The 108,275-nt window shown below is 35.0% G+C and overlaps 12 protein-coding genes, 1 long non-coding RNA gene and 2 other non-coding genes across 21 annotated transcripts; 4 read left to right on the forward strand and 11 right to left on the reverse strand.

Moving 5' to 3' along the window:
- Positions 1 to 9,583: 9,583 nt before the first annotated feature.
- LOC135150175 (uncharacterized) lies at positions 9,584 to 13,509 on the forward strand. Its single transcript, XM_064086316.1, has 2 exons — positions 9,584 to 10,755; positions 12,244 to 13,509. Exons 1-2 carry the CDS (start codon positions 10,529 to 10,531, stop codon positions 13,367 to 13,369), a joined length of 1,353 nt encoding a protein of 450 aa, XP_063942386.1. The 5' UTR covers positions 9,584 to 10,528; the 3' UTR covers positions 13,370 to 13,509.
- Positions 13,510 to 18,777: 5,268 nt separating this feature from the next.
- LOC108207012 (uncharacterized) lies at positions 18,778 to 22,688 on the forward strand. The gene is made up of 2 exons (XM_017377473.2): positions 18,778 to 19,353; positions 22,245 to 22,688. The coding sequence occupies exons 1-2, from the start codon at positions 18,869 to 18,871 to the stop codon at positions 22,495 to 22,497; spliced, it is 738 nt and encodes a 245-aa protein (XP_017232962.1). The 5' UTR covers positions 18,778 to 18,868; the 3' UTR covers positions 22,498 to 22,688.
- Positions 22,689 to 26,009: 3,321 nt separating this feature from the next.
- Positions 26,010 to 29,576, forward strand: LOC108206314 (mitochondrial import inner membrane translocase subunit TIM10). Its single transcript, XM_017376569.2, has 6 exons — positions 26,010 to 26,142; positions 26,282 to 26,337; positions 27,591 to 27,643; positions 28,257 to 28,295; positions 28,420 to 28,489; positions 29,214 to 29,576. Exons 2-6 carry the CDS (start codon positions 26,296 to 26,298, stop codon positions 29,262 to 29,264), a joined length of 255 nt encoding a protein of 84 aa, XP_017232058.1. The 5' UTR covers positions 26,010 to 26,142; positions 26,282 to 26,295; the 3' UTR covers positions 29,265 to 29,576.
- A 7,510-nt stretch (positions 29,577 to 37,086) lies between these two features.
- Positions 37,087 to 41,210, reverse strand: LOC108206606 (uncharacterized). Of its 2 annotated transcripts, none has more exons than XM_064087285.1 (3): positions 40,940 to 41,210; positions 37,702 to 39,827; positions 37,087 to 37,608 (listed from the first exon to the last, which is right to left on the reverse strand). In XM_064087285.1, exons 2-3 carry the CDS (start codon positions 39,757 to 39,759, stop codon positions 37,312 to 37,314), a joined length of 2,355 nt encoding a protein of 784 aa, XP_063943355.1. In that variant the 5' UTR covers positions 39,760 to 39,827; positions 40,940 to 41,210; the 3' UTR covers positions 37,087 to 37,311. The 2 variants fall into 2 exon arrangements, with proteins under 2 accessions (XP_063943355.1, XP_017232450.1); XM_017376961.2 differs by having other exon boundaries at positions 40,881 to 41,209.
- A 4,352-nt stretch (positions 41,211 to 45,562) lies between these two features.
- LOC135150629 (uncharacterized) lies at positions 45,563 to 51,803 on the reverse strand. The gene is made up of 2 exons (XM_064087286.1): positions 48,712 to 51,803; positions 45,563 to 46,825 (listed from the first exon to the last, which is right to left on the reverse strand). The coding sequence occupies exons 1-2, from the start codon at positions 48,891 to 48,893 to the stop codon at positions 45,703 to 45,705; spliced, it is 1,305 nt and encodes a 434-aa protein (XP_063943356.1). The 5' UTR covers positions 48,894 to 51,803; the 3' UTR covers positions 45,563 to 45,702.
- A 2,003-nt stretch (positions 51,804 to 53,806) lies between these two features.
- On the reverse strand, positions 53,807 to 56,317 carry LOC108206580 (UDP-glucose iridoid glucosyltransferase). Its single transcript, XM_017376924.2, has 2 exons — positions 55,739 to 56,317; positions 53,807 to 55,049 (listed from the first exon to the last, which is right to left on the reverse strand). The coding sequence occupies exons 1-2, from the start codon at positions 56,181 to 56,183 to the stop codon at positions 54,163 to 54,165; spliced, it is 1,332 nt and encodes a 443-aa protein (XP_017232413.1). The 5' UTR covers positions 56,184 to 56,317; the 3' UTR covers positions 53,807 to 54,162.
- Positions 56,318 to 59,753: 3,436 nt separating this feature from the next.
- LOC108207466 (UDP-glucose iridoid glucosyltransferase-like) lies at positions 59,754 to 61,508 on the reverse strand. The gene is made up of 2 exons (XM_064087287.1): positions 60,861 to 61,508; positions 59,754 to 60,643 (listed from the first exon to the last, which is right to left on the reverse strand). The coding sequence occupies exons 1-2, from the start codon at positions 61,342 to 61,344 to the stop codon at positions 59,769 to 59,771; spliced, it is 1,359 nt and encodes a 452-aa protein (XP_063943357.1). The 5' UTR covers positions 61,345 to 61,508; the 3' UTR covers positions 59,754 to 59,768.
- Positions 61,509 to 68,370: 6,862 nt separating this feature from the next.
- Positions 68,371 to 70,492, reverse strand: LOC135150631 (UDP-glucose iridoid glucosyltransferase-like). Its single transcript, XM_064087289.1, has 2 exons — positions 69,692 to 70,492; positions 68,371 to 69,464 (listed from the first exon to the last, which is right to left on the reverse strand). The coding sequence occupies exons 1-2, from the start codon at positions 70,173 to 70,175 to the stop codon at positions 68,596 to 68,598; spliced, it is 1,353 nt and encodes a 450-aa protein (XP_063943359.1). The 5' UTR covers positions 70,176 to 70,492; the 3' UTR covers positions 68,371 to 68,595.
- A 309-nt stretch (positions 70,493 to 70,801) lies between these two features.
- On the reverse strand, positions 70,802 to 72,784 carry LOC108207467 (UDP-glucose iridoid glucosyltransferase). Its single transcript, XM_017377910.2, has 2 exons — positions 72,171 to 72,784; positions 70,802 to 71,862 (listed from the first exon to the last, which is right to left on the reverse strand). The coding sequence occupies exons 1-2, from the start codon at positions 72,646 to 72,648 to the stop codon at positions 70,976 to 70,978; spliced, it is 1,365 nt and encodes a 454-aa protein (XP_017233399.2). The 5' UTR covers positions 72,649 to 72,784; the 3' UTR covers positions 70,802 to 70,975.
- A 176-nt stretch (positions 72,785 to 72,960) lies between these two features.
- Positions 72,961 to 75,255, reverse strand: LOC135150630 (UDP-glucose iridoid glucosyltransferase-like). The gene is made up of 2 exons (XM_064087288.1): positions 74,744 to 75,255; positions 72,961 to 74,105 (listed from the first exon to the last, which is right to left on the reverse strand). The coding sequence occupies exons 1-2, from the start codon at positions 75,252 to 75,254 to the stop codon at positions 73,183 to 73,185; spliced, it is 1,434 nt and encodes a 477-aa protein (XP_063943358.1). The 5' UTR covers position 75,255; the 3' UTR covers positions 72,961 to 73,182.
- Positions 75,256 to 78,231: 2,976 nt separating this feature from the next.
- Positions 78,232 to 81,128, reverse strand: LOC108209872 (UDP-glucose iridoid glucosyltransferase). Of its 4 annotated transcripts, none has more exons than XM_017381055.2 (3): positions 80,487 to 81,126; positions 80,146 to 80,393; positions 78,232 to 79,318 (listed from the first exon to the last, which is right to left on the reverse strand). In XM_017381055.2, the coding sequence occupies exons 1-3, from the start codon at positions 80,612 to 80,614 to the stop codon at positions 78,432 to 78,434; spliced, it is 1,263 nt and encodes a 420-aa protein (XP_017236544.2). In that variant the 5' UTR covers positions 80,615 to 81,126; the 3' UTR covers positions 78,232 to 78,431. The 4 variants fall into 4 exon arrangements, with proteins under 4 accessions (XP_017236544.2, XP_063943360.1, XP_017236543.2 ...); XM_064087290.1 differs by having other exon boundaries at positions 80,146 to 80,344; positions 80,487 to 80,626; XM_017381054.2 differs by having other exon boundaries at positions 78,232 to 79,297; positions 80,146 to 81,128.
- A 1,210-nt stretch (positions 81,129 to 82,338) lies between these two features.
- Positions 82,339 to 82,455, reverse strand: LOC135151027 (U5 spliceosomal RNA). The gene has a single exon (XR_010289477.1). It is a non-coding gene; the product is annotated as a U5 spliceosomal RNA (small nuclear RNA).
- A 2,416-nt stretch (positions 82,456 to 84,871) lies between these two features.
- LOC108206426 (uncharacterized) lies at positions 84,872 to 96,892 on the forward strand. Of its 2 annotated transcripts, XR_010288841.1 has the most exons (4): positions 84,872 to 86,013; positions 88,941 to 92,418; positions 95,345 to 95,850; positions 95,971 to 96,892. It is a non-coding gene; the product is annotated as an uncharacterized LOC108206426 (long non-coding RNA). The 2 variants fall into 2 exon arrangements; XR_010288840.1 differs by lacking the exons at positions 95,345 to 95,850; positions 95,971 to 96,892 and adding an exon at positions 94,212 to 94,534.
- A 3,940-nt stretch (positions 96,893 to 100,832) lies between these two features.
- LOC108206542 (uncharacterized) lies at positions 100,833 to 103,176 on the reverse strand. Of its 2 annotated transcripts, none has more exons than XM_017376874.2 (3): positions 102,630 to 103,176; positions 102,299 to 102,509; positions 100,833 to 101,192 (listed from the first exon to the last, which is right to left on the reverse strand). In XM_017376874.2, the coding sequence occupies exons 1-3, from the start codon at positions 102,861 to 102,863 to the stop codon at positions 101,008 to 101,010; spliced, it is 630 nt and encodes a 209-aa protein (XP_017232363.1). In that variant the 5' UTR covers positions 102,864 to 103,176; the 3' UTR covers positions 100,833 to 101,007. The 2 variants fall into 2 exon arrangements, with proteins under 2 accessions (XP_017232363.1, XP_017232364.1); XM_017376875.2 differs by having other exon boundaries at positions 102,299 to 102,506; positions 102,630 to 103,158.
- Positions 103,177 to 105,850: 2,674 nt separating this feature from the next.
- On the reverse strand, positions 105,851 to 105,923 carry TRNAR-CCU (transfer RNA arginine (anticodon CCU)). Its single transcript has one exon. It is a non-coding gene; the product is annotated as a tRNA-Arg (tRNA).
- Between the last annotated feature and the right edge of the window lie 2,352 nt (positions 105,924 to 108,275).

Genomic DNA, 108,275 nt, shown 5'->3' on the forward strand with positions numbered 1-108,275 from the left:
ATTTTTTTCAAAAATTTCCATATTTAGAAGGTGTGAGTTTATAATAGTCAAAGCGGTCCAAGAAGGTAGTCAATTAAGCAGTGTTGTCCCGAATACAAATTCTATTTTTTTTAAAATTCAATCTTGACGATCCAACCGTACGGATGTTAATAGCTATCAAATTTAGTAATAAGAAACGTTTTTCAAAAATTTCCATATTTAGAAAGTGTGAGTTTATAATAGTCAAAGCGGTCCAAGAAGGTAGTCCAATTAATCAGTGTTGTCCTGAATACGAATTATAAGATGTGAATTATTGTATTAATTTTTAATTTAATTTAAAGTAAGTATTTCTCACCTATATCATTTAATTTAAATTAAAAATCTAAAATAAAATATATAAATAATAAATATATAAAATAAAATAAAACATATATTAATCCACGTCAGCTGTTGAAATGTTAAGCGGGTAAAACTCCCCCCAAATAATTTCAGACAAACAAACACTCATATTTCAAACAAACACTCAGAAACTCCATTTCCCGACCTCGGCACTCTCACCTCCATTTCCCGACCTCGCCGCGCCACAGTCCCGACCACGCCGCTCTCACAGTCCCGACCTCGCCTCTCTCAACTTCCTCACCTCACAATCTCGACCTTCATTCTCACCTCACTGCAGTCTCGACCTCAATATCAAATTAGGGTTTCGGTGTTAACGATTTGGGGATTTTGCTCAGTTCTCAGTTCTTCATCCCAGTTCTCCCTCACGGTGCTCAATTTGGGGATTCTGGTGTTCTCAGCTCTCGATTTGTGGATTTGGGCATCTGCAATTAGGGTTTCGGTGTTCTCGATTTAGGGATTTCAACTTCTCGGTTGTGGTTTTAGTTGTGGGTTCAAGTTCTCCATTCTTCAGTTAGCTCTGGTAATTCCTCTTTTTTATTTAAGATATAGATTTTGCATATAGGGCTTCTTGTGATTAAGATTTTGATTTTTTTAGTTGCTATCTGCTTGTAATTTGTATTTTTAATTGATATTAGCTAGGTTGGGTGTTGCATGCTTGTAATTCATGCTGAGTTGTTTTGTTTTTTTAGTCTAAGAGAGAGAGAGTGACAAAGAGAGAGAGTAGGGAGGGAGAGAGTGGGGGAGAGAGAGAGAGAGAGAGAGAAGGGAGGGAGAGAGAGAGAGACAGGGAGGGAGGGGGAGAGAGACAGAGACAGAGAGACAGAGAGAGAAGGAGGGAGAGAGTGACAGAGAGGGGGGACAGAGAGAGAGAGAGAGAGTAGGGAGGGAGAGAGTGGGAGAGAGAGAGAGAGAGAGAGAGAGAAGGGAGGGAGAGAGAGACAAAATGATATTTTCAATCACTTTGTATATTTTCAAATTTAGAGATAAAATGATAATAATGATACAATTGCATGATTACAGAGAAAAAGAGTTGCCAAGGCAAATAAGACAGGGGTGGGACGTAGGACTCGTGCACAAGCAAAAGCACAAGAGCCTGCTGACATTGAAAGAGAATCGACACATGTCGCCACTCCCGTCAGGAACAAAGGGAAGAAAGCTGCAGTTGAGAAGGAGGTGACAAGTTCTTATCGTGCACCTACTGTAAAACCAACTTGTTCCAAATTGTTGAACAAGGCAGTCAATGGAGTACCTCCCGGTTCCATAAATGCTTATCTAGCACTGCGGGAACAACAAAAATTGAGTCCTGCACCTCAATTACAAGAGGATGATGTTCCTGAACTTAATGTGGACCAAGCTACAGATGAGGAGGAAGCTGTTAAAGGTACTGTGTACATGCATTTTTACTCTATTTAATTAGCCTGGGAATCTGGATTTATTGATCTACCTCGTGTTTTCATTTTTAATGCATTCTTTGTTTTTTGTTTCCTATTTCACTATGAGCCGTAGTGAATTAATATATATTAAATATAAATATGTTCCTCTGACAGTAATTAAGAAATTGACTTTATGCTCCATTTTTACTCTATTTAATTAGCCTGGCAATCTGGATTTATTGATCTACCTCGTGTTTCCATTTTTAATGCATTCTTTGTTTTTTGTTTCCTATTTCACTATGAGCCGTAGTGAATTAATTTTTTTTTATTTGTTCTGTGCATGGAATATGATATGCTAGCTCCTAGAAAACCCAGGGGACCTACAAAAATGATTAAAGTTCATGCAAGGACGGCTGAAAATAAAGTTGTCATTACGTTGAATGAAGATCATCAACCCGTTTCGGATAATCAGAAAATTATCACAGAGCTCAGTAATTTTGTGGGAACACTAGCAAGGGATAACGTGTCACTTACGTACGTAAATTGGCATGTAGTTCCTGACAGCCTGAAGAAGCAATTGTGGGAACAAACTCTGGTACATTTTATTAGTTGATTGTCATGTAGTTCATACTTATGAATTATATTGTAATTGGTATGTAGTCCGCACAATTGCATTAGTTCATACTTAATTTTGCATTATATCGTAACAGTATAAATAACTGATTTTATGTTCGATATTTACATTTTTAGGCTAAGTATGTCATTCCTGAACAAGGTAGAAAATGGGTGTACAACACACTCAATGCTGCTTGGAGGCTTCACAAAAGTCGTTTTAAGACCAAGTACTATACCAGCCTTGAAACTGACGCGGAGAGGTTGGAAAAAAGGCCTCAAGAAATTTCACTAGAGGACTTTAAACTGCTCCTGGCATACTGGGGAGATGATGAAGTTAAGGTATTATATCTACTATGTTGGATGCTAATTTAATTACATTTAATTAGCATGCTATTTAAAAAATTATGAAATCTGCATAATCTATGTTCTGCCTGATTTACAAGGATAACTACAAGATTAATGTAAATTTTATTATTTTTCTCTTTTATTTTCTAGAAACTGGCAAGGAACAATACTGCCCGTCGTAGTAATTTAACTGAGACACACACTATGGGTCCAAAAACACTAGCACAAGTTCGGGAGGAGATGGTATATATCCTTATCTTATAATATACTGTGAAAGTGAATTTTGGATAACAGTACATGTCCATTAATTGATCATTTTCAGATGCAATTGATGCCCATTAACTTCTACTGAATTCAAATTGAGCTAAATTGTTTTCCTTTTCTTCAATAATTGCAGAAAAAGAAAAGCCCCGACCTTGCCTCGCCAACAGATGCGGAAGTGTTTCTGGAAACCCGTAAGCGAAAACCCGGGCAAGAGTACAAGTCAAATACTGAAAAAGTGGAAAAAAGATTGGTAAGGACATTTCAAGTAGTATTAAATCTATCTTCATAATTCATTTTATAATCTGGTGTATCATTTTCTTGTAGACCGCGATCAAGAAACTAGTTACTTCTGGACAAGAAGTTGAAGCAAATTTAATGGTTAGCGGCGACAAGGAACATTCACGTGATTGGCTAGTAGGAAGAGCCTGTACAAAGGAAACTGGTCAATGCTCTGGTTCGGCAGCAATTCCTACGGAACAATATGTGCAGGAGTTGACCACAAAGATCAAGCATGACTTAGAAATTGAACTGGAAGCCAAAGTTAACCGCAAAGTGCAGGAAAATTTAACTTGGGTACTGAAAAAACTAGGGGATGCAAATCCTGATCTAAAATTAAATATCGGAGACTTTTGTGCTACGGTGTCCAGTGATCAAGATGACAACGGCACTCCTGTGACTCAAGGAGGGGCCACATCATAGTCCTGTTATTCTGCTATTATCTAGAACTATTAAGAGTTGGTTATTTTGAACTTAATCTATGTAGTATGGCAGATTTGTTACTGTCTTAAGCCATTGAAAGATTCAGTACTTAGCTATTTTGTTGGTTGTTGGGATTGGTAGTTAGTTGGATTTTGTGACTGTTGGTTTGGTAGAAGATTATGACAGGGTTGCTTTGTTGGTTGATGGCTTGTTTAATTAGGAAGGGATTTATGAATGTCCAAAACTGCTATTGCAAAATTTTTATAAAAAGTGTTGCATTTTACTTTTTCCAGTGTTGCAATTTTGAATTTATTTAGTGTTTCATATATCATTTATCAGTGTTGCCAGTGTTGCATATTACAATATTTAGTGTTGCAAAAGCTATGTGGGACCCACTAAAAATTCGGATCATGTGGGGCCCAACTATGACATGGCAAGTGACTCATCAATGACATGGCAAGTGACTCATCAATGACGTGGCAGATGGACCCAGCTTACGTGCCAGGTGACGTGTCAGGAGGGACCCAGCTGACGTGGCAGATGAAGTGGGACCCACCTTTGTTGCGTGTCCATCTTTAGGGGCAACACCAATAAGTGTTGCCTTTATGAAATTGGGGTGTTGCATTATAGGTATAATGCAATGGATAGTCGTGTTGCATTAGATAGCCATAAGCGTTGCCTTATAGGTCAAAGGCAAGGCTCGCATATGCAACGCTCAGGAAGTGTTGCATATCTCGATTTCGTGCCTAAGGCAACACCATTTGGGGTATAAGGCAACACTCCTGAGCGTTGCATATGAGCACTTATGGCGTAGTGGGGGAAGGGTAGACACTCCAATGGTATTATGTATAATATGATATCTAAAATTATACCTAAGAGGTTTGTTGGTTCAGCAAATATAGCCAATCAAAATATGGTTATCTATAATTTTTGCTAAGGGGAATATGGTTAGAGTCCAAAACTTTTACATATTCTCTAAAAATTGACACCTAGATGCCACCTAAGTGTCATGTAGACAATTTAGCTGAGGGTTTTGTTCCCTTACTCTTAGTGCCTAAAAGTTGTACTCCCTTTGTTCCAACCATTTCTTTACACTTTTTTTTTGGAGTGTCTCATCCAATTCTTTATATTTTAAAACTTACCAAAAATAGTCAATGGGTCCCACCACTTCTCCACTTCTCTTTCTTTTTCACACTACTTTTACTCCACTATCTCATTTGTATACATTAACAATCAATGGGTCCCACCACTTTACCCACTAGTCTTTCTCTTTTCCACTACTTTATATATATTTCTTAGGAAAATGCTAGATGCACAAAATTGGGTACAAAAACATTCACATAATGAGTATGTGTTAACTATTGATTGGAATGGGCCCCCTATATATGCATAATAGCACCAATTAAAACTTTCCACCTCAGTTGTCATCTCATTTTGTGCAAAATTCTGTATCCAATTTTGTGCATGTAGCACTACTCTATTTCTTAACCTCCGCGGCCAACTCATTCGATAAGAAATAGGAGGGACGGAGGGAGTATTATTTTTCAATGAACAATTGCGTACTGTTTTGGGAGAGAAGAAATACCATCACTTAGCTAGAGTTAAAAATGGGCGGGTTCGGAGTGGGGACTTTATTTCCCAGCCCCACCTCATATATATTTTTCTTGTCCCGTCCCCTCCCCCGGGGATATATTTTTAATCTCCATCTCAGCCCCACTAGAGATTTAATATAATTTCGCCCCGCCCCGCCCCGCCCCTGCTATATGTAATACTACATTTTAAAAATTTACATAAAAATTTAGTATCTTTTTCTTCGGAATTTAATAAAAATATACGATACATGCATGTATATTAGAAGCAAAAAAACTAAAAAAAATTCATAAATAGAATAGAAATCAAAGAGACATGTTATATATATCTGTAGTACAAGTTGATGTACTGTCTACTAGTTGTAAAGTTATAGTTTTGTGTATTATAAAATAATAATATTAAATATAACAAATAAATTATATTAAATATAATAAATATATAATATATTAAATATAATAAATATATTATATTAAATATTTTTATTTATTTATATTAGATATATGCGAGGCGGAGCGAAGAATCCGCGCAGGAATTCAACATATATCATACTTACCCCAGATTTCGGCGGGGTAAAAAAATATTCCCCATCACTACCCCATTCCCCATATTAGCGGTGCAGATCTGCCCCATTCGGGACGAGTTGAGGCGGATTTCCCATTTTTCCCACCCCATTTTTAACCCTACACTGAGCACTTTCAACTCATTAAGGGAGCGGAACAATGATAAGATAAAGCTTATTTGATCTCCATTAGTGTGATTCAAGTTTATTTGGTATAGTGATTCATGTTCTTGACTTCTCCCAGGAAGTTCATGTGTACGCCAAAACCAAAATATCACTTTTTAACTTTCTTTTGTACAAAAATATCATTTTTACACATATGATCAAAAATATATATTCTCAAAATAGATATCAAATATAAATTAAAATTTTAATTTTAAAAAAGACTATTCGCATTTTCAGAATGGGTAACCGCAATATTCATTCTAAGAATAATAACTTTTTCAAAATTTTATTTTTTATCATCAAAAATATCTCATCATATAAAACATCACACAATGACCCAAACATATATAGCACCGTTTATTCAACACATAATACCATCACCTACATTATCAATTATCCCTAAGAAATTATAAATATTAGATAATGATAAATCGGTCACCCATTCTCAAAATGATAATAAATTAATAGGATTTTATATCAAAAGGGCCACTCATTCCGCCCAAAAATCTCACCTAGACCACCCATTAAAAAATCATATCATTTAAACCACTAAATTGAGTATATATATCATTCTATTTGATGATGTTATGGTAATTGATAGAAAATGTTAAGTTCTTAAACTTTCTGTCTCAATTCAAAGTTGACGTGTTCATCAACGTTGCTTCCGGCATATATGCATCCGACATGGCGTCTAAAAAAAGATAAATTAAATAGATTAATCGGGCCAACCTAATAAAAATGTATAAGTAGAATAAAAACCCTTATTAAACTATTCATTCGGGATAAAATGAATTTAGGAGGTCATAAACTCGACCCCTCAAGTTTGAATTGGGACGGAAAGTTTAAAAACTTAACGTTTTCCGTCAATTACCATGACGACATCAAACGGAATGGTATATATACTCAATTTAGTGTTTTAAATGATATGGTTTTTAAATGGGTGGTCTAGATGAGATTTTTGGACAAAATGAGCGGTCCCTTACTCCCTTTGATATAAAACCCTAAATTAATATTTATAATCATTAGTTTTAAAAATGGTATGTAAAATTATGGTACTTTTGCGTTTTTTCTCTGGTTACTCGCTTAGTATTAAGGCAGAAAATGACTACTTTTAAGCGGAAGCAACCAGGGTGCAGCCCTACAGAGTCCCTTCCCTTGTTGAGTATTACCTCTCGTCATAAGTTTCTTAACACGAGAGACCATTTGTGTGGAATCTTTTAATCAATGGATTGGGATGTTTCTGTGCTGGAAATTTCAAATGGTTAAAGGGCTTGTGTTTTTGGTATAAACCCAATATTCAATCTTTCATGTTTCTGCTCATTATTTTTAGTCAAGTTTGTTATTTATATACTTTGTCTGTGTGTTTTATTTACAATTATACGTATCTCATCTAATTGGAACTTACAAATATTGTAGACAAATTTACTATCTTGCACCCAAATTTCCTGAGAATCTAATTTTGATGAAGGTGTACGCTGAGGTGTATGATATGATTGCCACAAAAAAAGGTTTTCATCAAGATCTGGTTTGGTGTTTGATAACAGGTTTATGTACGGTGGTTGTTCATGGTAAATTATTCAGTTGTATCTTTCGGACCAATCAATGGACGGAATACATTCACTTGTAATATTCGAGAGTTTGGTCTCTAGTAGCAAATGTTATGCAAGGAGGCGGTAATCTAGAACAGAGAATGGGGGCATGGTCTAGAAGAAGGAAACAGGTGTGAGCGTTTCTTGTAATTAGTTTATAGTAGTGGTTTTATTTGTTAAATCCAGTCTGCTGTTTCACGATACTAAATCTACACAAATCATATTTTGTTGCCATGTTGGGAGTGTTATTGAGTATTGGTTACTTTCTGGAGTTCAACTTTCTGGTGTTCAACTTATTTGATAAAGATAACAAATAGGTCATCAATATGGATAATCAATATAGAAAGACAAGTTTTTAAGGAACGATAATGCGAAAATCTAAGACTTTGGGACTTGGAAGCAAACTTAAATACAGCATGGATGGAAGTATTTGCTTTGTACCATGCAGTAGTTTTGATCACATAGTGCTAGCAGACCCAATGTTGAACATTTGGCGATCCCTGCGGCACATTGAGGCACTTTCAATTTGTAAATGTTACTGGTTCTAAACGAATGTTTAAACATAATGAATGTGGCTTTGGAAAGATAAGCATGCATAGGTGCTATTTAAATCATTTAAGAGAAAACCCAGACTTCCTATAATTTTGCTTTATCATTTCCTCCCTACTTGTCCTAGGATTAGACTAAATTACGCTACATCTAGTTGTGATTTCCAACAAAACAAAAATTAATATAACTCTAGTAAACAAAATCTACAATCCTCCGAAGGGAAGATTTACTTGTCAATCAGATAGTACGGGCAAAAAATGAACAGAAATCGCAATGGAACTCGCCAACTCACCTGAAATTACCCTATTCCGCGGCAAATCGCCCTTCTGTAGTGCTCACAAAATTTTTAAAATAAAAAAGAGACTTGGGTTGACATTGGAAAAGATATATGCTGAGGTGGACAGTCCGGATAAGGTGATGGGTTGGTGAGATTTGCACCATATGACGACACATGTTAGTATAGATATACCCCTGCTACGACGGATCATTTGAGGTGGGCCGGATCGAGATCACTACGCTCATGGCCTATTACTTGACTAATGACCGGATAACGCTGAGGGATTGATATATATTTTCAAAAATACTATGATCCATATATTAACTTAATCGCAGATTCACTTTTATATATATTGAAAAAGTTCATGTATATGAGCAAGTTGTGACGGACACAAAATTGGTAACTTTGCAATTTAATTTTGTCATTTCCACGAGGTCATTGGGGTCAAATGTTTGTCCATTTTTTACAAGATTAATAATGCCTAGATATAATTAGTGTGTAACACTAAATACAACTGTCACTACTTGCTCACATACTTGAACTATTCAATTAAAATATAAGTAAATCTGCGATTAAGTTAATATATGGATCATAGTATTTCTGAAAATACATATCAGTTTCTCACGATTATCCGGTCATTGGCCATGTAATAAGACTTTGGGGTAGTGATCTCGATCCGGCCCACCTCAAATGATCTGTGGTAGGGTAAATTTATACTAACACGTGTCATCATATGGTACAATCTCACCAACTCATTACCATATCCTGACCGTCCATCTCATTACATATCATTCCTATGTCAACCCAGGTCCATTTTTAATTTAAGAAATTTTGAGAGCACTGCTTGAGGGCGATTTGCGGCGAACTAGGGTAAATTTCAGGTGAGTTGGCGAGTACCATTGCTGATTCTGTTCAGTTTTTACCCGTATAATTTGATTAACAAGTAAATCTTCCCTTTAGAGGATTGTAAATTTTGTTTACCGGAGTGATGTTAATTTTTGTTTTGTTGGACATCACAACTAGATTTTAGCTTAATTTAGTCCAATCCTTCGACCGGTAGGAAGGAATTGATAAAGCAAAACTGTAAGAAGCCTTGGCTTTCTCTTGAATAATTTAATAAATAAAAATTCAATACTCCAATTTTATTCATGTAATAAGTATATTGATTAAGTTTCTAAACCTGCTAGATAGTGTGGTAATATTAAGTTTCTGATCAGTTTTACTTGATTGTTTCCTTTAATTTACCGTTAAATGTGATAAATTCTAATACATATCAATATTATCTTCTTTTTATGATATCTTGACTTGTTGAGATCAATTAAGGAAATAGCGGTGTATGATCTGACACTTGTAAATATTAAGGCAATCATTTTATGGTTCTCACATATTTACTAGATGTTTTTGAAGAACGTAATTTGGTGCAGGAACAAATTTGTGTGACATGATGTATAGAATTAAAATAATTTTGGTTAACTCCTCTTCTTCCCTGTGTCTTCTTCTGTTACTTAGCGGGTATGTAAACCCGAATTTACTTGATGGTAGTGTGAAATAGAACATAATCCTTAATACACTAGCCGTGCTTCACATTTCATTGTATCGCTTGTCTACTAAGAATTATAATGTCTGTGAATGCAATTGTTTTTATGAATGAAACATGCCAAGCTTTCGAGTATGCAAATTAAATAATTATTTTGGGCTTACTAATAGCTGCCCAAGTCAAGCTAATGTTCTTCCAACTAGCATAGCTTTCGTGACCTGTTATTTATTAAAGAAGTCCGTTGGTCCAAAGACTTCACAGTGTTGATTGTTGCTTTAGTTATATTAGTCACTGTGATACTCAGTAGACAGTAACAAACATAACACCTGAGGAACTAGACAGCATTTGGAGCATGTACCACTTTTTTGACATTTTGGATTTCTGTGTGACCCTTTAATCAGAATTATTGGATGTCGTATGCTTAGAATTTTGGATGCTAATATAAAACAAAATGAAGACCGAAAAAATATGGTTTCATGCTGTCAAAAGATGTGGATAGTAAAAATCTTTTCTGTGGATATCCCTTTTTTTTTTGTACTTATCCATTTAAGTTGAATTACTTCTACAAACTTGTAAGAGTAGTAGTAAATGTCTGAAACAAGCACAAGGAAAGATATTTCCAGTCTGACTATTATGTATTCTGTGGTTATTAGGAACGACAAGAGCTTGAGAGAATCAGCCCATTTTTTCAACGAAGGCAGAATGGAAATGGTTGGAAAGCCTGCCTTGGGTGGAATGGAAAATGCATTTTGTAATAATTTTCTGAGGCGGATGGTTGATTTTTTTGCGGGGCGGTTGATAATTCACCATTTCTGGTAACTATGTTCTGAATTTGCTCTATATAAATATTATAAGTTGTGTCTCGAAGTTTTGGAGTTCCTGGTTTGGGGCATCTAATCCTTACGTAGTAACAATCAAAAGTGCGGGCGACTTAACCTAATTTAATTAATATTAAGGCCACAAATTCCAAGAAGTGCATGTATACAGCAAATCAATGCATAAGCCCTCCTTGGAAGGGGGGAGATAAAGTCTTGGCTAAATTTTAAGTGAATAAGAGCATGTCCAATGGTTGTGCTAAAATAGATGGAGTTATTGCTATGATTTGGCATTGAAAAGTGATTTAGTGCTAAAATAGCACCATGTCTCCAACGGTTGGTTTCAATTCTTGTTTCAAATTTAAAATTCTTCAAATACATCCCACTTTAGAATATAAATATAACTAACTTTCAAAGACCCCACACTTTCAAGTACTTTTTTATACATCTTTTCATCATTTTATTCTTTAGCAATTATAGCTCCCTCTATCTTTTGTTCTAAATATTGAACAAACTATAGCATTGTTCTATTTTAGAACAAGATATAGAACACCATTGATGTAGGGAATTTTAGTTTTTGTTCTATAATATAGACATAGAACAATATAAAGAACACCATTGGACTTGCCCTAAGGAAATCTACTAAAAACATGGAATATACCTCGCTCATTGTCTACTAAAACTTTAATCTAAATGTTCCCTACTTTCTCTTGAAGTATGCATTGCGTATATAGTTGTGCCTTTGTGAACTAGACTGCTATCGTAAAAGTTTCATATGCCAGTTGGAGCTTGATTCTAAATTTTCCAACTGGCCTCCCAGTTCCTTTATCAAGTTCCCGGGAAGTTAAAAAATATGTTTGGTGGTGGTGTAGGAATTTGCAGTGCCGGGGTGTGACATAAGCAAGTGTCTACATTATGTGGAAATTCCAATTTACTAGGAGGTTCCACTTTCCATATAGCGGTCAACCAAAAAATCTTACAATTTGCTAGGAAGTTTAAATTCCTGGAGATTTACATGTTAACCAAACTACCTCTTATAAATCTAGTTATGGTTCATTAGGATGATTGCATTCTTACTGGGGAACGTTGAAGTTCTCATTTTGGAAAGATGTTGAGTATGCATACCCTTTATCCAGTTCTGATTAATATTTTCGATTTTAGTGGCCTTAACATAAACTATGCGCTAATTTGCATTTTAATATGTAAACCTTCAGTAAATTAGCTTCCAGTAAGCTTTATTATCTTCTAATGTCTAGCTGCAGAACTTTTTACTGTACTGGCAAAAGGAACAATCCTACTCTAGTTTCTCCTCTATGTGTTAAGTTATTTTAAATCTTGCAAAGGATGAATCTGTCCTTAAGAAACATCTGTAAAAGTAATGCATTCTGTTTTCAACAAACTACTGACTCTTTCTAAATAAAATTCATTTGAATGTGCATGCTCAATCTAGCTTTGTGGTGAGTTCTTCGTTTCCCTATTTGTTAACAGGCATGCTCCGCGACCAGTAAAACAAGGAAGAGAACGGAAAAGGATATGCAGGAGATCGGGTGACACAGTTTCGGGAGCATGGGGCATTCTTCCAACTGAACTTCTGGTGTCAATTCTGATTAAATTAAGTATCGTGGACTACCTGTCATTTAGCGGTGTTTGTAAATCTTGGAGGTCTGCATCTATTGATTTCCGCAAATATTGTATGGAGCACCAGCAACCCCTAATTGTTGTTCGGCCTAAGTATTCAAAAAAGTCTTGTGTATTGTACAATATGTTCGATATGAAAAGTTACAAGACAATGCTGCCAGATTTGCCTTGCAAGAAATTATTGGGTTTGTCATGTGGGTACCTGATTACAATCGACAGAAACCTAGGCTTTTGGCTCGTAAATTTAATGACAAAACATGAGCTGCGTTTTCCCTTCCTTCGTGGTATGGGTGACAGAAATTTCTTTGAATTTTCTGCTCGCCTCTTTCGGTCCACTCGGCTTTCAGAAACTTTCATGATTCTTTTCTCTCTGAGAACAAATTATATTTTTTTATCCAAAAGTGGCGGCAGCAGTTGGCAGAGATATGTTTTATTCGACACAAAAGCCAGGATTGCAGATGTGAAGATTTTTTATGGCAAAATCTTTGTTTTGACTTCAGATGCACGTTTGGGAGAATTTAATCCGAAGGCAGGTTCTGTTCCGAAGTTCTCCAAAATCAGCATCCCTTTTCAGGTTTCATCTAATATGTATGTGAAGTTGGTAGCGTCAGACAATAAGCTATACATGACTGTATTGAATAATCATCCTTATCCTGGATTGGACCAATATCTTTCATTATTCGAAATTGACCATGAGACAATGGATAGAGCAAAGCAGATTCATGACTTGGGTGCAAAATCTTTATTTCTTAGTTGGTTCAGTTCTGCTGTCGTCGATACAACTGGTTGGGGAGCAGGTAACTGTGTTTGTCTTCTTCAGTTCAGATTTTTGAATGCTTGTTCTTTCTTTAACCTGAATGGAAATTGGCTAGGAACAACTCCTGTTGTTTGGGATGGTTATTTTTTACCATATTTTTGGTATTTTCCTAGTGAAATTTGGTCAGTAAGTTGTGTCAGTGATGAGTTTGGCGCGTGATGACTTCTAAATCTCATGTCAGTTTTTTCCATTAAGTCTGTAGTTTTTATCTTCATCTTACATTATGAAACTTTGAACTTGTCCCATTATGAAAACTTTTATACATTGATGCTATAATGTTTGCCTTAAAGGCACCAGAACTCAAATGTCATTCTCTGTGTTTCTTATTGGCACCATGTTTGTTCCGTTGTTCGTGTATAATACAGATTCTTAGGAAAAAGTTTCCCAATTTGAAGCTGCAGTTCAATAAGCAAACTTTAATTTATAGATGATTACATTATTTCTGAATTATTATAGTGACAAATAGATATGTTAATTTTCAAGAAGGAGCTACAGTTTCTTCCATCTCTTTTTCCTTCCAGATCTTTGCATGTCCAACTCTTTTTCCAGCTGCTGTGTCATCAAGTGCTATGCTTACTTGAACAAACTCCTTAATTTCTGAATGGAGGGCCTCTAAATCTGTCCATCCAGACAAACTCCTCTTGTTCAAATTAAATGAGTCCTGGCAAAACTATTCTTGTTCAGCTTTACAACCATATCCAGACTTTCCAATGGAGATTGTATCTCTTCACAAGTGCATTCTAGATTCATATGTATAGTCTACTGCATAGTCTAATTGGAGATTGTATCTCTTCATAAGTGCATTCTAGATTCATATGTATAGTCTACTGTACAGTCTAATTGATCGATTTTTTTTAATAAGCCGGACAAAAAGATATATTATGCCGGAACCTTTATCAGATCATCACTTGTGCGGTTTTCACAATCCTACAAGATGATTTGAATACATTAAGTCCACCCACCATTTATTTTTTGCAGATTTATCTTCTACTTCTTTCTCATTCTCTGCAATAGTCTAAGCTCTAGTTTATCTTGTATATCTTATTTTAAATGGGCAAGGAGCATTGCTTCTCCACTTCTATAAAGATTACATCCATCTTTTGCTTTGTTTTCTGATTCAATTTTCAAAGATGACATTCATGACTCAGTAACAGCCAAACTCGCAAATCTTTTGAGTCATCATGAGCAAGTTCTGAAAAGTTCTCTCTGGAAGAAGTAGTATTTGTTTGTTCCTGCCGAGTTGAACTCATGGCAGAAGTTTGCGGTTAATTTAAAAATTTTCAGACCTTTACATGTTGGGAGTGCTTACAGTGTTGTCCTCATTCAGTATTTGGATCTCTGTTTCTCAAATTCGCCTCCTGTTTGTATTACGATTACAGTCTTTTTCTAGGAATCGCTTCGAAGGGAGTAGCCCCATTACGCCTTTCCATGATTTTAAAAAGAAATCATCCCAATATCCTAACACCATAGAGGATTTGAGGTTAGTCGTGAGTGCTACATGTCTGGAGAAATAACAGAAAATAAGTTGTATCGCTAGTAAAATATGATGTGGGTATTTGGCTGACAAAGAAGTTGGTTTTTTTTGTTTTTAAGCTAGCTTCTGCTTTTGCATGACCGTTTGGCATATAAGTTTCATGGGCTTATTGTGGATTCTGTGGAGGGAAGCAAGAAGCTTCAATGTGTAGCTTTTTTCTCTTGCCACAGTTGTTTATTTGTTTAATCATCCAAACACTTAATCAATTTATAAGCTTATGACTACTTATCACTTACAATTCACTTCTTCACCTTAAGCAATAAGTAACTTTTTTTAAGTTAAGCTAAACGACCCCAACATATACTCTAAGAGCAACTCCAATGCAATGCTATACTTGGTTCTATTGTTATATTATAGCATCAAAAGTAAAAAAAACTCAACTCCAAAGGGGTGCTATATTTGGATGCATCCATGCATAGATGCATCCTTGGTTTTATATTTGAAACCAAGGATGGATCCATCCATGTTGTCAAGGGGAGAATTTGTTGAGATATTTAATAAAATTTATAGAAGTTAGATAAAAGTTAATGAGTTGGTTAAATTTGAAATTAGTTATAGAACTTAGCATTGGAATGCAAGTTTTATTTTAACACCAAAAAACACTTTTTGGTGTTATATTATAGCAATAACAATAAATATATAGCATATAGCATTATACTTGCTCTAAGTAATTCAACCAAATCTCATTTGAACTCTAGAATGCAAGTCGCTGGTATTGTTGTAAACGCTAGATCACACAGTTGGTAATTCTTCAGTGTAGATCTTGGTCCCAAAAAAAATCTAAGATTTCCAAGGGAAGCAAAAAATGGTGTGAACTGTGAAGTAAACAATAGAGCTGTACAGTGAGATGTATGATTACAAGCAACACCTTGCTTGGACAAAATGCATGTAAGCGACATCTATGGTGCTTGCCTTCTCTACATTGGTGTCTACCCCTTAGTTCTATATAAATAGATTTGTAATCCGAGTCGCGCGGCTAGCGAACTCGCTTGGTTCGAAGTCATTTACTCCCTCCTTCCCACCCAATTCTTTACACTAGATTTGGGTACGGAAGTTAAGAAATATGTATAAAGTAATGAAAAAGAGTAAGAAAAGTGGGTGAAGTGGTGGGACTCACTGATTCTTAATATATAAAAGAAAGATGGTGGAATAAAAGTAGTGTGAATAGGGAGATGTGAAAAAGTAGTGGGATCCATTAATTATTTTAAGAAAATTTTGTAATGTAAAAAAATAAGTGGACAACCAAATAAGGAAACTGTAAAAAATCTGATGAGATGGAGGGAGTACCAAGTTTGACACACTATCAGCAGCTGCATTGTGGCAATATCAGACACGACCCGAAACCCGACACGAACCCGACCCAACTCGAAACCCGATTTACTGAGACAGAAACCCAAAAATGACCCGAAAATCACCCGATTGACCCGAAATGACCCGAAATTAGAATTTCATTTCTAATAACTTCAATTTTCAGTTTTATTCAATTTCAAGTGATTTTAGCTTGACCCAAAATCGACACGATTGCTGACACGAACACGACCCGTTACCCGAAATTGCCACCCCAAGGAGGGGTATATTCATCTGGTCAAACTAATACTTCGTACTGCTTCCGTTATTTAATACTTAGGTTGACTTTTTGATACACTGAAATTTCTTGATTTTAAAAAGCGGACAAAAATAATGAATGTGTATAATTCCGATATTATACTTCTTTCATCATATTTTAACTAATGCAATATTTGTTTTAACACAACATATTAAGTTGTAAAATATAATAATCATGCTTAGCACATATTTTAATTCTTATATTAAATTAATATTTAGACTTGAAATTTTTATTTGATATGTTCTACAAAATATAATAAAATTTATTTGAAGAAATTTTTTAATAGTTTTAGAAAAGTTTGGGTGATAAAAAATTGAGGGTGAAATCTAAAAATAAAGAAGAAGACATAAAAATGATTGTGACTACAGCTGTAAACGAACCGAGCTAGTGGTCAACAAACTCGACTCGACTCGGTAAGAAGCTTGCCTCAGTTCGCCTCGGCTCGTTAACGAGCTCGAGTTCAAACAACCAAACCTATTCGATTAGCTTAACGAGTCGATTGTTAAGTCGATCCGAGCTTTTTACATGTCTGACTCGACTCGACTCGATTTTGACTCGAACTCGAGTACGACTCTTTAAACTCGAACTCGGCTCGATAAGTTATATACATTAAAAAAGATAATCTTATTTATATTATTTAAAGAATGGATTAACAATATGACTTTTGGTTTTTGTTCCTATTATTTTAAACTTTCAATTTTTATTATTTTTTAAGTGTGTAGACAAAATCAAAGCAAAAAATGGAAAAAAGTTGAAATTACTATTGATCGGCTTGGTTTCGACTCGCCTCGGTACGTTAAGAGAACTCGAACTCGATTCAGTCGTTACCGAACTCGAGTTCGGACCAAGAAAAAAGATCGATAAGATCATCGAGTTTGGCTCGACTCGGTTAAAAAAAGCTCAACTCAAAATCGAACTCGGTAAAACTCGACCCGGCTCGATTACTTTACGGTCCTAATTCTAATAGACGGAGATATGAAATATTTTTCTGAATTCCTTATATTTTCTTTTCTTACTATAAACAGCTATTTGAAATTAAATTAAAAAGAAAAATCAGTATTTTTGTTTCTATCCACCCAAATGATCAAAATATAAAACACATAAAATACACGTAATCTAAGTAGATAACAAACTACAACAAGTTCATGATATTTTACTAACTAGATTGAGACTTTAAAAAAGAAAAACTGAAATGCAAGATCTCCCGTATTTTAAGATTATGGGCATCCGAGAAACTTTGAGTTGGATCAAATGTAGTGGTTGAAACAGACTGCTTAGTTGCAGTCCAAGCAGTTCGAAGTGAAGCCGCAATGATCTTATACTTTGGTTCTTTAGTTCAGGAATGCAGAGAGTTGTTGAGGTATGCGAAAGACAAAGGTGTAATCCTTAGGTTTGTTAAGCGATCTGCGAATAACTTAGCTCATGCTCTAGCTAGCTGTAGTTATTTTGTGGCTGACCGCATCTGGAAGGCAAATGAAGCCTACCCAGAAATTATTCATGTACTCAAAAATGATTTGATTTAATGAATGTTCATTCCTCTGTTGACAAAAAAAAAATGTTATAATAGACAGTTATGCAGCTTGCAAGCCCCAAATTCAAGTCATTAATTCATTACAATCTCTGGTCACAAAACATGAAGAAAAGTGTACCCAGTAAAAAAGAAACATTATAAAAATATAAAACAATAGAAGAGTTTCCTTAAAACTTAATGTTCTCTCTAGTGACTAGCACATAGTCATCGCACTTTCTGCTCAAATATATTAAAATATTACTTACACACATAAAGCAATAGATGCCTACATTACAGATACAATGTACAATGTACACACATTAATGCACAAAGTATAACACATCAATCCAGTATATCTCTATTCTCTGCCATTATAGAAAAAGTAAGTTAGCCTATAACAAATCACACCACTCTTTTTCATTTTTTTTCTTTTCAATTCATTCAATTTTTGAAGCTCACAAAACAAATTTCTCATCACAAAGTTAAACACTTTTCTCGGCTATGTTCGAGTTTTTTCGTATATTCTTATAAATTTAGTTTCATGACAAAGATTAATATTTTCAAACATATAATAATAATTTTTTTCAAAATTAAATTTTCAATTCTTTTCAATTATTAATTGAAATATTTCAAAATATAACATAGTCATTTACTTATATATAATCTTTATTTTGTCAATTGAAATATTATATTCCATCAACACATTTATTTATAAGGATGACATAAATCAGTACTCAAATCATTAATATTTAATATATATTAAATACCCCATCTCAATTTTTTGGATCAAATGAAATCTCATTAATAAATTAAAATCTTTTTTTTTGAAAGAAAAATATATCTATAATTCTATATTTAATTATCCGTAGATATGTGTTGTTTTGTGAGGGGAAATATATTACCGAACTCAAACTGTCATATAATACACATAGCTATACATACAAAAACATTAATTGCTACTACACTTCCCTTTAAACGAGAGAGAGAGACAGAGAGAGAGAGACAGCAATGTCATCAGCAGAGGTGGAGGTGGCAGTGCAAATCGAGCAGCGGCGGCGGCACCGGAGGTGGACCCACACGCCGCAGATCACATTCAGCAGTGGTGGGACCACAACAGACGGGAGTGTGTATTTCTCTGATTCAGAGGAGGAGGAGAATGGGGGGGAATGTGGGGTGTCAGGAGGGGATGAGGAGGAGGAGGTGGATTTGGAGAGTGGGGAATTGGAGAGGAAAGTGCATAGTTATTATAGGAATAAGAGGAGGAGGAGGAGGAAGAAGAAGAAGAGAGATGGGGAGGAGAGAGATGAGGGGGGGAGAGAGTGTAGGATTTGTCATTTGGATGTCATGGAGAGAGACAATGGAGGTGGAGAGATGGTGGAGGAGGAGGGTGAGAATGGTGGTGGGTATATACAGTTGGGATGTGATTGTAAAGGTGATTTGGGTGCTGCTCATAAGAGATGTGCTGAAACTTGGTTCAAGATTAGGGGCAATATGTCAGTCTCTCTCTCTCTCTCCCTCTCTCTCCCTCTCCATAAAGATCAATCCCTTAAATTTGTATATGTGTGTTAAATAGTTCTAATTGTGATGTTAGTTTAGGAAATGTGGTGTTCTTTTTGTGTTAATTGTGATTTGTGAGTCCTTTTTCTGATAAATTCATGTTTGTGAATGTGTGTTTTCTTGAACAGTACTAAATTTGATGTTCATTTGAAAAAAGGTGGAATCTTGTGAATTGATTGATTCAAAATCTTTCTTATGTAATGTGTGTTCTGTTTAGTACTGATACTAACGTTAATTTAGGAAAATGTGGTAATCTGTGAGTTCTTTTGTGATTTCAATCTATGTTATGTATACATTGTGAGTTACTGTGCATAATTCTGATTTTAATGTTAGTTTAGGAAAGGTTTTTTTTTGGGCCGAATAGTGCTGATTTTAGTCGTTCCTGTTTATGTATATGTTTTTGATTAAGACTTTGCTCCCATATTTGTTTTTCTAATTGAGAAGTAAGAATTCCTTGAGTGTTAAGTTAGAAATGTGGTCACTCAAGAATTGATTTCTATGTTTGTGATCAAGTACTTGCGCCCTTTTTTCTGTTTGCAATCCAGTATTTGTGAATATAGGAGAAAGTTTTTTCTTTTTAGAAGACTTTTTTGTTGTTGTAAAATTTACCTTTTCTTTCTGAAGTTAGCTGCAAAAATCTGTAGAAGATGATTTAAAAGCATACTTTTCACTCCTAATGCTTCTATGGTTTTTTTTTAGTTTTACTTACGGGTATCCTATTCTAATCGTGGATTTTTGAGTACCCTTTCCCCCTTTGTTCTGGTTTCTTCAAAGGTGTTTGCAACTAATATTACTCATATAGATTGATGCTTTTTTGTTTTTTTGTTCATAATGTGCATTATATATGTGTGTTCCTATTAGATTGCTCATTGTCGTGTTTTCTAAGTTTTTAACCTTTCCTGGCTATCTACTTCTTAGGGTATATTAGCTAAGCTAAACTAGTTCAGTCTCAGCTAAAATTAAGCAACCATAGTTCTTAATCCACCTCTTTTGCATGGCACATGAAATTTATGAGTTCAAATCATTAGTACAGTTTTGTTTTTATGCCACAAGTTAAGTAACAGCTATCCTTTTCCAGCTTTTGTAATTTTATGGTACTTTACAGCCATTCTCAGGCATTATTTTCACCAGCCAAAAAATCCTTATGAGACTAGTTTAACCTGTTGTTCTTCCATTTTTTGCACAAGTATAACTTCAACTTCTGTTATTCACTTCATTTTTTTTTTAATCTATCTGCCAATTGATTTTGTTTTAGTTTATTTTTGGTTAGGATCAATCACAGAAATTTTAAATACTCATGCAAGCATAGCTTTACTGAGGCCTGAACCCCTGACATCTCATTTGAAACCATTTTTCAGAACATTTATGTCTTGCTGCTGTTCCCATAAATCAATAAACTTTGTAGGATCCAGGTGCAACTTGAGTTGTATGAGTGTGATGCAAGTTTGTAGTGAGAGCTAAACAAGTTTCATTAGATCAGAGTTAACATGCCCTTCATTCTGAAAAATAAATTTTGTTGCTTTACTTCAGTTTATACTGGCCATTGCCTGGAATCTGATCGGTACACTGACTCACTTCAGTAGATTCCAAGCATATGGATCCGTTTTTTACCCATGTGTCTCTCCATTCTGCTTGTGCATTTTCTTCTGTATACATTCTTTTGCCAGTTTTTCAAATTTTATGTTTTTTTAGTTAAACTTTGTAGAATTGTCCAACCATATACAAACACATTCTTGCCAGAGCATATTTTCTAGTCACTCTTGATGTGCTAAATATATATACACGCACAGAGAATGTAATGTTAGACAAAACCTCTTGTCCTAATTGCAAGAACAAGAGTACATAATTGAACTGAAATATTAAAATAATGCACATAGGTACATAGTTATATTTGGCTGGATTCAGAGTTTCCTTTTTCGTAATATAAAGGTGTGTGTGCATCCTGACCCATCAAGAAGAAAGTCTAACTTTTCATCTTGCCTGTGTCTCTACAAGTGTGTCTCGCAGGAAGTCTATCCTATTGATCTGCTATAATTCAATCAACTTGTTGTTTTATTAAGTGGCTTAATGTAGGCTCTAGATCTAAAATGTCATCAGATTATATAAATCTTGTTGTAGTTCATTATGAAGTTATGATTCTGTTCCAGAGCAGTATAGGTGCACTACTGGGATTAAGTTAGTTTAATTGAGCACTCTCTTGTACAAAACAATGTAGGTGCACTGTTTGAATTTGTTGAAACTTGAAAGTATAAGTTCCATTTACCAACACATCATGTTTTTGAAAAAGTTAGTCACCTAGCATTCCTCTGACCCCCAAATTTATCAAATTGTGGATATTTATTTCTCCTTGTGAGATTGTATCCCTTAATGGGATCCTTTCATGGTGCAAGTGACAGAAGTAACTTGATTATGTTAGTGGGTGGAAAAGGAGCTTACTCAGGCTCCTGCAGTAGTAATGGTCCAGGCAATGCTAAATTTATGCAGCCTTACCTTCTCTTTTAGAGTGGATATAACAAAAAAAAGAGGAAGCTCTAGATTATCCAAGTAAACAGAAAATCTAACTGTAGGTCCCGTCTTTGTTCTGACTCCTGATCACCGCCATTATTTCATACTGCAATTTATTACTTTTTTTTTATAGCTGAGCGGGTACCTCTCTCCTCTCGGATAAGAAATAGATAATTGATGTTGGCATAATTTTCTTCATTTTAACTTTCTGTTTTCTATCTCGTATTCGATTAACAAGTTACTGAAAAATATAATAATTTAAAGGAATTTAGCTTGCTGCCTTGTGTTTAATTGCTGCCTGAAAATCCTGATTTTTTTGCAGAATTTGTGAGATATGTGGTGCTATTGCGCTCAATGTTGCTTCTGAACAGATGATTGAGGCACTCAATGTTTCCGTTGAGCAGACAAATTTGGCAAACTACACTGATGGACCTGTGACAGAAGTAAACGCGGCACCTGAGGTCGTTTCTGGTTCTCGATTCTTTGATGGTCGCCGACTTATGAACGTTCTGCTAGTCTGCATGATTGTCGCTTTTATCATATCCTGGCTTTTTCACTTCCATGTTTTTCACTAAATTTTATAGAATGATTTATCCTCTTAAATCCTAAGGAAGAACTCCCAATTTAAATGTCTATATCCAATATGGTAGCTGAGTTATAGAAGTATTACAAATGCTTTAATTTTATAGAATGGTGTATCCTACTTTGGATTTTATGACAAAATTTTGGGTTATATCAGAGCACTGGCACTCCATTATTATGTGAATTTGGGCCCTCCTAGTGCAGATGGACCATTTACCTTTCTGCAACTTATTAGATAACTACCAGTTTTTCCAGGACAGCCTTTCAAACCTCTTTTATTTTGTATGTTAGGTATGTTTCATTGCCTTGGATTTTAAAGTATGTGGGGATGGTGTGTGACAGTGTGAGAAACCCATACCTTGCGGTCTTGAGTGAAGGAGACGGAGTCTGGCACTCTTAGTCTCTTACCATTAAAGAATCCTCACTGTTTCAAAAACAATGTCCCATTTCAAAGTTCGTGTATACTGAAAACCTTTCTTCTGCACTGTTATTTTCATCCGACACAGATATGAACATGTTTGTTGAATCGGAAGGATGCTTGTGTTTGAAGTGTGTGGATATATTTATCAAATGAAAAACATCGTCCCCAATAAAGAAAGGGAAATAAATTTTGATTCTTTTAAGCAATGTTTTATAGAACTGGGCAATGGGTGCCAACATGAGTATTAATGATTAATTTTCAACATAACAGAGGAGACAAAATGGTAAGCAAGCTGATAAAAGTTCCTCATTGATCCGTATTCATTGATGCTTCTAATGCTGGCAAATCATCATTAAATCCTGGCATGAATTTATCAATATTTTATTTGCAGGGACTCCTGCAGATTCAGAAACAAGAGACACCGCCAAAATAAATAGCCTTAAATAACAAGAATTAAATGAATAAAAACGTTGCTGTGTTATTAAGAATGGAACGATAGGATATAAATAAATTTGATCAGCTGAGAAAAATGAGAACAAAACGGGATTCTACTCAGTTTTCCTTGACACCCATAGAAAAATCATTTGTTGATGGATACTATACTTAAGCAACTAGCAGTCGTAAAACTTGTGTCGTATCTTATAGCACATAGAATTCACCAAAGAACAAGCCCAGCAAGTAGTGCAAGTCAAAAACATTTTTCTTCCATACGGCGCAGATCTATAATTCAAATTTTGAAGAAACACTATACAAATTTTCAGAAAACATCTGTATATTTTCAAATTTTCTGGGAGCAATTATGTAATTTTGCAAAACTTAAAATGGTGACAAAATGTCAAAATTTTTTTAATGAAAAACGCATGTCTTCATGTGCCTCTTATTAGATTTGCTCCTGCTTTCGTGCAAAGGGTAAGGCTGAAAAGATAACATATGTTGAGAACGGCATTACCAAGGTAAATAAGCCCGGAGGCAAAAACTTCGAGTAGTGAAATTACTGATATTGAGGTGCTTTTCTTGCTTTTCAACCCAGGAATGGTGTTAAATTGCCTCAGATTTCTACATATTAGGCCCACTGAGAAATAAATTTAAAGCTTCAGAGTTGTCTATGCATGGTCTTGACCTTAGAACGTGCTTTAATTGTGAGAGAATAGCTTTATGCTTACAGATTTATAAATAGCAAAGTCCTCGGCTTGTATTCAGTGTAGGGTACATGGTAAGAACAGATGGACTCCGTGAAACACACAATACAGGACTCGGCTGATAACTTGTAGTCTCCCGGGTTATATGTTAAAACCTTGCTACCACAACATTCTAAAAGAAATTATCTCAACACCAAGATTATGGTACATGAAACTTAGGGGGGTGCGCATTGCAATTATACCAACTCCCGGGTGCGGTTTGAGTTTTCCAAAGTAATGGTATAATATCATTTTTGAACAATAGTTAGGGGGTGCGCATTGCAATTACCTCTTAAATTTCTTGCCCTGTGAATCCATTCTGCAATCTCCGAATGAGAGGGTGTATTAAAACTATGTGATCAAGTCTTTCTACTAATGCCTTCAATTTCTAGGAAATCTGATGGTAAACAGCACTAGCTAGTAATCAAGAGGGAAAGAAAGCACAAGCTTCTTTACCAATAGTATTAGCCCCAGCATCTGAGGAATGCTGTATCTGCAAAATGTCACTCTTGGACCGCAAAACATAGGCCATACCAGCATGCTTATTAATCTACTGATTATAGCGTAAAGTAGCTATATCCAAATATCCAGAAGCAAACATAGATATTAGATAGGAATGAGTGAGAGACTCTTGGTTGAGGGAGAAGCGGAGAGTGATCTTCATCAGTGAATGAAAATGTGGAAGCTGATGCATCCTCTGCTCACCCATGTTCCATCTTCTTCCACTGCGTTTATTTAGTTATATTTCACCCGATTATAATAGAAAGGTTTTATTTGACAAAACATCTTTATTTGAAATTGTTATAAATAACTTTTTTCAATTTTTGTATATACAAGATATTTAATTAAGCTAAACATATAGTTTAGAGAAAATTGAAATTGACACAATTATCATATTTTTTTTATATATTTGTGATAAAATCACGTTCCAAATTGATGATCAAAATATCATCCTAATTTCTAATATCCTTTTGAGAGTGAATCGTCTTATCTGTGTTTACAATTTATAAGCGGATCAACACAATCTAATGTAAAATAGAAATCAATTTGTGCTACAAATAAAAATTACGGAAATTATATAAAAAATTCAACTGTAACGAGACATTGTTATTTTTTATTATTTTATTCAAAAATCTAATGTTTTTAATTCAACATCCCTGATGGATTATATTTGACTAACCTCTAAAAACTTATAAGTAAATTCAATATATATTATTATATTAAAATTTTATTTTTGATAATTTGAAATAATAATAATAATAATAATATACAGTTTTGAAATATGGTCAGTTAATATAGTTAATAACATCAAAATAAAATATCCTATTGGTCCAGATATTATTATATATAAAAACTAGAGGTAGAATTCTATTCTATTAGTTAGTATCAATGTTGTGAAATGCGAAAATTAGAATAAATTGATGAAAATATAAAATTAAAATTAATCATGTATCAATTAAATTAATTGAGCATTATTCAAATGATTATTTAAGTAATTAGATATTTTATTATTTCGACAAGTTACAAAACATAGAATAATTTTGGTGAACTATGATTATTATTATTATTATTATAGCTATTATATTATATTTTGATAAGATTATAGCTACTCCCTCCGTTTCAAATTAGATATACACTTTTAAAAAATCACATATTTAGGAAAAATGGTTGTTCATAAATTAATTGAATTAAATGAGCATAATATATGGTGTGAGATTGATCTAGAAAATATAAATAAGAGATATGTGGAGAAGAATTGTCTTAGGAAATATGATTTTGTATTGAAAGTTGAAGTGGACACGTAATTTGAAACAAATTTTTTTTTTTGAAAATGGACATGTAAATTGAAACGGAGGGAGTATTATATTATATTTTTTTTTTATTTTGTCAGGTTTTATAGCTATTATATTGAACGGCTGAGATCTTCTCCAATCATTTCACTATTAAACATACCTTCTAAAACCCTAGTTCTTGCAATAGCACCAAAACTGCTATCCCTCGTATCTGTAGCATCTCTATCTGATCAATTTCTACACCAGGTTTGATCCAATCACATATATACACACATTTAGATTCTGGGTTCTTTTTCTTATTTGATCCCGAGTAAATTTGATATATTTTTGTGCGTTTTCTAGCAAGATTTTACTAATATTTGCTGGGTTTTGTTTGTTGTTTCAGAATCTTGAGATACAATGGCAGCTAATAATTCACCACCCATAGTAGACAAGGAGCAGGTTTGCATTTTCTTTAATGCTTCCCCTTTTTTGGTTTTTTTTTTATGTATGTGGGTGTATCTTTTTTATGTTGAATCTGGGAAAGTTTGGATTTTTATTGGGGATATTGTTGTTTTCTTGGCTGAATATGTGAGTTGTAGTCAGTTTGGGTCTACTGGTTTAGTCAGAGGTTATGATTTTAGGTTTGAGGCCGTGTTCGTAAACGTGTTAATTCTGGGTAGCTTAAACTATGTTGGAATTAAATTCTAATGATATCAGTTTGGGCTTTAATTGTTTAGAAGTGGTGGCGTTTTTTGGTGTAAGTTCGAGTTCGTAAATGTGTCAGTTGTTGAGTCATTTAAGATATGTTGAATTTGGATCACAATCGTGTATCAACTTTAAGTAATAAGGTAAATGGATCATTTTGGCCGAACATGTGATTTGTTGTCAGCTTTAGGGTTATTACTTATGTTGTTTTTGTCGTTTGTGTCGGTTTAGATATATTCATTGGTTTTTCAGAAGAAATGTAATGAAAATTTATAAACAAAGTAAAAGGTGGAAGAGAATGATATAAAGAAGGTATAGTGAAAAATGAGCTATTAAGAAGGTATAGTGAAGAATGAGTGTGTAATTTATCTTTCAGGTAACTTGCAGTAAACATAATTGCAAATTAGGAATAAGCATTCGTCCCTAAAATGGTGGGATTGCGCTTTAAATTTGAATTCTATGGGGGTGTCATTGGGATAGCAATGAAAACATACATGGTCCACGCACAAATTTGTGCAAATTTCACATTTTTGCTTAATTTCATTCCTTCTAATCAAACAGAGCATTAAATAAATTATTATTATTATTATAGTTTATTCCTCTGTTGCTGCAGTCCTAGAATGATTCTTTTTATCATGTGTGCTGAATCAGTAATTTTAACTGCCATTTTTTGCAGAGTAAGAGGGGGGGGGGGGGGGGGGGGTCATTGTTGCTGTAGTCATAAATTGATCCTTTGTTGTATGTGAATTTCATTCTTCGTTGACGAAGGGATCGTACCATTCGAGCTGTCTTTTTTTCATGCTTTTCCCGGAGCCTCATATTTGTATATCTAGCAGTTTTTGCATGCTAAACTTGATTCTGCGTGTTTCAAGTGTAAATTTGTATGCAATTCAAATCTGTGTGATAAACTATGCATTGCTTTGTTGCAATTGAGGGTTTTTTTTTAATCTTTTCTTTTTGTTCCCAAGAAGCTGACTATATCTCTTGTCATGGCCTTACCTGTGCAGATATTTGGTATGGCAGCACAGGAAATGGAATATAGAGTTGAAATGTTTAACAAGTAAGGTTTCTGAATGTATTCTGTACCATTTTGATTCTTTTTCTGTAATCTTTACTACTGATTACATGACAACTTACTAAAATATAATATAATCACGTGACACAAAGCTTCACCAAATAATGAAATGCAGTGACAAGTTTGCTCAACTAAATTGCAATATTTTTTAAATAAATTATATTGGAAGCCAATTGATGATTCTAAAGTTTTATCAATGAAGAACTGGCGTGTTATTTCCATCTCTTTCAAGAACGAGTTCCATGTGTTTACTGTAACGCACATTATAGGTGCATTTCTTTCCTTTGACTTCCATTGTTCCTGTTGTTATTATTTTTAAGTACATATTTTTATCAATGGGATTTTGCTACATGTTAGTGACGGGTGCATATGAGTCACATTCAAGTAGTAATCATAATGTACTTTTACATCTCTCATGGGGATGTCCCTTTCAGTTTGAGAATTGCCTTTTTGCACCGGTTGTTCAGTATTGTTAATATTAAGTCCTTCAATGTAGAACTGGATGTGAATTTTTTTCCCCCATAGTCTTATGAGCCTAGCCATACTCAAGAATTCCAGTTCCTTAGTCTGACTTATTTTTGCTGTTGTCCTGATTCAGGCTTACTCACACATGTTTCAACAAGTGTGTTGAAAAAAGGTAAGCATTTTATATGTCGTCTTAGTTAGATTCAATTGAACTTAAATATTAAACATATACTATTCGTTTTCTATTATTTTACCTCAAGATTAAAAAAATCTTATGGTGGCCTTCACGATTTTAGGTACAAGGAATCTGAACTAAACATGGGTGAAAATACCTGCATTGATCGCTGTGTTTCAAAATATTGGCAAGTAAGTCATCGATACTCTCCCTTGATTTCTTTTTATTTTGCAATGTACGCTCAGAAGTGTTGCATGGAGTGCTAGTTGCACCTTTTCAACATCATATTAGTTAATCATTTGACACTTATATTATTCCTTTTGCAAAACAGCTAACAGTTCATGGATATTGTATCATTTGGTACTGATATCGTGTTCGAGAGAGTCCGGCAATTGTGGAGAACTTTAGTAGTAACTCAAGGGAAAGATATATATCATGATAAAGGTTTTACTATTGACTGAAAATGAAACCAAGCTCTACCTGCAACTTGGATATATTTAAAACTCACAAATACCAGCCTTATGCTGATCATCTGAGCATGCTCAACTACACTGTTACTATATTTAAAATTATGCTTCTATGCCCCTGCGTCAGTTCTATATGAAAGTTATCTCTACTCCCTCGAAATTGCTTAATTTGGTCAATTCCCACCTTTTTGTGTGTCACACAGGTCTTTTAGCTGGCTATGTTTTTAGGACTACCCAATACAGAGCAAGTTAACAACACATACACACTTACCACCTGCATTCCTGTTTCTGCTCTTAGGTTTTAGTTATGAATAGAAAAAAATCAAGTATCTCTTAGCTAGAGCTTTTGTTACCTAATATTAGAATATAACTGTAAGAAGTAAATATAACAAATTAAAGAATTTGACATTCCATGTATATGTGTATAATGTAATAATGTATATTGCAGGTAACTAATTTGATTGGTCAGCTGCTTGGTACTGGCAAACCACCTATGTGAGGAATGGATATTCATCAAGCAAAGAGTGGATGAATTTTTGGCCTTCTATATTAAACAGATTATGTGACTACCATAGGAGAGTTGGTGAGCGTGTTGTCACGTTCATTTCATATTGTTGTTTTATTAGCAGCAGGATTTATTCCTCGACTCCACTTGTAATACTTGGAAAATTGGGTCTTTCATATTTAATTTTTTTGGGCATTTGTAATAATTTGTGGCAGTGCTGTTACATATTATAACGACTATTTGACTAATGTATCAAAAGCAGATATATGGTCTTACCGACTAGTAATTGGAAGGTTATGTTCACAATGCCACATGTTATGTTGAGGACTATTTTCTTCCTAGTCTCTAGTAGGATTGTGCTAGGATGGCTTTCGCTCGATCAATTTGCTAGATAAGACCTTCCTACAATTACTAAGGTTTTCTGTTTCTCTCCAAACTTAGCGAGACTCGCCTGTCTTGAGTGGTGATTTCATGTGCATTGGTTGGTTTACGGGTGTTAGCCCCATTATTACTATATTTATCATTAATGTCCTCATGATCTGAGAAAATGGCTCCGAATACCAATTATTAATGGTGTAGTGTTTTGGATAATTATCGAAAACGCTACATTGTCTAGTCTTCCGAATAGAATGCTAGGGTTAAAAGAATGGAATGCTACAATGTCCTGGGTTAAACTACAAAACACTACATAATATAGCGTTTTCTTTTCAAACTGAAAACGCTTGATTATTCGGCGTTAATAAATTGGTATTTGGGGTTATTTTTTACAATTCTGTCATCCTGGACATTACTTCTAAATTTTGTGACATCTGGGGTCATTTTTCTTGATTTACTGGATACAGTTTAGTGCTTTTTGATTGGGGAATTTTCTGTTATATGCTGCTGAGTACACAGTAATTAGTAATTACTAATATAAAATAGAGTAGGATTGAAGTGATGAGCTTTATCAATTTATAAGTTATTTGGTCTGGAATGTCGTACAAAATTGTGATGATTTAAATATGTTCCCAACTCCCAAAGACCCTCCGAAGCCATACTTCCAAATTCCAATTATATCTGTAAAATATATTTGGAGAAATGTCTCATGGTCTCTAGCTTTGTGGTAAATAAAAATACCTTAGAGGAAGAAAGCTGATTTTCCACCTTGTCATGGTCATGTGTTGGAATCCTCTTTCCTCTTGTACTCAAAGTTTAAAGACTGTAAAGAAGTCATACAAATACCAAGAAAAGGCTGTTGGACGTGGGGTGTAATTGCATGCTTGTATATTTTTCCAGGCATGGGAAGAAACAGTGTGATGTGATTATCTTTGACTTGAAAGATGTGAGCTTTCTGTCCTCTCTGTGAAGTTTGTGGTAGGGGCACTGGGGCAGCGGTGGTGTTCTTCCCGTTGAGATTTGGCGCGCCTTATTTGCTTGAAATAAGGACTTCTTCCGGGAGAAAATTTCACATTTACATAATATTCTTTATTATTATATATTTAGTATGCGTTTAATGTTTTTTATTTGCAGAAATAAGCAACTTCTTTTCAAATAAATAATACATATTTATATATTTTTTTAAAAATAAACGACTTATTTACGAGAAATAAGATAAATCAAACGGAGTGGTGAGGTGCGTCCCAGGATCACAGCTCTGTGCCAGGGGCGTAGCTACATTCAACACAGGGGGCACTTGCAACCCCTCAATCTTTAATATCTTCTTATATATATTATATAAAATGTAATTTTTTGATTTTTGATCCCAAAAGTACATAAATTTCTAGGTGTGGCCAAAGGCACATAATAGTCACTAACTTTCATGAAAATAGTAAATTTTGATTAATGGATGAATAATAAATGTTAATGAGCCCCCTTCATTCACACCAATTGCACAAATAAAAAGAAGCCATTTTCATGAGAGTTGATGCTTATTGTGTGTCCTTGGACACACATTAGAAAGACCGTTTTTTTTATGAGACTGTTTTTCGACCCCCTGGCTATGTATTCTGGCTACGCCTCTCCTCTGTGCCACAGGAAGATATTATTATTCTCTATTACTTTCTTTCTTTTCACTCTTTATCTTGATTGGACCATGTCAAAGTGATTGCACCATTTACTCGCTAGGTAGAGGTCCATTGCCTTGATGAAAGAATATATGATTACTAAAAATTTAGCCACAAATGTCACCATAAAAGATCGACTTTAGGCACAAAAGAAACCTTGATTTGTGGAATTTTGTCTCGGAGAGTGATATGCATTATGCATGTTCAATGCAATACAAATCTGTATTAGTGACACAGGAAATAACCCTTTAACTTAAGAAACTCAGCAAAACACTTATTTTCATCACCCCTTCTTACCCACCCGACGACATGTTCACAACTTACTAGTATGCGCACCGAATATGACCTCTTTGTATTGAAGATTGAGAAATGATGTAGCGAGCATACAGGGTCATGTCCCATTACAAACTTTTTTGTAATACTGATAAGTCCATTTATCGTCGATGTGTCCGTTGTCATTGCTTTGGGTGGTTTGAGATAGACCCGGGACCTGCAAAACAACGCCGCACGGGGGTGTGTCCCGTGAAGCGCCTCCGGCGTGATAATCAGTGATCGGAACATAAGAGCATAAGTAGAGAATGAGAGAGATATGTGATTTTGTATGCTTTGAAGAGTGAATATTTGTGATAGCCCAGAGAGAGAATATTTAGAGATGAATATTTTGTGTGTTGTGAGCATGCTTGATACTAGTGAGGCCCCCCTTTTTACCTGTGAGAATGCATGTATTTATAGTACATCCATATGAGCACTATTGAGCAAGGAGTACAATTACTATAGTTAAAGTCATGGCCTTACCTGCAGTGCACATCAATGCTTCCTGTCAAGCTACAGTTGAGTCAATTAAAAGTACAATAGTTAAAGTGTTGTTGTCCTTGTGGCATGGGTGTATCACATGGGTGTGCCGTGTGGTGTTAGTCTTTGCATTTATTGCTCCCTAGCTTTGTATATAATACTATAGATATTATTAAATGATAATTATGCATGGTACTATCATTGCCCCCCTACTCCTTCCATTTGCTTTAGCGGATGGGAGGAGTAAGTAAAAAAGAAAATCGAGCTGGGACAAGTTTGAAGAAAAATAAGTTGTTTGGGTGCTTTTCATGTGTTGGGTGCGAGCAACACGGAAAAAGAAAATTTTGTGAAAAAATTGGTGCTTGGTTGCCCCCCAGTGTTGGTTGCGGACAACACTCGGGAAAGAGAAGATTTTGCGAAAAAATTGTGCTTGGTTGCCCCCCAGTGTTGGTTGCGGACAACACTCGGGAAAAAGAAAATTTTTGTGAAAAATTGGTGCTTGGTTGCCCCCCAGTGTTGGTTGCGGACAACACTCGGGAAAAAGAAAATTTTTGTGAAAAATTGGTGCTTGGTTGCCCCCCAGTGTTGGTTGCGGACAACACTCGGGAAAGAGAAGATTTTGCGAAAAAATTATGCTTGGTTGCCCCCCAGTGTTGGTTGCGGACAACACTCGGGAAAGAGAAAATTTTTGTGAAAAATTGGTGCTTGGTATGAATTTTGTCTAAACATGTGAAAGATTATTGCACGGATGTACAAGACTAAAACATATGATATAACAAGAGCAAGTGACGTATGAAGCAGAAAATAAATTTAAGTGAAAGGATGACAATATTTTACTCCATGCAAGATAAAACGTAAAAACAAGAATTCATAATAACTGTTTGTATGCATTGGCCTATGTCAAAAGAGATAAAAGCTTGTATTGCACACGGACCACACATATATCTGTTGTATAATCAACGTATGCAGTCGTTCATAGCGGTGTCTGAGACTTGACAATTGACAAGAATGAGATAGCGGGTGAGATTTTTTTTTTTTTTTGAGTGAGGAATGAGGCAGCGGATGAGATGATGGGCCGGGATGAGGTGACGGGCCCGGCTAGGGTATGTGGTAGCTGATAGAAATATAAAAAGGCTTCCTGGTAGTGCCAGTCAATGTATACACGCATACACGCAACATGCTCAAATATATCAATGGGAATATGAAAATAAAGAATATAAATATATGATCATGGAGCGCCATACTATTGTAATATTTAGATGTAAGAGACAGCTGCTGTCAAAGAGATTGCGGGAAAAGAGAATGTCCGGTGTTATAAAATTATATTGAGAGCAGAAAGCTGGTAGCGGGCTGGTAGACTGAGGTTCTATTTTGTTTTCGGATATGTGAAAACATTACAGGGCATGAGTAAAGATGGCGGGACGGCCAGACGTGGCAACCGAGGTACTGGGTTTGTCCAAGACGAGTTGATGGGTGATATCAAAGGTAGAGTAGACTACAGGTGTTGTATGATAACTATAGCGGACAGGATGGTTGGTGGCATGTGTTGGTGTGTGGTAGCGGGATGCAGAATTGACACGAGGTGGCGGGAGGCTTTGATGGCGGTACAAGAGAGAATATAGGTGAAGGTAGCGATATACTATTACTGGTTGTGGTAGGTTACAGAGATAGCGGACTGTTGAAGTGAGTTACTTTGTATATAACTTAGTATGTACCGCTTTTATAATATTCAAGAATAAAGGTGGCGGGCCTAGTAAGGCTATGTGATGGGCTTGGCTAAGAGGTGACCTAAAAATGATGTTAAGGAAGGGTGTTGTAGCGGGAGAATTTGTGATGAGCTTTGGTAGCAGTACAGGTGATATAACATGCATGGAGCCAGATTAGGTTAAAAGATTTGTCCGTCTCGGAGTGTGAGTGGGGTAAAACGAAAAAAGAGAGAAAACTGAAAAATAATTATTCAGGCTCTGACTTGCAACTCTAGGTGAAGCTTACTGAATAATATAATTTGTGTCTTTCAAGTGATAGCGGACAATGACTAAAAATAAAATATCTGATCAAATATTAAATCTGATATTGTGCTCCACATTGTGAAAATAGTGATAAATATGCTGGAAATATTTAAAATGATCGTTTTTGCAATAAAATTATTATTGGACAGAGTAAATAAATTTGTAAAAATTGCAGGGCTTGATTTAATGCATTAAATGTGCAGTAATATTTTCTCCACATGAGCATAATATTTTTTGTACATTAACACTAAGAAACATGTGTCACACACAGCAGCCCCTTACAAAAAAGGGTAATTTGAAAAATTTCAGAAAATGCGAAACTGAATTTGTTTTTGCTTTTTTTGCCTTCGATAGAAATTTGTAAATAAAAGTGTGAATTAATAAATGTAATGTGCAATTTTTTGAAATATTTAAATGTGAAAATGTTTGGCAAACAAACACAATTGTGATAAATATGCAATTATGCATTTAAAATTTTTGTATAACGGAGCATTAACAATAGTGCATCTTAGAATAAAAAATAAATATGTTGCGTCTTGTGCTTTAAGGAATGAAGCTGTAATTTTTTTTTTGACAAATAAATTGAGTGATATGAATATTTTGCTTCAACTAATATTTTTAAGAGATAAAAAATAATTGTTGAGAGAATATAAAGTGAAATAAATGGAGCTGGAGGGTTGTAATAAAAAATATATAATATTGTAACACTGAACAAGAGTTTATGTGTCCGCGTTAAATATATATGAGATAGGTTGACAACAAGAATGCATCAGGTGGTGTTTAACCTTGGGTAGACGCAGGGAGAATTCGAAGGTAGCGGGCAAGCGGAGGTAGCGGACACAATAATATATAGCAGATGTGATGTTAGTTGGCAACAATTTTAACAATAACACTGACAGGGCATATCAAGACATATAAGTGATAACGTGTTAAGCGCTTATAGATGTTAATGAATAATAACGTGGATACATGTACTGTGATATTTGAAGCATACAAAGTAGATGTAATCATGATAGATATATGAGCAGAGCCGGACAATTGTGAATATAATAATATATGGAAAAAGAAAGAACCTGTGTCTACCAAATATATAATATTTGTATGTCGTGGTTTAGTTGTGTCCGTGAGAGAGATGAGCTTGTTCCGCCATCATGCTTCTTATTAAATAAGAGTAATTTGTTGAGAGGACCCATAAGGTTGATATTCTTGCTTCATTGGACGTGGATGCTTCTAATTGCTGTAATAAAGGCGGACCAAAATTTGTAAAAATAGTTGTATGCTACTTTTTTGCTTGCTTTTGTGATATGTGCATGATGCTTTTGTTGCTTGCTTTTGTGAGATGCATATGCTTTTGTTGCTTGCTTTTGTGAGATGCATGATGCTTTTGTTGCTTGCTTTTGTGAGATGCATGATGCTTTTTGTTGCTTGCTTTTGTGAGATGCATGATGCTTTTGTTGCTTGCTTTTGTGAGATGCATGATGCTTTTTGTTGCTTGCTTTTGTGAGATGCATGATGCTTTTTGTTTGTTTTGTGATATGTGCATGATGCTTTTGTGTTTGCTTTTATGAGACGTGTGTTGCTTTGTTGCTTGGTCACGGGACACGGTTGTGTGTTTCCTTGTTGCTTGGTTGCGGGACCTAGTTGTGTGTTGCATGTTGCTTGACTTCAGAGACATATATATGTTGCTTTTTTGTCCGCTTTTGAGAGATATTAGCATGTTGTTTATTTGCTTGGTTTGGCTTGGTGGTCCACTTGAAGAGTTGTATGTTGTCCCACTACAAAAGTGGTGTGATGCTCTATTTGAAAAATGGCATGGTGCTCCACTTTAAAAGTAGCATAGTGTCCATCTAGTAAAAATGAGATAACTCGATGTACCGCTTCCACTTAGAGTAGATTGTAATTTTTTGTGACCCTGCAGAGGTGATGAAGGTTTTTCTTAATGAAAAACGCCCCTTCCTGGCGCGCCAAATGATAAGTCCATTTATCGTCGATGTGTCCGTTGTCATTGCTTTGGGTGGTTTGAGATAGACCCGGGACCTGCAAAACAACGCCGCACGGGGGTGTGTCCCGTGAAGCGCCTCCGGCGTGATAATCAGTGATCGGAACATAAGAGCATAAGTAGAGAATGAGAGAGATATGTGATTTTGTATGCTTTGAAGAGTGAATATTTGTGATAGCCCAGAGAGAGAATATTTAGAGATGAATATTTTGTGTGTTGTGAGCATGCTTGATACTAGTGAGGCCCCCCTTTTTACCTGTGAGAATGCATGTATTTATAGTACATCCATATGAGCACTATTGAGCAAGGAGTACAATTACTATAGTTAAAGTCATGGCCTTACCTGCAGTGCACATCCATGCTTCCTGTCAAGCTACAGTTGAGTCAATTAAAAGTACAATAGTTAAAGTGTTGTTGTCCTTGTGGCATGGGTGTATCACATGGGTGTGCCGTGTGGTGTTAGTCTTTGCATTTATTGCTCCCTAGCTTTGTATATAATACTATAGATATTATTAAATGATAATTATGCATGGTACTATCAAATACCCCATTACAAACGTTTCTGTAATACCAATTAATCACCTGGTTATGGTTATACAACATACAGTCACGTTATTAGAGCATCCCTAACGATATTACTAAAAATGATTGGCTAACTTACAACAAATTTGTACAGGTTTGACAAATATGGCCATCACAATCAGGTTAGCTAAAATTACAGACAACAACAATGTCGGGGAGAATTTTTTACATAATCAATAAAATTTTTATTTTAAGATGTACTCTATTAATCACTTTTAGCTAAGGGTTCTACAGGGTTGGAGATGCTGAGTGACGTCAGTTTAGTTTGTTTTGAACGAACAATTCTCTCTACAACTAGTTTCTAAAACATGTAAACAGAACTGAACACATAACTGACCTTGGACTTGATTCTTCTGAAAGCCAAAAATATCTACTTGGTGAAGCTCATAGGATTTAGAAGATTAACTCTGTTGATCATTACAATATGCATACATGAAGTTATATATACATTGATTCTGATTACAAAGGAGTCAGTAGCTTATTCTTATTTCTATAATTAGCTCACTTGATTTGGGTGCACTGTTCTTGAATTCTGATGATAATTGGGAGAACCAACTTTAATTTGGAATTTAGATGGATTTTTGTTAAACCATGCCAGCCAACTTCAGACTCAGTATTCAAACCCTTTCGACTGGGGTATGAGGAGGCTGTGACGCAAATCTTGCAGAAAGATTGAGTTCCACTAGTTTAGGAGTATTTAGCCCACAATCTTCTGGCATTGTGGCCTCTTCAGCTAGTTTCTCCTCAATAAAGTTATACGGTTGTTGATGCTCAGATGGCTTCATGCTGTCAAAAACTGCAACGCAGATGGAAAACGCTTGTAGAAGAGAAAGGGCTGAATTGAATTCCACTGAGAAGACGCCATTTTTGAGTGAGGACAGCATGAAGAATGGAGTTGCTTGTTCAGATTTCTCCTGCAAACGAAGCGCAGATATATTAGGAAATTGAAAAAGAATGTATGTTAGGATAAAGAGAACTGGAGAAAAGATGGTTTTTAACAAATATACCTGGTATTGAGAAAAGAGTTCAAAATGACTATTAGGTTTTTGCTTCTTGTTGCCAAGAACTTTTACCTTACACCCCAGATCCCATCCCCCACAATCACATTGTCCACCTGACAACCATCGCTCAATCAATGGCGAAGGTTCTCCTTTACTTGAAAATCCATGAATTGCACCAGGCAGTAGAACTGTTGTGCTAAAAAGTTCTTGATTTCCAAAAATAAATTTATCCTCTTGTAGGTCTCCTGAATTAGAAGGGACTTTAACCTTTTGAGATGGACCATTCAATTCTGTAATCATCTTTCTTGGAAACTTGACAACAATGGCAGCAAGCTCATGATTTGGTTGCGCGTCACATATCTGATGATCAGTCCCTCTTACGTCCACAGCATATAATACAAATTCTCTAGTTTTCAATTGATCAACACTGACGTGTTCACCTAAGCGTGATAATGGCAGTTCAGAAACCTTCATCTGGGCAACTACATTTGGTACATAATCTTTGACTTTGGATCCCTGAGTTAACCAGCCTCCACTCTTTCTTCTCATTTCATGAACGCTGAAGAATGTATAGATCCAAGTGGGATCATTTCTTCGTAATGAAGATTTCCTCAATGTGGCTGCTAGAGCATCACTGTTGTTGTCAACTGCAAATGTAAAAAGTGGAAGATCATTCTTGGCTGAAACTTGAAAATAGGCTTGCAGTGTTGACGGTCCCTGTAATGTATCACGACGTGATACATCCCAGCCAGGGTTCCTTAAGTTTGAAAAATCTAATTTGACTCTTGGTGGATGTACATCTGACAGTTCTCTTCGTTCATTTATAGATGTGGAAAACCTGCGAGTTGTCGTTGAATTCCTTGGTGAGTGCTCAGAAAATTTAGGGCTGCCGACTTTTGTTTTCAGCAGTGGACTTAACAACCTCTTCAAAGGACTGAAATGGTCTCTGCTAGCAGCATTAGACTGATCGTTTGTTTCATTATTTGGACGAACAAAAGAATCAGCTATTTTAGAACCAGATCTGGCAGTAATATCCTCTGAGCCGGGCTGAAGTACACCTGAACTGTCTCTGGAAAGATGGCTTTTTCTTCTTATCCTGTTTAGGACAGAACTTAGTCTACAACTTGGTGAAAGGTTTTGCACCTCTGAGTCTGCAATAGTGCTCTTCATATTTGGTATTTTTAAAGAATTGTACAAATTTGGATCTATAGGCATTGTGCTTGACTTCTCTACCCAAATCTTACTTGTTGATCGACTGACTGGTTCCTTATGAGGCACTTCGCTGCCATTGGTCTCTCGAGTGGTATTATCATACTGATATTGCAACTTTTCTGATTTATGTTTGTATGCATCAGCTTGAACTCTCAACTTCCCTTTAGAAGATGGCTCCCCCTGATTTTGAAAGTCTGTGGATGATCTTGTATTCCGTAAATCCAAACTTTCCTTTCTGCATTTTCTCAACTTGAGTTCTGAAGATTTTGCTGGAAACACAGGCTCTCTTAGAATATTTTTCTTTCTGTCAGAATTGGTCGGGTTGGCTTTGATATCTGTATATTTTGCAACATTATGAGACTCGACATCTTTGTAGTGACCTTCTATCAGAGTTATATTCAGGTAAGATCGAAGTGACCCTCTATGACCGCTGGAAGAGCAGGTAGCATCTCCTCTCCCATAATGACTAGATGATCCTTCTGTCCAAAAGCTCGAGGCCGTAGTACTGCTTGATGTTGAATACCTGCTGCTAGGTCTTGGTGATTGAAAATTCTGCCAATTTTCTAACTTGTTCCACTCCATAACTCCAAGATTCAGGGCTTTTGCCCTATCCCTTTCTCCTTTCTCCAGAAAGCTTGGCAATTTTGACATGTACTTAACAAGCTCATCTTTCTGAAATCCCTCACTTGTGCAATTTTTCTTTCGACAGATTACTGAAGAAGGTGTCTTGGTTACATCATTCTTTACTTCTGAAGGAAGGTCACGATAGGATACATTCCGTTTATCTTTCCTGAACCTGTTCAGCAACTTGGTACTAGTACTACTACCACCGGAAGAACGAGGACTATCCATAATATAATATCTCTTTACAACTTTCGATAACTATACTCCATCTGCTACTTAATTAAGTATGACTCCACCTGTAGCAGAGATGTATTTGTTAAAAGCAGTTCAGAAAGCACAAGTTTTCATCTTGCATTGCTAAGTTCTCACATTTTTCTGTCGGATAAATTATAAATTATAGCTCCAGTGAACAAGAAGCACCATACAAACTTCATATCCGATACAACAATGCAAGTTTTTGTTTTCTGGTGACAATTTTTTATTGGCCACGTCTCAGAAACAGAGCCATAGATAGTGTTCTAGTAATTACAAGACATACTACAGCTAGCAAAATTAATTAGCAAATAACCAAAAAATGACTCCGACTTGTCAAGGCCCAAAATTTATGTCACTTGCATGATATTGAAAATTTTAAAATGTAATTGTCAAAGATGTAGCCAAAAAAACACAGAGCAAAGAGAATTTGGTGGTCCTTGGTGATTAAAACTGAAAATGACAAGACTACTGGAGCAAACAAACTGGAAATCAGTTAACTTACTGATATACTCCTAGTTCTACAACTTGGTTAATAATTTGTAAATAAACAAGTTAAAAAGTATTTCCTGGTGGTAAATATTCGTCCCCGCTCCCTTCCCCTTACACGGGTTTAAATCCTCGCTTCTCCTCCCCACATAGTTAGCAAACCCATGTAAACTACCAAAATAGAGCACACTTGTTTCGTTTTCGAAGAGAAGTAAGGGCAGGAAGAACTTCAGCTCCTAGCAAGCTGCAAGCTAATCAATTTCAAGAAATGCAGCGCATAAAAGAGCAGACTAACCATAGTCCAAATTATCCGTCAAAAAAAAAAAAAAAAAAAAAAAAAACCATAGTCCAAATTAATGTCAAGCCTTTTTGGTCTATTGTTAATGTAAAACTTTTAACTATTTTTTTGTCGGGTCTTCACAAAAACAACTTCTCCGTTCTCCGGTGACACTGCCTGTTTACCCTTCATATACCCTACTTCAGAGTGGGTAAGTTTGGTTTTATTTGGTTTGACAAGTACAGTTTTCATCACAAATTTAGAATACCAACAAGCACAGAAAAAGCAAATTTTCACACTAGAATCACAGTGAAAAGGCATGAACCATTACCATTTAAACAGATGATGGAGCATGAAGCATCAAGGTGTCAGCTTTTAAATAGTAAAAACCTGATCAGCAGTTTCTTCGGTGCCTTTTTATTGCCCAAACTTCAATAAGCTGAAGAAAAGGAAAGAGCAACAAAGAATATACAGAAACCTGTGAATGCATGAGAGAGACAGAGAGAGAGAGAGAGAGAGATTGAGTTTGTTGTAGTGTGAGTAGTAGACGACATACAGTATTAAAATAGGGAAGGGGGTGTTTGCATTCATGCATCGTATGGCTAAAATCATGACAACCTCCTCCTCATATTTTTGACTTTGCATTCCCATTAGATTTACCGCCTTGTTTGGGTAAACATATACATAGAAGTCTAGAACATCTTCAAAAAAGTATCCTATTTAGATTTTAGACCTCATAAATAAACTCATCTCCGGTAACTTCTTAAATAAGCTTTTTTTTTTGAATAAGCTTAAATAAGCTTTTAAGCTGTATTTTGAAAAGCGTAAATCAATTTTTAGCGGTGGAAGGATCTTTTAGGGTTTAAGCGATAAAGCGGACGTTTAAGCGGGATTTTAAACTGGTTAATAAATGGATTAATGATATATAATTAAATATTTAGTTATAATATTCATATATTTAAAAATAATATTATATTGCGGTAAAAATTTTAATTTTTAATATTTTTAATAAAATATATTTTTTTGATATTTAAATATAATTATAGTTATATTATAAAAAAAAATATTTTTCAAAATTAAAAATTAGCAAGTCAACATCATTTTGACCACTTAATAGTCTGCTTAATTTTTAAAAATGCTAAGTCACGCGCTTAGTACAAAATCGAAACGTTTTAGCACAGATCCTGCTTAGGCGGCCGCTTAAACGCCTACTTAATGCGATTTTTACAACACTGCTTTTAATACAAAAAATGAGGAGCATAACAAAAAAATAGATCTCCCGTGAACTCTAGTGACTCCTAAAAACACAAGGAGTCTTCTCTCTTTTAAGAGCCATAAATGACTTTTCGAGAGGCTCTTTATTCAAGTTATTGAGTGAAAAAATAAAGAGTTCATGTATGACGAATTAGAGCTCGAAATGGCTCTTCAAAAAGTTAAGATATCCTATATTGACGAATTAGAGCTTAAAGTTGTCAATCAATATAGGATCCTAGTAATAAACAATTCAAATTCTAAAAATAAGAGATCCTATATTGATTGACTCCAACAATAATCTCTATTTGTGTATCCTATTATTATTATAGTATTAAATTTAAATTCTTTCAACAAAAAGATAATAAGAAAAATATGGGAAAGACAAAGAGTGTCCAAAAAGTGAAAGTTGAATATTTAATTATTAAAAAACAAATGAGGAATGAGTTAGAGATTACTTATTATGAGGAATGAAAAGTGGATCTTAAGGTTTAGGGAATGAGTAGGGATTTGGAGTGAATTTTTGTCCATATTCCTCAAAATTTTAGCTTAAGACATGATAAAGCTAGTTGTCGGAGATGCTCTTGAGTAATGACTCCAATACTGCTGGTATTTGTTTTACTCTCCCTTTGCATGATATTTTTTTAATATTCAAACTCCATTATATCAATATGTGAGAAAAATAGTATTTAAATTGGATGAGGTAAATTCTTTATTATTAAGAGTAAGATAAAAGAACACATAATGACTCTTAAAAGTGGTGAGAGAAAAGAAGTATAATAATAAAAGGAAATTTAATAATTTATTTATTTAAGCGTCGAAATTGAATTTTATTGAAAATTTATAAATATAACCTAAATAATTTAATAAATTACATTTTACCAGTTTAATTTAATTTCTATCTTATTATTATAAATCAATAATATTTATTACATAAATAAATATTTTCCGATCTAAAATCAAAATTATTTTGATTTCCAACGTGTTGTGTCATTATTCGCCGCCAAAACTACCTACATAAAGAAGTTATACATCAGAAAATATTATATTATTTTATAAGAACCGTTACAATTCGTAACAGCTCAATTATATTTTAATTTTTAACGTTTATTTTGGCTGAAAATCTGGAACTAAACAAAGAACTCTTGCGAGGACTTCTTTTCATGCTTACGACTTACAAAAAAATCATTAAATTATCCACCAGTTTCGACATCATCATAATTTATTTCTTTATTCTGCAAATTCCATGTAATGAAAATACTTTAATTCTATTTATAAAAGCATCCAATTCGGTCAAACAAGCAAAAATATAAATGACTTTTTATTTGTTTAAAATGAAAAGGATGCGCGTGGCCACGAAACGGAATGAACTGGGAGGCCCATATAATGCATCACCATTTATTGGACTTATTTGACCACATTGGTAACGGTTAATGGGCTTTTCAAAACTCTTTATTTGTCAGAGCAAGCAACTTGAATTTTTTCCAACAATAGTGGTTTAATTTTCATGATTTTTTTATTTGAATATTAGTGATAGATATTCATTTTTCTTTTCTTCCGTTTTTTTTTTTTCACAGTTCGTACTTTGATGGAGTTGTGTCCGATGGCATTAAATAATTATACTTCGACTATAATTGCGAAGAACTAGACAACATAAGAGAAAGAATTGACCGTGCTCTAGTTAATGCTGAATGGATGGAGTTGTATCCTCTATGCATGCTTACACATCGACGGTTCATCGGGGGTGACCATACTCATGCTTCTTGATATTGTGCCTCCATAAGAGATTTATATTTGATTTAATATGGACTCGTTCAGTGTATTGTGAACAAATCATCAAATTAAATTGGAAGAACAATTATGGTAATAGTCCTATGAAAATTCTGTTGAAAGATCTTGAGATTTGTAGTTCTAGTCCAACTAACTAGAGCAAGAGAGTATTTTGACAATAATCGGCTGAGAATTATTTTTTTATTTAATAAATTAAAGTTCATTCAGACCCGAAAGAGAATATACAGATTCAGCAACAAATTTTGGTTCTGTTGGATGAATTATGGATATGCGAGAAATTTTTAAACATCAACGAGTTAGAGTAAATTGGATAAATTTTGAAGATCCAAATTCTCATTTCTTTCGTAAGAGCATCATGGCTTTGGAACAATTTGCTATAAGCTAGAGACGTGTTACTTAAAGGTTTTCACTTACAAGTGGGAAATGAAAAAAGTATAAATTTTTAAGGTACCTATTGGATTTCGAGTTCTTCAAATTTGTTTGTTTATGGAGCAAGAGGTTTGTTTACTATTTCTTCTCTAGTTTCTATTTTATTTCTAATGATAAATGGAACATTCAAAAGTTTCAAGATCATATTCCTCCGGGTTGTAGCTCAAATATCTAACATTCATCTTAGTCGCACAGATGCTAATGATAGATTGGTTTGGCACTATAATTCAATGGATCTTACATGATTCTTTTTAAAGTTTAGCTTAATCTAAGCCTACCAAATCCTTTTGGAATCTTATATGATCACGAGTTCACTTATCATTTTTTAACAATGAGTTATTTTTGACTTATAAGTCCAGAAACTGGGCTTAAAGTCAAACACCCCAATATCTTTTTGTCCGGCTTATTAAAAAGTTGATTAATTAAGCTATACGGTAGACTATGCACGTGGATCTGGAATGCACTTGTGAAGAGTTACATTAATCTCCACTGGAAAGTCTGGATATGGTTGTAAAGTTGAACCATATTAGTTTGGCAAGAATGGAACTCATTTTAGGGGTGTACACGGTTCGGGTTGGGCGGGTTGATGGAATTTATTGACCCAACCAATTAAGTCGGGTTTTCAAAATTTCAACCCAACCCGAACCGTATAAATTTGTAACCCAAACCAATTTGTAGTACTTCGGTTTGGTTCGGTTTGGATTGGTTCGGTTGAGTTAATAAATATTAAAAACCGTTGCTCAACTCTTTACTCCCCTATGCATACCAATATAATCACATCAGACTACTCGGTAAAACTGAAACATGTAACTTAAATATTTTATAATAAATTTTCTGAGATAGGTTAAGAAACTTCACCTTCGGAAACATTGCAGAAGATATACCATTTTGTGAACAATAATCATATACTTGTAACGCTAATCAATTTAGACAACATGATATATTTAAAATATATTCGAGGTGCTGGGCTATGCATATATATATAATATTTAAAATATTTTATTTTTTATTCGGGTTGGTTTGGTTCGGCCTAAAAATATTCAAACCCGTAACCAACCCATTTAAGTCGGGTTTATATTTTTTTAAACCAAATACATATCGAGTTAAAAAAAATTCGGGTTGGTTCGGTCGAAAAGTGATCGGTTCGGGTTGGTTTGGTCGGTTTTACTGAACCGTGTACACCCCTAACTCATTTGAGCAAGAGGAGTTTGTTTGGACGGACAGACTTAGAGGCCCTTCATTCAGATCGAAATTCTAGAAATCTTTTTCAGACGAGAAGCCAATACAACTCTTTTTAAGTAAGCAGCACTTGATCAAGTATCATGACACAACAGCTGGAAAAGGAGTTGGACATGCAAAGATCTGGCAAGAAAAAGAGATTGAAGAAACTGCAGCTCCTTCTTGAAAATTAACTTACCTATTTGTCACGAACAAAAATACATTACTAATTTACTATTGAACTGCAGCTTTTAATTGGGAAACCTAAGAATCTGTATTATACGCGAACAAACATGGTGCTAATAAAAAATACAGAGAATGACATTTGAGTTCTAGTGCCTCTAAGGCAAACATCACAACATCAATATATAAAAGTGTTCAAAATGGAACTAGTACAAAGTTTCATAATGTAAGATGAAGATAAAAACTACAGACTTAATGAGAAAAACTGAAATGAAAAGTGATCATGCGCCAAACTCATCACTGACACAGCTGATGGACCAAATTTCACTAGGAAAATACCAAAAATATGGAGATGAATGACCATCCCAAACAACAGGAGTTGCTCCTAGCCACTTTCCATTCAGGTTAAAGAAAGAACATTTGTTCACACTTAAGTGAAGAAGACAGACACAGTTACCTGCTCCCCAACCAGTTGTATCGACGACAGCAGAACTGAACCAACTAAGAAACAAAGATTTTGCACCCAAGTCATGAATCTGTTTTGCTCTATCCATCGTCTCATGGTCAATTTCGAATAATACATGATGGCGGTTCAATGTAGGATAAGGATAACTATTCAATACAGTCATGTATAGCTTATTGTCTGACTCTACCAATTTCAAATTCATATTAGATGAAACCTGGAATGGCATGCTGATTTTGGAGAACTTTGGAACAGGACCTGCCTTCGGATTAAATTCTCCCAAACGTCCATCAGAAGTCAGAACAAAGATTTTGCCATCGAAAATCTTCACATCTGCAATCCTGGCTTTTGTGTCGAATAAAACATATCTCCGCCAACTGGTGCCGCCACTTTTGTATAACAATATATAATTTTTTTTCAGAGGGAAAAGAACCATGAAAGTTTCTGAAAGCCGAGTTGACTGAAAGATGCGAGCAGGAAATTCAGAGCAATTTATGTCACCCATATGTCCAGGAAGGACGGGAAAACGCAGCTCATGTTTTGTTATTAAATTTATGAGCCAAAAGCCTAGGTTTCTGTCAATTGTAATCAGGTACCCACATGAAAAACCCAATAATTTTTTCCAAGGCAAATCTGGCAGCATTGTTTTGTAACTTTTCATATCGAACATATTGTACAATACACAAGACTTTTTTGAATACTTTGGCCGAACAACAATTACGGGTTGCTGGTGCTCCATACAATATTTGCGGAAATCAATAGATGCGGACCTCCAAGATTTGCAAACACCGCTAAATGACAGGTAGTCCACGATACTTAGTTTTACCAAAATTAAAACCAGAAGTTCAGTAGGAAGAATGCCCCATGCTCCCGAAACTGCGTCACCCGTCCTGCAAATCCTTTTCTGTTTTCTTTCTTGTTTTACTGTTCGTGGAGCATTCCTGTTAACAGATAGGGAAACGAAGAACTCACCACAAAGCTAGATTGAGCATGCACATTCAAATGAATTTTATTCAGAAAAACTCAGTAGTTTGTTGAAAACAGAATGCATTACTTTTACAGATGTTTCTCAAGGACAGATTCATCCTTTGCAAGATTTAAAATAACTTTTACATCATGTAACACATAGAGTAGGTTTTTTCCTTTTGCCAGTACAGTAAAAATTTCTGCAGCTAGACATTAGAAGATAATAAAGCTTACAGGAATGCAAATCATTGCATAATGTTAAGGCCACTAAAATCTAAAATTTTAATCAGAACTGGATAAAGTGTGTGCATACTCAACATCTTTTCGAAATGAGAACTTCAACGTTCCCCAGTAAGAATGTAAGCTTCCTAATGAACCATAACTAGATTTATAAGAGGTAGTTTGGTTAACATGTAAAACTCCGGGAATTTAAACTACCTAGCAAATTGTAAGATTTTTTGGTTGACCGCTACATGGAAAGTGGAACTTCCTAGCAAATTGAAATTCCCACATAATGTAGAAACTTGCTTATATCACACCCCGCCACTGCAAATTCCCACACCACAACCAAACATATTTGTTAACTTCCCAGCTATGTTACTCGGACTCGGGTACCAAGTGTCGGACACGACACGTATCCGAGTATCGGACTTGGGAACTTTGAGAATTGGGGACACAGGGACACTGTCCTATTTTTAGACACGGGTATGGAGACACTTCGTGTTATACTAATAAACAAGTATGGTAAGTTAGACATCTTAACAAAAATTAACAATAAAACTCAAATTAGACATGACTTTGCAGGGGATCTTGCAAATTAGGCGTCTTTAGTACTTTAATCACATTTTTGCTTCTTCTTTTTTTCTCACATATTTCTTTTGAATTGTAAGTTTGAATCATATTTGATTTTTGAATTGGTCAAAGTGTCCACATTTTAGTCAAAGGATCCGACACGAAATAAGAGCCGTGTCCGAGTGTCCAAGTGTCCGACACGGGTACGGCTACCTAAATAGAAGAGTCGGAGTGACATAGCTTCCCAGTAACTTGATAAATGAACTGGGAGGCCAGTTGGAGAATTTAGAATCAAGGTCCAACTGCCATATGATACTTTTACGATAGCAGTCTAGTTTAAAAAGGCACAACTATATACGTAATGCATACTTCAAGAGGAAGTAGGGAACATTTGAATTAAAGTTTTAGTAGACAACTCTTTGTATAAAAAATGAGTCCCTTCAGGCAAGTCCAGCGGTGTTCTAAATCTTGTTCTATATCTATATTATAGGGAAAAAACTGAAATTCCCTACTCCAATGGTGTTCTATATCTCGTTCTAAAATAGAACAATGCTATAGTTTGTTCAATGTATAGAACAAAAGATAGATGGAGCTATAATTGCTAAAGTATAAAATGATGAAAACATGTATAAGAAAGTACGTGAAAGTGTGGGGTCTTTGAAAGTTAGTTATATTATGTTCAAAAGTGGGATGTATTTGAAAGTTGTTTAGATTTGGAACAAGATTTGAAACCAACCATTGGAGACAGTGCTATTTTAGCACCAAAAATCACTTTTGATGCTAAATTGAAATAACTCCATCTATCTTAGCACAACCTGGACATGCTCTTATTCACTTAAAATTTAGCCAAGACTTTATTCTTCCCCCTTCCAAGGGGTGCTTATGCTTTGATTTGCTGTATACATGCAGTTCTTGGGATTTGTGGCCTTAATATTAATTAAATGCTAGGTTCAGTCGCCCACACATTTGATTGTTACTACGTAAGGATTTGATGCCCCAAACCAAGAACTTCAAAACTTCAAGACACAATTTATAATATTTATATAGAGCAAATTCATAACATAGTTACCCGAAATAGTCAATTATAAACCGCCCTGCAAAATAATCAACAATCCGCCTCAGAACATTATTACAAAATGCCTTTTCCATTCCACCCCAGGCAGGCCTTTCAACCACTTCCATTCTGCCTTCGTTGAAAAAATGAGCTGATTCTCTCAAGCTCTTGTTCTTCCTAATAACCACAGAATACATAGTAGTCAGACTGGAAATATCTTGACTTTCCTTGTGCTTCTTTCAGACATTTACTACTACTCTTACAAGTTTGTAGAAGTAATTCAACTTAAATGGATAAGTACAACAAAAAATAAAAATCTGGGATATCCACAGAAAAGATTTTTCTGTCCACATCTTGTGAAGCATGAAACCAGTTTTTTTTTTCAGCCTTCATTTTCTTTTTCTTTAGCATCACAAACATTAATCTTAAGCATACGACATCCAAGATTTCTGATTGGAGGGTCACACTGAAATCTAAACTGTAAAAAAGTGGTACTACAAAGTACTTAACCCTCTTTCAGGTTGCTGTAATAGACACATTAAGTAGGGCATGTACATCAGAATGTCTAAGTTATGTTACTTGCCAAAATCGCTTAAAAACTTCAGTGGTGTTTTATTGCTTAGTATATATATAAATTCACAACAAAAAGGTGGACATGCTCCAAATGCTGTCTAGTTCCTCAGGTGTAATGTTTGTGAATGTCTATAGAGTATCACAGTGACTAATATAACTAAAGCAACAATCGAGACCGTGAAGTCTTTGGACTAACGAACTTCTTTAATAAATAACAGGTCACTAAGCATATAATCAGTTATGCTAGTTGGAAAGAATATTAGGTTGACTTGTGCTGCTATTGGTAAGCCCTAAATAATTATTTAAATTGAATATTCAAAAGCTTGGCATGTTTCATTCACAAAATCAATTGCATTCACAGACATTATAATTCTTAGTACAGAGGCGATATAATGAAATGTGAAGTATGACTAGTGTATTAAGGATTATGTCCAATTTCACACTACAATGAAGTAAATTCGGGATTACATACCAGGAAAGTAACAGAGGGAGACACAGAGAAGAAGAAGAGGAGTTAACCAAATTACCATTTTACACTAATTTCTTCCTGTACCAAATTACATTCTTCCGGAAATTCAATAAATATGTGAGAATCCATATTATGATTTCCTTAATATATTTACAAGTCCCAGATCATACACGGCTATTTCCCTAATTGATCTCATCAAGTCAAGATTCAGTTTTAAATTAAGCTAGATATCACAAAAACAAGACAATCTTGATAAGTATTAGATTTTAACACATTTAACAGCAAATTAAAGGAAACAATCAAGTAAACTGATCAGAATATTAATAAAACCACACTATCTGGCAGGTTTAGAAACTTAATCAATATACTTATTACATTACATGAATAAAATTGAAGTATTAGATTTATTTAATCGTTCAAGAGAAGGCCTAGGTTTCTTACAGTTTCGCTTTATCAATTCCTTCCTACGGTCCTGGGATTTGACTAAATTAAGCTAAAATCTAGTTGTGATGTCCAACAAAACAAAAATTAACATCACTTTAGTAAACAAAATCTACAATCCTCTGAAGGGAAAATTTACTTGTTAGATCAAATAGTACGGACAAAAACTGATAAGAAACAGCAATGAAACTCGCCAACTCACCTGAAAGAACCCAGTCCGCCGCAAATCGTTGTCCACTAGTGCTCTCAAAATTTCTTAAATAAAAAAGAGACCTGAGTTGACATAGGATTGATATATGGTGAGTTGGACGGTCAGGATATGGTGATGAGTTGGTGAGATTGCATCATATGATGACAAATGTCAGTATAAATGTACCCCACTACAGATCAATTGAGTTGGGCTGGATCGAGATCACTACCCCAAGGCTTATTACATGACCAATGATCGGATAATGGCGAGGGACTAATATTCTTTTTCAAAAATACTATGATTTATATATTAACTTAATCACAAATTGCTCACATACATGAACTCATTCGATAAATATAAAAGTGAATCCAGGATTAAGTTAATATATATGGATCATAGTTTTTTGTGAAAATATATATTAGTCCATCAGCGTTATCTGGTCATTGGTCAAGTAATAGGCTTTTGGGGGTAGTGTCTCGATCCTAACCACCTCAAATGATCCATAGTGGGGTACGTCTATAGTAACATGTGTCTTCATATGGTGCAATATCACAAACCCATCACCTTATCCTAACCGTCCACCTCATCGTATATCTTTTTTTTATTTAAAAAATTTTGAGAGCATTACAGGAGGGCGATTTGGCGCGGACTAGGATAATTTCAGGTGAGTTGGCGAGTTCCACTGCCGATCCCGTTCATTTTTTGTCGTACTATCTGATCAACAAGCAAATCTTCCCTTTAGAGGATTGTAGATTTTGTTTACTAGAGTGATATTAATTTTTGTTTTGCTAGTAATCACAACTAGATGTTCATTTAATTTAGTCAAATCCCAGGACAAATAGGAAGAAATTGATAAAGCGAATTTATAAGAAGCCTGGCCCTTCTGTTGAATGATTTAAATAGCACTTAAGCATCATCCAAGTACAATAGCTTATCTTTCCAAAGCCACATTCATTATGTTTAAGCATTCGTGTGGAACCAGTCTCATTTACAAATTGAAAGCACCTTAATGTGCCGCAGGGCTCGCCAAATGTTTAACATTGGGTCTGCTAGCGCTAGGTGATCAATACTGATGGTACAAAGCAAATATGTCCCCATCCATGGCCAAAGCATGCTGTATTTAATTTTGCACCCAAAGTTTTAAATTTTCGCATTATTGTTCCTTAAACCTTGTCTTTCTATATTGATCTTCCGTATTGATGAGCTATTTGTTATCTTTATCAAATAAGTTGAACCCAAGAAAGTAACCAATACACAAGAACACTCACAACAAAATATGATTTGTGTAGATTTAGTATCGTGAAACAGCACACTGGATTTAACAAATAAAACCACTACTATAAACTAATTACAAGAAACGCTCACACCTGTTTCCTTCTTCTAGACCATGCCCTCATTCTCTGTTCTAGATTATCACCACCTTGCATAACATTTGCTACTAGAGACCAAACTCTCCAATATTACAAGTGAATGTATTCTGTCCATTGATTGGTCCGAAAGATACGACTGAATAATTTACCATGAACAACCACCGTAAGCCTGTTATCAAACACCGTAAGCCTGTTATCAAACACCAAACCAGACCTTGATTAAAACCTTTTTGTGTGGCAATCATATCATACACCTCAGCGTACACCTTCATCAAAATTAGATTCTCAGAAAATTTGGGTGCAAGATAGTAAATTTGTCTACAATATTTGTAAGTTCCAACTAGATGAGATACAATTGTAAATAAAACACACAGACAATGTATATAAATAACAAACTTGACTAAAAATGATGAGCAGAAACATGAAAGATTGATGGATTTATACCAAAAACACAAGCCCTTTAACCATCTGAAATTTGCAGCGCAAAAACATCCCAATCCATTGATTAAAAGATTCGACACAAATGGTCTCTCGTGTTAATAAACTTAAGACGAGAGGTAATACTGAACAAGGGAAGGGGCTCTGTAGGGCTGCAGCCTGGTTGCTGATGCTTAAGAGTAGTCATTTTCTGCCTTCAAACTAAACGAGAAACTAGAGAAGAAATACAACAATGCCCTATTTTTACATATCACTTATAAAATTAATGATAAAATTATTAGATTATCTCCTCTCTCTCACTCATTTTTTTACAATTTTTTTTACTTTGGTCAACATGTTTTTTTAGGTCGCGTATACAAAATAATTTCATAATTTTTAAAAAAAAATTCTAAATTAAAATCGAAGTAAAGTAAGAGCATATGTGTTGATTAGCTATATGACGCTCTAAAATATAACATCTCGAATAGATTAGCTATATAATATCTCAAATTATAATTTAAAAAAATAAGTTATAAAAATTCATTCCAACATAGTCGTAATTATTCCCAAAATATTTAGGATAAAATTTTCTTTACTCATAAATAAGTGATGGCGTAGTGCCTAACTCATTTAATAATTAAATATTCACTTTACACGTTTTACACAATCTTTCCAACATATTTTATATTATCTTTTTGCTAATAGGTCTTGAATCTAATATTATAATAACAATATAGAAAAAAAATACTGAAGAGATTATTGTTGAAGTTGTCATTCAAAAGTCCTATTTTTTTTAAAATTGAATTATTTATTATATATTTAAGAAATCTCATAAAACACTGCCTCTGTGATCCAAGAAAACAAGCAAAGTAAGAAAACAGACCGCAATGTGCAGGAGGAAAGTAAGAAAACAGAACACAAAGTAAGATAACAGAATGAGATCACAGTACACAGGAGTAGGAGCAAAGTAAGAAAACAGATGTGCATGAGCGAAGTAACAAAACAGAACGATTATCACAGTACACGAATAGGAGCGCAAAGCAAGGAAGACCAAGATCACAAAACAAGTAGTGTAGCCATTGCAATTTAGATCACAAAACAAATAGTGTAGCATTGCAAATTAGCTCTGAGATTAGCAGCTTCCGATTAATGAGAATAGAAGGGGTCTCTTAAGATTCATCACAAATGTATCTGCTTCTGGTCTAAGTCTGAATGCTTGAAAACTCTGAGTGACATTCTTCGGTCAAACTTAAATTTCTCGGAGGTTAGCATATGATTGTATTCTGTAATCTGTATTTAGTTTATATAGTATTCTTAGTCATATAGAATAAATTGCCTCTTTGAAATTTAAAAAAATAAATTCATTTTCTTTCATTTGTTTATGACTTTGTTTTATCATCTAATAGCACATTTAGTTAGCTCAAGACTCTGGTATTAGACTACAGTTGTTTTGTAATTAAGTATCATGTACCTATCATAACTTAAAGTACTCCAAATCAAAATTATTACACTAAAACTAGCGTAACGGACCTGTATCGGATGCTACACTTTTGTTAAAAAGTCTCAAATTGATAAAAATGTATGTCAGATACTGACAGAGAAGTGTTCTGCTGCTTCAATACACATGGCTAGATTCAATTTATAACGATATACTGATTAATGTTCGATCAGACTTCAATATTCATGTTTGATAGTGCAACAATATCTATGCATGATGCACATATTAAGCATCTAGCAGTATTTTACTGATTCAATCATCTTTATACACTGAAACTAATAGCATAAAATCATGTTTGGGAAGATACTTATGTGGCTCCTTGCTTTCTAGGTTCGAACTGTGGGAACAAGCTCTATATGACATCAGGCTAAGGCGTAGGACGTCAGAGTTCTTGAGTTCTTGATTACACAAGGAGATTGATGAGAAGGAAAAACAGGTTTAGAACGTGTAATGAAATGTTTAAATCACAACCCGCTTCCTCTTCCCTAGAAATAATCCTCAATACCATTTAATTTGGTGGAATCTTATTAGTCAAGAGGAACTCTGTCAAGTCATTCAGTGCATTGTAGGTAGAACCGCCCTCAAGTATAGAAACATCAATCATTTGCTTCAATTCAATGGCTCTCTGCCTTATCTCAACCCCTTCTCTACCTCCCATTAATTTTCTTATGGACCTCTCTATATCCCCTCTCTCCAGTTCACCATCCAATTCGATGCCAACTTTCCAGATGTACGTAATGTACCTTGAATTTACCTTCTGGTCGAAAAACTGTGGACAGCTTATCATAGGCACCCCTTCAGAAAGACTTTCCATGACTGAATTCCAGCCACAATGGGTCCAAAACCCTCCCACTGCAAAGTGTGCTAGTACCTCCTTTTGTGGAGCCCACTTTACGATCAGGCCTCTTTCTCCAACATGTTCTCTAAAACCTTGTGGCAGTAGTTCAGTCCAGTCCGAGCTACTAACTGATCCAGGTCGAACCACCCATAAAAATGGTTGATCACTGTTCGCCAGTCCCCAGGCTATCTCCGTCAGTTCTTTCTCATCACTCATTGCTAGACTCCCTTTGCTTACATAAAGAACAGATTTCAGAGTTTGATTATTCAGCCATGCAATGCAGCTGGATTCCTCCTCCAGAAAACTGGTGGAGGAAGCTGATGCCACTTTGGACAGGGGGCCTATTCCAAATAAAGGAACTTGAAAAAGCTGCTGGAGCTGGAGCAAAGGTAAATGCTCGAGGCAATCTGTGGTGTTAATAATCATGACTGAAGATCTTTTATATTTGCTTACAATATCGATAAGCTCTAGTGTCAATGCCATGTTTTCTCTGGATACTGGTAGATCCTTAAACCTGAGGGGATTTAGCTGAGGGACTTGCTCATACGACATAGAATCTGTAATGCAGAGGAATGCAGTTGAAAACAAAACAAAAATAATATATATATCAATTTCTGATGATTGGTTGAATATGTTGCTTAAAATGAATATTAAAGTTTCTTCAAAACTCTTAAAAATGTATTTTATTTGTACTTTCAAACGCTGAAATAGATAAATATAATGAGGATCAAGTGAACACTTGGTTGAGGTATAAGGCATGAAATTTGGAAGAGGCAAGAGCTAAAAAATGTAAGAAATTGAGGAACAAGAGTTGAAAGATGATATAGAGATCAAGTGGGGGATTGAATGTAATAATAAACTTATAGATTGTAGGGGTGATAACCAATATTTCAGAGGCATACTTATGCATCTGTAAAACCTCATTTGACCTGATAGCTTTTTGGTTCAGCTATTCTTTCAGGTATTTAGTAAGTGGTCACGTACTTCTGGGTGAGACACGATGTCGATCTCTGCCACATGATCTAACTAGAGGCTCCATTTCCGTGTGCCTTTGATGCCAGAAAGTTTTTCTTCTGTTGCTTACTGGATAACGCCTTCTAAAAATTTAGAGGATCATAAACACGCATCTACTACATTGAACTAACTATATTTTAAAGAATAAATTATGAAAACATTTGCACTTCATCTGAACTAGTGATGCTTTGTTATCTTCTAACATTAATATATTTAAGTAAATGCCACTTACCTTGAAAAAGAAAAGAACCTTCTGCTAGGAGGTGAGGCAGTGCGGCGTATGCTTGGACGAAAGCAGCACTGCTTGTTCTCAGGACAAGGCTTGGAATCTTATTATCATTAGCAACAGTTGCTGCAAAGTACATAAGGGAATCATGTATAACACCAGCAACCTGACTATATGCCGTCTGTTTCTGGAGTTCTAACTCCTGCAGTGGTGCTTGGCAGTTGAGGTTTATACTCTCTACGTCTTCAATATTAGGTGTACCTGAAACTAGAAAGTCGAATTGGGGATGGTTAATAGGATCAGGAGGGTTGAATCGAGTGTGTGCTATTGTAATGGCAAAGCCCCTGGAATAGAGAACACTTCCAAGCTGAAGCATTGGAGTGGTATGGCCTTGTAATGGAAATAATACCAGAACCAAACGCTGAACCCTACGATTTTCTTGCTTCTCCATCTTCTCTTTGCTTTGGTAGGTATCAAAATTTCCTAGCTTGGCCAAAACTTCAAACTGAAATCTGTATAATTACATCCCAGCAGTACTTGGTAATTGGAAAAAGACAGAAATGCATAGTGTGTAATTATAAATGGTTAGTGTTTAACCTATTCATTTCTTTCCTTGTTGGTGAGGTTGACGTCTGAAGTATTTTATCTAAATAGAAGACAAAACTGTCGGTTGCATAGTTACGTAGGACTAGTAGAATTTATATGCCTCGCTACAAAATATATGATAACGTACAATTGTTTAGATTAATATTTATAAGTTAGACTTGCAATTGCTGCAGGTAGCTTCTGCAAATGTTGAGGTTTTACTGAGTGAAAAAAAAATTTGTGTCCAGCTGCATATTAGGCAGTGGTTAAGAAAAATCTATTTGGCTGCAAAAGATAGCTTTAACTTCTGTTCTTATTAAGCAGAATAAATGTGAAAGAGGTATTTTCAAGAATCATATTCTGCTGAACTCTCATATTTACTAGATTTTCTCCCATCTAGCATGTCCTATAACTTCAAATATAAATGTCACCGCTGTTTTCATATATTAGCATTGCATAATATAGGGGAATCTTGTGCTTGAAGTTGATGGACAGGGGAAATTTATGCACCTAGCTAACTGGAAGGACGGTCAGTGCAGAAAAAGATGCGTAAATGAAGCGAAGAAAGAAAGATTTGAGAATTCTTGTATGTTATTAAGAGCATCTCCAAGAGGCTCTATTCAAGCTCTTAAGTGAAAAGTTAAAGAGCCAAGTCTGAATTAGAGCTCCAAGAGGCTCCTAAGGGCTCTTCAAAAAGTTAAGAGCCCATTCTCTCTCCTCTCTTTTAGGAGCCACAACTTGTCTCTTAACTTATTTTTATCAATAAAAAAAAATTCCCTCTAATTTTGCCACTTTTGAATTTGGATCTTCGTTATAGTGGAGCTCAACATGAATAAAATATGATATAGCTAGAGAAGAAATATAAAGAGCATTGTTCCAATTCATGCTCTTAACTTTGTACTAAATGGCTAAGAGCATATTTTTTATATTATATTTAGGAGTCAATTAAGATGCTCTTGGAGATGCTCTTGGAGATGCTCTTAAGCCATTAGAGACTGAATTCCTTGATATGCAAGAGATGTCCAGCTTCAGCATCAGCAAAGTACAAAGAAAAGTAGCAAATGCTATGATCAGCCTTAAAATATGCCTGCAGTTGATCCAAAATCTCATTGTGCAGCGCTGATAAGCAGTTTGAAGGATTTGATTCCGAGGGTTACACTCATTATGTGCACTTATAGTGGCAAAGCTTTTTAGGGGAATATATATTAGTTTATTGTTTGAGAGACCTATAAACAGATTACTTAAAGTGGAATTTATAGTTTCCTAAATGCAAAATTATGATTTGCTACAACTAATGTGAGAAAAACACAAGATTAATGTTAGTAAAACCTAGGTCAGTGCAAAGGACCTCACTGGATGTAGGGATGAAAATTTTTACCGACCCGATAGATCTCTGATTAGATTTTCTTTTTAAACCAGAAATATCTATTAGCATAAATCAGAATTTGATAAAATTATTACAGGATTCGGGAAAGAACTTGTCTAGACCATCTCATATCTATATCCCACCTAGCAATGCAGTGAGCTAGAGTATTACATGTTCTTCTAATATGACTACTTTCAAAAGACTCAAAACAACTCTTCAGCCTTGTAATGTCTTCATGAAATATATAAAGAGGAGAAAATCAAGCTATTTCCTTCTTGACGGTTGAAACCACGTTCTGACGAGCTAACTCAAGACCAAAGAAAGCCATTGCTATCTCTGCACACTCAGCACTCCACTGCGCTCCAACATTTGAACTGCCACCGCAATTACCTCCCCTGTTGACTGCTGAATCCCTGACTACAGCTCCTAACCCAAAATAAATGTCTTCCCTGACATGGTGTAATCAACGGAGTATTCTTGAAAAGATAAAAGCACAAACAATAACTACGAACAGCAGTTTAAGGGTTCTATGAACAAACCGGGTTAAGAATTATACAATACAATGAACTTAAAAGATTGTTGATCTGTTGGCTATTATGTTTATTGCTTAAATTCAATAAGTAATTGATTTAATACAATACACAGTATATAACTGTCATGCAGCTTGGTTTCCCACCTTTAGTAAGTTCTTCATGAGGCTATCTTATGATTTTTATCATAACTATTTATAATGATTTATGATACTTAGAGCACTAACAATTATAGTGTAGACTGTAGACTCGTTTAAACCAATTTCCCGTAGGTATATACTACTCTCTTAATGTCACCACACTCGATATAGATCAGTGAATGAAGATGCTGGGAACTTTAGCAGTGTATACGGGAAACTTTGCAGAAAGACAAGTGAGAAACAAGATACATGAAGTAGAATTAATTTAGAAAGGGAGTAGACTTCAAAGCTGTGGCCAAAGTTTACACTCATTTTCAAAAAATTGGCTAGAATTTCAAATTCTCGAAAAGAACTTTGTTTTAACTTTTTAAAAGAGTGGCTCCCGTTAAATATCACTAACGGAGTTAACGGACAGAAGGGTAAAAACGTATTTTCTCAGACTCTCCCATGTTCCTTCTTCTCACACCAGTCTCCTCTCTTCTCATGTACCCTTCTCCACCCCTCCCTCGCCTCCTTCTTGTCTGCACAGGCGGCACCACCACAGTCGGCCACCCACCACCGAACAACAACACACTCATGTCTCCTTTCCCCTGTTCTACTACTACCGTCGCGGATCCGCCTGCTTCCGGCGAAGTCCGACCCCGACTCACCTAAATCACAATCCAACCCGACTCACCATTCCCATGCTATCAACTCCGGCCACCTCGAATTCAACAGCCACCGCCGCACCAAACACTCTCCCAGACACACGCCAATTACATGCTGTAGCACACACATCAAGCACCATCCAATCGTTAATTAACAACAGATTTGTCAAACCTTAATCCTAAAGTCACAGGCGGTGGAGTTCAGGGGAAATCGGAGAAACGTGATTTCGATTAAATTGGAGTTCAATACTTGCTTGATTGTGTGTTTTGGTTGTGTTTATGGTTGAATCGCTGGCTTGATTGTGTGTTTTGGTTGTGTTTATGGTTGAATCGGTGGCTAGAGCTGGGGTTTTGTTAATGGTGGCTGGGTTGGTCGGGAAAGAAGATGGGGCACAGTTTATGATTGAAATATTGTATAAAAACCCGTTTTTACTCTTATCTCCGTTACTCCTGTTAAGTGATATTTAACGGGAGTCACTTTTTTAAAATGCGGAGGCAAAGTGTGGCCACCGTTCTGAAAATTTGGAACTTTGATCAATTTTTTAAAAATGAGTGTAAACTTTGGCCACAACTTTGGAGTTTACTCTTTAGAAATGATAAATAAAACAGTAAATCAATAATGGTAATTGTGACTGATACAACATTTATGCAACACCAGCGATATTTAAGCACTAGAACAGGAAAACAGAAAACCAAAATTGATGTCAAGTTACATCTGTAAATTTCAGAGACTATTAATAATGCCAGAATATTGCTGCTCATGGCAACTTAAAATGACAAAATAAAATCTACTAAATCACTTAATGAAGCATATGACAATCCACCCTCACTCACACTCATCTTCATCTTATGTTGCATATCATTTGCTCTAACTCTGATTTCCTCACCTTCTTTACCCGCCATTAGTCTTTGCATAGATTCTTTTATGACCCCTCTTTCTAACTTATGATCCAATTCTAGTCCAACCTTCCAAACATGGCTCAAATACCTTGAATTCACCTTTTGGTCTGAAAAACAAGGCCAGCAAATCATTGGTACCCCTGCACTAATACTTTCCAGTGTAGAATTCCAGCCACAATGGCTCCAAAACCCTCCCACTGCATTATGTCCCAAGACTTCCTTTTGAGGAGCCCACTTCACGATACATCCTCTTTCTCCAACTGTCTCCATAAAACCTTCCGGGATCAGGTCTGCCCATTCGGATTCTGGAACTGCATCTGACCTCACGACCCACAAGAAGGGATGATTGCTGCTGGCCAGCCCCCATGCCATCTCCGCTAGCTCTTCCTTCTCCAATATTGCTAGACTCCCTACGCTAACATAGATAACTGAGCGCGGAGCCTGTTTGTCTAGCCATATTAAGCAGTTTGTATCTGCCTCTAGCAAGCTGCTAGATGAGGTTGGAGCTATCATGTGTAAAGGGCCTATAGGAAAGTAATGGACCGGATAAATGTGTTGGAACTGAACTATCTCATCTGGTTCTAGATAATCAACCGTGTTGCAGATGATTGCTGATGAAGTTCTTGTGTTGCATATGTTATCTGTAAGGTCTATGGCATCTTGTAAAGTTCCCATATCCGCTGTCGGTATATCTCTAAACCTTAGAAGTGGAAGCCCTGGCACCACGTCATCCAATGCTGAGTCTGTAGCACAATTTTAAAAGAACACCAGATTATTAGAGTCGAACCCGGAACAACAGAGGATAAACCCACCAGTGGGCTATCCAATTGTGCTCCACTGATTTCAATTATTAAGATAGTATATTTCAAAGATTTGAAATATTTTACCTATTTTAATTATGAATTTATAGATCTAGATAGTTTTCCTTGAAAAATATTCAGACATGCTTGGAACACATACCTTTGCGAGGAATATAACCTTCTGTTTGTAATCTAGAAAGAGCATGGTAAGCTAAAGCAGACGAAGCACTACTTGTTCGAAAAATCATGCATTGTAGCTTCAGATCTCTAGCCACAGATTCGGAGAAGTACATAAACATGTCACATATAATGCACACGACTTGATTTTCTGGCTCCAGTCGATTCATGATCTCTGACAAGCCTTTCTTCAGTGGCTCTTCGCAATTCTTGTTAAGAATATTTACAAGGGCAATAATATCCCCTGGTAAGATCTGGTGGTCAGCCAAGTTCTCTTGCATTGGCAAGAAGATCAAATCTGGTTGCTTAGACGGATCAGGAGCGTTGAAGACAGTGTGCGCGAATATGACTCCAAATCCCTTGGAATAAAGGACATTTCCCAGGTCGAGCATGGGACTGAGGTGTCCCTGAAAAGGACCTGATACGATCACCACAGTAGGCCGTTTACTTGGTTCTTGATTTTCCATTTTTTGTTGTTCAACACTGAAATGGCTACAATGTGACTACTTTTGTTTGTGATGCATATTAAGGCAAGAATAGGATATTGTGAGGACAAGAATACAAGAGGATAAAGGTGAGTTTGTGTTAGGTGTGAGTGTGAAATCAAGTAGGTATTCTTTAATTTCAAACTACACAGCATGTGAATGATGTGTTATTTTATAACTAACCGCAAGCGCACGGTGTCTGTTGTAGTGCAGACTGGCAAATGCGGGTCGTATCCTCAAGGAGACAGATGCTATCAATTTTATTCAGTCACACTCAATTGTTTCCAGATCAAACGATGATTGAAAGAAATATTTTAACTAACTAAACTAATACTAATTAAAAAGACACTAAAATAATATATTAAAAGTCCAGGGCAATCAGGTCTACCATGCTTACACAATAATTGGCTCTAAGCTAAAGCAATTACAATGATCAAGTAACTAGAGTTTGTTAATCTCTCTCAAGCATCAACACTCTCGAAACATGATTACACGTATAACCACTTTTAGTAATTCAATTAATCGGGCAATTAAAGCAAGGCTAATCTCTCTCGAGTATTAACGCTCTCAGAAATCCAATGATGCTCTCGCACTCAAATTCAATTCTGCTAATTGTATGTGTGCCTCTAGTCGTATATCTCTCGATCATACTCCTATTCGCATAGAATCAATTCATGATATCGGCCGATTACATAAATCAATATTAAAACATATCTATTAGAATTAACCGATCAATCAAATCACTGTTAAATCATGCCAAGATCATAGCGCAAACATGGCTTCCCCTTAAACCCTAGAACACACTACTCGATACTAATAAAACCACTAAAGCAACTAGTATGATAAAGAGACATAATTAAACTAACCAGAATAAAGAAGAAAACTAGAGAAGAAGACTTGTAACCTCCATTGTTGTCACACCAAGAAAAGTCATAGTTCCTCCATAAGTCTCTAACCCTAGTTCTAATCTAAAAGTGTACAATGATAAAACTAACAACTATCTCTAATAATATAAAGTCTTTTAATATTTAAAACTAATATATAAAATAAAACTCCAAAACCAAGTAGGATTTAGTCTCAAAATTCGTAGCTTTCTGTTCTGTCCAGTTTTCAGGCTTTTCCAGTTGGACTTTGCTTCCTGGACCACTTCTAAATTAAAGAAAATTCCACGGGCTTCGCGTGGGCTGTAAGATCGTCCAAATCCGACATCCGGAACTCAAGATATGGCCCAAACAGTGCAGAAATCGGGTATAACCCAATAAATCCGAATTTTAGTAGAAATTAGCTCCAAAATAGCTAATTTATCTTCAAATCCTTCTCAACTTAGAATTCTTTATTTCCTACAATAAAACAATAAAATCTATTAAATAAAATCCAAATCAGTGCAAAATATAATTAAATATGAGAATAAAATCCTATAGAATATATATAAAAATATATTCTATCAAACATCCCCACACTAAGCTTTTGCACGTCCTCGGGCAAATAAGCGAAATAAAACTAAGCCATAACTAACTAACACCACTTTCGTAGATGACACGATTGCATTGAGCATATGCAACAAGCCGTTAAACCCCTAGGCAGCCCTAGTAGGACGAGTTTTGTCTCGTGAGGGTTTATAGTGAATCTACCCACAAAATTCATTATTTTCTACCAAGTCTCAAATATGCAACTCTTATGAATGCAGTCTAAATGAATATGCCTAAAAACAAATCATGAAAGCATCAACCTCATCAATAGATAATCTTCAGAATAAGCAACATTCAAGGCATTCATCTATCTCACATGCTAGTCATGCAACTTTTCCACTGCAAGTACGGAGTGCATCGTGTGTGCTCAACATGCTCTCTAGTGAAACAAAACATAGACCAACAAACTTCAACAGAGTCTTAACCATGAGTCGTTTATCAGAATAATGCTTAAACGCTTCGTTACATTAGAGTCAACTACAGCTCAGGGTCGCAAAAGAACTTCTATGCCTCTCTTACTTTTTTCTATATATATATTTTTTTTCTTTTTTTTTTTTCATGCTCGGTCTAAGGTCGGGACGCTTCTCAGGGTAAGTGAGTTACGACCACCATAAGACTTCGCTATCTCATCTTTTTTCTATTTTTTTTTTAAGTCAAGTAATTCTCCAGTAACCAAGGGTTATGAAAAGTCACCAAGAAATTTTATTTCTAGTACAATTGCACTTAATACCAGCACAAGTACCTGGATCGTCCCTTTCAAATTTTACCACCCGTTGATCTCAAAGGAGTACTCGATACTTTATTTGCAGTATTCTATTTTTTTCTTTTTTTTAGAAAGGCATATACATCCTAAAGCTCCCCTAAACTTAAGATTTACATACTCTAAGCTTAAAAGGGAATAGTCAAAATTCTACACTCGACTCATAGATAAAACTCAAGAATTAAGTTAGCCTAAGTCTTGTCTCTAGAGCATCAAATAGTGTAATTAAATTTCCGCACAAGCAATTTCTAAGCATGCAAGACATTATATATGATCAAGACTACTAGCCAATAAATTATGCAAATAAATCATCAAGAAAAATTAACTTGGTATTATTTACTTTCATGAAATATGCAAATGCAACCTAAAAAGAAATAAAAAAAACTACTAAAAAATGCAAACAAAATTAATAACTACATGCTCTAATTTAAATACAACTAACATGAATTTCCTAATTTAAGACATGGCAATATACAATTTTTCTCTAATTTTTTTTATAATATATAATATAATTTTTTTGATTTTTTAGTCATTGAGAAACCATCCCCACACTAAAGTGGTTCATTGTCCTCAATGAATAAATATGACATAGATATATAAATATATTAATAATAATTATTAAAAAGAATACTCCCCTGGAATGCTGTAGAAGTGTGAAGTAGTTCTGCACTTCCCAAATATTTCTGGATGACTCCTTTAACAAGTGTAGAAGTTGTCTCAGTGGATGGAAAGTGGCTCTTAAAGTCTTGGACAGTAGTGGTCTGGTGTTCAATTCCCAGCGACATCATAAATTTTTTAAACACAGTGGGCAGCTAAATGGATCTGAGATCCGGCCCGGGAATTTATCGCAGCAGGCTGGGCTCGTTGCTTTGAAAATTCGGATGGGCCTGGACGCTGGACTTGGGCCTTGCATAATGGATGACCTTGAAGCTGGTAAACGCTTGCTCCTGCATTACAGGAGTACATAAAGCTGGATTGATGTGAAGTCCATGGATTGGGCTGCTTGTAGGAGTTGGACCTGGATTTTGTCTACTGGGCTGAAAGATGGGCTTGAGTCCAGCCACGGAATAAAGAATTAAGCGCGCGAGCGGGAGACGGGAGTAGAATGTGAGCGCTGAGTCAGTAGGTAATGCACCGCCAGCAGAAAATTGCACCGCGAGCAGAAAATGTAGAATGGCCCCAGAAGGTTTCGCACTGCAAGGAGAGAATCTGCACGCCAGTGCACAATTTACTGGTTGTCTTGTGCACAGCAACGAATAGGAGGCTCCAGCTTCTCAAAAATGGTGTCCTCTATATTCTTTTTCAAAAACAATTCTTCCAAAATTTAAATAAGACATTAAATGTCTTAAATAAATTATTCTCTCAGCTAGAAATTTCCTGAAACACTTCAAAAAAAATCATCAAAGCATCTCATGGGAGAAGAAAAAAAAATGAAAATTAAAATCTCTAAACTCCTAAAAAAAATACAAAAATATATTATATAATATAATTAACTAATAGGAACCCTGGGTTGCCTCCCAAGAAGCGCTCTTTTAGAGTCATTAGCTTGACCTTTTCAAATCACGTCGAAATAAACGTGGAGTATCCACTTTTTCGGACAAAGTCTCGCCACCAAGAATAAAATCATGAACATCAAATGTTGTCTTTATCCTGCAGAAAGTCTCCAAACAAGCATTAGTAAACTTAATTGTCACATCAAAAAGTAACAATTGATCAAAAATTTTCGTAGATTTGGAGAACTTTGTGATAAAACAACGATAGAATTCACATCCATGAAAAGATTGAACTCCCTTGATATTCACACAAGGTGGAGGCTCGGGTGGTGGTTTTTCAGAACTCCTCACTTTCGCAGGAGCTATTTGAACTTCTTGACATTTCACGTCAATGTATAGAGAGTCAATATTGCAGTCTCCTTCTTCCGAGAATTGAAGTGTAAGAGTTTTTCGGATTGGATCACCAAGAAACTTTTGAGAAAAATAATCATGGACAATTCTTGACATCACGTCGACCTTGAAACCTGTATTCTCAAGTATAGGACTAGAGGTAAGAGTGAAAGCAAGGTTTTCAAAACCAAAACACTGATCCACTTTACTTATGTCATCCATCCGAGTAGGCAATAATAGTTTAGGCGTATATGATGGAAGAGACACAAGAACCAGCTTATTATTGCTTCCTTCGTTTACCTCATCATCACATACATGGTCTCCAACAACATCATCATTGATTTTATCATCAGCAACTTGATCTTCATCTTCATTAATAGGCACATCATCATCACAGATCGAAAAACTATCACACTCTTCATCACTTGCAAAAATGATAGTATTTATATTATCTTCAACCTGGATAGATATAGGTGGAGAAGAATCAGGTTGCCATGTAGTAGAAGAACTAGCCAATTGTGCAATTTGAGCTTCCATCATCAACTGTTCAGCTTTGAGTTCCTTAATCATCTTGGTACTCTCTTCAATGCTTTTCTGGAAGTTCATATTACCATCCTCAAAACTCCTGTTCATATTAATCAACATATCCCATACCTCATTTGTCTGATACGATGGCACCTCTACATTGGTTAAAGGAACCTGTAGCTCTTGTTGTAGTTGAGGATATGGATATTGTTGAAACTGTGGTTGCTCATATTGAGGTTGATAATATTGTTGCTCATACGACTCATACTGCTGCAATGGCGATTCTTCATAGCATTGTTGCTGAAATTGTGGTTGATCGTGATATGAGAAATTCTGAAAATTGTTGTCCATAAAAGAAAAATCTAGTTGATCCACCCATTGTTGATCGCAAGAATCAAAGTACTGATTGTACCCATGTTCTTCTTGAAAATCACTGACTTGTCCCGACTGAGCATTATGAGAATTAAAGACATTGTACTCGCATTCATAACCATAATGTCCCTGAACACCACAAACTTGACAAAAGTTGTAAGTTTTAGGGGCAATTTGTGACATCTCGTTGATACTCATCGGACGTGTAGTGGGCTCTGTAGCATTCAATGAGGCATTTTCACCAGTATATGCCTCGACCAGGGAAGCTAGATGTGCAAAGTTATCAACTCCCTCCATTGAAAACCTGTAAAACACAACAAAGCCAAGAAACGCAGTAAAATTTACCTCACTTGGAACGAAAGTTCCAAAGAGGCAACAGAAACAATCTAAATAGCTAAATAAAACTAATAGGACTAGCCGTCTCCCCGGCAGCGGCGCCAAAAACTTGATGTGTTATTTTATAACTAACCGCAAGCGCACGGTGTCTGTTGTAGTGCAGACTGGCAAATGCGGGTCGTATCCTCAAGGAGACAGATGCTATCAATTTTATTCAGTCACACTCAATTGTTTCCAGATCAAACGATGATTGAAAGAAATATTTTAACTAACTAAACTAATACTAATTAAAAAGACACTAAAATAATATATTAAAAGTCCAGGGCAATCAGGTCTACCATGCTTACACAATAATTGGCTCTAAGCTAAAGCAATTACAATGATCAAGTAACTAGAGTTTGTTAATCTCTCTCAAGCATCAACACTCTCGAAACATGATTACACGTATAACCACTTTTAGTAATTCAATTAATCGGGCAATTAAAGCAAGGCTAATCTCTCTCGAGTATTAACGCTCTCAGAAATCCAATGATGCTCTCGCACTCAAATTCAATTCTGCTAATTGTATGTGTGCCTCTAGTCGTATATCTCTCGATCATACTCCTATTCGCATAGAATCAATTCATGATATCGGCCGATTACATAAATCAATATTAAAACATATCTATTAGAATTAACCAATCAATCAAATCACTGTTAAATCATGCCAAGATCATAGCGCAAACATGGCTTCCCCTTAAACCCTAGAACACACTACTCGATACTAATAAAACCACTAAAGCAACTAGTATGATAAAGAGACATAATTAAACTAACCAGAATAAAGAAGAAAACTAGAGAAGAAGACTTGTAACCTCCATTGTTGTCACACCAAGAAAAGTCATAGTTCCTCCATAAGTCTCTAACCCTAGTTCTAATCTAAAAGTGTACAATGATAAAACTAACAACTATCTCTAATAATATAAAGTCTTTTAATATTTAAAACTAATATATAAAATAAAACTCCAAAACCAAGTAGGATTTAGTCTCAAAATTCGTAGCTTTCTGTTCTGTCCAGTTTTCAGGCTTTTCCAGTTGGACTTTGCTTCCTGGACCACTTCTAAATTAAAGAAAATTCCACGGGCTTCGCGTGGGCTGTAAGATCGTCCAAATCCGACATCCGGAACTCAAGATATGGCCCAAACAGTGCAGAAATCGGGTATAACCCAATAAATCCGAATTTTAGTAGAAATTAGCTCCAAAATAGCTAATTTATCTTCAAATCCTTCTCAACTTAGAATTCTTTATTTCCTACAATAAAACAATAAAATCTATTAAATAAAATCCAAATCAGTGCAAAATATAATTAAATATGAGAATAAAATCCTATAGAATATATATAAAAATATATTCTATCAGTGAATTTGTTGTGGAATGATGAATACAATATTTTGCTCTGTTATATTTTACTTCATGACAATCCAGGGACAAATTTTAATATTGCTAAACAGAGTACCATTTTGTGGACTAGAAAATTTTGTAAAAAATGAATTAAAATAATTAATGTGTTTGAATGAATGGCCATCAAAATTTCTAGTGAAAAATTACCGTTCCACAATTAAAGTTATAAACATCTTAATAAATTTTGAAGTTATTGTAAACAGTGAATTTCTACAAAGATCCGGAAATAGAAGACCAGAGAGCTCTGTTTTTGATAGAATGAGAAACCAAATACACTGGAAGTGAATAAATGGATGAAACTTCAACCTTGAGACAACATTGGTTAACTTGTACTAAACAAACAAATGCAATGCAGCATTGCTTTCCTTGGGCAGCTGATGTGCAAGGATTTTGTTCTCAAGATTGATTTTTTCTCCGATGATGTTACATGTCACTTGGGCAATTGATTTTACAAGATCAGCTCGGCCAATTCATTTAGAGAGCTGTAGGAAGAACCTCCTTTACTAACACTTAGGTTGGTCTTTTCCTTCATAGACTTTGCATTCTGCCTAATCTCCTTTCCTTCTTCGTCCACCATTAGTCTTTTAATAGTTGTCGCGATCTTCACTCTATCCAGCTGGCCATCCATATGAAGGCCTACTTTCCACAACTCACTCAGGTATCTTGCACTGATATTTTGGTCAGCAAAACAAGGCCGACATATCATTGGAACACCTTCGCTGATACTTTCCAAGGTGGAATTCCAGCCGCAGTGGCTCCAGAATCCTCCCACTGCAACATGTGCCAGTACCTTTCTTTGTGGTGTCCATTTCACTATGCAGCCTCTTTCTCCAACTGCTTCTTTGAAACCTTCTGGCAACAATTCAATCCATTCTGATCCAGAAACTGAGCCAGGCCTTACCACCCACAAGAATGGTTGGTTGCTGTTGGCTAGGCCCCAGGCTATTTCAGCCAGTTCTGTCTCTTCCATGATTGCGATGCTCCCAATGCTTACGTAGATGACTGAATGAGGCGCTTGCTTGTCAAGCCATGCCATGCAATTGATGTCTGCTTCCAACAAGCTAGTGGATGTAGGTGGGGCCATTTTATGTATGGGACCTACTGGAAAGAATTTAAGTGGATAGATTTCTTGAATTTGTGCCAATGCTGTGTGCTCAAGATGATCGACAGTATTCCAGATGAGGGCTATTGCATTTCTTGTATTGTTTGTTATAGCTGATATTTCTAATATGTCTTCAATATTTCCCATATCAGCAGTAGCTAAATCCTTAAACCTCAGGGGAGGAAGCCAAGGAACTACATCTTGCAACTTTGAATCTGCAAACCATAGTAGTTTTTGATGAGATTTTTGCAAGACTGTCCAGAACAAGTGTACTGGGAAGTCACCATAAAGTGATTTGATTTCTCCTATTTGAGGTCATTTACATGATTTGAATTCTCTTGTCTGTAATGTTCTCCACAATTTATGTGGAAGTATTGAAAATACATACTACTCATTCTAATGCGTGTACTGAAAATAAAATATCTGTAGTTGGAAGACATACCTTGCAGCGGAATATACCCTTCTGCATAAAGACGCGGGAGGGACTCGTAAGCTACTGCAGCAGAAGCAGAACTTGTCCGCAGAATCATGCAAGGAAGCTGCAGTTGTTCAGCTACTGCACCAGAACAATACATTATCATATCATAAACTATACAACATATCTGATCATGTTGCTCATTTTTGTTCATGAGTTGAGCCAAGATTTCCCTCAAAGGGGCTTCACAATTACTGTTCATAGTGGTTATAAGAGTCAGAAGATTTGCTGGAGCAGCATTTCCAGCACTTAAGTTGTCTGGAATGGGGAGGAAAGTGAATTCAGGGTGGTTACTTGGATCAGGAGAGTTGAAGATAGCGTGTGCTATAATGATGGAGAAACCCTTTGAATGAAGAAGAGTTCCTAACTCAAGCATGGGGCTTAGATGTCCTTGTAACGGAGCTGGAACAAGCACGACATGAGGGCGCCTCTGTGTTACTTGGTTTTCCATCTTTGCTAGTATGTATGTGTTGAAGTGTTTGCAGTATATATATAGGGAGTCAAGACTCAAGTAGCTCGCATACACAATCTTAGTCTGGTTGGCCGAGATTGTAAGAAACTTTCAGTGATTGATGTTTAATCTTGAACTTAATAATATAATAGGTCCTGCTATAAGAAAGTTTGATTGGATTGTGTATTGCTGCCGCTTGCTTCTAAATTTTCGGTGCTACAAGACATAAGCTTGATACTCAAGGATCGTGTTGTTTTGCTGAGATACAGTTGTATTTTGTTTGGTTCTGTGTGGACATTCTAAATCTTTGGAATCTGAGTTGCTGCTTTATTTGTACCGATAGAATTGGCTTGGTATCAATATCATTTGATTGTTATCTCTGTTGGCCGATTTTTTTGTTTTAAGCCACACAATTATTCTGCTTGCTGTAATATTATCAACTGTTAATATCAATCAGACAACAGCCACTGTTTGAAGATTATAATAGTACCTTCTCTTTGGGCCAACAGACATGTGCCTAGATAAGTTTTTTTGTGATATACGGATGAACGGTTAATCCTTGATTGTACACCGGAACTAATAGTACAAGTTCATGTTTCGCGATAATCAAGTGACTACTAGCTACCTTCATCTGAACTGTGGTAACAACCACTTTATAACGTAGAGCTAAGGCCTTGTACATCGGAGTTCTTGGTTACATAGGAAGATTGGTGTGATAGATAAGAATTTTTTAAAATGTGTAATAAGATATTTTAATCACAACTTGCTTCTTCTTCCATAGCAATAACCCTCAAGACCATTTAATTTGGTAAAATCTTATTAGTCAAGAGGAACTCTGTCAAGTCATTCAGTGCATTGTAAGTAGAACCTCCCTCAAGTATAGAGACATCAATCATTTGCTTCCATTCGATGGCTCTCTGCCTTATTTCAACCCCTTCTGTCCCTGCCACTAATTTCCTTATGGACCTCTCTATATCCCCTCTCTCCAGTTCACCCTCCAATTCCAAGCCAACTTTCCATGTGTGCGTAATGTACCTTGCATTCACCTTCTGGTCAAAAAACTGCGGACTACATATCATAGGGACCCCTTCAGAAAGACTCTCCATGACTGAATTCCAGCCACAATGAGTCCAGAAGCCTCCCACTGCACAGTGTGCTAATACCTCCTTTTGTGGTGCCCACTTTACGATCAAACCTCTTTCTCCAACATGTTCTATGAAACCTTGTGGCAGTGATTCAGTCCAGTCCGAGCCACTGACTGATCCAGGTCGAACCACCCATAAAAATGGTTGCTCGCTGTTCACCAGTCCCCAAGCTATCTCCCTCAACTCTTTCTCATCACTCATTGCCAGACTCCCTTTGCTTATATAAAGAACAGATTTAGGGGCTTGAGTATTCAGCCATGCAATGCAGCTTGCCTCCTCTTCCAGAAAACTAGTGGATGAAGCTGATGCCATTCTCGATAGGGGGCCTATTCCAAATATAGGAACTTGGAAGTGCTGCCGAAGCTGGAACAGAGGTAATTGCTCAAAGCAATCTAAGGTGTTAATAATCAGAGCTGAAGAGCTTTTGGAGTTTCTTAAAATATCCATAAGTTTTAGAGTGACTTCCATGTTTTCCCGAGATACTGGTAGATCCTTAAACCTCAAGGGATTAAGCTGAGGTACTAGCTCATGCAACATAGAATCTGTTATGCAGAGGAATAAACTTGGTCATGGAGTTCACTGGTAATATCTCAAGGGGCAAATATAAATTGTGAAATATGTCACTTAAAACAAAATAATTAGAGAAACCTATCATGCAATTCACTGGTAACTTCTCAAGATTGGAGCTTCATAGGATTTGCACTCTCTCTTTTTCTTTAAGATGCTTTGAAACTTAAAGGGCAAATGCATATTATGTGCTCATCATGAATTAAGAAATCTTGTACTTCAAGTGATCTAGTAATGCTTTATTATCTTCTAACAGTGTTATAGTTAAGTAAAGATCATATACCTTCAAAAACAAGGGAACCTTCTGCTAGGAGGCGAGGCAGGGCGACATATGTTTGGGCAAAAGCAGCACTGCTAGTCCTCAGGACAAGGCTCGGAATCTTATAATCATTAGCAACAGCTGCTGCAAAGTACATGAGGGAATCATGTATAACTCCGGCCACCTGACTATAGGTCCTCTGTTTCTGGAGTTCCAAGAACTCCTTCAGTGGTGCTTGGCAATTGAGGTTGATACTCTCTAAGTCTTTAATCTTAGGTGTACCTGAGTTGAGAGAATAATGTGTTTTGTCTGGTAAGAGTAGAAAGTGGAAATGAGGATGGTTAATTGGATTAGGTGGGTTGAAGCTAGTGTGTGCTATTGTAATGGAAAAGCCCCTGGAATAGAGAAGACTCCCAAGCTGAAGCATTGGAGTGGTGTGGCCTTGTAGTGGAAATAGTACCAGAACCAAACGATGAGGCCTTCGATCTTCTTGCTTCTCCATCTTAGCAGACCTGCCTTGCTTAGTTGCTTTGCCAAAACTTCAAGCAAAATACTTTTACAATCCAGCAGTCCTTGGGAGAATCTTATATTAGCAGTATATGATGTTCTGGGATTATAAAAGTGTAAGTGTGTAATAATAAATGTTTAATGTTTAACCTATTCATTCCTTTACTTTTGATCAGGTTGATTTTTAAAGTAGTTTATATAGATAAAAGACAAACCGTCGGCTGCATATAGTTACGTAGGACTAATAGAATATATAGACCAAATAATTGTATCTAGCTGCATTAAGCACTGGTAAAGAGAGGTCTAATTGGCTGCAAGTACAGATAATGTCTATTTCCATACATATAGACTTCAGGTTTCATGATTCGATTCCAGTGCAACAACAATGTCTAAACATATATGCAGTATCTATGCCCTGATACTGATGTTTATTTTCATACATTTAAGCTAAGAGAATAGGCTTCCTTGATTAAACAAGGAGATTGCAAAGATTGAAAATGGGGTGTAGAATGTCAGATACACTGCAATGCTAGAAATTATCGCCTAGCTTTGACTCTGAAGAACTTTTGTTTGGTGGCAAATTCTCGGTCAAGATGAACTCTGTCAAGTCATTGAGGGAATTAAAGGAGGAACCACCCTTAAGTATGGAAACATTAATCATTTGCTTCAGTTTGATGGCTCTTTGCCTCATTTCATTCCCTTCTCTGCCTGTCATTAATCTTCTTATGGACCTCTCTATATTTTGTCTATCTAACACATCATCCAATTCCAATCCAACTTCCCATACGTACGTAAGGTATCTTGCAGTTACCTTCTGATCAAGAAATTGCGGACTGCATATCATGGGGACCCCTTCAGAAAGACTCTCCATGGTTGAATTCCAACCGCAATGGCTCCAAAACCCTCCTACTGCACTATGCGCTAAGATCTCCTTCTGAGGAGCCCACTTCACTATCAAGCCTCTTTCTCCAATGATTTCTTTGAAATCTCTAGGCAGTACTTCAGTCCACTCTGAGCCACTGACTGAGCCAGGTCGAACCACCCATAAGAATGGCTGGCCACTATTTGCCAGTCCCCAAAATGTCTCTGCTAACTCTTTTTCATCACTAACCGCCAGGCTCCCTCTACTTACGTATAGAACAGATTTGGCTGCTTGATCATTCAGCCACGCAATGCAGCTGGTTTCTTCTTTTATGAAACTAGTGGACAAGGCTGGTGCCAATTTGGATAGAGGGCCTATTCGGAATACAGGAACTTTGTAATGCTCCTGGAGTTGGAACAAAGATGATTCTTCAAGGCAATCTATGGTGTTTAAGATAATGGCTGAAAAGCTTTTCAGTTTGCTTGCAGTATCAAGGAACTGCAGTGTCTCGACCATGTTCTCTTTCGGTACTGGTAAATCCTTAAACCTGAGGGGGTTCAGCTGAGGTACTGGATCATGCAACTTAGAATCTGTAAATCAAACGAATACACTTGTTCACAGAGTCCAATAGTAATGCTTTAGTGTAGATGTGTAACTAATTAGCTGTTTAAAAATAAATAGTGGAATTGGATAGAAAATAATCATAAAGTTAATGAGTTAAAGGGTGGAGCTTTTTGAGATTTGCATAATATTTTGTTAAAAGATGCCCAAAAAGTAATAATCTGCTCATAGCCGGAGAAAAAGCAGTATTAGAGTAATAATGCTGAGAACTGAATCTGGAGCTACCCTGTCATAAGTCACCTAAATTATCCATTATAGAGGCTACGAGTCTTCAAATTGAAGTTGAAAGAAAATTTATAAAAAAAAGGAAAAAAAACCCTGAAACAAGTTAAACTAAAAACTCAAAATGTGCATACTTGCAGATTGATTTTGTTAAGTCTGTAATCTGTATTTGTAGAGTTGTAGAGAACAATACTATATATGTTAATAGTTTAACATATTTTGAATCAGATAGTTTCGTCCAAATATAGTTATCAGGTGAATAATTTGTTAGTTTTTGTTGGCCTGTGGTTTTATGTTGCCAATTGCGCAAGAAACAATTATGTGTTTGATATTGACAATCTACGGAACCATGCAGTAAATGCACGAGTAAGTTAATGCCATTTACCTTCAAAAGGAAAAGAACCTTGAGCTAGGAGGCGAGGAATTGTGACAAAAGTTTGATCAAAGCTGGCACTGCTAGTCATGAGCACGAGTCTTGGAATTTTGATATGATCAGCAACCGTTGCTGCAAAGTACATGAGAGCATCATATATTATTCCAACCACCTGATCACTATCCGCCGTCTGTTTCTGGAGTTCCAGGAACTCCTGCAGTGGTGCATGGCAGTCGCGATTAATATTCCCTACATCGTAAATACTAGGAGTAGCTGATGTCTCAGAGTAAGGTAAGGTATCTGGTAAGAGCAGGAAGCTGAAATGAGGATGGTTAGAAGGATTTGGAGGGTTGAATCGAGTGTGTGCTATAGTAATAGCAAAGCCCTTGGAGTGCAGGACATTACCAAGCTGAAGCATTGGGGTGGTATGGCCTTGGAGTGGAAATATTACCAGAACCAAACGTCCAGCACTTTGGTTTTCCATCTTCTCTATGGTTAAAGTTGATAGTTTTGCATCCCACATTGCTTTGTAGAACCTTATATAAAGTTTTAGGGGTATAAAAAAATTTCAGTTTTCTATTTTTCTAAAATTTTCCGGACCTTTCAAATTTAGAAAACTTCTGGAAACTTGATTTAGTACAACTAGTTGAGAAGCCGCGCGTTACCTCAATATTAATATTTGTATAATAAAATAATTTTATGGTTGTTTATAAAAAATATATTAATATTTCAAAATTAATATTTGTAGGATGAAATAAATTTTTTATTATAAAAAATCTTCACTTATCGTTGCAGAAGAACATGCAGAGGGATTTTAGGTTAGTTTTTGAACCAATAATTTTTTGCTTCTAAATAATTACTATAACTGATCTTTCACCAGCATGGCTCATAATCTTTTTAGTGAGTTCGAATTTTTATAATACAATAAGCGATAATAATTTTTATATTAATAATATTATTATAATCATATTGGACAAATTTATGAAGATTTCCTACTCATAATTAATTTGAGTCATTTTGAAGGTAAATATCATAACTTTATATGATATATAAAATTTCACTTGGCTAAGTTTACGACAAATTTTAAATTTTATATTATGAACTTGATTCACTTCATCTTAATAATATAATTTTTATTGACATTTAAAAATAGATTTTGTATACAAATTGAACTTTATACAAAAATATTTATTAGATGTTTAACAGATACATAATTTGACTTTATAATACAATTTTGTTAAAATATATTATTTTTTTTATGTTTCATCTATATTGTCCATTTTTTGTTGACTGTGATTTGTGATTGTGGACTCAAAGATTTTATTTGGATAACATCTTTTAACTGTTAAAAGATGTTTCATCTTTTTGTTGACTGTGATTTGTGATTGTGGATTCAAATAATGTTTTAAGTAATGTAATACAATAATACATAATGTTCTAATAATTAAGAACTTTATATGTTAAGTATTACTTGGTAAATAATATTATTTCGAGACATTCTTAGAGTTGCTCTGAAATTGCTTTGGTTCACTTATTTCGCTCTAAATTAATAATTTCATTACGTGCAAAGAGTATTAACACGAATTTGGTTTGAAATTGTCTACAATTCATAACCATTATGTACAATGATGGTATGATGCAGTTGCTGCTTCTGAAAAGTGGTTGAGGTTTTGTTGAAAAGTTGATATGCTACATTGGGTTACTTATTAATTTGGTGAGCTCGTAATCATTCAAGTTACCGAGTCATGTCCATCTTGTTTGTCTATTTTCGAAAATTTGAGCATATTTCACGTGAAGCACCTTTCATCTGGTAATGTCAAAATTATACGATTTCTAGAACACAAAATTTACAAATTCTGAGAAACATATAAAAGAATTTTATCGGTTAATATTAAAAGTAATTATTATAATTTTTTTTCTAATAAAAAATTCATAAAAATATGTTATTTTTTTCACTGCAATCCAATTTTCATCCACTAGTGTGAAAATTAGTAATAACTATTATAAATATTTTCCCAAACAAAAATATACATATACAATTGTCATCTCTGAGAGCATGTGAAATTGGATTGTTATATTGATTCCTGAGACAAGTTTGTGACTGATTATGTGTTTGCAGTTATGTCTGTTTTTCATATCAATTTTTTAGGTAAATAGACTAATATGGTCAAATTGTGTTAGCTTTATTGCAGCACCACTTGAAAGAACCTTATATAAGGTTTAGAACAACCTACAAACAGTTAAAACTTGGAGTCAGAAAGACAATGGGAGCACAGACGTCGACTTGAACCTCAAATTTCAAAATATGGACAACAACCATGTGCTGAAGTGACCACTTAACGCCAAGAAAAAAGTTGATGTCCTGAAAAATAATAGCGCGACGACAGTGATTAGACCCCCAAAAGATGGAAACAACCACACAAACTGTCTGCCATTATCAAGGAAAGTCACATCTGAAAGAGGACAAGTGCTCAAGTTCCATTTTGCTTCTTGAGTTGGCTTGATCCAGATACTATCTGTAAGGTTGCTTTCATTTGGTGAATGTTGGATTATGTTCTGTTCTTCTAATCTGTTTTTCTGGCAAGAGTGAGTGCTAAGTTGCTCGGAGGTGGAAAGAATAAAGACAGTGTTACTATGAACCTGAACTTAAGAAGTATGATCCCTGTCAAAATTAGTACAAGTGTGAAGTAACCAACTCATCTAATAATATTTTGCATGGTAACCAGTGGCGGACGCAGACTAGAAGTATAAGGGGGGCCAAATATATGTAATCAAAGATGAGGGGGCCATTTCCAGATTTTACAAATTACAACTGATCATATACAGACTATATAGTACTACTACTATGCTGCTGTAAGGAGACGTTAAGGACTTAGATGAGTTGGTTAATTAACATCGCGCTTCAAATAGAATTAATCTTTGTCAATATATACCACGTGAATTTCACTTGATAGTAAAACAGAACAAAACTTTCAGATTGGTAAAAATTCTAGGTCAAGAGGACCTCTGTCAGGACAGAATATGATCTTCTGAATCAGAAACTATCCATTGATAATTGATTCTCGTAATTAGTTACTACCAGGAGAAGGGTGTGCCTGCATCGAAATTTGAGTGCCCGACTTCTTTGCAAGTGAAGGGTATTCGTTAGGCTAAATCTTGCAGATAGACTGGTTCTAATGAGTTTCTAGTCTGAGTTTATACACCAATGATATTACTTTTTTATGTAAGGGTGTTCAACACACTGGCATATCCAGGTATTTAAAAAAAAATACCTTCTAATGGTTCTAATGGGTATTGTTTCATCATTCTACATCTTACCAGATTATAGAAGTACCTTTACAAAATTTAAAAAAAAATATAAGTGTTTTTCCGAAAATTTGTTTGGTGCCTTCCAAGATTTGGATCCTAGATCGGTTCCTGATAAGAAGGACGCTGATATGTAAAAGCGGGTGTAGAGTGTGTAAAGTGGGTGTAGAGTGTGTAACCAACTCTTACAAAACTTAAGAAATGACAACTTTCTTCTTATTGATGTTATTATTCTTGAACATACATGAGTCTGTCGAGACTTACAAAAGAAGGTCCAGAACGTGTAAATATCTGTATCACAACTTTCTTCTTGTTATTAAGCAAGAGATGGAAATTTTCCACCTGACTGCAGTCCTGGGACTTGTTAATGACCAGCTTTAACTCTGAATAACATTCAATTTTGGGGAATATTATTGGCCAAGAGGAACTCTGTCAACTCAATCAGTGAATTATAAGAAGAACCTCCCTCATGTATAGAAACACTTGTCATTTGCTTCAACTCAGTTGCTCTCTCCCTCATTTCCGCGCCATTTTTGCCAACCATTAATGTTCGTATGCACCTCTCTATTCCCCCTCTCTCCAACTCACCATCCAGTTCCAGACCGACTTTCCATTCATGGGTGATGTATCTTGCAATCACCTTCTGGTCAAAAAACTGGGGAGAGCATATCATAGGGACTCCTTCAGAAAGACTCTCCATGGTTGAATTCCAGCCGCAATGGCTCCAAAACCCTCCTACTGCAGAATGTGTTAATACCTCCTTCTGAGGAGCCCACTTCACTATCAAGCCTCTTTCTCCAATGATTTCTTTGAAATCTTTTGGCAGTACTTCAGTCCACTCTGAGCCGCTAACTGAGCCAGGTCGAACCACCCATAAGAACGATTGGCCACTGTTTGCCAGTCCCCAAAATGTCTCTGTTAACTCTTTTGAATCACTCATTGACAGGCTCCCTTTGCTTACATAAAGAACAGAGTTAGCTGTTTGATTATCCAGCCATGCAATGCAGTTAGAGTCCTCTTTTAAGAAACTAGTGGATATGGCTGGTGCCAATTTCGATAGAGGGCCTACTTGGAACACGGGAACTTGATATTGCTGCTGAAGCTGCAACAAAGATGATTGCTCCAAGAAATCTACGGTGTTTAAGATAATGGCTGAAAATTTTTGGAAGTTGCTTGCGAGATCAATGAGCTTCTGCATCATGTCCATGTTTTCTCTGAGTACTGGTAGATCCTTAAACCTAAGGGGGTATTGCTGAGGTACTATCTCATGCAACATGGAATCTGTAATTCAGATGAAATCCAATAGTAATTTTTAAAGTGCAAATATGTAACAAATTGTAGCGGAACCAAAGTCACTAGTAATTTCGTCTTTTTTTCGGTTAATTACTAGTGATTTTTTAACAATTGTCCATGATATCGTTTAAATTGCATTCCATTCCTTCTACGTTCATTCACCCCAACCAAACACAACATAAGGGTGATGCTTTATAAGATTTGCAAACTTTTTTATCCTGGGTAAAAGATGCTTAAAAGGTAATTATATGTCTAGTAAGGGAGGATCCATGAAATCTATTAATCATCTACTCAGAATCCTCATATTGTCCACTCCATCGGCCACAATTCTTCCCATATGATTCTGTTTTGGTTTGGCTTTTCCACACACGCAGGAAAGAATCCACTAGACCTGATAGTTCATTAGTTTAGCTTGTTTCTACATCAGTACTTCAACAATTACAACATCCTGACAGTCATTTACTTGGAAAAATAGTGAAACAGACACTGTAATTTTTGAGATTCTATGAAACCATACAATAGTACATGCCCTCGAATATATGAAAATCGAGTACTGTTTTTCCTCAAGAGAAATCCCTGAGATTCACGATGGGACATAGAAATCATGCATCCTGATGCAAATAGCTGGGGAACCTACTATTCAGGGATAAAAACTTCTTCAGATGCTGAATTAAGTTGCTTATATACTAATTAATTCTTAAAATTATTCCCCAAAGCTTATGGCATATTGGTAATCACCTCTTGAATCCTTTCCTAATTCCATTTGAAAAAGTTACGCAAATATAGAAATTGTTAGTTAAATCAATTATATTTACCTTGAAAAGGGAAGAAACCTTCTGCCATGAGACGAGGAATTGCAGCGAATGCTTGGTAAAAGGCAGCATTGCTGGTCATGAACACAAGTCTCGGAATTTTGATATGATCAGCAACAGTTGCTGCAAAGTACATAAGAGAATCAAATATAATTCCAACCACCTGACAATCCACCCTCTGTTCCTTGAGCTCCAATAACTCCTGCAGTGGTGCATGGCAGTCGCGATTAATAGCCTCAAAATCGTCAACACTGGGAGTTTGTGATGTATCAGAATAAGGTAAGTTGTCTGGTAAGAGTAAAAAGCTAAAATGAGGATGGTTAGAAGGATTCGGAGGATTGAACCTAGTGTGTGCTATGGTGATGGCAAAGCCTTTGGAGTGAAGGACATCTCCGAGCTGAAGCACTGGAGTGGCATGGCCTTGTAGTGGATATATTACCAGAACCAAACGTCCAAGCCTCTGGTTTTCCATCTTCTCTATGGTCAAATTGCTTAGCTTAATTGCAGCACCACTTCATACAACCTTATATAAGCTTTAGAACAATCTACAAACAGTTAAAACTCGGAGTCAGAAAGACAATGGGAGCACAGACGTCGACTTGAACCTCAAATTTCAAAATATGGACCAAAACCATGTGCTGAAGTGAGCACTTAACGCCAAGAAAAAAGTTGATGTCCTGAAAAATAATAGTGCGACGATAGTGATTAGACCCCCAAAAGATGGAAACAACCACACAAACTATCTGCCATTATCAATGAAAGTTAAGAAAGCAAGAATGAAGATAAGTGGGAGGTATATGTCACATCTGAAAGAGGACAAGTGCTCAAGTGCCATTTTGCTTCTTGAGTTGGCTTGATCAAGATACTCTGTAAGGTTACTTTCATTTGGTAAATGTTGAATTATGATTGGTAATAATTCTAGGTCAAGAGGACCTCTGTCAAGTCCACTTCGAGTGATTAACTGAGCAGGTCGATCCACCCATAAGAAGCCTTGCTCATTGTTTGCCAATCCCCAAGCTGTCTCCATGAAAAAGCTTTCAGACACATCATTATACTCTTAAAAGTTTTCATTCAGGTCACTGGCCGTTAAACTCCGTTAAAAATTTGACGGAAAGCTGACTAAGCAGTCGTGACTTGGCTTAAATAAATCCACCGTGGCATGTACAGTCAGCAGAATTGGCATTTTGGTCACTCAACTGAGTACAAACTTGCAATCGGGTCATTAAACTAAAAAAAACTTTCAATTAGGTCACTTATCGTAATATCCGTTAAAAAATGAAAAAAAAAAAGAATTAAAAGTTATCATCTAGCACCTTTTTTTCTCTCCTAAAAATTTTGAAACATATTAACAAATTTTGAAAAATTTTGAAACTTATTAACAAACTTATTTTGAAATTTTTTTCTCTCCTAAACAATGAAAATGAAAATATTAAAGAGTTTTTCCAAATGGCATTATAAGATATGTAAAACGATAAAAGACAAACAAAGATTAAGTGTTTGTGGGTGAAACTGCTGATTTTGTGTGTGTGTGTGTGTATTTGTTTCATTTGTTAATAAGTTTCGAAATTATTAAGAAAGAAAAGAAGGTGCTACATGATAGCTTTTAATTATTTCTTTTTTCATTTTTTAACGGATATTACGATAAGTGACCTAAATGAAAGTTTTTTTGAGTTTGATGACCCGATTGCAAGTTTGTACTCAGTTGAGTGACCAAAATGCCGATTCTGCTGACTGTACATGCCACGGTGGATTTATTTAAGCCAAGTCACGACTGCTTAGTCAGCTTTCCGTCAAATTTTTAACAGAGTTTAACGGCCAGTGACCTGAATGAAAACTTTTAAGAGTATAATGATATGTTTGAAAGCTTTTTGAGTTGGATGATCCAATTGCAAGTTGGCGGTCAGTTGAGTGACCAAAACGCCATTTAACCCGTTAAATTAAAAAGAAACATGAAGTTGTAATTACTGAAGTTGGAGCTTTTTAAGATTTGCAAATTTTTTCCTGGTCAAAAGATACTAAAAAGAAAATATCAATGTAAGGACAGAATGTTAGAGCTTCTACTGAGAACTGAATCTGAAACTAAAAATTAACTCCTTCATGGCTTGGGTTCTGCTAAAACGCATGAATAGCTGTATAGTTCATAAAACACTTGACTTTCTCAATACCCAGAAAAAAACCTTGAACTAAGGATTGTAGGGGCTGTTCAAAAGAACATCCCTCCAAAAATAGGCGTATGCCACTATGAGTGACGAGCACACGGTATTCTTTAGTAAAAGGCGAAAGAATAGTTCGCTTTGTGCTCATCACATGGCTGCGTGAGTCTACACTGCCAGGGATATCACTTGATTATACTAGTGCAGAACTATTTGTTTCTTTGGTTTTGCGGTGTGGGTGTATTAACTCTTTTGGGATGTGCCACTCGCTCTGCACAGCATTCTACTTTGTGCACAAAAATTAGGTTGGGTTGAAATGAATTAGAGTTAAGCGGAACAAATGAACAAATCCTCGAAAACAAGAGTTGTTAACCTGGATGATGATATCAGAACCTTGTTTAGCTTGGCAAAAATGCAAAAAATGTCAAAAGAATGACAAAGAGCCTGTTTGGCTGAGCTTATGGCTTATGACTTAACGTGACTTATCAATGTCTATTTGGGTATTTTTAACTTATGAATGACTTATAAGTTATTAAAAATATAATAATAAAAATAAAAGTGATTTATGAGTAACTTATGATTTGGGAGTAATTTTTATCAAAAAAAAAATTCAATAAAAATTTAGCCACTGAAAAAGTATTTCAAACTAACTTCTGACTTTAAGCCAATTTATGACTTATTTCTGACTTATTACACAAACAGACATTTTTCAGCTTAAAGTCAGAGACGACTTAAAACCTAACATAAAGATGGTTGTTTGAATGAATGGCTCATCAGGTATTTGTTGTATTGTCAGAAGCAAGCCCTCCGTTGTAGAGAGGCCAGAAACAATCCTGGTCCAGCTCCTTATAATTGTTTTATGTTCTGCTATTTTTTACTTGCTATGATATGTTATTCTTTGTGCATATGAATACATGATATATATACTGCCTTTTTACTAACACTTGTTTCATTCTTTTTTGGGAAATTATGAATGGTACCATTGTGTAATTGACTTTTACAAGTGGTACCACTTCGAGTTTTTGACTTACAAGTGGTACCATCGTGTTTAAATATTAAAGCTACGCAACCACTCCGTCGAGCAACCGTTAAGCAAACGTTTGTACAAGTGTATTAAATGGTGTATTAGCAGTTGAAAATAAATAAAAAATACGGCCTAAATACAGAGACACGTGTTGAGCAGCGGATAAAAAGAAAAGCCCCAAAAAAGAAACATTTTAAAGGGCAAAACCCTTCTTCTTCTTCTCAAATTGAACATAGGGTTTAAGTGGAGCGGAGCTGTGTGTGGTTTTTCATTGCGTGCATCTTCCGACCTGATGTATGTTCTATTTTGAAGGGTTTGCAATGCAACTTCTCAATTTACTTTTAGGAAAGCAATGGAGAGGCTGCAGAAGGAAGGGGGTGACAAAGTAATTGAGTGGCTTGGACAATTAGAGGATCCTTCAACTTGGAGCAAGCACAAATTTGACCCCAGTGTCTGCAATGATTCAAATACATCCAATTTTGTGGAGAGCTTCAACTCAACTCTGGGGATTGATATGTGTAGACCAGTCCTCACACTGCTTGAAGGTAAATTACTACTATCTTGTGGTATGCTTGTGATATGTTTTCACTACTAATGTTTGCTATATTTTCTCCGAGCAGGAATCAGGAGAGTGTGTGTGGTTAGGATGGCAACTAGAGCTGAAAGAGCAAGACTTTGGAAGGATGATGATCTATGTCCCAAGATTGGGAAGCTGCTCAAATCTATAAGCAAGGACATCATTACCTGCAAGGCTTTTATGTCTAGTCCTGGGGAATATGAGATTCATGAAGGTAAATCTCGGTTTCCATTGTCACTTAATAACAAGATATGTTCTTGTGGAGCATGGAAAATCTCTGGGATCCCTTGCAGGCATGCAATCAGGGCAATGATTCATGCAAAGATTGATCCACAAAAGGTGGTTAGTGCTTGGTTTCATGTCAGCACTTACAAACAAATCTACAACTACAGTATTTCACCTATTAATGATAAAGAACAGTGGTAAACCTGTGAGGACTTACCTGTTCTGAGTCCACCTACTATGAAGAGAGGTGTTGGAAGGCCATGCAGAAACAGGAGGAGAGAAGAGGGGGAAGATCAGAAAGGAAAGAGATCCAAGACTGTCAAATGCAAGAAGTGTGAATGTTATGGACACAATGCTAGGACCTGCAAGGGGGGGCTAACTGAGAAGCAAAAAAAGGAAATGCAGGTCACTGGAAAGCCTCTACTGATTCGAAATCCTAGGGTGAGGGATCAAAGTAATGCAGCTAAAACGGCAAAGGCATCAAAGGACACAGCAACTCAGGCATCGCAGACCAATACCACACACTGCACTCCTTCACAGTCTCAGTCACAGATTTAGTTTCCATGAATTTTTCATGTTGTTTTTTAACATGTTTTTGATGTCCTGGTAGTTACTTTTGTTGGATTTAAAACTATTGAATGCTTGGTTTTTGTTGGAGACTATCTTCATATATGTTTTGTTGGATTGTACTGTTGCAGAGGTTAAAAACCCGGAAATTTAAAGTTTCTTGTACTTTACATGTCTATTGTAATGACCCGGATTTTTTAAAAATATTTTTATTAGTATTAAAAGTGATTTTTCTTTAAAGAAGGGAATAAGATTTAATATTTTATTCCAGTTTAATGAGTTTTCAAGGTTTTATATTTAAACCCCGGGTTATTGTGTTATTGATAAATAATTGTATTTTCAAAACTGATTTTCATATATTGTTTTGAAAATTCTGTATGAATATTATGTGAATATATGTGTGTTATGTGATTAAGTGGTATTGGTGGATTTGTTGGTTAATTAAATATGGTTAATTATGAGTATTATATGATTAATATATGAATTTTGTGAATTTTGGGTTATCTAGTTTATTGAACTGAATGATCGTATGTGTTCGTATTCGCGAGATTTCAATTTCTATATGCTCAGGAGAAAATATAGTTTATTTGGATATTTTCATATGGATTTATGGAATGTTAGATGATTTTATAATCGATTTAAGGATTTAATTGCGTATATTTATATTTATTTATTAATTATTTGACTTCCGTAAAACCGTCCACTCGTAACGAGGTAGCAAATTTTCTTCCCGGAAGTTTCAACAAAACTCACCTTTAGCCTAATTTGAATATTCCGGACACTTTTCGTGTTTTGACTTTTTCGATCCGGAGTACGGTTTTCCCCGGAGTCGGTCCGGCGGAGTTTTTCGGGTATTTTAATTGTTGATAATTATCCAGTTTGTCTCGATATACGTGAAAGCTAGATATTTTGATTATTATACTCATCCTTATCTTGTAATAATTGCAGTGGGACCCGCATACTAATGACTGATTAAAAAGCCCCGTTTTGATGATTATCTTGAAAACCGGTATTGATTGGACCCCGCTTTATTATATAAAGCTAGTAAATATCGTATTTTCATGTCATAAACGATCCAAAGGGGTACCAATTATTTGTAAATATAAATAGACCTTTCTAGAGCTTATTTTCACGGTAGAAATCATTTTCACCAGTTTCTTTGCACGAATACCGAGAGAAACCGAGCGGTGTTCTTCGTGTTCTTCATAATCAAATGAAGATTTGAAGGTGTTATTGGAGTCAGAATCAAGCGTGCAAATAGTCAAATCGAAGATATCGAAGAGTAGAACCCAAATCAATCATCAAAAACAACATGAGATTCACAGGTAGGGAGTAATTGAAGTTTTAAAATTCGAATTTATATGATTTTAATTATGAATTTTTGCAAATGATCTTATTTGATTGTTTTGATGATTCCATGTTGTAGTACGTATTTTGCTCGTCGTTTTGATATATTATATGTTAAATTTCGAGTTCGATAACATAGAGAAATCTCTGTTTGATTCTTGAGGCTCGTTTTTGAATGTTCTTGAGCCGAGTTTGAATATTTTCAATTCAAGTTGGGTGTTTCTTCTCTGTTAAATCTGGGCTGAAACGGTTACCACTAGCATGTTGATTATGTTAAGGAGAGTCGATTTGTATATAAAACATGGGTGGAGGAGTCGGGAAACGAGCTCGCCGGATTTTTTAAAGTCCGGCGATGTTCTTCGTTTCGATTCCATTTTCCGGCTTGTATACTCATCTATTGGGAGTTTTGATTTCAGAAACGAGTTCCTGGGATGATATTTGATAAATCTGGAGTGTTTCGTTGAGTTCTGGGGGCGGTGGCAACACCGGCGACTCGCCGGCGGCGAGTCTGTGGGCGGCGACGGCGAAAATGCCGTTTAGCCCCCAAACTTTTGGAGGTGGTGAAGATTTTGTACTTTAGTTTCATTTCTGGCAAATTGACCCCTGATATTTTTATAAGTTACACTTTACACCCTTGCCAGAAAGTTTTAAAAACTTACAAAATAAACCTTTTGATTTAATTTTCTAAAATTGTTTTATTTAATTATTTTAAATTCCAAAAATAGTTTTTAATTATTTCTTTATTCAAAAATAAATCTAAATTAGTTTGTTAATTAATTTTAATTAGTAATTAATTATTTTAATTAGTCAATTAATTTAAATATTAATTGATTAATTATTTTAATTAATTATTAATTGATTTTAATTGATTAATTAATTGGATTTAATTAATCCTTTTTGATTTAAAAATTCCGAAAAATAGTTTCGAGCTTTAAAATATTTTTCCAAATTATTTGAAGGCTCGATAATTGTTTATGAATGATTTCAAGTCCAATTTCAAGTATTTGGGACTTGATTATTTATTTGAAAAGTGATTCTTTTATCGATTTTAATTCCGAAAAATGTTTAAAAATTCCAGAAAATTCTCGAAAAATCATTTTAAACCCAAGACTTGATTTGACATCAATTAGGATGGGAAACCTTATGTGAAATGCATTGTCAGCTATCTGTCTGATGCATTATTACACCGAAAGGAGGATAGAAAACGATTTTAAACATATCTTTTGATCCGTAAGTCGGAATCGAGTGAAACGAAAGAGAGATGAAAGCTTATAAAGTCTATTTTAATATGACATAATAATATGATGGAGTTGAGAACGTGAATAATTGTTGTTAAATGTGCACAATGTGATTATATGTTATTTGACTGCTATTAATTGATGATTAAGTGATGTACGTGTTTATTTATGATATTATATACATGTGATAAATGATTTGAATGACATAGTGTCGTGAGTTGATTGATATTGGATAAGAAGTTATGGATTATAATGATTGGATTTGGTTGGTTGATTGTTGATTGAGATAGGATAACAGGTGGATAGTCTAATAAATAGACGAGATGATGTCGGATTTTCGATAGGATTCATATGATAAGTGATTGGTAATATGTTATGTGGAATATGATTGACTATATGTTAGAGTCAAAGCATGCTTATGTGTTACGTGGTATCTGATAAGTTTAAAGGGGTATATAAGTGGGTATCGGTATACGTGATATGTATATGCGATATATTGTTTAGTGACTATAGTATTATCTTATTCTCGTAAAGGATTTGAACGAGACGTGTACGCTCGAAGACGTCAGGAAGTCGAAATGGTATTGCAAAGCGAATAAGGGATGAATCGAGTAAGCGAAGCGATGTGGCGAATAGAGTACGGCTAGAGATGGTCTAGAAATTATAATATGAATAGATTGTGAAAGTGGAAAGATGAGGTTGAGCTATGAGACTGGAGTCAGATTTAAGGCAAGTATCCTGCACCCTGCTTTTGGATATATTGCAAATATTCTGATTCATTCTTTTGATGTGTTGCAAGTATCCTAAACCTTTCTCTTGGATATATTGCAAATATTCTGATCCATTCCTTTGGTATATGTTTCAAGTATTCATACCTTTCTTTTCAATGTTCGAAAGTGCGAGTATTCTAACCCATTCTTTCTAATCTTCAAGTTCTAAAGAATTTCCGTTTTACAAATTAATTCGAAGTTCAGATTGTCATTGAAGCATGTGTTGCTCAGTGATAGTTAGAGCTTTGAATGAATTGGGATCTTCTTGATTATTCAACCCGCCATTGTCATGCTGGTTTAGCAGGCTAAATGCAGTTGCTTAGCCGATAATGGAGGATACTGAATAGTTGAGGATTTCCTGAACTGTGATTTATGAAATGATGGATCATAATTTATGAATAGATTATTATCAAAGTTTGATTTGGAATTATTCTGTTGTTGATGATATTTATGATGATGTTCTGTTGATTTACATTGGCTTCTTGAATTGAATTAGAGAATTGGATTATTGTTTTTATATAAACATGTGGACCAGATGAGTGGTCAGACCAGATGAATGGTCATGTTAGGCCAATGAGTGCCTTGGATCCAGTGATAGAGCATGGCGGGGCCTGCTCGGGGTTAGGTATGACTGATCAGCATCCTAACCTTGGTTTTTAATTAAAATATGATAGTCCAATTCAATAATTCTCTTGTGAAAGATTGAATTCCTCAGTATTCAATTGCTACAAGGTATTGTGATTTTCTTATACAATACCTAAACTCGTGAACTCAGGTTGAATCCTTTTATATCTTGAACTCGTGAACTTCTGTTATATCATTTCAGAATTATCATTGTTTATTACTACTTGCTGAGCATTGTTGCTCACTCTTGCTATTCTCTTTTAACCATTTCAGAAAGGATTAAAGATAAATGGCTAGTCTATGATTGCGAGTAAAGCTAAGGCTAGGCGAGGAGTGTTCAGGAAAGTTGATGAGGTTGGTGCAAGCTAGAGCTGTGCTATAAGGATTCAAGTGTAAGTCATAGCTGGAATAGTTGACAGTGATTCTTCTTATCGAAGATGATCTGTTTTGGTAAGAGATGTTGTGTAATATTAGTGGTGGATTCTAATTTCAATACTGTAACCTGGATGCGATCCTGTTGTTTTAGGGGGTTAAAATGTTCTCATTCAAATCTTTTATTTAATGTTTTCAAGTTTTAAATTCTTTTGGATTTTCATTATCTTTAAAAAAAAAAAAAAGGTTTTCAAAGTGTTTTAAAAAGGTTTCGTGTGGTGACGTCAGAATCCAGGCCCCCGGATTCCTGGGCTGTCACAGTTGGTATCAGAGCAACAGGTTACAAGTTATTGGAATTTGAATATAGATTATAGTTTTAAGTTTTATATAGGATAGACGTTGTGTGACCTCATATCGAGGTATTGTGAGACTATGTGGACATAGTCTAGAGAGGTGAGTGAAGCGTAGAGTCTAGTTAGATGATCAAGTTAAGTGCGGATATTTAAAGAGATTGGGATTCTTAAGTTTAGACATATGATTCCTAGTATATTGACTAATCGAGATGGTATTATAGTGAGAAGTGTCAAGATTAGACCTAGATAGAAGAGTTTGATAGTGAATGATTGAATTGAGAATGGTGGAAATGCAGAGTTCAGAGTATTCTGACTATACTGCATATTTGAAATTGGATTATTGTATTGATTTGAGGATGATATAAATGCATGGTTCATAGTATGGTGACCATGTCAAATATTTGGAAGATGTATATTGTTTTGAGTGAAGATATGAAGAGTAAGTGTAGAGTATGAGTTGTGTTGGATTAGAAGAAGAGATTTGTAGATAGAGGTTGATAGATGAGAAGTGCATGATAGAGAGTAAGTGAAGTTGAGTCAGGTTATTAGAAGCGATATTTGCGAGTAAGTTAGAATGTTAATTCTCGACGACTACGCTTTAAGTTAAGCGGGACAAGGTGGGCCCATAACCCACAGCTTGACGAGTCAGAAAATAGAAGATACGCTACGTGTTTGTGCTATGGATTTCAAAGGCAACTGGGATAAAGTTGAAGAATGTAAACTACATGGGCCAGAGTTATTACGGACGATAACGTCTACGATGACATCTTACGAGGCTAATACGAGTCAAATCGATTGATTATCGAGAACGTTGAAAGGATGACATAAATCGAATAACGATTTCGTAAAGTAGAGTGGGAATTTGAGAAGACCTTGGCAATACCTCTCTTCAACTAAAGATTCTTTTGATTATGTTCTTCATCAGTGAGTTATTATGATATCATTTCGATAAATGAGATTTTCAATTTCTCAAATTCTAAGATGACATTGATATTGATTAGTGGTGTGAGTTGGTATTGAATCGGTGTATGATAAAAGCGTGTTTATGAAGAGACAGTGGAATTCCATGATATTAATTGATATTCTTTGGTATTTCTTGATATTCTTCCATATTCTTTGATATCCCTTAATATTCGTTGATATTCTTTGACACTCTTTGATATTCTTTGATATCTTTTCGATATTCCTTAATATATTCCTCGATAATCCTTAACATTCCTTGATGCTCATTGAGATTTCTTGGATTCTTTCCATCTGATTGGGATGAACAACCCTATGTATAGGGTACACAAGGTATACCTGTCTGTGTGATAGGAGTTGGATGGGACGCCATCACTTGTGTGTGTTGTGATTACAAGAAGGTTAACAACCTTTAGTAGTGTCTAATATGGACACGCAACATTAAGTTCATTTGATCGTATTGATCTCCCAGTCACTCTTGTATTCCAATGTGACCTATTTTGAAAACATCTTGTTCTATTCGAAAATTCCCAAAGATCGCTTCTTGGGAAATGAATTTTGCAATCGCGAAAGTTTGATTTTCCTTTTCCATTAAAGTTAAAGGTATGCCAAGATCAATCAAAGGTGGATGACGATATGATATTATGAAGTGTGTACGTTTTAGTTTCTTCGGGGGATTCCGAGGACGGAATCCTTATAAGGGGGGTAGAATGTAATATCCCATATTATTAAATTCAGATTTGATTATTATAAATCTATTTGTCTAAATATTATTGTTGGCTTTAGTTGAAAAGTGAATTGATTATGTGAATAGCTTTATATGATTACACCTGTTTTGTGGATTAATATGGATTTTACAAATATTGCATCCTCCTTCTTTCTCTGATTCCGAGGACGGAATCCCTATAAGGAGGGTAGATTGTAATGACCCGGATTTTTTAAAAATATTTTTATTAGTATTAAAAGTGATTTTTCTTTAAAGAAGGGAATAAGATTTAATATTTTATTCCAGTTTAATGAGTTTTCAAGGTTTTATATTTAAACCCCGGGTTATTGTGTTATTGATAAATAATTGTATTTTCAAAACTGATTTTCATATATTGTTTTGAAAATTCTGTATGAATATTATGTGAATATATGTGTGTTATGTGATTAAGTGGTATTGGTGGATTTGTTGGTTAATTAAATATGGTTAATTATGAGTATTATATGATTAATATATGAATTTTGTGAATTTTGGGTTATCTAGTTTATTGAACTGAATGATCGTATGTGTTCGTATTCGCGAGATTTCAATTTCTATATGCTCAGGAGAAAATATAGTTTATTTGGATATTTTCATATGGATTTATGGAATGTTAGATGATTTTATAATCGATTTAAGGATTTAATTGCGTATATTTATATTTATTTATTAATTATTTGACTTCCGTAAAACCGTCCACTCGTAACGAGGTAGCAAATTTTCTTCCCGGAAGTTTCAACAAAACTCACCTTTAGCCTAATTTGAATATTCCGGACACTTTTCGTGTTTTGACTTTTTCGATCCGGAGTACGGTTTTCCCCGGAGTCGGTCCGGCGGAGTTTTTCGGGTATTTTAATTGTTGATAATTATCCAGTTTGTCTCGATATACGTGAAAGCTAGATATTTTGATTATTATACTCATCCTTATCTTGTAATAATTGCAGTGGGACCCGCATACTAATGACTGATTAAAAAGCCCCGTTTTGATGATTATCTTGAAAACCGGTATTGATTGGACCCCGCTTTATTATATAAAGCTAGTAAATATCGTATTTTCATGTCATAAACGATCCAAAGGGGTACCAATTATTTGTAAATATAAATAGACCTTTCTAGAGCTTATTTTCACGGTAGAAATCATTTTCACCAGTTTCTTTGCACGAATACCGAGAGAAACCGAGCGGTGTTCTTCGTGTTCTTCATAATCAAATGAAGATTTGAAGGTGTTATTGGAGTCAGAATCAAGCGTGCAAATAGTCAAATCGAAGATATCGAAGAGTAGAACCCAAATCAATCATCAAAAACAACATGAGATTCACAGGTAGGGAGTAATTGAAGTTTTAAAATTCGAATTTATATGATTTTAATTATGAATTTTTGCAAATGATCTTATTTGATTGTTTTGATGATTCCATGTTGTAGTACGTATTTTGCTCGTCGTTTTGATATATTATATGTTAAATTTCGAGTTCGATAACATAGAGAAATCTCTGTTTGATTCTTGAGGCTCGTTTTTGAATGTTCTTGAGCCGAGTTTGAATATTTTCAATTCAAGTTGGGTGTTTCTTCTCTGTTAAATCTGGGCTGAAACGGTTACCACTAGCATGTTGATTATGTTAAGGAGAGTCGATTTGTATATAAAACATGGGTGGAGGAGTCGGGAAACGAGCTCGCCGGATTTTTAAAGTCCGGCGATGTTCTTCGTTTCGATTCCATTTTCCGGCTTGTATACTCATCTATTGGGAGTTTTGATTTCAGAAACGAGTTCCTGGGATGATATTTGATAAATCTGGAGTGTTTCGTTGAGTTCTGGGGGCGGTGGCAACACCGGCGACTCGCCGGCGGCGAGTCTGTGGGCGGCGACGGCGAAAATGCCGTTTAGCCCCCAAACTTTTGGAGGTGGTGAAGATTTTGTACTTTAGTTTCATTTCTGGCAAATTGACCCCTGATATTTTTATAAGTTACACTTTACACCCTTGCCAGAAAGTTTTAAAAACTTACAAAATAAACCTTTTGATTTAATTTTCTAAAATTGTTTTATTTAATTATTTTAAATTCCAAAAATAGTTTTTAATTATTTCTTTATTCAAAAATAAATCTAAATTAGTTTGTTAATTAATTTTAATTAGTAATTAATTATTTTAATTAGTCAATTAATTTAAATATTAATTGATTAATTATTTTAATTAATTATTAATTGATTTTAATTGATTAATTAATTGGATTTAATTAATCCTTTTTGATTTAAAAATTCCGAAAAATAGTTTCGAGCTTTAAAATATTTTTCCAAATTATTTGAAGGCTCGATAATTGTTTATGAATGATTTCAAGTCCAATTTCAAGTATTTGGGACTTGATTATTTATTTGAAAAGTGATTCTTTTATCGATTTTAATTCCGAAAAATGTTTAAAAATTCCAGAAAATTCTCGAAAAATCATTTTAAACCCAAGACTTGATTTGACATCAATTAGGATGGGAAACCTTATGTGAAATGCATTGTCAGCTATCTGTCTGATGCATTATTACACCGAAAGGAGGATAGAAAACGATTTTAAACATATCTTTTGATCCGTAAGTCGGAATCGAGTGAAACGAAAGAGAGATGAAAGCTTATAAAGTCTATTTTAATATGACATAATAATATGATGGAGTTGAGAACGTGAATAATTGTTGTTAAATGTGCACAATGTGATTATATGTTATTTGACTGCTATTAATTGATGATTAAGTGATGTACGTGTTTATTTATGATATTATATACATGTGATAAATGATTTGAATGACATAGTGTCGTGAGTTGATTGATATTGGATAAGAAGTTATGGATTATAATGATTGGATTTGGTTGGTTGATTGTTGATTGAGATAGGATAACAGGTGGATAGTCTAATAAATAGACGAGATGATGTCGGATTTTCGATAGGATTCATATGATAAGTGATTGGTAATATGTTATGTGGAATATGATTGACTATATGTTAGAGTCAAAGCATGCTTATGTGTTACGTGGTATCTGATAAGTTTAAAGGGGTATATAAGTGGGTATCGGTATACGTGATATGTATATGCGATATATTGTTTAGTGACTATAGTATTATCTTATTCTCGTAAAGGATTTGAACGAGACGTGTACGCTCGAAGACGTCAGGAAGTCGAAATGGTATTGCAAAGCGAATAAGGGATGAATCGAGTAAGCGAAGCGATGTGGCGAATAGAGTACGGCTAGAGATGGTCTAGAAATTATAATATGAATAGATTGTGAAAGTGGAAAGATGAGGTTGAGCTATGAGACTGGAGTCAGATTTAAGGCAAGTATCCTGCACCCTGCTTTTGGATATATTGCAAATATTCTGATTCATTCTTTTGATGTGTTGCAAGTATCCTAAACCTTTCTCTTGGATATATTGCAAATATTCTGATCCATTCCTTTGGTATATGTTTCAAGTATTCATACCTTTCTTTTCAATGTTCGAAAGTGCGAGTATTCTAACCCATTCTTTCTAATCTTCAAGTTCTAAAGAATTTCCGTTTTACAAATTAATTCGAAGTTCAGATTGTCATTGAAGCATGTGTTGCTCAGTGATAGTTAGAGCTTTGAATGAATTGGGATCTTCTTGATTATTCAACCCGCCATTGTCATGCTGGTTTAGCAGGCTAAATGCAGTTGCTTAGCCGATAATGGAGGATACTGAATAGTTGAGGATTTCCTGAACTGTGATTTATGAAATGATGGATCATAATTTATGAATAGATTATTATCAAAGTTTGATTTGGAATTATTCTGTTGTTGATGATATTTATGATGATGTTCTGTTGATTTACATTGGCTTCTTGAATTGAATTAGAGAATTGGATTATTGTTTTTATATAAACATGTGGACCAGATGAGTGGTCAGACCAGATGAATGGTCATGTTAGGCCAATGAGTGCCTTGGATCCAGTGATAGAGCATGGCGGGGCCTGCTCGGGGTTAGGTATGACTGATCAGCATCCTAACCTTGGTTTTTAATTAAAATATGATAGTCCAATTCAATAATTCTCTTGTGAAAGATTGAATTCCTCAGTATTCAATTGCTACAAGGTATTGTGATTTTCTTATACAATACCTAAACTCGTGAACTCAGGTTGAATCCTTTTATATCTTGAACTCGTGAACTTCTGTTATATCATTTCAGAATTATCATTGTTTATTACTACTTGCTGAGCATTGTTGCTCACTCTTGCTATTCTCTTTTAACCATTTCAGAAAGGATTAAAGATAAATGGCTAGTCTATGATTGCGAGTAAAGCTAAGGCTAGGCGAGGAGTGTTCAGGAAAGTTGATGAGGTTGGTGCAAGCTAGAGCTGTGCTATAAGGATTCAAGTGTAAGTCATAGCTGGAATAGTTGACAGTGATTCTTCTTATCGAAGATGATCTGTTTTGGTAAGAGATGTTGTGTAATATTAGTGGTGGATTCTAATTTCAATACTGTAACCTGGATGCGATCCTGTTGTTTTAGGGGGTTAAAATGTTCTCATTCAAATCTTTTATTTAATGTTTTCAAGTTTTAAATTCTTTTGGATTTTCATTATCTTTAAAAAAAAAAAAAGGTTTTCAAAGTGTTTTAAAAAGGTTTCGTGTGGTGACGTCAGAATCCAGGCCCCCGGATTCCTGGGCTGTCACATCTATTTCTAAGATTTAACGGCTGTTTAAACGTTTGCTTCACAGAATGTTGTTTTTAACAGGTTGTCAAATACAGGATGGTACCACTTGTAAGTCAAAAACTCGAAGTGGTACCATTTGTAAAAGCCAATTACACAATGGTACCATTCATAATTTCCCTTCTTTTTTAATGTTCAATTAAAGATATATTTTTAAAATTCTCACTGCAGTTACATTAATCATCTTCTTAAAAGATGTACAAAACTTTCAATGGATCCACCTTTCAGCAAAACACCGAGCAGGCCGCCCCAGTGCACGCCCAAGGGCAAAACACTTAGGAGAGACTTCACTTGACCTGATAGTTTCTTTGTTCAGTACTTCTATTCTCTCTCATGAGAATTTGAGATTTGTTACTTTTTTCCTTATGAGAATTTCATCGCAAATTTTTACCATGTAGTGATAACTGATAACTTCATTTACCTTGTATAAGATAGGAGCATCCAAGGAACTGCCTCAAATTTTTGGTGAAGTTAGTCATGAGGATGAGCGGTGGAATTTTGATATGATCAGCAACAGTTGCTGCAAAGTAAATTTGAGAACGACATATATAATTCCAACCACCTGACTTTCCGCTGTCTGTTTCATGAGTTCCAAGAATTCCTGCAGTGGTGCATAGCAGTTGCGATTGATACTTTCTGCATCGTAAATACTAGGAGTATTTGATGTATCAACATAGGTAGCTTATCTGCCAAGACTTGCATCGTAAATACTAGGAGTATTTGATGTATCAACATAAGGTAGCTTATCTGCCAAGACCAGAAGATCAAAATGAGGATAGTTAGAGGGGTTTAGAGGGTTGGATTGTGTGTGCGCTATTGTAATAGCAAAGCCCTCGAAGTGAAGGACATTTTCAAGCTGAACCATTGATTATGGCCTTGTATCGATAATATTACCAGAACCAAATGCCCAATCCTTTGATAATCATTTCATAATGGTAATTCATGTTAATTATAAGCAGTCTTAACACGCGTTTTGATAAAAATTTAGAATAGGTTAAAATTAAATTTGAAAATCTAAATTATTTTTACCCGACACTACTTTTAACAAGGTAAGAGCAAGTCCAAGAGTGCCCTAGTTGAACCCTTAAATATAATATAAAAAATTAAGTCCTAGTGATTTAGGACATACTAAACTAATTTCAACTCCAACAATGTGCCTTATCTCATTATATATTTAATATTTTATAATTAAAGTTTTCTTTCATCATTAATGGACAATAAAAGGAAGAGAGAGAAAGAGAGTGGAGTAATATTTTACTATAAAATCTAGGATATGGCAAGCAAAGATGTGCCTCAAAAATAAGGCTTGAAAAGCTTGTCTTAATGATATAAGGCATCACTTGGACATTGTTGTTAAGTTTTTTTTACCAAATGCCCTAAATTATGACTTAGGACATCATATAAGGCATCAGAAGCAACGTAAAATAAGAGTGTTTTGCAACCATTATGATTATTTTTGCTATTAGTTCTGGTTTTTAGCTAAATACTTGAAATAGAGCTTCATTTAAAGCGTTTTGCATAGTAGACTTCTAAGCATATAGCCAAATACTGATAAAAAGACTTATGTTCTAAAGATAAACCGATGAAAATTTATATAATATAGATTGAATTCTGTTAGCTGTGGTAAAGAAGAAAAAACATTCATTTCCATGGTTGGTATAGAATTAAAGTTTTTCTTAATTTTAATTTAGTACAACTTGATTAGATTGTTCAATATCAAAATGATAACACAAACAAAATTAACGTTCATATTATGTAATTTTTTACTGTTGAACATAATTATCTACAATACTAGTAATTTGATATTTTTCTCCAAAATCTAATACTTTTCTTTAGTATACTACTAGTACAAGACTTATTATTATATGCTCTTCTTTCACCGCCAATGCTACAAGTGCTTATCAAGAGCTTCTTTTGCGGACGAAGTACTAACCGTCACTATTCCCAAATCAGAAAGGACAAAGGACAAGAGTAATTGGAATAGACTTGGTGATTCTCTCCCAAAACTTCCTATTACAGTTCGGGGGTGTTCTGCTTAGGACTGTGGCTGTAGGGGTGAGCAAAAATTCTCCAAACCGACCGAAACCGGCCGATCCAATCCGTCCAAACCGAATTTAACAGTTTAATAACGGTTTGGTTTGGTTTTGGTATGGTTTCGAATCATAAAAACCGAATTATTTTGGTTTGGTTTCGGTTTTTACCTCTAAACCAACCGATAAATCTGAACCGAACCGAATGTGTAGATTTAAACATTAATATACATGTACTAATAATGTATTATTAAAAATAAAATTATAATCTACAAAAAAATGTAAAATCTTAAACATATAAAAGATATCCTGGTAAAGATTTTCTTTAAAAATATCATTTATTCTATTTTATGATATTAATTTTGATGTATGTATTACGTTTCCATTCCTTTTATTTATATTTTTATAAAAGTATACGAATCATATTTTTTTTATTTTCTTCCGTCTCTTTTTATTTATCAAGCTAATATATTCTTGTATCCTCTTTAAATATGATTAAATAGAAAATATAAATTAAAAATTTCAAGTTAAAATTTAACTTTGTTGCTAACTTTATGTTACATATAAAAAACGGTTTAAACCGAAACCAAACCAAACCGAACCGAATCGTTTTAAACGGATTGGTTTGGTTTGGATTTAAACATAATGATTTGATTTTGGATTGAGATTTTGGAAAACCGATTATTTGGGTTTGGTTTGGTTTAGACCCTCCAAACCGCCCAAACCGCCCCATGCTCACCCCTAGTTGGGGGAGTTCTAATTGAAGTTGGGGCTTTCCAGTTGGTGTTGGGGAAATGTGGTTGGTATGGAGGAATATTAGGCGGGGGTTGTGGGAGGGGTGGCTGTTATGGGATATCTGGAAGCCGGGAGAGTTCTGGTTGGTATTGTTGGGCTTTCGGAGAAGGCTAGGGGAGTTCTTTTTGCTATTTCGGGAGTTCAGAAGTTGGCTGAGAGACTTTCAATAAGTGTTCAGGGACTTCTGGAAAAGGTTGGGGGAGTCATGGAGTTGGCTGGGAGTTATGGTGGGTTTTGAGGAGGCTCTAGAGAGGGCTTTTGCTTTGGTTTTGGATAAAGTACTTGAATTTTCTTTTCCAATTGTAACAAATTTAGATCCCAATTTCTTGGTGGCATTATCATTTTCTCAATCTTAGTTATCAACGAAGGACTAAAATCCTACAATACAACAACAAACTTTAGCTTTCTCAATTTGCACTTTTGCTTTTGGCAGTATGTGATTCCTGTAATGTAGGTTAGAGTAAGCAAACAAATATCAAATGATCTATCCATACAAAATTTAAATTCAACAAATCCACATAACTATAAATCATAGTTCATACATTCACCAGCATATCAGGTTCAATCTGCATTTTCGCTCCATAAACCATAAATAGCGATTGATTCAATAGAAATTGAAATTGAACTTCAAAAACATGTAAATAACAGAAGTATACACATTCCTATATAAATCAAAGTACGTAATGACGCAAACGATTACTTACAATGTTTCTCCTCTTCGTAAAAGCAGTGTTGGCATCATTATTCTTCTAAGTTTTCGATTTCAAAAACCGTTAGCTGCAATCAACTTATTATCACTATGGAGCTTAAGGTGAAACTTGTTGTGTTTATCTAGCTGATGAAGATGAAGGTTCTTACTATCACAACATATTATTCTACTCATACCTTGATTATACTGGTGGTTATATGGAGTCACATGAAACAATAGTGATACTTCAACCAAATACTTTGAATGCATCATTGTGTTTTTTTTTCAAGATGTTGATGTTGTTGATGCTGCATTTTGGGCTTCATTATTTGATAAGAACAGAGTCGGGTTTTACTCGTAATCAAGATATATAAATACAATACACACATAAATTGTAAAATCGTTCGTTTCAACACCAGTCTTCAATAAGTACACCGCTTCACATCTAGTTGCAGCAATGGAAAAAAAAAAAGAATAAACCACATTCTAACAAAATTGCTTATATGCAAGGAAGTTACTTTAAGCATTAGATATAAGCATTCAATTGTTTTTTATTTGATTTTAGTAGATTGTTTGTTCATTGCCCCACAGGGACACTTATTTTTTAATCTTTGCAACTATTTTCAACTTATTATGTAATCAAATTTAATTTTTTAACAATTTTTTTAAAAATTGCATTTGTGGTTGCAGCTATGGTTGCAAATGCAACCTCTGTATTTTTGCAAATAAAAATAAAAATTCATAAAAATGGTATTTTAAAAATTTTTATTGAAAGATTATCTATTTGCAAAAAAATTTAAAAAATATAGTATTTTTGTAAAAAAAAAAAAAATTAGGCTTGGATACTTATTAAAAAACTCCTTAATTAAATTACTTAAAATTTAATTAATTTATATATTAGCCTGAATTCGCCGGGTTACAAGCTAATATTTATTAAACATGATATTCCATTTTTTAACTGATATCGAATAACTAACAAGAATAACAATAATTTTTGGTCATACTGCGGAACAAATAAAACAAATTTATATAAAACCTGCACAAAAGAATCTAAACAATGCGCATGGCTGTCAAAAAATTCGATATCCGTACGAAAACTTCGCATTCGTATTTAAGAAAAAATGAATATTATTCGTATCTGAAATAAAGAATATATTATCCCTTTTTGAATCTGTGATATACGAATCCGAAATTAAATACATATATGATATTTAAATTATACAATATATAATTATATATAATAAAAAAATTATTCTATTAGATGCAATGAACACATATGCATTAAATAATATATTTATATAAATTTTATATAATTATACAAATACTTTATACATATATAAATATATCATTTGAATTTAGTCATAAAAAAATTATCTAAAACCATTGTCAATATGATGAGGTAGATATTATCCGTATCTGAATCTCACGATTACACACACAGACTACAGATATAAGTAAATTCGTACGGAATTATCCGTCTTGATTACCCTAGGAAGGAGTTGTACCTGACTCTCAGAGTCTTCAGTTGCAAAAGAGCAAAGAAAGCTCATTATTCATTCCTTTAATCAATCGAAACTTTTCTTTACAAAAAACAAAGTAAAGAAAACAATATTCAAATCGCCACATCATTATTCAAATTATAAACACTTTATACATTCTTCTGAAAGGATCAACACTTGTCTTGTAGTATTCCTGTCAGTAAGTCCATTCTTGAGGCAACTGCAGATCCTGATAATTGCTAACATTATTGTTGGCAACTCTCTGATTTTGATTCGTGTGAAATACACCATTTGGATGCGCCTGGTTACTAGTCCTTTTCTCAAAATGTTGCTTTAGAGTGTGTAACACTCTTTCCGGAACCAGTACCGTTGGACATCGTCCTGCTCATTTTTGGCAAATAAATTTAGTATGATTAATAAAATAAAAAAAATAATATTACATATATCAAATTAAGTACAAAATTTGTTATAAAATAATATAGTCGACCGTCATCCGGTTGTTTCTAGGTGGCACTTCTGATTTCGCTGATGAGAAATTGTTGGACCAATTAAAACCGATCGTTTACGTGATCGGTTTTATACCTTGAACACGACCGGTCTAAAATTAATCATCACTTTTGGCCAGTTTAAACCGTAAAACTGGCCGATCTATTTCGACGTCGGTTTTGTATCGCTTTTTCCAATGAACAATGATAAAATAGCAATTTGAAATGATTTATCCGGAAATATTAGTATGAATATAATGATCCACTACTATTATTTATATTATAATCAATAAGATAATATGGGAGTCATTTTATATCAATTTTGTACCATTAACGCGTTATTTAAATTCACCGATTTCAAGATTGTTAATCTGCCATCGAATCCTATCTATTCGCATATGCAAGTAGAACGGATCCCATGACAAAGATTCTTAAAAACATATATACGGTGGTATTAAATAACACGTTAGTCCCAAACAAATATATGGATTGAAATATATGTGATCTCATCACTTTTGGAATTGAGTTAATGTATAAATAAATGAAATTTGGTTGTATATATCATGAACACAAGTTACACAACATGATGGACCGCAAGTCACTCACATCCAAACACTTTACAAGTTGCCCATCTCTATCTTATATAATTTAGATTCCTCTGCACCAACTGAAAGTTAAGATATATTCCACCATATTTTATTTTATATTACTCACCGAAATAAAACTAAAATAAAACACAACAAATATATATATACTATCCCATTTTAAGGGTATATTCAGTGTATACATATATATCATTTTTTTTTATGTTTAGTGTGTTTGTCATCTTTCATGTATAGATTCATTTTAGATACACTTATGTCCTTTTCCTGCTACAAATGTATATATTTTTTTGTTTTATTGAATTCACGTGAAAATATATTATTTTATTCATGCAGAATAAAATATTTAAATAAGATTAATTTAATCAATAATGAAATTTTATTAAAAAAATGGCAGTACCTGGTTTTTTGCGGGTCTGGGGATCTGGTAGATTATTGGTTGCATGTGGGATGAAAACTCCTGTCCCACCTGATGACCCGTTTTTCAACCCGGTTTGTCCAAGAAACACCACCTTCATACCCGACCCGTTTTGTAAAGTACTGCTCAGAAACTTAGCTCTGTTGCTGCCATTTCCATAGTCCTTCATCTGCTGCCTAAATTTCTTACCCTGCTATTCGAACATATACACGAGTCACGTTTCATTACAAACTCGGTCCACAAATTTAGCAAAAGATAATACTAAATAAATAAATAAATTGTGTTAGATTTGAAACTAGTGACTAACATGTACCTTAATGTTTTGCAGATGAAATTGAGAAGGTTTCGGTTGAGAAATCGCTAATTTTTCCTCGTCTTCTTGTAACATATTTTCCGCCATTCGACGAGTTAACTCCGCTATAAATTCCTCTTGATCGAACGCTTCGTCGCTAGAAGACCCGCAAGACGACTCGAACCCGCTTAAAATAGACTCCCCGCTCGCATCACCTTGAGGTTTCTCCTCGCCATCCCTAGCAGTCACCAACATATTTTGATAATTTCCACTTAAATACTAATCGAACCGAACCGAAATAACGCGAGGCGGAGGTTGGGGAGGTGTTTAAAGAGATGAAATAAAGCTAGGCAACTTTGGTTGATAAAGGGAGGAGAAATGAGTCGGTGATATATACATGCACTTGTGGAGAAATAAAGCCCAGACGTAAGATATATGTGGGTGGGTCACTTAATGTGCTGAAATTAAATAAATACATAGAGAGAGAGGGTTTAGTTAGTTAGTTGGATGTGTGCGTTAGTTCAACTACGTAACAGGATTGATATTTCATGGTAGAGATTGTTTACTTAACTTGTGTTCTTATCTGTTTATTTCTTTTGGGGTTTGACACAATTGGTTTTTATCCTGGAATAGTGTTTCTTCTTATTTTCTTATGCATATCAGCATCTGAGTATTCGGTTCTGGTCATATGGCTTTGGATTTTCTCGTGGTTATCTTGACTTTATGACCATGGTACTCCCTCCGTCCCAATGAATCATATACATTGGGATCGGACACGGAGATCAAAAAAAAGTGTAAAAAATGAGTAAAGTTAGATGGAAAGTGAGTAAAGTGGTGAGACCCGCATATTTTTTAATAATAGATTTGATATAGTGGAGGAAAGTAGTGGGTGTAATAGTGTTTTTATTATTATAAAATGGAGATAGTGGGAGAATAGAATGGGTGTAGTAGTGTTTTATATTATAAAAAGTTGCTATTTTGGGAATGTATAGAAATGATGGGACATCCAAAAAAGGAAACTATATAGAATTGATTGGGACGGAGGAAGTATCTAAACATGGAAGTTGATACTGCGGAGCTATTCGGATAAAATTAAAAAAAAATGTTTATTACTTAAAGTAAAGAATTAGACTAAAAGTGAGGATTAATTAAGATTTATAAGTGATTAAACTGATAAGAAGTAAAAGTCCCGAAAGAAAAATTAGCATTTCCATTTTTATACAAATATTTATAATTTTTTACACAAACGGGTAAAGAAAGAAAAAAAAAAACCAGAAATCTTCGAAACTGACAGGCACTGTGTCTGCAAATTTATGATAATTCTACTGTTTGACTTTGACAACTACAGTAGTTTAGTTGCTTATCGGAATAAATTATCGTAACTAGCGAAATGAAATAATTGTTTTGAGTTCAATTTTTTGATATAAAACAATTTTGTTGTATTTTAAATCAATATAGAAAAATTTTATAGAAAAATCATCATAGTGTTTTTTCAAATTTAATTTTTTAAGTATAAATCACTATTTCATTCCGGTAACTACCTAACATCAAATATCTAATTTAACACAAAATTTTGAATTAAATTATTTTATCAAATATTTTAGCTTTCAAACATCACTATTTATCCATACCTTGCAAATTATGATCCTTTGTCGGATACGCTTTCTTAAAAATGCATTTCTTACTATGAGCCAATATATGTATTTTAAATAATTGATTAAAAAACAATTATTTTATTTTTAATGTGTATTTATATTACAAAATATATCAAGATATTCTACCAAAATCGAATCAAGCCGTGTCAAACTTCCGAAGTGTCAACTGTCAACTACAATTTGATTGTTAAATAAAAAATTATTTTTTAATCATATCGTTTAGCACATAGAATATTCAAATTTTTAATTTAAATAATATTACAATAACATATCAAATAATCCAACTTGCATAACTTGTTAATGAGTAGTATCACAGTTCACTCTCACGTAAGCACCATCTAGCCCAATCTTTAACAACATCATTATAGTGATTTATTTTTAATATCTAGAAAGTTAGAAACTCATTGCTCGTTTGAGAATATTGTCCTCCTTTAAATTGAAGATTTGGCTTCGAGTGGGATGGAATAGACTATAAGCTATACTAAAATAATGTGTTAGTAAAAAATATATATAATATTGGGTTATTGGATTGTGCCAAACTGCCAATGTGTGGCATAGCAGAGAATAATTCTCGTGATAAATATAATTTTAACATGATGAAAAAGTTATATATCTCAGCCTATCCCAGTCATATAAAGTTTGGCGAAAATTAGGAACATATTCTTAAAAGTGTAATTTCTCAAGGTCAGAAAAAAGAAAGTTAATGTGAAACATTACCAAAGAAGAGATAGAGGAATCAATGTTATTCTGAACCAACCATACATAACAGTAGATTCCTTGTACACTATGATAGAGAAGAGAAAGAGTTTTGGTTGGGGTTGTTTCAAGTTGCCACCCATGTATCACATCATGGTCAAGCTGGTTCCAAGTCTACTTCATTCCAAAATAACGTAGTTGTTTACTTTTTGCATGTAATAACTAATAAGGTGTAATAACATGTAAAAATATATTTTATTTCAAGCTTCTAATTACATGTAAAAAATCAAAACTATTCACTATTATCTTGAGAAACCTACTCCCTCCGTCTCTCTAATTTTTTTATAGTTTTTTTTCACGGCTCGACACGCATTTTAAAACTCTTGTAAAGAATAGTTCCGTAACTTGTTTTTAGATTTTCATTCTGTGTATAAAATTTCAAACAACTAAAAAATATTTTATAAAACAATATTTCTAAGAGTGTTAGAACGTATGCCAAACTCTCATCCCCAGGATGAACTAGGACGGAGGGAATATAATACAAGTTCAATATGACCGTAAGGGGACCAGAAAACGCCATTTGTTTTCCGTTGTCGGTCCTTGTACATCGTAACTGTGGGATGTTTATTAGCATATCGGTAGTACTGATAAGGATTTATTTTTCTCATTAATCGGACCTTTTTTGTAACTATATTACATCACAGTTCACAATGTGGACATGTGGGGTATTTTTGACGGCGTCCGTAGCATTAATAAGGAGAATTAATTATTTTTGTTATAGTTTGAAAGTGTTTTGTTGATGTACGGGATAAAGGATTGAAAAGGAAAACAAAAGGTAGTTAATAGAGTAGTGTTTTGGTTCAAGGGAGTAAATAACAAAAAGAGCAAATTCGCGCCAGGAAGGGGTCGAACCTTCGACTTTCTGCTTAGGAAACAGACGCTCTATCCACTGAGCTACAGGCGCAAGATGTCATGATGATGGCACAGTTTGTAAACCTAAGCCTAAACGTCTATCAGGCTCCGTGAGGCACTTCCGATAGTACTCATCGGTTGAGGTGTCGCCGTGTAGGTAAAAAATTTATACCAGAACTCAGCAGCCTACCTCAATTAAAAAAATATCGAGTCAAAATAACAACAAAAGGCAAGCAATGACACGAATTAACCCATCAATACACATTTACATTATGTATATCAGCTGAATCGAGCAGATACGAATTTTCAAATGCGTTCGCAGTAATACACATTTATATCATGTATATCAGCTGAACAGAGCAGATATGAATTTCCAAATATGTTCGGGGGCTTGAGGAGATAGCTCGTCAAGATCATTTCAAATCACTAGACATTTATGACTGAACGAAATATCGTTTAGAGTTCTCCTTTCTTCCTGCCACTGGTCCTTACAAAGGGAAATGCTTTCATCAGGTTAATCGACGTCACGCTCGCACATTTTCTAGTTGGTGTTTGTATCAGGGAGATAACTTAATCAGCAGTGGAGCATTGAGATCTATTTTTGATTGATTGTCCATTGTCCGGAGATGGAGATGCAAGTGTATGTATTACGTATAACAACATTTCCAATTCCAAGTGTCCAAATGTGTGAACTTTTCGGTGGTTACTTTTTACCAAGAATCAACCCAACAGACAGAAACATCTATCCACAATTAAAATATTTCTGTAACTGATTCCACAAGGCTTATGATTAGCTAGTGATCTTCTCCTGATAATTTCTTAAACTGTTTCTGATTCACCTGATCCAAGTCCCGACAAACATGGAAGAAGATCGTTAAACAACCCAGTTGAAGACTGGTCCATTCGGCCACCATCCTTTAGAATCTCTATTTTCACCTCATGCTTAAGAGGTTTGATATTTTTCTGAACTACACTCACCTTTGTGATTATCAGAGAAATTGCTGGAGATGTCTTTCAGAATGATATACATTATAATCTATACAAGAAGAGGGGATTTATGTTCTCCTTAAATAAAATAATGAGATTTAGGTGGGAACATTGACATGGGTAAGACTTTTAAGGGAAAAATTTGATCCAACAAGCATGGATGTTCCAGTAAAAATGTTCAGATTTCTAATTCAATCGATTAGTAATGAAGGTCTGATGTAGGAGCCCCCTAAAAACTCATTATAAGAAGAGACTGCTTCTAGTCGGTGATATACCTCCGGATCCACGGCACAGGGAGAAAAGCAAAATCTCAATCGACAATCATAACTGAAGTTTCTTAATAATAAAGATAAAAAATAAGAGAGCCCCTAATCAGATGCATCTTAACTCTAATCCAACACCACGACTATATAAGGCAAAAACGAATTTTATTACTTTTACTATTATAACCTAGAATATTAATGATAATGTCCTTGTATCTAATATATTCTATACTTCACAATACATAATAATTAGATTTATTCAGTAGAACAATATATAATTAACTTGACCCTAAATAATGGCATAAAATACATACAAAATAATATTTTAATTCCCAGCTCTGCATCACGATTTAATTGCCAATAAAACATTGCAGAGTCAGGGTTTACATCACACATTGTTCGGAAGCAATTTTGTCATACAGTTTGCCTAGTTACTCTATGAAGTCTGGAAAGATAGTAAACACATCATAAAGCAGAAATGAAAGCCATAAAATGGCTTGAATCTGTTCACTGCTAATGAAATGGCAGCTCAACATGCCTACTTGCATCTCACATAATGATGAAAATGTTCATTAACATTGTTTATGACGTTAAAAGAGAAGTTCTATATCATATTATTAGAATCCCTCGTATATAAGAAAATCTAAGATTGACATAAAATCATACTCATAAATATTGCCTATCATATTTCAAAAGAATAAGTTGGTGACGGGTTGAACTCGAACACTAAACCAGCTTTGGACTCTTATTGCTAAATACATGATACATATCTGGTATATAATCCTAAAATCTCAAAAAATTCCCAGAGTGCCTATTAGTACTTGAATTCTTGATGCTCGCTCCGCTACTGTATATGAACAATGGTCAGAGCAAGATCAGGTAAGTTTTAATTTCCCAAACAACAGAGTTATTTGATCAATTCTCGACCAATTCAATCCATGGTAGCTTGGTAAGCTTGATTTTTTCTTTTTTGTCAAGTAAAAAACTTTCTATAAAACCAGTATCATGTAAAATACAAGATAGATGAGAACTATATAGGATAGATACCAAAGCTTCTGAATTCAGACATTCATACGAATATATCTAATATAAAATTTACAAACTTGTATAGCATGACACGTACTACAACATACATGTATTGACAATGCTTCAGG

This window comes from Daucus carota, chromosome 2 (assembly GCF_001625215.2).
Source record: "Daucus carota subsp. sativus chromosome 2, DH1 v3.0, whole genome shotgun sequence".
In the NCBI taxonomy this organism is placed as follows: Eukaryota; Viridiplantae; Streptophyta; class Magnoliopsida; order Apiales; family Apiaceae; genus Daucus; species Daucus carota.

Coding starts and splice junctions, on each gene's coding strand:
- LOC135150175 (XM_064086316.1), top strand. CDS start 10,529: ATGTCTGAAACAAGCACAAGGAAAGATATTTCCAGTCTGACTATTATG. Junction 10,756..12,243: donor TTGATAATTCACCATTTCTG/GTAACTATGTTC, acceptor ATTTGTTAACAG/GCATGCTCCGCGACCAGTAA.
- LOC108207012 (XM_017377473.2), top strand. CDS start 18,869: ATGTCATCAGCAGAGGTGGAGGTGGCAGTGCAAATCGAGCAGCGGCGG. Junction 19,354..22,244: donor TTCAAGATTAGGGGCAATAT/GTCAGTCTCTCT, acceptor ATTTTTTTGCAG/AATTTGTGAGATATGTGGTG.
- LOC108206314 (XM_017376569.2), top strand. CDS start 26,296: ATGGCAGCTAATAATTCACCACCCATAGTAGACAAGGAGCAG. Junction 26,338..27,590: donor CCATAGTAGACAAGGAGCAG/GTTTGCATTTTC, acceptor TTACCTGTGCAG/ATATTTGGTATGGCAGCACA. Junction 28,490..29,213: donor GTGTTTCAAAATATTGGCAA/GTAAGTCATCGA, acceptor TGTATATTGCAG/GTAACTAATTTGATTGGTCA.
- LOC108206606 (XM_064087285.1), bottom strand. CDS start 39,759: ATGGATAGTCCTCGTTCTTCCGGTGGTAGTAGTACTAGTACCAAGTTG. Junction 37,609..37,701: donor AACTCTTTTCTCAATACCAG/GTATATTTGTTA, acceptor CTTCGTTTGCAG/GAGAAATCTGAACAAGCAAC.
- LOC135150629 (XM_064087286.1), bottom strand. CDS start 48,893: ATGTATTCTGTGGTTATTAGGAAGAACAAGAGCTTGAGAGAATCAGCT. Junction 46,826..48,711: donor TTTATAATTGACTATTTCGG/GTAACTATGTTA, acceptor ATCTGTTAACAG/GAATGCTCCACGAACAGTAA.
- LOC108206580 (XM_017376924.2), bottom strand. CDS start 56,183: ATGGAGAAGCAAGAAAATCGTAGGGTTCAGCGTTTGGTTCTGGTATTA. Junction 55,050..55,738: donor AGGTTCTTTTCTTTTTCAAG/GTAAGTGGCATT, acceptor TCTGCATTACAG/ATTCTATGTCGTATGAGCAA.
- LOC108207466 (XM_064087287.1), bottom strand. CDS start 61,344: ATGGAAAATCAAGAACCAAGTAAACGGCCTACTGTGGTGATCGTATCA. Junction 60,644..60,860: donor AGGTTATATTCCTCGCAAAG/GTATGTGTTCCA, acceptor ATTGTGCTACAG/ACTCAGCATTGGATGACGTG.
- LOC135150631 (XM_064087289.1), bottom strand. CDS start 70,175: ATGGAAAACCAAGTAACACAGAGGCGCCCTCATGTCGTGCTTGTTCCA. Junction 69,465..69,691: donor AGGGTATATTCCGCTGCAAG/GTATGTCTTCCA, acceptor TATGGTTTGCAG/ATTCAAAGTTGCAAGATGTA.
- LOC108207467 (XM_017377910.2), bottom strand. CDS start 72,648: ATGGAGAAGCAAGAAGATCGAAGGCCTCATCGTTTGGTTCTGGTACTA. Junction 71,863..72,170: donor AGGTTCCCTTGTTTTTGAAG/GTATATGATCTT, acceptor TCTGCATAACAG/ATTCTATGTTGCATGAGCTA.
- LOC135150630 (XM_064087288.1), bottom strand. CDS start 75,254: ATGTGGGATGCAAAACTATCAACTTTAACCATAGAGAAGATGGAAAAC. Junction 74,106..74,743: donor AGGTTCTTTTCCTTTTGAAG/GTAAATGGCATT, acceptor TTTGATTTACAG/ATTCTAAGTTGCATGATCCA.
- LOC108209872 (XM_017381053.2), bottom strand. CDS start 80,614: ATGGAAAACCAGAGGCTTGGACGTTTGGTTCTGGTAATATATCCACTA. Junction 79,319..80,145: donor AGGTTTCTTCCCTTTTCAAG/GTAAATATAATT, acceptor TCTGAATTACAG/ATTCCATGTTGCATGAGATA.
- LOC108206542 (XM_017376874.2), bottom strand. CDS start 102,863: ATGTTGGTGACTGCTAGGGATGGCGAGGAGAAACCTCAAGGTGATGCG. Junction 102,510..102,629: donor TTCATCTGCAAAACATTAAG/GTACATGTTAGT, acceptor ATGTTCGAATAG/CAGGGTAAGAAATTTAGGCA. Junction 101,193..102,298: donor CCAGACCCGCAAAAAACCAG/GTACTGCCATTT, acceptor AAAAATGAGCAG/GACGATGTCCAACGGTACTG.